Raw genomic sequence first — 102,507 nt, forward strand, 5'->3', positions numbered from 1 at the left:
GTAGCAGACAAATATCCCTTCTAGTTTGGAACTTAGCCCATCTGGCATCTTTGCTGTCAGCCACAGAATAACAGCTCTCTGTTGTGTGCCTGTACAGTGGTCCCAACTTAGTTCCTTAAGAAGTATATTTAGGTGCTGGATCACCAGGGAAGGGGACTCAATTCCCGCATTATTCAGTTAAGCTGTAAACAGGTCCTTATTCATGAGAAGACAACTCTTTGTCTACAGCACAGGTAGGGGATAGAGAAGTGACCCCTGTACACGGCACTGAGACTGGCTGAACAAACTGGGAGTGATCAGAAAGGTACTTTATTCTTTTTTTTTTTTCTGCTATTCTTCAAAATCCTTCCTGTGTTTTTTTTTTCCCCGTCCTTATTTGAATTCTGGCTATTTCCATAGCTTTGCAGCCTTTCAGGTACCCTGCGTTTGCAGTCGACCATCCAGTCCCACGAAATAAGACTGCTTTTAAGTTGTAGGCAGCATAGACTTCCTCTCTGCTCCCTCAGTCTGCCACTGTTTCAGGCAGCTGGCTCCCAGTAGAAAGGTGATGGGGCCCAGTGGTGTGCTCTCCCGAAAGCCTATCTTAGCTCATTTTTCTAGCACCTATGTCTTCTCAAAGAGGCCAGGCCTACGGGAAGAAAGGGTAGTAACAAAGGAATAATCTTTAAGACTTTTAAATCATTTAAAATTAAGTGTAGGTGTGTGTGTGTGTGTGTGTGTGTGTGTGTGTGTGAGAGAGAGAGAGAGAGAGAGAGAGAGAGAGAGAGAGAGGAGAGAGAGAGAGTATGTGTGTGTGTGTGTGTGTGTTTGTGCACATGAGTGCAAGTGCCCAAGAGAGTCAAAGGCATAGAATCCTCTAGAACTGAAGTTACAGATAACTCTGAGATTCCCACTCTCTACCATGTGAATGCTGAGAATCCAACTACTATAAAAAGCAGTATTCACCCCTAACCAATGAGCCATCTCTCCAGCTTCCAAAGCCATAATTTTACCAAACTGTTAAAGTGACATATGGCATTAACTCTCCTGAACCACAAAAGGTGTTTTTCTGTCTGTCTGTGTTTTTTGTTTCTTTGTTTGTTTGTTTGTTTTTAATGGGACAATTTAGGGCTAGGATTAAGAGGGCATTTTAAAATTAAGGTAAATTCATTCTTTATAGTATTCTGTGTAATTTCTTTGACTTTTGACAAACCCATTTGGTCAAGTCAGTGATGGCATGATCCAAGTCTATCCCAGAAAGTTCCCTTTGTGCCTTTAACCAGACCACCCCTCTTCTCCCAGCCTCTGGAGCCCTATTTGCTGGCTCCATGGGTTCTATCTTTCCATCTCACATTCATGGCATACTATGTAGCTGTGGTTGTTTGAATATATTTGGCCCATGAGTAGGGGCACTATTAGGAGGTGTGGCCTTGTTGGAGGAGATGTGGCCTGGTTGGAGGAGGTGTGGCCTGGTTGGAGGAAGTGTGTCACTGTGAGGTGGGCTTTGAGGGCTCCTAGTGCTCAAGTGCTGCCTAGTTGGGAAGAGACCCTACTCCTGGCTGCTTTCAGATCGAGATATAGAACTCTCAGCTCCTCCTCTAGCACCATGTCTGTCATGGTACCTAGCTTCCCACCATGATGATAGTGGACTGAACATCTGAAACTGTAAACCAGTCCAAATTAAATGTTTTCCTTTATAAGAGTTGCCTTAGTCCTGGTGTCTCTTAATAGCGATGAAACCCTAAGACAGAAGTTGGTACCCACTATGATAGGCCTGGCCATTCTTTTGTTTAGAGGAATGTGGGTTTGGGACTTTGGATTTGAAAAGCGGTGAAATGCTTTAAGCAGGGCTTAATGGGCCTCCTAGTAGGAAAATGGAAAATATTGGTGCTGAGGGTGTGTTCATCCAGGAGGCCTGGATGAAGAGGTTTCAGAGAAGAAAAATGTTAATTTGTTGCCTACTGACCATTTTTGTGATATTTCAGTGAAGAACGTGGCTAGTTTTTGCCCATGTCTGGAGTCTGCCTGAGGTTAAAGTGAAGAGATTCAGATTAATTGCATCGACAAAGGAAGCCTAGTCTAGACTTCATTCTGTGGTTTACTCTTATAAGAAGCATTTTAATCTAGCTTAGTAAAGAGTAGAAAGGAAAAATATAAAATAAATGTTTCAAGGAGAAAGGGAGCACCAGGAAGTAGAATGAATCTAAATCCTATATTCAAGGATATTAAATTAAGGGAGAGGTAACCTCAAGGCAAAATTCCACTGAGTTAAGCTTATTGTGAATTCCTTTGCAGTTGAATGAGGGATGGTTATATCATGTTAGGTGTTACTATAACCTGGTTATTGTTTTCATCTGGACATAAAGAGATATGGTTGAGTGTCAAATTGATAAGGGATGAATTGTGATGAAAGTTCTCTGTTGTCAACTTGACTAGCTCTGGAATGAATTACAATCCAGAACTCATAAAGATCATGTGAAATGGAACCAAAGAAAGGCCCGGGAGTAGTGAATGGTATATACCTTTAGTCCCACAAGAGAGAGGCAAGCATATCTTTGAGTTCAAGATCAGCCTGGTACAGAAAGGCTTAGGTTCATATGTGGTGCTACATGCATTTAATCCCAGCATTCAGGAAACACAGGCATGCAGATCTCTTGAGTTCAAGGTCAGTTCAGAGAGTAAGTTCAAGGACAACCAAAATTGGGCAGTGAAAAAGTTGGAAAATGGCTGAAGATGATGTAATAGAACAAGCGGCCATGTTCCAGCCCAACAAGCAGCAGAACTCAGCAGTTTGGTCATGTGGCAGTTTGGCCATGTGGCTCTGGCTTTAGGGTCAGGGATAGAAGGGGTTAATGGGACAATTGATGCTGGTTAGATAGAGCTAAGAAATTAGCAGTGACTAAAAGATTTCACTGAGGTAAAAATCTTCTGGGGAGTGTTTTCTAAGAGCACAAAGAAGTTGTGTTACAGAGACAGATGTACCTGCAGCCAAAGTTGGTACTTTATAAGAATCACCCACGTGGTCCTGTTTTGAAGGCATAAAGGGGGTCATGGAGAGCAGCTGAGGCTTGGCACTATAACAGGCCAAGGTGAGGTACCACAGGAAAGGCCATTGGTGAAGGTGCAGCCTCAGGTGCAGTTGACAGCCCAGGATTAATGGGGTCATGCAAAGAAGTTGAGGATTGGTGCCATGTAGAGAGCCTATGAGAGGCTATTGGTGAAGCCTAGTTGCAGCAGAAGACCCCAGCATGTCGGATATGCTGGTACCATGGGATAATCACCAGAACAGTAGAATGGAGTCAGAGTGCTACAGAGGGCAGCGCTGAAGAAGTGACAAAAGTCCCTTAGGGAAGTCCAGAAGATCATGTGTGGATCCCAGACATTGGAATAAGAGGCTATGAAGTTGAAGTTGCCTTGGGGCCGTGGAATACATGTCAAGGAAAGCTACTAACAGTGGGCAGAACCAGCCCAAGAGAAAGAACTGTGTTGCAGTCAACAAAGCTAAAAGGAGTTGGAGATCTGAAGAGAGCTTTGACATCAGACATGGAGATGCTGAGTTTGGAGTTTGCCAGCTGGCTTTTCTGTGTTGTTTTAGTTCAGTATTTCCTCACTATGATGTTTTGCAATGGTAAGTAGATCCTGTGATGTTGGAAGTATGTGGTCTGCTTTTTTATTTTGATTTTACAGGAGATTACAATTTAAGAATTGCATGCATCTCAGAAGAAACTTTGAACTTTGACCTTTTAAACATAGTTGAGATGTGATAGACTATGGGGACTTTAGAAATTCTACTAAATATATTTTGCATTATGCTATGGCTAGGTATGACCCACATAGACTAATTGTTTGAACAAGTCTTGGTGGGGGGGAGGGGAGTGGATTGTGGTGTTTTGAATATGCTTGGCCCATGGGAAGTGGCACTATTAAGAGCCGTGGCTTTGTTAGAATAGGTGTGGCTGTGTTGGAGGAAGTGTGTCCCTGTGTAGGTGGGCCTTGGGAGAGATCCTATGCGCAAACTCTGCCCAGTGTGAAAGAGAGCCTCCTCCTGGATGCCTGCAGAGAGAGCCTCCTCCTGGCTGCTTTTGGATCAAGATGTAGAACTCTCAGCAACTCCAGCACCATGTCTGCCTGCATGCTGCTATGCTTCCCACCATGGTGATAGCGGACTGAACCGCTAAAACTGTAAGCCAGCCCCCACTTAAATGTTGTCTATTATAAGAGTCGCCTTGGTCATGGTGTCTCTTCACAGTCATGAAAACCTAAGACAGTATAGCCTTCAAGTGTGCTTCTCTCACTCCACCTAAAGCATTTGAGACCCATCCATGCTGTCTGTGTAAGTGTCTATTTCCACCTTTGCACTTCCAGTTTGGGGGCTATTAAATTGTCATAAACATTAGCATGCAGATGTTTGTATGAACACAGACTTCATTTGAGTTGGGTAAATAGCCACGTAGGTGTAGGATTCCCAGATTGTTCGGAAGAGCACACTTAACTTTAAAAGAAACTATTTAACTAATTAAGCGAAATCTTTAGGGAATAGGTTTGGATTCATGCTTAGCCCATGGATGTGCAAACACAGTTTTCTGTGGAAACCTGTACGCTTGGTATTTACCTCTGATGGAGAAGTAACTTTTATTCACCTAACAATTGTCATCTCAGAGGCTTTCAGCTGAATAAACTCCTCTCTAGTTCTTTCTGACTCCGCGGTGGCCGATTCAACTCAGCTGTTCCGGCTCAAACTCCTCTCCAAGCTGATTCTGTCTTTGCACTAAATTGCCTTGCTTGGCGTCAGACTAACTCTGGCAGTTTGTTCTAACCTCTGGCTCCATCTCTGGCTTCAACTGCCTCTGCAGGAACTCAGGAATGACCTCCACTGCACGACACTGCACTGCTCTGCACTGTACTGTTGTGGTTTGCCCTGGAGTTATCTGTATTTTGATGCTAATTCCACTGTCCCAAGGGCAGCTGCCTAGTCAAGTACTCAGGACTCAGGTGACTTCACCAGAACCTTCTCCCCATTGAATTTGTAAACTACAGGTGAGGGGCAGGTACAGGATAGGAGGAGGCCTGTCATTGGATGAGAAGGAAGGATGGGCGGGAGAGAAGTTTGAAGGAAGAGGAGGAGACTTGGAAAAGAGAAGAGAGAGGAGGGAGAGGGCAAGAAGCCATGGCAGGTGATGTTAAGATTCCACTCTGTGTATTTACAGGTTGTTATTAATGTTCTTAAGGGATGGATGGTACTGGGATTTGTATGTTTAGATGGGCAATTATATCTTATCAATTGGATCTAAGGTTATTGTGTTGTGTGTTCTTTCATGTGTAGATTTAAGTGTAATGGAGTGTGGGGCGGCTGGTCTGGGCCACCACAGAATTGGAATGTGTGCTTCTGGCAAGATATCCAGCAGATATCTTGGGGCACTGTGGTGCCAGACCTGCCGGGATAAAAGACAGTGATACTTTTTTTTTTAACTTTTTATATTTTTACCACAACACTATACTGCACTCACTCAACTCAACTGAGCTGACTCAACTCCCAGTTGACTCTCTCTGTGCTGCTCTTAAATCACTTCTCTTTCCTGTGCTATCCCTGACTCATTCTGTCAAATCTTTCACTGATTCGTCACTTTGTATGCCCCTCAATTAGACATCATTGTTTGGATTAAAGGTGTCTTCTAAGAGCATATCTGCATTCCAGAGGGATCACAGAGACCTAGAAGGTCTTTGGATGTGATCCCTTCCCAGAGCAGTCATGTGGCTGGATTAAAATTCCTCTACACTCTGATAACTCTTCTCAGATTTATTTTACTATTTTTATTTAGGTGAATATGTATGGCCAGAGGAAGCTAAAGGTGTCAAATTTCCATGAGCTGGAGTCACAGGTGGTTGTGGGCCACCCAACAACATGGGTGCTGGGAACTGAACTCAGGCCCTCTGCAAGAGTCCTGTGTGGTCCTAAGCACTGAGGCATCTCTCCAGCTGCCGATAACTCACTTTCTAGAAGATGTATTTATTTTTAATTTTATGCATTTGGGTGATTTGCCTCCATGCATGTCTGTGAACCATGTACAGAATACCTGGTGCCCTCAGAAGGTAAAGTTCCTGGAACTGAAGTTACAGATGGTTGTGAGTAGACATATGGGTGCTGGGAATCAAACCTGGGTCCCCTGAAAGAGCAGCAAGTGCTCTTAACCACTGAGCCATCCCTCTGGCCCTGATAATTTATTTTTCATGGTCCCACTGATATTTGCATTATAGCACATACTTCAGTTGGCTTGAGCATGCTTTTGGAGTAAGTACCATTATTTCTCCCAGTTTCCTTTGTTTGTTTGGCTTGGTTTTTGCCTATAGGCAGATGTTGTTCTGAGTATTCATGTTTCCTAGAGCACATGTACAGAGAGTTTTCTAAGATTAATCTGTAGAGGAAATGGCTGGATCATGGTGCACTTGAACTTCACTGGTAAAGCAGTAGTCACATTGAGGTGGCAGGTCCAGCTCCCTCAGGTCTCACTGCACAGCCTCGACATCACTCGACCTAAAATGTTGCACTCTTGAGACAGAATACACTCCATCCATCCCTTGTTGTGTTTATTTAAGTTTCTTGAAATTAGACTCAGAGAGCCATGAGGCTCTCCCTCATTCCAGGCTCAGGCATGATCATCACAAATGCCCTCCCAAACCCTCTGCCCTGGGGCAGTGTGAACCCCCATGTCTTAAAACAGGGAGATAGGAAGGCAGCACTGCTAACAGTTTGAACAGCACCACATCCTTGAGAACAGCTAGAAAGCAAACCATTTCCAACAGAGGTGACTACTGTTTATTCCAGTATAAAAATGCTGGCCGTGGGAATAAGAAGCTGGAAGCTCATGTGTGAGAAAACACTCTCCAACCAAGATCCACTGCTCCAGGAGGTCGTCCTCGGCTGATTTCTATGAGATGTTGCCAGTGCCCCATCTGATGCCATCTTCTGATGCTTCTTATTTTTCACTTTTACTCTTTACTTTTATGAGTGTCTTAGTTGTGGTTCCTATTGCTGTGTTGCAACAAGACCAATAGCAGCTTGGAGTGGAAAGGGTTTATTTGGTTCACAAATCATGGGACATAGTCCATTGAGGGAAGCCAAGGCAGGAACTCAAATAGCTCAGGAACCTGAAGGCGGGAGATGAGATGATGCATGGAACAGTGCTGCTTACCGGCTTGCTCAGCCTGCTTTCTTATAGCACTCATGACCACCAGCCCAGAGATGGCTCCATCCACCATGGGCTGGGCTCTTCCCCATCAATCACTATTAACACAATTGCTGTTTTGTAAAGGACCAACTTTGACATCTGGGATAAACTAAGGCTGAGCATAGAGTCAGCAGTTGAATGGGACTGATGAAATGTTCCAAGGGGTGGGGGTTAGCAAATAACTCTTTGCAGCTGGTGAACAAAAAACTCCTTGGGGGCAAGCAAAAGAGAGGGAAAAGAATCTCACACACACACACACACACACACACACACACACACACAGTGGGAAGCCTCAACAAGCTCCAACAGCTTCACACATATACATATATATGTGCATGTATACATACATACATACATACATACATACGTACATACATACATACACACATATCACACACTGGGTGGATGAAGCAAAGCCCCAACCACTTTACATTTTTCTCCCACAGCTTTTATTTCCCAATAGAATCTTTCAAGCAGTGTAGAAATTACAATGTGGCTACATTCTAATTTTCTTCAAGTGGGTGATTACAATGAGTACACATAAGAAAAACATGTTCCCCAATACCCTCACGTGAATAAACATTTTACCTATTACAAGAGAGGAAAACCCAAATCATTCCCAAGAACCCACATACACTCGTAACTAAGCAACTTGTTATAGATTAACAAAATGTAAGCAAGCGAGGCCTTTTTCTCAGCCAGTTTCTCTTTCCTGGCAGGCTGCAATTTGTGGTTGCAAAGGAAGGGTCAACTATTTTATTATTTAATCTTAAAAAGTAATCTTATAAAATTCCTAAAAGAATCACAAATCTAAGCTTTTATGCAAAAAACAATGTCATTTCTACTTTAAATCCTCGGGCTGCGCATCTGCTCATTAACATTTTTTTTAAACTAAATCATATCACGAAACTGAAGGCAAAAACAAGGAATTAATCATCACCTTGATCATCAGCCCAGCTCTTGCCTGAGAGGCATGTCAGCCAGGGCTAGTTGGACCGCCATTGTTCTTGTTCCCTGACCTTAAAAATATCCCCAGCTCAGTAATTAAAACTGTGCCTTTCTGAACTTCAAATTGTTTTCTAAGACTTCTCTATCAGAGTCACTGACGAAAACATCTTAACCTAACTTTACCAACAATCTACATCTCCAGATTCTTTCTAAGGGCAGTGGTTTAGGCTAACAATCTACATTTCCAAGGGTGGTAATTGAATTACCAATCTGCTCCAGCAGCAATGCTTGAAAAAGATCAGGCACTATTACAGTGGGTGCCGGAGACACTGCCCAGTGAGAGGCTGGAAAGCCCCGTAGTTTTCATAGAACTCCTAGATTATGAGGAATGTGGTTACCATTAAGGCAACAGACAGAGCATAAGTCCACAGCAGCATGAAGTCCTTGGGGCTCTGCCTCTCTGAGGTACACCTGACTGTGCTAACCGGAGGGCTGCGTTCCATGAGTTCTGAAGCCTTTGCTCTTCCTCCTGCATAGCCCCAACACTCTCTGTTGCTTTACTTGTGCTTGTCACACACTTAATAAACGCACTCCTCTGAAACCAAAGGTTTTGCTATTGTAGACAGTCCCTCGGACCGTACAGGTGAGTCTGAGGTAGTGTCTCGCTGTGGACTTAAATCTTCCCTGACTACAAAGAGAGGTGACATCTTTCTGCATTATTACTGTGAGATACTTGGGATCTAGAAGACTTGAGTCTTGACCTTTGCCTGGTTTTCAGTTAAGATGGCCTCCTCCATGTATTTCAGGTGGTCTTTATATCTTCCCGATACTTGTTTTGTTTTATTTTGTTTGGAGACCAAAGTCTTTCAGTGTAGCCCAGGCTGGCCTGAAACTCATGAACTGCCTCTGCATCCAGAGTAGTGGAATGGCAGGCGTGAGCCACACGGGGCCTCACCTCTGACTCTCTTCTAAATTATATGTTTGGCAAACATCTTCTCCTAACCTGGGGTTTGCCTTTCACTCAGCTAATACCCTTTTGAAAAGACTACATTCTCGCATTTAACGTAATAAAGTTTTGATGCTTTTGTTTGTGGCTTCTTTTTGGTACATCATCTTTAAGGAATTCTTTCCTGTCTCAGAGCCACAAAGACATCCCCAGGTACTGACTTCTCAGCTTTGAGGGCTGATGCCACTTTGTGTTTAAATCTTTAGTCTATCTTGATACCTTGAATTGATTTTTATGTTTGGTTCTTCCTTGAGGGTGAAAGGCCTATGATTATCTCCTTAGTCTTTCATATAAATTTTAGGACCAATTCATCAAGTTGCACAAAATGACTCCTGCTGAAATTTTTTATTGGAATTTCACTGACTCTGTGGATCAATTTAAAGAATACTAACACCTTTTCAGTATTACATAAAGCAATGATTGTATTAGGGTTCTCTAAAGGAACAGAACACATGGAGGTGTGCATACACCTGTACACACACACACACACACACACACACACACACACACACATGCATACACACACACAATTTTTTTAGTTGACTTACATTAAAACAGTATTGACTGTTGCCTCACACTTAAGCAGCTAAGCCTGTGCTGTCGGTGTCTCTTGGCAGTTGGAGTCATCCCTCTGTGGCTGTCTCACACTGGGGAGGATGACAACACAGAAGTTGTTCCATCCACAAGGCTGGATTCCTTAGCAGTCCCAATCTGGTGACAAAGACCTGGAGGGCTCTAAGAGAGCTGCTGGCCCTTGGCCCATGACGGAGCCTGGTTCTGGTGTCAGCAAAGGACTCAGCAGCCGCTACCACAGGGTAAATGAACTTGACTGGCAAGAGGAAGACCAAGTAGGCAGAAGGGAATAATCCTCCTTCTGCCTGCCCTGTTTGTCTGGGTGCTACACCTGTGGGGCTGGTCTTCCCACATCAATCTTGGCCATCAGGACAGTCCTTCAGTTAGGGTTCCCTACTAGGTTTGTTCAAATTTGTGTCAAGGTGACACTAAAATCAGCCATGGCAGCAACGTGAATGTGTAGTATAGATCTCCATTTAACTAGGTTGGCTTTAATATTTTTCAATGAATCATAACAGGGATGCCCTACTTCTGGTGGGTCTTTCCTAGGCATCTTATATTGTCAAATATTTAAATACCATCCCTTAAAGAGCTTCCTAATTGATGGTAGTTGATATGGACAGAATTGCGATCGGGATGATATCTTAAAACCAGAAAGTTCTGTAGTACCCAAGTGCCTTGGTTCCACCTAGACATGGCAATGCTTCTATTTATTTCTGATCGTTATATTTGCTTCCTTCTCTTAGCTGCGCATGCGTGCCCAATCTCCCTCACAGTTTCTTAGTCTTGCTCCATTATCTATTTAAAGTTGGTTCGGTTTTACCTTTTTTCTAGTGAGTTAAAACTTTATCACAGTTGAATGTGCTGGCACATGTCTTTAATTCAGGCCTTCTGGAAACAGAGACGGACAGATCTCTGAGTTCAAGAGCAGCCTACAGGATAAAAACTCCAGGCCAGTCAGAGCTACTACACAGTGAGACCCCATCTAAAAACAACAACAACAACAACAACAACAACAAAATCCAACATTTATCACTATGTTGTAAACAATGTTTTTAAATTTTTCTCATCTGTTTAGTTTGATAATGATACAGCTATATAATATTTCTTTATACCAATATTTGCCTACTATGTTTTCTTTATAGTAATATTACTTCTGTTTTTAAACAACTTTTTAAAAATGATTTATTTATTTATATATATGACATACCAGAAGAGGGCATCAGATCCCATTACAGATGGTTGTGAGCCGGGGTTGGGGATTTAGCTCAGTGGTAGAGCGCTTGCCTAGCAACCACAAGGCCCTGGGTTCGGTCCCCAGCTCCGAAAAAAAGAAAAAAAAAAAAAAAAAGATGGTTGTGAGCCACCATGTGGTTGCTGGGAATTGAACTCAGGACCTCTGGAAGAACAGTCAGTGCTCTTAATCGCTGAGCCATCTCTCCAGTCCCCAGAATATTAACTTCTATGACCTTGGTTTTGGTTTGCTTGTATGGATGGCTTATAACTGGATATGTTTAATGTTCCCATCACGTGGTCTCCTAACTGAAGGGAGTCACTCGACATCTGCTGTGACTTCTGATACATCCCATTCTTATTTTGTACTATATCCTTTACGTCCCCTGTTCCTTTTTTCTTATATTGTTTAAATGCCACTCTTCAGTGTCCAGGGCAAGGTGTGTGCAGGGTGGAGGAGGGGCAAGTGCATACACACCACAGTTCAGGACTAGAGATCGTAAGAGTCAGTTCCCTATTCTACCCTGTGCATCCTGGAGATTGAACTCAGGCTGTCAGGCATGGAGACAGGCCAGTACCTGCCGAGCCATCTCATTGACTGTACTTTTTCTACTATTTTTTTCCTTCTCCTTTCTTATCCAAAGATTTAGATTAGTCACTATTTATTTTGTGTCAGCTATCTTCATGGCCCACCACCCTCCCGGTTGTACCCTGGCTTTCTTTGGTTACCCTAGACATGATAACCTGTCTCCTTTACTGGTGTATAGGTTCATAGGTTTGTTTTTTTTGTTGTTGTTTTTTTTTTTATCTTTTCCTATGAGGGCCTGGATATTTTTTCTGTCTTAGCATCTGCCTCCCATCTACATCCAATGTCATCTGGTATTTTAAGTCTCTTTTAACCTCCAGTTTGTACATTAATAATCCTGTTTAGCAGGGTTTTGCTTAGATGCACTGTACGTCCGCCATTACCTTTGATTTCGTAGTTCCTTAGATCTCAGGCCTTTCATGTGGGCTGTTTTCTTTTCCCTTGATCTCTGTGTATCTGAACTTGGCTCTGTCGCGGTCTGTTAAGCAGCCCCTGCCTTAGGGTGGGCTTCTGAATGTGCGTCCCAGCTCACGTGTGAGGTTGGCTTCAAACAGTCATCCGGGTCAGACTGGCCATGTGGCAGGTAGAGAAGGAACTGTTAGCTAATGTAGACTTTTCATCGGGGAAAACATTCCAGTCTCACCAAAAAGCTCTGCTTCTAGGCACTGAGGGCTTCTGTTACCTTTCACACGGTAAGGAAACCACGTGTGTTCACCACATTTACACACGGGATCTTGCATGCTTTTATCACAGTCAAGGATGCTTTATACACAAATGAATACAAGGGACCTCACCTTACTGGAAGCAAATGAGTGGAGCTTTATATGATCAATTTAGCATGCAAACTTCTTCCCTGTTCTAGTAAAAAGTCCTTCAAATCTCAGCTTTCCCAGCCCCACCCCCACACCTGTCTGAGTGAGGGTTGTTGTTTTTGTTACATTGTTTTCATTTCATTGCTTTGCCTAAATATCTATTCTTCCTTCTTCTCCAAAAGTAATATGGACAGGGAAACACACACTCTGATTCTGAGTGTGGTCACTCAGGGCATTTCACCCCCTAGACTCTGGTGGAGTCCAGGAACCAAGCAACTCTTGAGACCTCGATGAGCTAGGGCTTGGGATAAAAGTTGGAGCTGTGACATCACACACACACACACACACACACACACACACACACACCCTGGCAGATCCACACCATTCATGCCAGCATTCTCTAACAAGGACTGGATTCATCTGGCAGGCTCTTGCTGCAACTAATCATCACAAATTTACTAAAAATTTACTTAAAACAGCAGTGGTTCACGCCTTTAATCCCAGCACTCAGGAGGCAGAGTCAGACAGAATCTGAGCTTGAGGCCAAAAAAGAAAAAAAAAAAAAAAAAAGAAGGAAAAAAAGAAAAAAGAGCCAAAAAAAAAACAAAAAAAAAAAAAACCCACAACAAAACAAACAAACAAGAATATAAACCTGTTTTCTTATGAGTTTGTAAGGAAACTAAAAACCAGTCCCCCAGGACCAAAATCACCATATTGAAAGAACTGTGGTCCTTCTGGAGTCTTTAAAGAGGGTGTTTCCTTGTTTCCTTGACCTTTGCAGCTTGCAGGGGCAGCCTGCGTTCTTTAGCTCATGGTGCTGTCCCTGCATCCCTTTCCTGTTTTCTTTATATGAGGACCCAGGTACTCAGGTTAGGATCACCCAGAAAATCTGGAATCATCTTTCGGACTCTAAATCCTTACTGTAACCACCCCTGCACAGCAGTATCTTCTGGAAGTCACAGCTTCCAAGGGTAATGCTGTAGTGTCTCTGTGTTCATTACTCAGACTGCTGACCTGTTGACAGCATGCGGAGGGTCACGGCGCCGGCTGACAGGGAAACTCCTCTGAGGAAAATGTAGTTACTCAGTTACCTGATGGTCCAGGAATGATGAGTCAGCGGGAAAGGAATCTATTATAATCAACTGCAAACCCCCTGATGAGATTTTCTTTTTTTAAAGAGGAAGAGAAATTATTCCTAAGAATTAATGCCAGGAATCTGTGAAAGACTGGATGGTGAGAAGAGGCATCGTTTCTCTAGAGTCTGAGAAATGTGGGGTGCGGGCTGGTCTGGCTTTAGAGCCACAGTGAGAGTAAAATCCGTAGGGAGGGGTCTGAGGGAGCAGAGTCCAATGGTTCTGTGGAGAAAGGCATTTTTCTTGCTTAGAACTTGCCTAATTAAATTAAGATTAGTTTTTTTTAAACCTTTAATGATAATTGCTTCAAAGCAGATTACTTTTGAGGATGTGTTTTTCCTACCCACATGTATATTTCCTGAAGAGAAGAGAACTAAGTGGGAAGAATACAGTCTTCCTGCTCACATGCAGGACAACATGACTCCTGTAGCATCCTCCCCGCCACCCCAGCAGGTATGAACAGAGGTATGCATAGAGTCAGGTCTGACAGGAGGAGGAGGTGGTGATACCAGCAGTCAGGATCTCGGTTGGGTCTTCCCAGGTTCTTGGTCTCTTAATCAAGGAACTGAAGTAACTTGCAAAGATAATGAGGTAACTTTATTCACTGTGAAGGGATAGCTCTGATTAGAAAGAAGTACACGTTGGGGCTGGAGAGATGGCTCAGCGGTTAAGAGCACTGACTGCTCTTCCAGAGGTCCTGAGTTCAATTCCCAGCAACCATATGGTGACTCCCAACCATCTGTAAAGAGATCTGATGCCCTCTTCTGGTGTGTCTGTAGATAGTGACAGTGTACATTAAATAAATAAATAATAGTTTGAAAGAAAGAAAAGGAAGTACCATCAAGATTGACAGCAGGCCACATGAGTGATACTGACCGTGGTTCAAATGAAAAGGGTCCCCCAACAGGTTATGGGAAGGAGCAGAAAGTAAAGCCCTGTTGGAGAAGGTGAGAAGGTGTGTCACTGGGGGCCAGCTTTGAAGTTTTTAAAACCCACACGATTCCCAGCAAGTGCTCTCTGATTCCTACTTACTGATCAAGATGTGAGAGCTCAGCTGCTGCCCCAGTACCAACCTGCCTGCCGCCTGCCATGTTCCCTGGACCAACGTCACGGATTCCTACCTTCTGAAATGGTAAGCGCCACACTTAACGTTTTCTTTCATAATTGCTCTGATCGTGGTGTATTATCAGGGCCCTAATTATTATTTGAGGGCTAATTTTTATGAGATTCAAGAGGAGGAATTTGGTTGCTGGGGGCATAGTGCGAGTGGTTCTTAATTGACAAATTAAGATGAATAACCTCTTTTCTACTGTGAATGTCCCCTCCTACAATGCATCCAGATTCAATCACTTATACCCCCAATCATAAATAGGCATAAGGAGATAAATAAGGATTCTTCCTAATAGTTCATTTTGAAGACACAGTTTGCCATATTGAGCACCTAAAATCAGTTCAGGCCAGATCAGTCTCCCTACTTGCATGCCCATATACAACTAGAGTATGACTGTGTAGAATTTATTTAAATCAGATGATTATTGAGGAGAGGAGAAACTAATTTCATTGTTTTAAGGGGCATGTCTCTGTGGCTTAACACAGTTGGGGATCCTAGGGTGCTCTGGGCCTTGTTTAGGGAGGAGTAAGTGCATGAAGCAGAGGGTTGTCAAGAACACAGTTAGAAAACATGTGTGAAGCCCAAGCCAAGTGGAGTCCCAGTTACAAAACCATTCCCTATGCCTGCCTGTTTCAGTGTAGTGCTGAGACATCTCAGTAAGGTCCCAAGGACTCCCTGTAATCCTCGTCCTCAAAGCATAGGCGTGGTAAACAGGAAAACGTGTTTCCTACTCAGGAACTTATTAACAAGTGAGGTCTCTTTGAGCCTCCATATTGGTGTTTTGAATCCGGCACCAGAGACCAAAAGGTGGTCAGCACCCCACATTCTAAAAACACTGACAACCTATAGGGATGGTCAAACTGACCCTCCACACAACAGCCAGGGCCTTGGACCAGCCTTCTAACTTCACCACCTTCTCGAAGAGATCATGGTTGTAAGCTAGGATCCAATACCCTGAAACAACTAGAATCTGGGGACTGAGGGAGGAGACACCAGGAGAGACATGGGTCTTCACTGTGAGATAAGGAGCAAGGGGAGAGGAACAGATGGTCCATGCCTTTGCCCCTCTTACCTCCTGTCCCTAGAGTCATGAGCCTGGCAGGACAAAGAAATAGACAGCTTCAATAGGCTGGAACATCTGTATTAGTAGAGGGTGAACAGGTGTTTTTATGGAGTCTAAGTCATCACCAGCGGGCCTGCTTACTAAAGAAGGACTCAGTAATTCCAGAGGTTGGGAGACAAAGCCACTTTGCCTTTGATGGTGCTCCATTAAGATTGTTCATGACTAGTTTACAACCATGGCAGAATTAGCAGGCGTCTTTGTTCCCCGGTGGTATTGGCCAATCTGCCTAAAAGCTGGAAGGATTTCCCCCAACCTGTGGAGAACAAAAGCACACCAAAAGAGACAAAGACTCCGGTTTGTTAGTAAATGAAGAGAAATGGCCTTGACTAGTGTTCTTAGACACCCACCCTGGAAAGATGAGCAAACGGAAATTGGTGGGGTCCCTTTGTGCCTTTCTCTGTGTGACTAAAGGGATCCTTGAGGACTGTAAACTTCAAAACTAGGTTCTACCATGTAAGGCTGGGGGCACCAAGTGGACCTTAGCCCAGCCTGGCTGGAGAAGAGGGTGGGGCTGCCTCCCTGCCTGGGACTTTCTGAACTAACCAGACTTTAAAGGGCATTCACAGGGTGACTGGTAGAGGGAGCCCGAGAGAAACAGGGCTCTACTGAAGGTCTGGCGCTAGTTTCGCTCCAGGTAGATTTTGCCTGCGGAGAGATGCCGCGTAGTATAAAACCATCTTCAGGAACTCAGAGGCACAATATGAGACCCTTGTCCCCCTTCTCCAACATTTGAAACCTCTTTTAAAGTATAAACATCTTTGAACTCTCTGAAAATGGCTGTGTTCTTCACTGGCACACTTCTGTTTTCATTCAGTAGGAACAATGGAACTAACTTCCCACTCAGGCCTAACAGCCCAGCCGCTTATGCGCTGTGCTGTCCCTACAGGGAAATCCTGCTTAATTGACAGTAGACATTTTCTTCTCTCCCTGTTCCTCTTTCCAAGGTAAATTGAGAATGGAAAGAGCTGAAAGAGAGACAGAGAAGGGGTCATAGAACGAAAAGAAAGAGGATCCCTTGTCTGAGAGTCTTAATCACCTGTCCTTACAGAAAATCAGCTGAAAGGAGGGCATGGAAGGGAGGTGCCCTGTGAGCTTCAATTACAGCCCCACAACCAATGAAACTGGTTTCAGGCTGAGGCAAAACCTCAACCTCCTGCTTTACTGCAGGCATGGCAATCCCCTGGGAGGAAGAAAAGAAAGGTACCTTGTTTCAATGCTACTCTTAGGATTGGGGTGGGGGTGGGGGTGGGGGTGGCGGTGATGTTAGAGGAAGCAAAGGAAAAGAACCCATCCTTTGTGCCTTAATAGAAAAGCTCCCCCACGTCCACCCCTACTTCCACTCTTTTCCTTGGGTTCCAATGGCGCCACCTAGTGGGCAAACAAGCCACACAAAGGCAGTCCGAGCAGGACTTCTTGTGATTGACAGGGTACATCCCATCTTTCCCATGCAGGAGTGGAGACACGATTTTGTGCATCAAAAGCTGCCTATCACATCATGGAAGATATGCTGGCTGGTCTGATGGAAGAAGAAACCCAGGAGTGCCAGGGAGCCTGAGAGGTGAGAACTAGCAAAGACTCAAGCCTGGGGTTAGAAACAAAAGGCAGGAGACTAGCCCAGGTTTCAGCTGTCTGTGGGTGTTGACCTGGGAATGTGAGGAGGAAGGTAGCATTTCAGTGGTGCTCAGGAGAGAAACTTGACTTTTAGATGGCCATTGTTATTCACGGCAGGTGTATCTGCATTTGAAACTGGCTCTAAGCTCTGTCAGCCCAGGACCCAGACATGGTGTGTATATCCTGGGCCTGAGGAAGACCTCAGAGATCCATTAGAGTCTGAGTATAAGTACTAAGTCCTGACGTCCAAAGTTAGGTTTACAATACAATTAAAAAATGTACAAAAATACAGCTGCTGTTTCCCTTGCAAAGGATTAGGGGACACTAATCAGATACTAGATGGTTCCTGGGACACATCCATAGAGGTGTGACTCTGGGGGAGACACAGTTGCAGTCCTTTCAGTACCCCAGGCAGCCAATCTACAGGCAAGCTGCAAGGCCCACGCATTAGGAAATGCATTAGGAAATGCCAGCTGCATTCAGGATCCTGGTCTCCTCCCACACAATCCCTCCATCACCCGCCTTTGGCCCAGCAGGGCTAACTGGGAAAGGCAGAACTGTGAGGAGAATGGGGGCTCCTTAAGGTCTTTAGCTTGTAAACACACACACTCTTGCCTCTTTGTGAGGTAGACTAGGACATACTGTTCCGGGCTGGGCAGCTTCCTCCTGTGCCTGATGGAGTTACAAAGAAATATCTCTTGAGAATTTCCACCAAGAAACACTAAAGGAATTCGTAGTTTGTGATCAAGCCGTGCGTGCATTCGTGACTCAAGGGACATATTCATTAGCACCGGGTTGAGGTGCAGGAGTGCAGAGTTGGGGTGTAGAAACCAGCAGATGCAAAAAGAAGTGTTTCTTACATGTGTAAACGTCTAAAAGTGCGCAGTCCGGTGTTGTTTGCCTTCACAGTATCCCGGGAGATCCGGGTTGCCTCTCTTTTGTTACAACAGGCATAACCTCCATTCTCAGTACAGTGTCTCAACCATGAGTAGTCCACCTGTCCATATTCTAACCAGCAAACTAAACAATCAATTTACCTTAAAATAGAGACTAGAGGCTAAAGATGGTTCCATGCGTAAAATGTTTGCTGTGCATGCCCAAGGCCCTGAGTTCAGATTCCCCAATATTCACATAAGAAGCTAAATGTGGCTGCACATATCAGTAACCCTGGCATTGATCAGACTAAGAAAGATAGATTTCCTGGAGCTTGCTAGCCAGACAGTCTGGACAATGCACGACCTTTGGGTTCAGTGAGAGAACCTGTCTCAAAAAATAATGTATTAAGGTATAGAAGAAACCCTGATAGCGACCTCTGGCCTCCGTGTATGTGCATGTACACACACACACATGATAGTAAAAACATAAGAAGTAAGAAGACTAGCATGGGTTATCCAGATGAACCCATTGTCCTCAAAAGCAGAAGAATTTGGGGAGATGCAGATGAGGGAAAAATCAGGGCACAGTGACTGTGTTGACTGGACTAGATGGATGCTCATTGACTCAATAGCCAAAGACACCCCTAGACTAACAGCAGCAAGGAAACAGAGCCTTAGACTTAAGGCTGCAAGGGACTGGATTCTGTCAACAGCTGGAACAAATAGGAAGGGAATGTCCAAAGCCAAGGGCATCCGAATGGGAAGCCAGCCCGGATGTCATCTCAGGTATGAGAATGAAACTGGGTAGTCCAGTCAAGCCCATCTGGACTTCTGGCCTACAGAACTTTCAGAGGATGGGGGCGTGGGCTGTAAGTTGCTATGGCTACCAGAGTCTACCATGCAGCAATAAGCAGCTGAAACCAGCACGGAGCTGAATGTCACAAAGGGTGTCCTGAAAGTCACATGGTGTAATCATTTCATGAGGAAGTTTCAAGTCAGTTCAGACAACCCTGGAAGGGTTCCCCTTCCTCCACCTGTTATGGTTTATCTCGCTGCCCAGGGTAGCAGGTGTCCTAACAATATTGTGGGCAGTTTCTTCAACCTCTTGGCCACTTCTCTTCTCAAAAGTCGGAAGTTCCAGCATCACATCAGGTTGACAGCATCACCTAATTCCTAGCAGCTCTGAATCCAACAAACTTGAGGTGGGAATGGAGTAAAGGGCACTGCTGCTTTTCCACCCATCCTCATCTCTCCGGTGTGGAAGGCTAGACCATGGTCTACCCTCTGGTACCCTCCTCCCCCTTTTCATGTACTTACGTAGGTGCTGTGGTGGCTTGCCCTCTGCTGGCTGTAGACCCTGACTCTGGTAGAAACATGGGTTCAAAGAAAGGCCCAGCACCTGCCTTGTACAGCTGCCCCCATTGACTCCATTTCCCCAGCTCCTATCAGCCCCTTTGTTTAGCCATATTTTACCCTTGTCAGAGTGGATGTGAGCTGTTAGGTCCTGGTCACATTGACCAGTGGCAGTGATTGCTCTGCAGTCGTCCCCTTCTTTTGACCCTGCCTGAGCTCTGCCATTCTCATCTCCCCTGCTTAGGACCAGTACAGGACTGAGCCACCTGTCTAGGCCCATTTCTTCTTCTTCAGCTTCCCCAGTGTCTATGAGTGGCTCTCTCAGAATTCTTCTCCATCTTTTAAATTTAGCTGATCTTGATTTAACTTTGGTAAGTGGTATCTGTTGCAAAAATTATCCATTTCTTTTAGATTTTCCAATTTTGTGGTATACAGGCTTTTAAAGTCCAGCCTGATGGTTCTTTGTATCCCCTGGTGTCTGTTGTGATGTTCCCCATTTAGCTTCTGATTTCGTGTATTTGGATATAAACAAATATTCCGCTCTTTTAATTAGTTTGGATAACGGTTTGTCTGTCTTGTTGATTTTCTCAAAGAACCAACCCTTTGTCTCATTGATTCTTTGTATTGTTCTCTTTGTTTCTATTTCATTGATTTCAACCCTCAGTTTGATTACTCCGGGATCTCTCTGGGAAGAGGAAATAGAATAGATTTTGCGGGTGGACTAGGGGCAGGTGGGAATGGGAACAGGAGGGATTGATTAGATGGGGGATGGGAGAGATGAAGGGAGGGTGTATTGGGAGGGATGAGTAGAATTGGGGGGTACTTGGGGGGGTGATGTGGAAACGTAGTGCAGTGGAATCTCCGTAGCATCTATGAGTGACCCTAGCAAAGTCTCCTGGTGATGGAGAGTATGGAGCCCAAACTGACCATCTTCTAAAACCAGGCAAGGCTCCTAGCAGAGGATCTGGGTCACCAATGCAGCCACTAAACCTTCCACCTACAGTCTGTCCCACCTGCAAGTGGTTCTGGGGCAATGGGGATGTAGAACTTGTGGGAGTGGCCAAGCCATTAACTGGTGCCATGGGAGGGAGCCATGTCTGATACTACCTGGATGGCCAGGAACCAGAGACAGGATGGCTAGAGACCCAAGATAGAACCAGACATGACTGCTTAAAAAAAAATCAATGAAATGATTCCTAATGGTATTCTGCTATACTCGTAGTTCAGTGTCTAGCCCAACTGGCATGAGATGAGCATCATCCAGCAACCAATGGGAACAGAGGCTGGGACCTACAGCAGGGCTCACAGAGATCAAAGCAACAAACCAAGATCCTACATGGGTCTGAGCTAGGTCCTCTGCATATTCCTTACAGTTGTGTAGGTCGGTGTGGACTCCCAACAAACCAAGATCCTACATGGGTCTGAGCTAGGTCCTCTGCGTATTCCTTACAGTTGTGTAGGTTGGTGTATGGGAGTATGTGGGGGAAGGTACCTCTGAATCATTTGCCTGCACTCAGGACCCCCTCCCTCCTCCTGGGTTGCCTTATCCAGCCATGATATGAGAGTTTGTGCCAATCTTATTGTATCTTGTTAGGCCACGTTCAGTGAATATTCCTAGGAGATCGAATATATATATATATATATATATATATATATATATATATATATATATATCAGAAGGAAAACAGGGAATTGATGCAGGAGAGAGGGGAGGTAAGAAGGAGGGACTGGGAGGAATGGAGGGAGGGGAAACTGCTGTTGGGATGTAATGTATGAGAGAAGAATTAAAGTTAAAAGAAAGAGGAGGAAGAGGAAGAGAAGGAGGGATGGGAATTCCCTCTGCTCCCTGTGGCCAGTGCAGTAATCACTACTTGAAACGGATGGGGATGGTGGCTCGAATGACAGGTGAAGCACAGGAGCCAGGTCCCCACAGCTTAATTTCCTCAGGAAAGCTCTAACCCAATGGCTGATGGCTCTCCTTCCGATGTAAAGTAACCAATGCATCTTTGTGCCCAATCACCAACTCCGGGACACCACAAGTCCTCTCAGCCAACGTCCCAATTTCAATGGTGTTTTAAAAAGGAGAGAAATCTGGGTATGGTGGCACACACCTTGAATTCCAGCACTTGGGAGGCAGAGGTAGGCAGATCTCTCTGTGTGTTTGAGGCTAACCTGCTCTACATATGAGTTTTAAGCTAGCCAAATCTACAAAGTGAGACCCTGTCTTAAAAGAACACAGCAAAACTGTCAATTCAAATAGATTCATCCACTTATCCATCCATCTATTCGCTCACCCGCCCATCTGTTTGCTCATCTATCCATCCTCCATTCGTTCCCTAATAGGATGTGATGCTAATGGAATTGATGTCAACAAGACACATTGAAGCACATCACATCTACTAACATAGAAGGAGAGAGCTTATAGAAGTTCAAGCAGAAAGAGAACTAAGATGTCGAGGGCACCGTGACTGAACTTGGCCATTGTGTCTTGGCTGACACAGCACTCAGGAACGTCTGGCCAGTGCCTCAGAGTGCACTGTCCAGCACGGAATGACACTAGCCTCATTGTCCTTTACCCTGTGGGAACCATGTGTGGGCCTGGGAGCCACCTGGAGAGGAAGGAATGGCCAGGCATTTGAAACGGTTTGACAACCAGCCCAGATGGAGGCTGCTTGCATAAGCCACCACGTGGGAGTATTCAAAGAGACCAGGGATGTTTTGTTTGGACATGTCTTGAGGAAGGGAAGAAGACAATGGCTGCCTTTTAACGGTGTTGGTGGTTTCAGGGAGCAGGACAGAAGCCATGAAAACAAGTTACAGGAAGGAAGTTAGAAACCGCATACAAGAAAAACTCGATAGTTATCGCTAACCACTTACTGGGAGCCCCGCGCTTGACGCATGCGCACATCTGTCATTTTATAACTGAGGAGCGTCTGTTTCTGTTTTGTCCATTCTCAGCCAAGCCCAGAAAAGGAAGTCCCTGGAGGATGCCCCGTGCTACTGGGTGAAGCACTGATGGGTGAACATTTTGAGGCTTCTCACTTCTGCTGGGGATAACTCTGAGTCGAGTTCTTCCCGGCAGCCTCCAGTCACCTGTCAATAGCCACATGCGTTATCCACATCCTCATCTTCTGACCTCACTTCTTCATCCCACATCTCTCCTGATGCTCCTGAAATCATCTCTCCTAAAAGCTACTTGTGGTCAAACCTAGTTATGAGTTTGCTACTGGGCAATCTTAAATTTGGACAATTATTATTACCAAACATCTGCACGTTAAAACTGAAACCTAAGAGTTTTCTTATGTTAGTGGGAGTGGGGAGCATGTAGATCCTCATATAGTTAGTCTGTCATCCTTGATACCCCTCTACGCTAAACACATACACACACACACACGCGCGCACGCGCGCACACACACACACACACACACACACACACACACACACACACTTCAGTAAGCTCTCTTATTCTCTCAGCTGTCGGCATTGCATTGCTTTTCTTGCCTCTGTGATGAAAACACCCAAGAGAACTCTAAAGGGATAGTTCTTAGTCTGCTCACTATTTCAAAGGGTCCAGTCCATCATGGGGGAGGGCAAAGCAGTTCTCATTACGGGAAGCAGAGAATGGAGAACATGAAAATTTGAGATAGGATATACCCACCCCCAAGATACCCCTTCACCAATGACTTGTGCCTCCTCAGCTGAGACACACAATCATTCTCATTACCTCCTGAAAACACCATATTATGATCTTATCAAGGGGTTAATCAATTCACTATGATGTCAGAGCCCTCAGGATGTAATCACTTACCAGAAGCCCACAAGTTGTCATCCAAGCCCTCAATACATGGAGCCATGGGGGAACATTTCATATTAAACCACAAGTTATTTTAATATAGCAAAAAAATATATTTTTGGAAGTTTGGTTTCACTATACCCTCCAATATCACCTCAAAACAGATGACACCCATTCCAATGAGAAAAGAGTCTAAAAGTAATGTTTATTTAGATTAGCATCCAGTGCTTGCATTTCTGGGCATACCACTGTGGTGCTTTGCATAACAATGGCTCCCACAGGCCCATATATTTGAATGTTTAGTCATCAGGAGATGGCACTACTTGAGAAGGATCAGGAGGTGTGGCCTTGTTGGAGTAAGTGTGTCACTGAGTGTGGACTTTGAGGTTTCAAAAATCCAAGCCAGACCAGTGTCTCTCTCTTTCTGTTGCCTGCGGATCTAGATATAGAACTCTCATCTACTTCTCCAGCACCAGGTCTGCTTGCGTGCTGCCATATTCTCTGCCATGATGATAATGAACTCAACCTGTCAATGACGGTGCTGAGGGTACCTGGAAGAGAATGGGGGACAAGAGACGTGAAGAAGGACGCCAAGACAAGAGTCTGATCAAGGCGACAATTTTATTTTTTCCCCAAGGCTGAATTTATACCATAACAGGGGTAACAGAGGGAGGGGGGAGTAAGAAACATTTACGAAGGCCAAGGACACAATATTCGTGTGGTCAGGGACTCGGCTGATGTTGACAGGATGTCAGAAAGGTCACAGGTTCGTCATATCTATTAGTCAGCAGGATGTTGGTTTTTCAGAAAGGTTACAGGTCATCACATTGGGTATCTTGACGTCAGATGTATTTCTCAGCAAGGTCATAGCTTTATCATATCATTCATCCTGACCACCAGATTTGTATTAGTCTTCTGCAGCTGGCTGGGGATTTTCTATGAACCCAGTCATACTTAATTCTAACCATAATAATAACATCAATAATGGAGGGCTTCAAGGGCATCGCTCCCAACATAAACCTTTGAAACTGAATGCAAGCCAATAAGCAGTACCCCTCCATGGCCTCTGCATCAGCTCCTGCCTCCAGGTTCTGGCTCTGAGTTCCTGTCCTGGCTTCCTTCAGTGGTGGACTACAGTGTGGAAGTGTGAGCCACATAAACCCTTTCTTCCCCAACTTGCTTTTGGTCATGGTGTTTCGTCACAGCAATAGAAACCCTAAGACAACCATAAATAAGTGTGCAAGTTTCTTATAAATAGGTTGTGTGTGTGCCATAATTCATAGTTGTTCATGCCCTACCAATTACATTGAAATTATGACTGGAGTTATATCGAATCATTACTCTGTAATTTGCAGGTCTCTGGATTGGGAAACTCTTCCAATGCTTCAAGTAACTATCCAGTTGTTTGCAGAGCATACAGTAATGACTGTTATTACCAAGGAGCTGAATGAAGTTCCTTTTTATGCCCTGAAGATTACTTGATAATTACACTTGATGGTATCATTAAAAGAAAAAGTAACCAACAGATAAATAGACAGAAAACTAAGTATGTAACAGTCTGATAATGTGGGCCAGTATTGTTGGCTGTGAAAATTAACACAATCTTCCATTGATTTTTATTTCTCTAATGGGAATGCCTGCCTATACAAGTACACTTAATTAGATGGGTTGCCTCGGCTCACGATGCTATTAGAACAACTAGTGAAATTAAAGGGAAGATTTCTGAGATTTAGTTTATTCTGTAAAAACACAGTGGTCTGCAAGGATGACACTAAGTCAGGGCCCAGCAAGCTACCCCAGAACAAACCCAGCTCTGTCTTCCCATCAAAGCCTCCTGGATCGATTTCCACTCCCCCTCAGCAACCTGATCCTGGATCAGAATTTGTTGCTATAGCCTGCTTACAAGAAAATCTTTATATTCTGTAGATGAAACCCACTAAATGGTTTCTTACATTTAGCAACAGGAAGTGGGGAGTATTGTGTGGAACACTGACTTCCAGACATGGTTTGGCTGCTGCACTCTGAACGCAGAAGGGCTGTGATTACCTGATTGGGCTCATTAACACCATATCTTGGAAGAGCAGGAGCTCATTGGGTCCCACCCCTCCTAGAGGATTCATATGCAGTTAACAGTTGATTCAGGATGGAGAGACATTTTCTTCAGTGGTATAACCATTGGAAAAGTGCCATTTTCCTGCATGCAAATCCCTGTCCATGATCCTATGAGCAACCTAAATGAAGCTCATTGGGTTCCCTCACACCGAAGAAGAAAAGGCAGATGAGAAGGAGGAAGAGGAAGAAGAGGAGGAAGAAGAGAAGGAGAAAGAAAAGAAGGAAGAAAGAAAGAAAGGAAGAAAGGAAGAAAGAAAGGGAGGAAGGAGAAGGGAGAAGAGAAAAGAAAAGGAAAAGGAAGGAAGAAGAAAGGAAGAGGAAATGGAATTCGTGAATGGGTTAAAAGGGAAGGGAGCAAGAGAGAGTGTAAGGTCATTGATAAGTGGCTATTAGCCCAAATGCTTGAATTACCCTAGATGCCTAGAACAAATGAAACTCAAGACGGATGATCAAAATGTGAATGCTTCACTCCTTCTTTAAAAGGGGAACAAGAATACCCTTGGCAGGGAAGAGAGAGGCAAAGATTAAAACAGACACAGAAGGAACACCCATTCAGAGCCTGCCCCACATGTGGCCCATACATATACAGCCATCCAATTAGACAAGATGGATGAAGCAAAGAAGTGCAGGCCGACAGGAGCCGGATGTAGATCTCTCCTGAGAGACACACCCAGAATACAGCAAATACAGAGGCGAATGCCAGCAGCAAACCACTGAAATGAGAATAGGACCCCCATTGAAGGAATCAGAGAAAGAACTGGAAGAGCTTGAAGGGGCTCGAGACCCCATATGTACAACAATGCCAAGCAACCAGAGCTTCCAGGGACTAAGCCACTACCTAAAGACTATACATGGACTGACCCTGGACTCTGACCTCATAGGTAGCAATGAATATCCTAGTAAGAGCACCAGTGGAAGGGGAAGCCCTGGGTCCTGCTAAGACTGAACCCCCAGTGAACTAGATTGTTGGGGGGAGGGCGGCAATGGGGGGAGGATGGGGAGGGGAACATCCCTAAAGAAGGGGAGGGGGGAGGGGGATGTTTGCCCGGAAACCGGGAAAGGGAATAACACTCGAAATGTATATAAGAAACACTCAAGTTAATAAAAAAAAAAGAGAGAGTGTAAGGGGATAATATGATATATACTATATACATGTACAAAATAGTTATGATAATGTAATTATATAGAATTAACATATTCTCATCCAAATTTATTATAAATTAAGGGCCAGGGAGATGGCTTAATATTTGTCATCAAGACTGACAACCTTAATTTGCTCTCTGGGACCCACACACTGGAGGAAAGAACAAACTCCAGAAAGTTGATCTCTGACCTCCACACTCGCACCATGGCATGTGCCCGCCCAATATTCTAACAGACACAAATAAACTTGAGTAACTTTACATTTTCATAACATTTAAGAACTGGAAGGAAGGGGTTGGGGATTTAGCTCAGTGGTAGAGCGCTTGCCTAGGAAGCGCAAGGCCCTGGGTTCGGTCCCCAGCTCCAAAAAAAAGAACCAAAAAAAAAAAAAAAAAAAAAAAAGAACTGGAAGGAAATATTGTCCTTCTGTTGCTTAAATTTTTTAAGCTTGACCATAGAAGAGTTTCGCTGGCCATTGCTGTGCTGAGAAGATACATACTTCCTTGTTCAAATATAGCTACTCAAAGACCACTCTGGTCCTGGGAGCCTCCTTCTCCCTGCCTCTCTCTCTACCTGCCTTTAGACCAAGCACACATGAGAAAAGCCTGCCTTTACTATCAAATCTCCAGCCATCATATGATATCTGTCTCTCAAAATCACCGGCACAGGGCCTGGGAGAGGATAACCTGGGAGGGCCAAGTGGCTTCAGAGACTGATGTGACAGGCATTCCCTTCCCAAGTTACCTCCCTGCAGCTGTGTGTGTAATCAAATTAGCTATTCTCTGTCCTGACTCACCTGCCAGAAAAACCACAAGTCCCTCTCTAAATGCACACATCACAGCATCAGGATATGGTTCTCCATGCTCTCTTTTTTTCCATAGCAGCTACTCCAAAATAAAAGCTCCAACCTTTCACTGGCAGGTTGCCCTGAGAAACCAGTGTGCTGTGCTCATTGAGATCTTTGTCAGAGCTCAGGCAGGCTGCTGCCTTCTAATTTGTGAAGCTCCTATTTCTAATTTGAATAGGACTGAGATTCCGCTGCCTCACCTAAACAGCCCTCATATTTTTATTCCACTGATTAACTCCAACTGTTTTATGACTAAGCCATTTTATTTAACAGTCTCCAAAATGCACCCCAATAAAATGCATCATGAGTCCTTTCTTGGGGCTATTTTAACAAGCAAGACCTACTTCCCTTTCAGAATCCCCATGAGCAAAATCTCATTTCACTTCAGTTGATGGAGAACCTACCTGTAGAAACTCCCCGCTTGTGAGGGATGGAATAACAGAATCTCAACACCAATAGGAGAAAGATTAAAATGGACTTCGATTCTGCTGAGCAACCCCTTGCCTTCTTCACTCACTCCCTCGGGGCAGGCCGTTGGCAGACATGTTTACGTCCTGAATCTCCAGTGCCTTGGCCTCCGCAGATTGGACCAGAGGGGGACACCTAGCTAATGTCTCCCCAACCCAGTTCTTTGTCTCAGGAGTTTGGAAGTGAGTCTAAGAACTTGGTCTCCGTGTGTGGCAAACTCAAGAGCAGAGAAGTCAAGGTGTCACATGCTGCCACATGGACAAGGGAAGCGAGAAAGAATCTGAAGTCAACTGAGACAGAGAGCCACAGCTAGAGGGCAAGTGTCTGTCCCCTCCCCTCCTAACCTAGCTGAAGCTCACCTTTATCTGTGCCTGTGCTCAAGCCCCGTGAGTTCCCGGAAGCGTGACAGCTGTGCCCTCACTTCTATCCAAAAGGCTTCTTCTCAAGGCCTACCTTGTACTCTTCAAATATATTTACACATTCTTTGACCCTCCTCCCTTCAAATAATGAAAGGTGACAATTTCTACCCTCTTGAATGTGACTCAAGTCACAACTAGAACAGACTAGAATTGAGTGTGATTCCTGGTGCCACTTCTGTCATACCACCTCTCTCTCCTATACTTCCTCTGGTCTAGAGCAAGTCAGACTCGGCAGCCTCCTGACACTTACCCAGTCTGTGGAGATGCCCAGCTTGAAAGGCACTGAGGCCTCCCCAGCAAACTGCTCCTCTGGTTGAGCATCCAGTGAGCCCCCTCGGAAGGTGGCCTTCCTGTCAGGCACACCTTTAGATGGCTGCAAGCCTGGTGTTGAAGTGAATAGTGTTCAGGCACTAGTCTAAGTTACTCCATATTGTAAAAGCGGGTTTTCCAGCTTGTACATTGCCCTAAAAGATATAAGGTCTCAAAGCTGGGACGAATGGCCTAGGTGCCTATTTAACTTATCAAAGCAGCCCACGGGTTCTCCCTGCATCTTTCAGTCCCAAATGTCACAGGGCCCTCCTGTCCAGCATACACACACCTACCACAAATCTCCAACCAAGGGGCTGGGCTGCCCTTTCCCCAGCTGCCCTTCCTATATATTCCAGCCATTTTGGTTACCTGCCCCTTTTGTTCTACCCTTTATCCTTCTGGCCTCTTGGTTTGGCTCTCCCCTCCTCGCTCTCTTCACGCGTCCCAGCCCAGGATCGTGCTCACAAAGGACGCTCCCGTGGGTCTCTGCCTCTAGCTATGTTCCCTTTTGTCTACAATAAACCTTCTCCTCCACCCTCTACTATACCAGTGGAGCAATCATATCCTTCCTTTTTTATTTTCATTTCTTCGTCCAGAAACACCATGACCAAAAGCATCTAGGGGAGGAGATGCTTACGCTTCTACACCACCGTTCTTCACTGAAGGCAGTCAGGACAGGAAATTAAACATGGCAGGGATCTAGAGAGAGGAGCTGATGCACAGGCCACAGAGGAGTGCTGCTTCCTGGCTTGCTCAGCCTGCTTTCTTATAGAACTCGGGACCACCACCCGAGGGATGGCACCGCCCATGATGGGCTGGATCCTCCCCCAACAATTAGTAATTAAGAAAATGCCTTACAGATGGATCTTACGGAAATATTTCCTCAAACGAGGTTTCCTTCTCTTAGGTGACTCTAGCTTGTGCCAGTTGACATAAAACTAGCCAGCATAGGGATACCAAAGTTCTGTCAGGGGACACAGGCTCAAGAACTACCTGACATGCTAGACCCAGGAAGGGGTGTAACTCCCTCACCTCAGAAAGTAATAGATACCTAACTAACTGTGATGGCATGACCCCCACACCCCACCCCTATTATCTGACATATAGTGTGTGCAGCTAAGGACTGACAAGCAGAAGACTCCTCAACTGTCCCTAGGGCTTTGGCTTGGTTCTGTCCCCTGGTGTTGACATGGTGTCCTTGAATACCGTCCATCTATGTGTTCACTGATATGAGCCTGGACCTGAACCTGCAGTTTCCTGCCCTGACTCCAGTTTGACCTTTCACCTCACAATAGGACTCTGCCACCCCCACCCCACCCCACACATCTCTCTCTCTCTCTCTCTCTCTCTCTCTCTCTCTCTCTCTCTCTCTCTCTCTCTCTCGGTTTTTTGAGGCAGGGTTTCTCTGAAGCCCTGACTGTTATGGAACTTGCTCTGTAGACCAGGCAAGTCTTGAACTTAGAGACCTACCTGTCCCTTCCTAGTGCTGGGATTAGAGGTATGTGCCACCACATCTGACTTCTACAGCTTCTCTCTTATAGGAACTCCAACAGCAGCTTCCTTCTGACACCGGCCTAGTTCATTATCAATAAAGACTCTAAGACCACTGCTTTAACTTGCCTTCATTTAGCAACACATATGCACACGCACGCGCACACACACACGCACACACACGCACACACACATGCACATGCACATGCACACACACACGCACACACATGCACATGCACACACACACGCACACACACATGCACACACATGCACACACACGCACACGCGCACACACACACGCACACACACGCACACACATGCACATGCACATGCACACACACACGCATGCACATGCACACACATACGCACACACACATGCACACACACGCACACACACATGCACACACATGCACACACACGCACACGCGCACACACACACACGCACACACACACTGTGTGTGTGCTATGTAATATGAGAGTTACATTAACATTGGGGGGAATTTGCATTCATGTTAGCTAGATACCAAGGTAGGAAGAATCATCTGACAGATCGCTGTCATTGACATTGCTAAACCTTACAAATTTACTACTATTCAATCAATTCTGAGATTGCGGGGGGGGGGGGGGGACACAAATGTGTCTGGCACAGCACCAACATTCTGATTAAAACCTAATGAGGCTCCAAGCCCAAACCACTCTGCAAAGCTGCTCCCAAACTCCTGACCCATGGAAACTTCCAGAATAATAAATGTTTATTGTTTTAAGCTTTGGGGTAACTTGTTACAAGGACCCCTTTCAACCATCACTTTTAGTCCCTCCCCCCCCATCCCCCCCAGTTCCATGAGCTTACTGTGCCCTGCCTGTGTGTTTATGGTCTTACAGCCTCACCACAGGCTTTCCCCACATGCTGAAGTTCCCTCACCCCAAGAGCAGCTCCTCATCTTTTATGTATCAGCTTTAACATCAATGCTTCAAGGAGAACATACCCAGACACCCAGTCTAGACCATATCCTTCCATCCCACCCACCATTTTCTCACTGCCCTATTCTTGTTCGCCATTGATTTTACAATAGATTCCGATTATTTACTTATTTGGTTGAGGGTTCTTATTCCTATATTCCCATTGGGCCACCAGGACCTTGTACCCTCAGTAATACTTGTAGAATAAGTAGTGTAGTTAAGTGGTTTCCATTATTAACAACCCATGCCATAACTAATGACTCGGCACATAAGCACAGGGTTGGCAAACCCAGATTTACTTTCCTCATTTGCAGTAGGCTCAATGCCTTTCCGGGGTGTTTCTAGCTCTTTTAAGGGATCAGATAGATGCTCATTGAATAAAGAGAACTTCTGAGCCCAGGTGGTCCAGCTGTCCCAAGCCACTTAGTTAAAAGACCATGAACAGGCCACTGGGCTGGTGACTAAGGATGCCAAGGACCAGCTCTCCCAGCCTACCAAGCCAGCTCTTTCTGTAATCCTTGGATTGACCCATTTCCAGCCTATTTATAGTGTTAGGATTTGCTCTAATCCCGGAATGTTAGGAAGCTCACTCAACTGATAGAGAGTTCTGAAGTCTCTTCTGCTGGGAGTGACTGAAGCAGCTTTCGCCTGCTCTCCTGAGTCCTTCCGGCCCAGCCTAAGCCAGCACACTCAGCAAGCCTTTCCCCTAAGGCTGCATACTCAGCCTTATCTGGCATTGCCTCTAGCTCCCTACTGGAGTACCTCAGGATAGCTAGAGGCTTGGGGAAACCCCCACCCTATCTATAATGGCCATCACAGACAAGATGAGTTTCCTCATTCCTTACAGGGACTAGTCCTGGACAGGTCCCAGGTAAGCTGGGAGTAGCCTTCCATAAACACAGCCCAGGATGATATGGCTACGTAGATGGATGGCCGCAGAGCCTTGCCCTCCCCTTTCCCATCCCACCTTGGGAGCTGTGCCACTGTCTTATTCTCAGCTTCCTTGCTCACCCCATACAAGGGCTTATTCTTTTGCTCCTTTTCTATTGACCCACACAGCAAAATAGTCACAGGCCCTGAGACTAACCTCTGTGTCCCCTCTCATTCCAAGAGCAACTTCTAAGAAATTCAGACCATCTGTTTTGTTCACGATATGCCAACCACATGTCTGTGACTTGTTGTCTGGGAATAGGGTCTTTGGGAAAACTAATAGTCCGGAAATCTGCCAGAGGGTACAGGGCTGGAAGGCAGCCTGAAGCACAGACTTTACTGTGGAGCCCTCCTAAGAGGTTAAATGTGTTCCTCAGCAACCTCCATATTTACTCCACCAAGCCCTGGCATTCAGGGAACTGCTCCAGAAAAAAATCCTGCTAGTGGAGTGTGTTTGCTTGCTGTCTGTTGCTGTGGTTAACAGCATGGCCAAAACAACTTGGGGAAGACAAGGTTTATTAAAGTTTCCCATCACAGTCTATCCTTGAGGGAAGTCAGTTCAGCAACTTCAAGGCAGGAGCCTGTAGGCAGGAACTGAAGCAGAGGCCATGAAGGAATATTGCTTAAGGCTTGCTCTTGTGTGAGCTGACATAGCTGGAGTGCATCATCTGGGGACATTCCCAGACCTTCAGTGGCGGGGCCTGCTAGCCCAGGGCTAGAAAGGAAGAAAGAACAAAGGAAAGAGCAAAGTTCATGTGACAAAACCCTAGTGTAAAGACGCACATGCCACATCAGCTCGGTAATGGAGGGTGCCACTGTTAAACTGAAAATATCCCTTTACACAGCCCAAAGATGGCAAGGTGGTCCTTTGCCAGACTAGAAGAAAAGGGTTTTAAATCTTCCTAGATTGGAGTCCAAGACCCTGAAAGAAGCAGGGAGACTACTAAGAGTGAGCATCCTCCTCTTCCTCCTCCCGCTCCTGCTCCTCCTGCTCCTCCTGCTCCTCCTGCTCCTCCTGCTCCTCCTGCTCCTCCTGCTCCTCCTGCTCCTCCCGCTCCTGCTCCTCCTGCTCCTCCTGCTCCTCCTGCTCTCGCTCCTCCTCCCACTTCTCCTCCTCCTCTAAAGGGTTTCAATACACACACACACACACACACACACACACACACACACACACACACACACACACACACACAGAGCCCAATTGTCTCCTATAAAGACATTAGGATACGGAAATCAATACCAAATGTCACCCATATCTGGAACCAGCAGGGCCTCTCCACCAAGGGCAGCACATAATAGCAAGACTCTCTAATATTTTCCTCTTTATCGATCCCAGCTGATTTAGTCCAACATGCACTGAATGGAAGCTGGTCCTTCCGAGTATCCTCAGAGTTGTGGGGCCTGTTTAATTACATGTGGTGCCCAGTTGGTCACCTTCTTCATGAAAGATGTCATCGACACCCTGCCATAGGGAGTTCTTTATAACAGCGTTCTCTAGAGCAGACTCTACTCTGCAAATGCAGAAGCACTGCTCACTGGGCAGCTTGGCGGGGAATTTCTCATGCTCTGAGACATTTCTTCCAGCAGTTGACCAGGCAGTGATCTAAGCGCTCCTGAGATCTTCTGACAATCAGTAAATGACTGTGCCCACAGATCAGACTGTTCCCATGGTGCTCTAGGAAACAGCTCTGTGCTTGGCCCTTCACTGGGACTTTATAAAGAGATCTAAGCCTCTGGAGTAAGACCAACATCTGACTGTTTCCTTCAGGGCACAGGCACTCATTTGTAAAATAAGGAGCTTGGGTGTTCTTTTAAAAAATAGACTTATCATTTATTTTATGTGTATAGGCATTCTGCCAGCATGTATGTCTGTCTCTAGTACCCACAGAGACCATCAGATTCTTTCGAGTTGGACTTGTAGATGGCTGTGAGCTGCCATGTGGGTGCTGAGATTCAAACCTGGGTCCTCTGAAAAAGCAGTCAGTGCTTTTAACCGCTGAGCCATCTCTCTGGTTCCAGGTACTCTTTTTTTTTTTTTTTCTTTTTTTTTTTTTCGGAGCTGGGGACCGAACCCAGGGCCTTGCGCTTGCTAGGCAAGTGCTCTACCACTGAGTTAAATCCCCAACTCCCCCAGGTACTCTTTAAGAAAGCTTTCGTTCTGAAAAGAAGTTGTGGACCACCTCATTTGAAATAAAAATTCTATGCTTTTCCTGAACTGTACAATTATTTTTCCATCTTTTTGAAGCACAATTGGCAAATAATATTGTGTGTATAGAAGGTATCCGCATGGTGATGTGATATGTGTATTTCTTAATTGCTACAATGAAGTTGGTTGATAAATCTCTCGTCTCATATAGTTACATGAGTGTATATTAGAGAACAGCTAATATATACTTTCTTACCAAGTTTATTTATCCAAAACAGTACTATTAATGATAGCAATTATTTTATTAAACAACTCATGTACTTTACTCAAAATATAAGTTTTCTATAATCTTGCCACTGTTAATATTTGTTAAAGATTTATTTATTTTTTTGCTTGCTTGTATGTCTGTGTGCCATGTTTGCAGTATCAAAGGAGGACAGAAGAAGGTGTCAAATCCCCTGGAAGTGGAGTTATAGATGGTTCTTGGCTGCAATGTGGGACTGACACCCAGTGAATCTAACACAGATTCCCTGGAATCAATCTCTCTCTCTCTCTCTCTCTCTCTCTCTCTCTCTCTCTCTCTCTCTCTCTCTCTCCCCTTCCTCCCCCTCCCATAGGGTCTTTCTATGTAACCTTAGCTGTCCTGGAACTCCCTATGTAGACCAGGCTGGCCTCTAGCTCACAGAGATCTGCCCTGATTCTGTCTCATGCTGGGATTAAAGCCACTACATCCAGCTTGTGTGTGCACGTGTGTGTGTGTGTGTGTGTGTGTGTGTGTGTGTGTGTGTGTGTGTGTGTGCGCGCGCTGTCTTGCAGTCAGAGGACAACTTGGAGAATCACCTCTCTCTTCCCTCCATTTTATGGGTTCTGGGGATTGAGCTCAGGTGCTCTCTTTGAGCAAATTTAATTGCTGAGCCACCTCACTGGCCCCAGTCTTTCATCTAAACATAATTATGTTAGGAATCATCTTATAAGACCAACTTGGATCATGTTAACTATGCCATTGTACTTTCTCACTAAGCACAGTACTCAAACCAAAATAGGGAAATTGAAAATTCAGAACCCTTTTCTTTGTTAAAGAAATTTGCATATAGTCATTCAAATATAGCACTCTAAGAATATACCAAGATTTATTTTACCAAAGTCTTGGCTATTGTAAATATTTCGCTATTGATCACCCCTATAAACCTTGTTTTCTTAAGGTGGTCAGGAAAAGACAGTGAGTCCCGGGAATCTGGGTTTGCCTGCAAAATATGCAACCTTGACCCTGCTCCTTATCTATGCTTTATAATTTTTAGGTTGTTTTGATTGGTTGAGTGATTGGTTGGTTGTTTTGATTGGCTGGTTGGGTGGGCGGTTGTTTTGATTAGTTGGTTGGTTGGTTGTTTTGATTAGTTGGTTGGTTGGTTGTTTTGATTAGTTGGTTGGTTGGTTTTTATCAACAATTTTTTTAGTACAATGAGTCAGTAATTGTGCTTTTCAAAACATGTAAATCTCTCTAGTAAACTGTATCCATATAGCATTTGGGTTTGTTCCTTTAAGGCTCCGGAACCATCTAGAAGACTGGGCATCTAGAATAGTTAGGAAACACACAGTAGTCAGCAGAATGGGAGTTGATGGAGGGACTTCCTTAAATCATAGATCATTTAGAGCCACAAAATGACATAGGAGGTAAAAATGGTATCCACAGTTGCAGCCTGCCCTAGCTTCCCTGGAGCTGAGGGGACCTAGAAAAGCCACTTTCCAGACTACTCACTCACTCTATGGATTTTCCCACAGGCTAAAGCACCGAGGCTCCGTGCCACATGGCATCGGTGGCAGTGGGACATGAAGCCATTGTCACAATGATCTATGTTATTACACCTTAACACAAAAGCTCCAGACTATTGACTGAGAAATGGAAACTTTGGAATGGGAGCCCATAGCAGCTGTTGGGTCACTCACTGCTGCTAACTCGGAGGTCTCAGAATCCCTGGAGTCCCTCCCTTGCCGCCCCGAAACTCCATTTTTGCAGAGCACAAAGCCCAATCACGAATTCAGTCACGTGCCTCGTCCTGAAGATGGGACACAGGACAGTAAACACGGCAGCTTTTTTATGACTTGCTCACTCTGAGGCTTGGATTGGTGGGCAATTCCCACATTTTATAATCCCTCACCCCACCCTTCTCTCTTTTCTGTGAGTTTTGTTCCTTTGGACCTGAGGCTAAATGCCAAATGCCACGGCTCGCAGCTTCCAGACCCAGGGTAGACAGTAGGAGATATTTCGAAATGTCTCCAGCAAATAAATAATAGCCACCCGGGACACAGACCTTTGTTTCAGCAGTTCAGGAGAATTCATTCTCGGTAGAGAAAACTCATTTGCTCATGGCAGCAATTCAAGCTGCTGGCTTCCCAGAGAATATCGCTGGAGCCAAATCCTTCCTCAGCTATGGAGGTCAGAGGTGAAGCAACTGTGCTTACAGGGCAGAGGTTTTTTATGGATCCCCTTGGCTCTCTGCTCTGTTCTTTACAGCTGATTAACACTCAATGGCCATTTCTTTTAAAAAGAAAAATTCAATTCCTAGGTTTAATTAACTTCCCTATCCCTGCTTGCTGAAAAACACACAATGACCGGAGACTTTAGAACCCTTGATTTCCCTCAAGGTAATTCTCTGCTGCTGCTCGATACCTTCTAAATGCGAGCTCGGGGTTGGATGGCCACAGTAAGGCCTGGACTTAACATTTAAGTCTTAGCTTAACCGAGGACTCCCCATCCCCGCCTCAGGCAACTGGAGCCAGGAACTTTCTGCTTTAGACTGACACTTTACCCCCCTCACTTCATGGCTAAGCTAAAACTGGTCTTCTCTTCCCCTCCCAACCCCAGGACCACCAACAGCGCCCGTTCTGTTGTCCCTAGTTCGAACAAACTGTGGGTCATTTCTGTCTATCTCATTCTTTGAACAATTAGGAAACAAGTGTTTATGGGGGACTCAGAGAACGTAGCCTACCCTCTGTACATTTACAAAGTAGCTGTAAATTTAAACAGTCGTACACGTTTTATCCTTTGATTCCGGCTCTTCAGGGCTGTTAACGTTGAAGTGATGCAGAACAATAGCTGAGGGCATAAATACTGGGTGAGCCGAATCGCCTGCACTCACAGAGGCTATGACAAGCTCCACAGAAAGCAGAACATGTTCCATATATATATAAAGTGAGGGTATGAGAACAGTCTTTACCTTGGGGTTACACCATCAGTCAGCTAATCATGTAAAACAATCATGACAGTGACTGGTCCACCGTGGGCATCATGGTGCACTTGCGAGCGAGTATTCCTGCAGGATGGTCACCTCACTGGGTGTGAGATCACAAACTATCCACTGTCCTATCACCTCTCAGTATCCACCTGTTGTGTGGGCGAGGGAGCCCCAAACTCACTTTTGAGTCACGTGAGGACGAGGTACAGTCATCGCAGTCCCACGTTGAGCTCCTGCTGGGGGAGGTGGCCCCACGGCCCCAGCCTGGCTGTGATGAGCGGGGAGGCTTTGCCCGTCACAGGATAACGTGGAGTAGCCTAGAGTTCTGATTTCTGACTCCATCCAAGGGTTGTTTAAAGCATAGACCTCATCTTTGTGATCTCTGCTCCTGGGAAATCCCAGGGCACAAGGAAGGAAGAAATTCCCAGAGGCCACTGCTGGGTGGGCACTGCTGTGAGTGTAACGTTTTTTTATTCCTTTGAAAGAAAATGCAGCAGGAAATATCCACTGACGGCATGTGAGCCAGCTTGGGCACCAATCCATCTGTCCCCTCGGCTGAGTAATGCATACCGTCTGTAGCACAGGACTTGAAATTTATCGTTGAAAAGATTCCCCCACCCCACCCCAAAAATGGTCACACTGTGATTCAGAGTGAAAGAAAAGGTTACCGTAATAAAGGAACACTCAGACACAGAGCAGAAAAAAAAAAAGAAAAGAAATTCCTCTAAAAGACATTCTGCCTGGTCAGTTTGACAGAGTGCTTTTACCTAACATAAAACCAACTCTAGATGCTAAGGAAGCCTTGGTCATAGATTAGTGGGCAGAATTCTCCTGATTCCTCATGCACGGAGTATAATAATGATTATTTTTTTTTACCAATTAATTAACCTCAGAAGCCAGGTGCAGGGGCTCATACTTGTAATCCTAACTCTTGGGAGACTGAGGCAGGAGGGTTGCCTCAAGTTTAAGGCCAGGCTAGGTAGGATGTGGAGGTGGGTGAGCGAGCCTGCTTCCCTATAAATTAGCCTCTGTGACATAAGCACGTCAGGGACACAGATGCCTCAGACTCATGGGAACAGCACGGTCTTCCCTGGGTCAGGCTCAGGGACATGGCAAGGGCTTTCTCCTGGTAAAGGTGTAGACAGTTGACAGTTTGCTAAGAACAAAACAATGTGTGCAAGGCAGTATGGATGGAGCTTTCCCATCCCATCTGACTGACAGAGCCCACCCCACCTCCCCAAGACTGCTCCCCTACAGATCCCCCCATACTGTGACCAGGTAGCCCACTCCCTTGTTCATGCTCCATGGAACAAACATGGCTGCTGGTTCATCTCCAAGCATGGCATGGCCCAGCTGACCCCAACTTTACCTTACTGTGTCTGTCTTTTTCAGCGTCCTGTTACTCCCCGTCAGATCTCTCAAGCCATGCAGGCCACAGCAGAGAGACTGGGGAGGTTGGGTGGTGGTGGTGGGGACACGACATTATTTCAAGAACCAATTAATTAAATAAGCAAAACAAAAAATAAACCCTACTTTGAAGGAATCTGTTATATTTCAAAGTACTATCGACAGCTGTAGTCCAAAACAATAACCTTAAAATTGTCTTCAGTATTTCGAAGTTCCCGTTAATGCAAAGCCAAGTTCTATCTGCACTAAGGTTTAATGATCTGTTGTATTTAAGCCTAAATACATTTATTTTGAAAGAAGGGTATTTTGGTTATAAATGTGAGCTGAAGGCTTTGATGTATAATGGAATCATTTGAATGTGAATTAAAATGAACTCAGTTCCATTAAGATGCGTTGAAGAAGACCTGACTGTCCCTATGTCTAATCATCTCACAACAGAACACACCCGAGGCTCCAGTCAGACCATGGCTTCCTCAGGGCCACCAAGGCAGATCCTAGACCATGTTGCTAGACGACTCTGCAGTGTAGTCAAAATTTTTCTACCAAAAGCATCCAGACAAACTGAACTCCCAGACATCCTCTTTCCATTTAGGATCCAGTTCCCCCATAACCTTAGTTCCAAAACTTATTTTTCTTACGTAGAGGTACAGAGTTGGGCACCCTGCTTTGGGGCTCATGGCATTCAGGGGAGACTGTCGTGGGTTCTTACCAACCTTCCGACACAATGGCTTTGGGAGCTAGGGAGACAGATCTCATATTTCAGCTTTGGAGAAACATTTTCCAGGTTAGCACTTGGCCTTCATTCGCTCTCCACTTGTAAACTCAGCGACGCTCTTCTGACTCAATGGAGCGTGGCTTTCACATATGGGCAGGATTCTCTATCAGCACTGAGGGGAGAAGTCCTGTTTATCAGCAAGAGACACTTCCTCTCTTTGCACTTCTCACTAATTATGGCTGTTAAGTTTTCCGGATCCTATCAGAAGAGCAGCTCATTAACTTTAATTATTTTCCAAATTCATTGGCTCATTGTAGACTGACGCTGGCAGGTGCCAGTGGGTTTTTATTGCAGAAATTAATTAACAAGTGGGTGGAAGGCCTTGGTAGCTGATATGCATCTTTCTTCTCCCCCTTTGACCAGTTGAGAGTGGACCGCAGACCCTGTAAACCAGAGGGAGAAAAGGTACAAAGTGAGTATCCAGGACACAAGAAAACTGCCTCCAAGGTCCAACCAGAGCTGTGGCACATGGTTTGTACTCCATTGTCTGCCCAACCAAGTTGTCATGAGTCCTACATTCAGAAAGCCCACAGATCTAGTTACCACATCATCTCCAGCGGGTGTCTACATCTAGTTGATTCTAGATAGAAACCAACAACTAAATTAGACTCTCTCTGCACGCAGCCTGTTAAAATTTGCTTCCAATGGCCCGGGCAAGTCCTCCCCTCCATGGGATATCCCAGTGTTCTTTACTCACCAGTATGGTTAATCCACTGTTGCAGACCCATGTCTGTTCCAGCTACTCTTTCCTAAAGTAATTTTTTGGGGAAAAAAGTATTCCTCATATGCAATCTCTCTCTCTCTCTCTCTCTCTCTCTCTCTCTCTCTCTCTCCTTTCAGTATTTAATGTCATAAAACATGCATAATATTTAACTAAAATTTCTATAGGCATTTCCTCCAAAGAATCAAAGATATATCAACGAGGATGCCAACTACAGCATTGCTCGTAGCAAGTAAACATTGAAGAAACAACAACAAAATTCCCACAGTCAATATAATCAATAAATAAGTCACCCCACTAGAATATTAAGAGACCCAGAAGTGATGTCACAGGACACCCAACAGGGGAAAAGGTTTACCATACATTGTATGTTACAAAGGACAGGCAGTGTTGGTCTAGTCTTCAACACTGATATGCATTTAAACCTTTTGTCAGATTCACAACAACATTTTAATTTTTGTCTTTGTTTCTCACATTTAAAAAAAACTTTCTGCATTGAACATCTGTCACTCTTGTATTTAGAGTAGAAACTCATGTAGCTTTTTCAAATAAGAGAGAAAGCGGCCTATGCTTTACTGGGGCAGTTTATATGAGCAAGCCCTGTTGTTCCTAATATGCACATGGAAGGCATCTGTGATTCATTGAGGGCCTAAGTAGGAGGCTGGGATTTTTGCATATGTGATTCCTATTAATCATTACAATAGACCTATAAGGTGGACATTGTTGCCCTTATTATTATGAACAAGGATGCAGAGACTACAATAAATTCAGTACCTTAATTTATCTCAACTACACACAGACTACAGAGCCAGAATCCACATCCTCCGGTTTGGTGATGGTTAATCTAGTCTCAGCTGTCATCATGGTGAGATCTAGGACTAACTGAGAGAGGTGCCTCTGGACTTGCCTGTCAGGGGTTACCTTAAGACCTGCCCACTGTGGGTGGCACCATTCCCTAAGGTCCTGGACTGGAAGGAAGAAGTGAGCTAATAGGCTCTCTCTCTCTCTCTCTCTCCTTCCTGACTGTGGACACAATGTGACCTGCTCAAGATCCTGCCACTGTGATTTCCCCATCCTACTGGACTGGAACGTGAACTGTGAGCCAAACCCTTTCTCCCTTAAGTTGCCTTTGTCAGGGAATTTCACCACACCAACAGAAAATTAACTAAGTGACATTTCATTAGTTTTTATTATACACCCTCATGATTAGTTCTATCAAATGAAAAAATAAACTAATAAATACAGACCCTGGTGGAAAAAATAATATATTTACCTGGTAGTTTTAGAAATTAAATGTTTTGTACACATATGATGTATGTATGACTTGTCCCCAATTCTGTTCTGTTCTCCTCCACCCAGAGGGAAACATTATCTCAAATGAGATTTATTGTCCCTATGTAAATCATTATTTTCCTGGCTACAGATATTCTATCCATAAACTAGAGTGAATTAATTGTTTCCCAATAAGGAAAGTAGTAACAACTCAACGTATTTCGTGCAAAGGGATTTAGCACTGAGATTGGCTCCAAAGGACTAGAGAAAAATAGTGGTGTTGGTATACTTTCCTCCATTTGGCCTCCAGGTTAATTCCTCCAGTGCTCAGAAACTGGGCAGTACAAACCACCTCACCAGACTGCCCTGGCCTCTGGCTTTGGTTGGTTTGGGACAATGCAAAGCACTGGCAAGGGGCAAGGGGCAGAGGAGGCTGAGGTCAGAGCACCTGCTTGGTAGGTCTCTTCCCCTCAGGTGGCTAAGATCAGCGTGGCACTGCTCAAATAGCCACAGAGTCACCCTCTTCCTGCAGCTGGTGATGTCATGCTGAAAGTTCTGCCAGGGACAGAAGGAAAAAGCAAAAGTCATAAAACCAAAAAGACTGAATCGCATTCTGCTGTTCTCCGGGTTCCCACCAGCACCTTGAATTGTCAAACCAAATCAGAAGTCAATGACAGGGCAGCCTGCCACATGGTGTCATTCACACGGTTTTTAGCCCCTTGGTAAGGATGGCGTGCAGAGAGGTTACACAGAGTCAGTAGAGGCAACAGACAAAACTGACGTTGTTTGATTTTGTTGTTGTTTTGTTTTGTTTTAAGCCAGCATCTATCTCCTGGACTCAAACTTGCTAAGAGTAATGGGGTTATGATAATGTTGAACTTGGGGTCCTCCTGCCTCCACCTCCCAAGTGCTGGGATTACAGTGATGCACCGTCACACCCAGATTTATACTTTTAAAGCACGATGTTAGTCAGCATTCTGTTATCATAGCAAAATGCCGGGGAATTAAAGCACAAAGAGAAAAAGGTGTCTTTGGGCTCGCAGGTTCAATCTATAGTAGGTCCCATTGATTTTGGACCTGAGGTTTGGCAGCATATCATGGCAAAAACATACAGTAAAACACAACATGGTCCAGATATGAAAGAGAGAAGAGACCAACATCTCCCAATACTGTTCAAGGGCGCACTTCTAGGGACCACGAATCTTCATCAGACCCCACCCCCTAAGACCTCATCACTCTCTGATAGCACCGAGCATTTAAGACACAGCCCTGGGGTAAACCCACCCAGATTACACCAATACTCTTTCGTCTGATTTAACACCTTTAAGCTATATCCATGCTGGTGCACTCATCTCTCATTGATTCATTTGGCTATAGTACTGAAATCGATAATGGAATTTCTCCATGGGAACTAGTAAAATGAGCAGGACCAAGTTACTGAGTTATGAAGATAATATATGGAAGGTGTCAAACAGTGTGGGTAAAATCGGATCGTAAGAAAGTGTGCCCAAACGCTGTCCTTCCCATCCTTCAACACAGATTCATCAAGCGCCCACCATGTCCTAAAGCATTGCGCTTGACACAAAAGACAGAAAATCAAACATGACCCGGTCCCCGCTCTCTAGTTGCTGACACAGAAGCAATTAAATATATGACTTCCATCAGGGAGACAGTGCAACAGGCGAGGAGGCATCATTAAATCCAGTAAATTTAAAAAGGAACTACACAGGGATTTCAGCTATAGAGTCACAATTTTCTAAACAATGAAATACTGTACTACAAGTTGAATATAGAAATAGTAGGAGCAGTAGTAGTAATAGTAGTAGTAGCAGTAGTAGTAGTACCCAAGTGATTATTTTTCAGAATCTAAAATAGATTAACTTCTTTTTTTGAAAAAAAAAAAAAAAAGTACCATCACAAGTTAAAAAAAAAAAAAAACACCAAAAAACAAAAAACTAGGAATGTGTCAAAACCTCACTCACAATACTTTGGAAGCTTACTTAATAAAAACCTTAAGCAATGTTAGTGGGAAATTATCTTAACATGACAGACTGGTGAACAAGCACTTCAAGCAAGCATCTCATTAAGTAGTGAGTTCTCTTGCTGCCTGGCCAGGAGGAAGGCTCTGGTAACATACCTGCCGCCTTTCAGAGACTTCAATAGTCAGTTGGAAAGAAATGAAAGGGGCTGGGAGGTGGCTCAGCGGGAGAGAACTTACCCGAGGACATGAGGACCCAACTGGATTCCCAGTTGTAAGGGGGGGTTGTGTGAATATTATGTATTTTTTAACAAGTAACAGAATACGAATTACTTAAGAATTATTCAGATATTGTTTCCTGTGGTAATTAGCTTTGTCAATGTGGCACAACTCAGACTCACAGGGATAGAGAGTCCCAATGAGGCATCGCCTGCCTAGGGTTTGCCTGTGAGCATATCTTAGTTAAGATCATTGGTGTGAGAAGATCATAGGAAGCCCACTGTGGTCGGAACCATTCCCTAGGCAGGGAATCCTGAACTGTGTAAGGGCAGAGAAACTGAGCTGAGGGTAAGCCAGTCAGCATGCGTGCATCCATTTCTTTCTGCCCTTTGTCCTTAGCAAATGAAACTCTGCAAAGGTGGTACCATAGACATCAATGCCTGGGTCTATTTATCTTTACCATTACGTTTGGAACAAGAGTTTTAACCTACGACTCAAGCATTACAGTTGCTTCCACCACTGATCCCTGTTGTTGCTGGCAACTAGTTTATCTTGTTAATTTTTCTGCCAGTTTGGGTAGACTGCACTCTGGAAATACTCAGCAGTTGAAGTGGGCGAGTTAAAGCAAAGTGGAGACATCTTGGCTACTGGCCTCAGAGGCTGTATGACATTCTAAGCCATTTGTTGGTGGAAACCTACAGAATAGATGCAGCTACCTTCTTTCCCAGATTCCTGCCTTCCCAGGACAATCTCTTAGAAACACTAACATAGCAATATTGTCACCAATGCTTCAGATGAAAACCTATAAACTTTTCTAAAATATATTTGTAATTACAGACGTTCCTCCAGCCAGTTCAGAGATTTTTGAAGACAATAACATTAAAGCCGTGGCTCTGCCTCCCTACTTGGCTCCATGTGGGACTATGAAATAAGACAAGACAAAGCCTCGAGGTAGCCTCAATGTTCTTCTTCAAAGCCCTGGCCTCAACTCTCCTTCTGCCAGCCTGGAAGGATAGGTGGGAGTGTAAGCACAGACCCGGCCCTTAACTCTGTCTCCATTCCAAAAAGGAATGGAATGGAGTCTTGGGGTGGCCAAAAAGCATCGCTGGCTTTGGAATCAACATGTGGGGATCTCAACTCAGGTTTGGCCATTTGCTGGCTCTGGAATCTTGAGTAAATTGCTTAATCTTTCTGGGCCTTGATTTTGTAACATGAGTTTAATAATACCGACCAGGAATTAACAATGCCCTGATGGTGAGGGCTGATGCAAAGAAACTGTCAAAGGAGATATAAAGGCACAGCAGTCACCCAGCACACAGAAGTCACAGTTACCTTACAGTTGTCTGTCGGTGTAGAGGGAGTTTCTAGACTTGGGGTCAGAATTGCTACTTCTGGTTCTGTTACACATCAGCTTCTGTGACTGAGTCAAGTCACAGTCTCTCTCTTCCTTCCCCTAAAAGAATAGAATAAAAGCCCTTGCCTGAGAATCAAATGAGTTTGTCACTGCTCTGCAGCATACGTGGTAATGTCCTTTGCCAGGATGTCTGACGTCTTTAAGATGCTAATACGATTGTTAACGGACACTGAGGATTTTAACACAGCCATTGTATGGGTTGCGTTTCTGTTGCTGTGGTAAAAATACCCTGACCTGACAAAAAGTAAGTTTTGGGGGGAGTTTATTTTGTCATACAGCTCCAGATGGGATACAGTCCCTCAGCAAGGAAGGGATGGCAGCGGGAGCGTGTGACCAGCTCAAAGGAGGTAGCAGTCTCCTGGCAGTCAGGAAGCAGAACAATCACACTTCATACACACACAGGAAGCAGAAAGACACCAGGAAGTAGAGTCCAGCTATAAAACCTCAAAGCCTGCCCTACAGTGACAGACTTCCTCCAGCAAGGCTGGACTTCCTGGTGTTTCTGTAACCCTCCCAAACACTGATACTAGCTGGGGACTGGGTGCTCAAACACAGGAGCGAGTAGGGGACATTTCATATTTCAAACCACAACGGTAACGTAGAAGATTATCTAAATCACAGATGAGGCCCTTAATGATCACATATATGTCTGTCCAGCCTTCCCTCTAAGTACATCTGCAAGATATATTTGTTGGTCCTTGGTTCTTTTGGCCCACAAAGTATTTAAAACATGAGTAATTCGTTGATAAAATTGATGGACCTCTTATGAGGACTTTTGAGCTCTTCTTGAGAAGCCGTATTTTGACAACACTGGTAGCCAGCTATTTAGAAAAGCATTGAAATGTCCAGTTCCCCATGTCCCTCACAACGGCTCTTTCTCTCCCCAATTCATTCTGGCTATGGAGGAATGAATTTGTGATACTTGGTTACATCAGTAATCACAGCATTACTAACAAGCCGTGTATCAACGTCCACAAATGATGTTCTGTCCACGCTAGAGCAGATTCACTGTTCTCTTATAAATAGCACCACTCTCACCCAGTCATATTTCAGAACACTTTCTTTTTTATTTTTATTACTACTTATTTATTTATGTAGGGGAAAGGTCAGGGGCACAGGGGTAAATGGGAGACTATCAGAAGCTAACCTGGGGGAGTCAGTTCCCTCCTTCCATGTTGGGGGTCCCAGGGGTCAGGCTTGATGTTCTGAGCCATCTTGTTGGCTCACAGTATACTTCTTAGGAAACGGCTTGATTCATAGTTAACAAGCTGAGAATTTTGCATAACCCTAGACATGCCTCCCTGGTATCCTCCAAGGGAAAAATCACTTGTTAACAACATCATGGAAGGAAAGAGTTCATCTTAACAGGGAACAAAAGAATCCCCTTGGGATTTTCAGTCACCTCCAGAGATAATGTCTTCTCAAGCCCTTTGTCCCCTGAAAGTCCCTTGACACACTGTGTGGCCTTTAGATAAGAGACCTTCAGCGTCTGCCTTCTCACTCCGCTGTATACATTGTACTTGAACAACATGATTGACACTGTCCTACCATACAGAACAAGGGTCAAGGAAAAATAAATAGCCCAAGATGATAGAATAAGCTTTTCTCCACCACTCAGAAACGCAGAGCAACCGGCAGCTTATTCCACGACATGACAGAATTTGGTGCGGCTGTGTCTCATGTCTTCACATTATAAAGGGGGGAAAAAAATCAAAACAACCCATCAAGCAAGCAAGGTAAGTACCAGGAGAAGGTCATCAGAGTTCCTGCTGCACTAATGACTGGGCTCTGCCTGTACCTTTCATCTTCAAAGGACCCACAGGTAATAATCAATGTAAGCCACAGCCCCCGAGTCAGACAAAGTTGCTGGGGTATTCAGCACGGGAGACAGTTGAAAGAGGTGGATTTGGGAAGCCTGCATTAAGCAGATCCTTTCATCTGCAAAAAGCCAGACAGGCTACTTTCAACGATAAAGGTTTTAGGTAAAAACAGACCTGGTCATGAACAATGGGATGTTAAGATGGGCAGTGGACAATTAGGGCCTTTAATCCTAGCACTCAGGAGGCAATAACAGGTAGCTTTCCATGAGTTCAAAGATTAGCCAGGACTGCACGGTGTGACCCTACCTCAATCTAAGAGGAAAAACCTTCATGTTCAATTTTTATATTAATAGCAAAATATGATAAGTTGGACTTTATTGAAATTTTAAAGGTTTGTTTTGTAATGATACCGTTAGGAGTATGAAAATTGGAGAACTATTTATGTCAGATTCCTGGTAAAGATTCATATCCAAAACATACAAATAACCTATAAAACTTAACAATACAGACCTAAACAACCTAATTTAAATATAAGAAAGGGTCTGAACAGACACTTCAATGGCATATAACTCGTGAAAGGCTGCTTAATGAATGGATCATCTGGGACATGGAAATCAGATACTACTACACACCTAATAGGATAGTCAACCCCCCGAAAACAGACGGCGATGTGGTTCACTGGTGCAGCAGTTGCCTATGCTCAAAGCATTTGGTTTGATCATTGACACCAGCAGCAGCAACAACAACAACAACAACAACATACACATACAAAGTGATAAACAGCAAAGGTTGCTAAGGATGCTGAGTAACGGATGCTAATTTATTGCAAGAGGACATGTAAACCAGTACAGCCATTTCATACAGAATCTTCCTTCTTTCTTTTTTTCCTATAAATACAGCCTCACTAATATCCCCAGATGACCTGTATCAGCTATAGAAGTCAGGCTGACCTCAAACTCACAGAGATCTCCCTGCATCTGTCCCTGCCTCTGTAGTGCTTGGATTAAAGACATATGCCACCACACCTGGTTCAAGTAAAGCTACTTATTTTGTTTGTTTGTTTGTTTGTTTGTTTAATGTATGTGAATGTTTTGCCTTGATGTGTGTATCGAGGTCAAAAGAAGGTATTGGACCCCATGGAATTAAGTTACCGATGTGAGCTATCATATGGGTGCTCTTAACTGCTGAGCCATCTGTCCGACCCCAAGAATAGCCACTTTAAAAGACACTTGTGTCTGGAGAGATGGCTCAGAAGTTAAGAGCGCTAGCTGCTCTTCTAGAGGACCCAGGGTTTGATCCGCAAGACCCACATGGCAGCTCACAAGCATCTGTAATTTCAGATCCAGGGTATGACAACCCTCTTCTGGCCTCCATGGCACCAAGCAACCAAGATAGATAAAACCCCATATGAAAAACACCCATATAGATAAAACAAAAAGACAGCTTGCAGTTTTTTGTACAGAGATATATAAACTTAGCCATATACATCCCCCCAAATCTCTCCAGTCAAGTAAAAGAAATCTATGTCTACACCAAAACATATACAAGATTGCTATCGTAGCTTCATTGATAATTAAACATGGCATAACTGGAAACTATGTATCTTTCAACAGGCAAATGGCAACAAAGTAGAATGCCGTTAGATGAGAAGCACATAGGATACACAGCACATCAATGTTTTGTTTGACTTTTAGACAAGGTCTCATATAGCTCCAGGTGTGTCTTAAATAGTGTTTTACTGCTGGAAACAGACACCATAACCACCATAACTCTTTTAAGGACAATATTTAATTGTGGCTGGCTTTCTGAGGTTCAGTCTATTATCATCAAAGAGGGAGTATGGCAGCGTCCAGGCCGGCATGGCCCAGGAGGAGCTGAGAGTTCTACATCTTCATCTGAAGGCCGCTAGGAGAAGATTTTCTCCCATTTGGTTAGGAGGGTTTCATTGCCCACCCACACAGTGACACATTTCCTCCAAAGCCACACCTACTCCAACAAGGCCACACCTCCTAATAGTGCCATTCCCTGGGCCAAGCATATTTAAACCACCACAGGGTGGCCTCTAATTTGCTATGTAGCTGAGGATGATCTTGAATTCCTAGTCCTCTTGACTCCACCTCCCAAGTGCTGGGATTACGGGTGCTTGCCACTATACCTGGCCCCTCCCCCCTCTCTCTTTCTCATTTTAAAAAATGACTTATATATTAATTAATTTTAAGACAGGGTCTATTTATATATTAATTTAAGGCAGGTTCTCTCATAGCCCAGGCTGGCCTCAAATTCACTGTACAGCCAAAGCTGGCCTTGAACTCTTACTCCTCCACCTTAAAAGGCATGAACATCTGGATTCATATATAAATTTCCCTAAATGAAAGAAACTAGATCTAAAAGGCTGTATATTGTATGATTCTAATCTGGAAAGGGCAAAATTATGAAATCATAAGAGTAGAAACAAGATTAGTGGTTTTCCAGAATTAAAGGAAGGAGTGATTGACCAGGGGATACACATACAACTTAAGCAGTAAAACCTGCCAGTTTTCATTCCACCAGCAAAGAATAACAGTGCTAAGTATAAAAGAAACATATGGGGAGGGTGCTGATATAAATAAATGACAGATAATGTTATTACATAATTATTAAATAAATATTAAATAATTTATTTAATTGATTTAACTAATTTAATTAAATAATTATTAAATAAATATGATTAAATAATATTTCTTCCCCCAAAATGTATGCTCCTCACTCCTTAAGGATGCCTAAACATAGGGACTTGCTTCATCGGGAAAAGGCAAATAGTAACTTACTATTAATTAGACAGGCAAGCCTAGGGAGTAGTTTAGAAATCTGGGACTCCTCTTGGAATGGGGGACGAACACACACCTCTTCTACAATGGACTTGGCAGCTTAGGACCCTTGCCTGCATGTACTATGCACACACATCCCTCTCCTAGCAAAGTTCCCCAAAACACAGGACACCCGCTTGCATCAAGCTACATTCACACCCACTCCAAACAATGAAATAACTTCTTCCTCTCCTTAAGAACTGTCAGTCATGGTTTCTATCCAGTCCTACTTAAGTAATATTCAGGTAGGATTTAGGGAAGCAAGTCCAGCCTAAATTGGTTTGGGGCATAACTGCAGTGAATTTTTAGAGAGAATCTCCTATTTACCGTCTTTGCCCATCCAACTGACATATATATATATATATATAATCATTGAAATTAGATGAATCATGGGAAGGGACATGTCAATCAAAACAGACAACCACCTGGTACTGTAGCCCTTAGCAACCAGACAGGTCCTTTTCTTGAACACCATAAAAGGAAGCCTCCAGTCTGAGCCTTTGAGCATCGCCCCTCATGTGGTGGCCAGCATTCTTGCCAGCCTATTTCTTTCTGGTTTGTACCATGGCTTTGCTTTTGAATAAAGCTTCATGGCTACTGTGTAGATCTCTGTGTGTCCACATTTCAATCCTTGCATAAGAAACCAATACCCCGCAAGCCCAGAGTCTGTCTGGTTAAAGGTAGACGACAGCCTTGGAAATAGGCAGGTTGGCGTGGCCAACAGTAAGCTGTGTTCACAGTACATAATCCTGATCTGACAGAGTGAAACTTCTCTTCTCTAGGGTTGTTCCGAAGAACCCATAACCCTGGCAATAACCATAGTCCATAATCCATAATCATGAGGAAAACGGCAGACATGCCCAAATAGAGTATATTCTTTAAAATACCTGAACAAGGCTTTGTGCAACTGTCATGGTCATGAAAAACGGGGAAGCTTAAGACATAGTCATAAGCCAGAGAAGATGTGACAAATAGCTGTGGTATGGGATTGTGGGATTGAATCGGTGAGATGGGGGGGTGGGGTCATGAAATCAGAAAGGAGTGAGGACTTCGGTTCGTGATACAAATGTAGGCTTCCTGGTTTTGACAAAGGCCTAACGTTCCTCTAAGATATGAACGATCGGAAACCAGAGTGAAGAGCGCATGGGCACTGCACGCAACTTTTCTGCAGCCCCAAGAACAGTTCCAAGATAATAGCTCGCTTCAAAAATGGGCCAAGCATGGTAGCACTCTCCTGTTACCTGGGGCTGCTGAGGCAGAATCGTGAGTTCAAGGCCAGCCTGGGCTACATAGTGACTTCTAACTTCCAAATTGGCTTGAGCTACTCATTGAAACCTTGCCTCATTAAGTAAATGATTTTGACAATAAGGACCAATTCAAGAGACACAAGAATATCAGTACAATTTGAGTCTGGTAACCATTCAACTTCCCACAGGATCTGTCCCAGCGTTCAATAAGCCTAGTTTTATCAGACATTGCTTTCAAGAGGAAGTTCTCAAACTGTGTATCAGGATCCCTTGAAACTCAGCTCTGAAGAAGACATAGTGGCGCTTGGACTTTTATATTTTTTGTAGAGTTCCTGATTCCCACCCAGGGTAGAAAGCCAACACTCTACCACTCCCTATTAACATCGAGCTCAGACAAATCTGCATCCCTTCAACGCCAGCTACTGAGAAGCTGTTCTGTGTCCACCCTCTGTTACTACCAAACCACAGCTAGACAAGCTGCAAACACACACCACAGCTGTCATTCTGATCTGCAAATACACGAGCATTGTGTTTTGCAGTTGCCAGTTCCCAGACAGCAATCTGTTCATCGGCTCAGCCCAGCTCCCACTTTGTGTGTTTTATGAGCAGAACTCCTGCTAAAATGCCACATCATGGGTCCCTATTATGTGGAATTATACATTGCCTACAGGTCATCAGTTCTCCTGCAGTCCTGGCAGTGCTACATTAGGATGGGGTCACCGTGTGGACTGACCCCTTATCTGATCTAGTCAGGAAAGGTTGTCATGCACACGTCGGGAGCCAGACCTTCCCAGGTTATGGGCAGGGAGATAAGGCCGCACTCATCAGGATGAAGAGAAGTGTCCCTTTCCTCATGAGCTGCTTACGGATGACAGTTCAATTAACAAAACCCAGATGAAACGTGTGAATGCGGGTTCTGCTGAAGTAAGTTGCTTCTGGTTTGATTGGTTTTTAGCCGTAGGTATTTGTTTTTGTTTTCTTTTGGCAGGAGCTCACTTTTCTGCTGCCTGTGATGTTTCAAAAATGCCAACTTGCCTGCAGCACATCCTGACTCAGACTGTGACTGACGTGGGCAATAATTCCCCACGTGTTTCCCTCCACTGGGTCGAATTTATTTAAATTCACTCGGGTGACGTCCTCAGGACCTTCCATTTGAGCATTCGCCCCAGCAATATGAAGAAGGCAAACTGATCCCGTGGTTGTGTTTTTTTTAAATGCTCAAATCTGTAGCTTACCTGCTAGAAATCACCACACAGTAGACACGTTGATGAGTCAGAAATAGAGCCACAGTAGCTGAAGTTATTCAGTGCATGCATTTAATTCAAATCAGCAATATTTTAAATTTTCCTCCTCCTCTTCAGGAACATGCGGGGAAATTCTACGTGGGAAAATAGGAGGCTGAAGCAGGGGATTTGTTCCTGACAAGACACTAGCACCGTGTCCCCACCATAACCCACGTTCTAAACGAGAGGATACTATCACACCAGACCCCTCCAGGTCCTACCACAGAGCTATATCCCTCGGCCTTCAAAAACAGGACTTTTAGCCCAACTGAAAGACAAATCTATGGTGATGGCTGTGGTGTTACCAGAAATGAAGGAGCTAACTGATCCAGGAACACACCATGAGGAGAGAGCTAGTCTGAATTTAGGGGGTAAATAAGTTCATTCAAGATGGGCCATAAATGACACTGAGGATTTCTTAGTATGAAAAGGCATTCAAGTGCAGAGAATTGCATGAATTAAGTCAGGCTAAAAAAAAAGGATTTGTCAGAAAAGAGATCATCTCTATTTTTGCTCACTTGGATGTCCCTCTTACCATGGAGTTGATTTGTCCTGGTGCTGCCGCCGCCGCCAATGATGATGATGATGATGATGATGATGATGATGATGATGTGTGTGTGTGTGTATGTGTGTGTGTGTGTGTGTGTGTTTGTATGTGTGTATGTGTATGTGATGATAATGGTGGTGGTGGTGGTGGTGGTGGTGGTGATGGTGATGGAGATGATGATGATGGAGATGATGGTGATGATATGATGATGGAGATGATGGTAGTGGTGGGGATGATGATGGTGGTGGAGATGATGATAGTGGTGGAGATGATGATGATGGTGGTGGTGATTCCTTTACTCATTAGAACTAGAGTTTCCAAGCTGTCATCATGGAGTTGGGCTCAGCAACTCTCCAGGGACTGGCAATCTGGCAGCAGATTGGAACGACTGAGGCACCCTGCCTTGTGGACTGAGTAACCACTGGTTGTCTCTCACTGGGGGATACTCTGACTGCTGAGGGATTCAGCCTCAGGGACCAAGTGACTACTGGGTTCTCAGCTCTCAGGTGTGATTCTTCTCCTGTTACTATTTTAAGCTGACACATTTATGTGTGTGTATGCCCAAATTTATACACAACACACACATATACATACACACACACTCAAACATACACACACACATACACATACACATATATATATACATGCATACACACATACATATATGATATATATGTTATATATATATCTTATATATGATATATGTTATATATATCTTATATATGATATATATCATATATATGATATGTATCATATATCTATATCATATATATATAATCTAGTTTAATACCCATCCCCTTGATTCTGTTTCTCTAGAGAACAGGAACAAAAATAGCTGGGGTTGCTTATGGTCTACCAAAGATCCACTGTTAGAATCTGCAAACTGTGGCTAATGTCTTAAAAAACTGATTCAAAACCAACTGTCTCTCTGTCTCTGCCTCTCTCTCTCTCTCCCTCTCTCTCTCTCACTTTCTCTCTCTCTCTCTTTCTCTCTCTCTCTCGTGTGTGTGTGTGTGTGTGTGTGTGTGTGTGTGTGTGTGTACGTGCATGTGTATGCTGAGGCCAGGGGAGGTCACTGTGTATTCTGGTCTCGTTTTCTGGCTTATTTCCTTAGAACAGGGTCTCTATGAACCTGGAGCTAGGCTGGTGGCCAGCAAGTCACCAAGCTCTTTCTGCATCTGCCTCCCGGGTTCTGGGACTACTGACTCCTACAACAGTGGACTGGCTTTGTTGTGTTCTGGAGACCTGAACTCAGGTTGTTATTCTTGTGCAGTGAATGACTCCACCCTGAGCCATCTCCTAAACACTAATCTAAAACTCTGACATCTTAACACATCAGTACCATGAAGGAGAGTAACTGCCCAGCAGGGTAAGATGATTGTCAACAAATCCAGTTCTTTTATTTCTTGTCTTGTATTAAATATTGATTCTCTGCGTTAGCTGCCAGGCATTCTGGTACATACTAGCAATATGTGACCAACCCCACTGCACTCCCTGCTCTTGAGAAGCCATGTGACTGCACCTCTCATTTATTCAACTATGTACTTGTGGGACCTTCTAAAGATACTATAATTGACTTATTAGCAGCAAAGAGAGACATGGTAATTTATTTTCAATTTTTAAACACAAATTGTTATATAAAGGCAGGCAGGTCCTTGAGCAGTATAGACTCTAACAAGCCAAGATAAAAACACTGTTACTACTCAGACACCCATAGTATAGCCCTTTGCTCATACCATCCCAGATAGTCCTATGTAGAGGAATGCAGTAGTGCATACTTTCTTTTTTAAAAAAGATTTTTTATGCCTAGAGGCTCAGCCTGTTTTCTAACTAGCTCCCCCACCGTAGTAATTAGCTTCCTTTTTATTAAAATATTCTTCTCCTAATTCTAATATTCTAGCAATCATAATTAAATTTCTCCAACTGCACCAAATATGCCTTTTACAAACCAGGCACCGTGGTCTATCTCAGCTACTCAGAAGGCTGAGGCAAGAGAGTCACTTGAAATCAGGGATTTAAGACTAGTCAGAAAAACACAGCAAGATCCCAGCTCAGAATAAAACAAACTAGAGCATTCCCTTTAAAGCTAATTGGTTAATTTCTTTTTAAGCACAGATTTGAGATCTCTCTCTCTCTCTCTCTCTCTCTCTCTCTCTCTCTCTGCAAGTGTGTGCGCATGTGTGTGCATTCGTGAGTGAGAGTGAGTGAGTGAGTGCATCCGTGTGTGCGTGCATGCATGCGTGCGTGTTTACACTGAGGCCAGAGAGGGTGCCAGATCCCTTGGAGCTGAAGCAGTAAGTATCCTAGACAGTTTGATGTGGGTGCTAGGATCTTAATTCCCACCGACATGACTGAGCAGCCAACACTTTTAACCCCTAAGCCACCTCTTCACCCCTAGGAATTTTTTCACACTGACCTTCTATTAGCTTTTTGTATCACAATAGGCAAAGCTGTTCATCTCGGGGCAGCTGTGAAGCAAAGAGAGGATTCTACTATCTACTTTAAGGACAGGCTCCAGCTTTCTTCAAGACCCATCTCTTAAAGGTTCCTACACTATGCCTTTAGCACTGAAGCCTTTGGGGCTTCACTCCAGATCCAAACCGTAGCAAGATCCCAATTCAAGCTCTTCCTTAGTTATGTCTATGGGTAGCTCTCTCAATCGAGTCTTCTTTTCACATGATTCTGCTTCCATGTGGAGAACTGTCCGAGAAAGGTCCTCTTACTGTTTTTCCCTGGTTTTTAAAAATGTCATTCATGTGTTTCTCTATCCCTTAAACTGGACGACCTAACTGAAGGTGTGTTACGGTAATTATTAAAAATCATTTGGAGGGGTGGGGATTTAGCTCAGTGGTAGAGCGCTTGCCTAGCAAGCGCAAGGCCCTGGGTTCGGTCCCCAGCTCTGAAAAAAAGAAAAGAAAAAAAAATCATTTAGGACTAGAACACTTCACCCTTAGTAGTAGCTCACATTGCAAAACACCAAAAACAGGCGACACCTGGATGGCACACTGTAGCAGAGAGTCCAACCACAGTATGGGTGGGAGGGGCAGAGGGAACAAATGGGTTCTGTGAGATATGTGTGGATCAAACTGAGGTACTTAAAAGAAGTGCAGTGGGGGAACAGGCAAAATTCCAAGGAAATCCAACCTTGTTTCTCGTTCTGGCATAGCTCCGAAGTTTTCTATCAGGACGAGGAGGAAAACAACGCCAAAACTTGAGACAGCTGTTATTTCAGGGAACACTGCTCTTTATAAGTATTGAAAAGAAAATTATACAAATTCTAGGTTTAGAAATATAAAATTAAAAGAGTTAGCCCCAAAAGCCACAAACTCAGGGCTAAGCCCTGCCGCCAGGAATAACAGGCCATAAAGATAAAGAAAAGGAATGCAGGATCCAGCTCAGGCTATCGAGGACTGACCCATAAACCATCCAAAGACGTCCCCCCAGCTTACTCAGAGTCATACTTTAACCAGATGTCCTCCAGACCCTGATAAGCCCCTACTTGTGCTTTTCAGCCATTGTGTCCTGCAGAGAGCACTCCAAGAAACCGGACAGCCCAAGCCTAACCAGAGGTGTTTCAAATACAAATGCTCCATCAGTTTTGACAAACGTTTAAAAATAATGAGGACCTGAAGACCCTACCCTTCTCCTGATTTAGTAGCTCTGTTCCAGGAACCAGGGGGCCATAAAACCTTCTGGCGTCCCCTTATCTCCTGGAGCCATAAAACAATCTTGTAACTTGTGGTACATTCCCCTTTGACATCCCCCATCCCCTGGTGCTCACAGCCTCTGCCTTTAAATACTCTTTTTCCCAGCCTCTCGGGGTCGACACCTCTGTCTCCTGCGTGGGATATGTGTCGGCCCGGAGATCTCTGTAATAGGTCTCCGTAATAAACCTCGCCTTTGCTTATTACATCCAAAATGGTCTCTCTGTGTCTGGGGTCCGCGATTTCCCAAGACTTGAGTAAGGGTCTCTCTGCGTGGGATCTTTCATATTTATGGGGGCTCGTCCGGGATCTGCGCGACTACCCCAGACTCCGAAGACCCCTTGGAGGTGAGTTGGATGTTTGTCTGAGTGTTTCTGTGTGAGCGGCGCCGCAATTGTCAGTCTGTGTCTGTCTCTGTTTTGGTTCCGCCGTGTGTGTATATATGTGTGTCTTAGTACTGGTCAGTGTTAAGAGGGCAGATGGGTATTCCTGCCCTGTGTTAAGAGGGCAGATGGGTGTTCCTGCCTTGTGCTAAGAGGGTGGATGTGTATTCCTGCCCTGTGCTAGGAGGGTGGATGTGTATTCCTGCCCTGTAGGAGAGTGGATGTGTATCCCCACTCATGCAGCTGCCTTTGTGGTCCGTGAGGACCCCCTGGCTGCGGAAGGGGGGACGCCCCGGGCCCGCAAGGCTGCAGCCCCTGGAAGACGTTCCACGGGCGGAGAACAGTCGGGAGAGCCCGACTATGGACAGTCAGGAGGACCTGACTCTGGTTTTCTGGAACAAAGGAGATGGAATGCTCCTTTTACCTAGGCGGGAGTGGACGAGGAATCCCACTCCGTCAGAGGTCGAGTTCGGCTGCCTATTTAAATATAGGCACGGACAAGTGTGCTTAGTCGTTAGGACAAGAGGACACTCTGGAATCCTGTTGGGAGGTGGAATCAGATGGTCCATCTCATCCCAAAAGCAGCTAAGGTTAAGCTGCAGTTTGGGCCACGTACTGAAGGTACCAGGCATCTGTGAAAGTTGGTTATAAGATGCTTTGTCTTGATATTGTTTGTCTGGCTTGTTTTCTGTGGTATTGTCAAGTGTCTTTTTGGCTTTTGTTTCGTTTTTAAATTTAGACTGACGACTGTGTTTGAAATCTTGGACTGACGACTGTGTTTAAAATCTTGGACTGACGACTGTGTTTGAAATCATGAAACTGTTTGCTTTGTTCGTCATAGAGTTTTACTTGGTCCTCTTGGTGCTTAAGTTAAGAGTTAAAAATAATTTGCTTGAGAGAAATTGTTTTCTGCCAGGGAGTTTTGTCTTTCTCTCTTGAGCCTCCTCCCCAAGGAGAGAGGCCCCTCCCTTTACTCCCCTTGATCAGCCTAGCTGCTGTTAACAGTTGTGTAAACAGACATTAACAAAAACCTTGAGGACAAAACCTCTCGTAAATAAAAAAGTTCCCCAGATTAGGCCTCCGGTATGAAACAAGTATAGTGAGTAAGAAACTTAATTTTATAGACCCCGCTCTAGTGGCGGTGTGTTGGTTGATAGCCAACGTTAATTTTTTAAAACATAGTGTTTTATCTGTGCTTGTGCTCGCAACACACAGTAGGGGGGAGCGAAACTAGCTGTGGAGCTGCTACAGCGAGCATGGAGACTTCTCAAGTCTCACCCAATTTTTCTGGCTCTTCAGGAGCTGTTTAAAAAGAAAAGGCTTAAGGTAAAAAGAAACACTATAGAGAGATTTCTTAGTGAATTACTACACCTTGGTTCGCCATCTCTGGGAATCTCACAGTGGACAGCTGAGATAAGCTAGAAAAGGATTTAAATTTTGCTTGAGAGCAAAGAATCTTAAAGGCGGAGTTTCAGCCGGTTTGACACTTAGTGCGTAGCTGCCTAAAAGATCAGAAATGCTGTCAACAGGCTATAAAAAAGGGACAGGCTGTGTTAAAAATGCTACATAAAGAATAATCTAAAAAGGCTGCGAGTGAGGTGGGAGAGGACTCTAAGAAAAACAAGAACAAGAAAGGAATTTCTGCTTTTAGTGACCAGACCTTCAACTCTTGCTCACAGAAAGAGGGTGCTCATTAAGAGAAGTTCTTTAAGGAGCCTGCCTTATCTGCTGGCCCTATTCCAAGAGAGGAGCCAGTCTCCAGCATTAAATTACTTTTCTCACTGGTCATCATTAGCATGGAGAATGCCTTTGATCCTATCCCCACAGCAGCCAGTTCCTGCCCCTGTGGTAGAAATGTCCCAGGTTGGGGGGCAGAGAAGCCCCTAAAATAGTTTCAAAGAATCTACAACAAACTGTAAAGAACTTTGTTTTGTTTTGCCAGTTTGAATTTAGAATTCAGGCTTTGGCTGTGGCCAAGGTCAGGATTAATGTTTTCTTTTCCATGGGCCTTTAGCCCACTGAGAAAGTTTGGTAAAGGGCTGCTACTGAGGTCCTGAAAGCCCCAGGTGAACTGGTTACAATTCTTTTGTCAGCTGCTTAGTATCTAACACTCAGGTTCTAACCGTCTCTCCATCCTTTTGTTATTAGTTCTTACTGGAAGCCTAGTGTCATTTAGAGGATGGGTCTCTTGAGTGATAAAGCCACTGAGCTGGCACTAAAGGAAGGTACTCCTTAAGGGAAAATCTAAGTCCAGAGAGACAGCCGGTAACAGATAGGCTGCCCCTCTGCTCACTTTTCTGTTTCACAGACACAAGGTCTTTTTGTCCCAAGAAAGCCTCCTGGCTTAGCTGTGTGACTAAATGCTATTTGCCCTCTTCAGTGGACCTCTATTCTCAAGATTCCCTTGTTTTCTCACCATCCCATTTGAGATGCTTGTTAGTAACTGTTACAGGTCTTCTTTACCACCGAGGAAAGACGGAATCCTACTAGAGGCCAGAAAAAGTGTTCCAGAGATGGATAGAAGGCCCTCACTTCTGCCTGCTCTCTTCAGACGCCTAAAGGTAGGGAGTGCCAGGTCTGCTGCCAGGCTCCAAGGGTGGGTCTCTGAGGGGCTAGAAAATGCCCCACCAATCTGGCTAAGATAAAGAAAGGATATAAAAAAAAAGTTACAAAAATTTGAAGGGTTAAGTTAAGTTGCTGAGAGTTAGTGTAAGTTACAGAGAAAGTAAGGTTAAAAAAGAAAGAGGTAAAAAGAACAGAAAGCTAGGGAAGAAAAGAGAAAAAAAAAAGAAGTTAGAGAGCTAAAGAGAGATAAAAGACAAGAGAGGAACATATACTGGCCACAGTAGTTAGGGAACCTAGGAAGATAGTACCTGACAACAGAAGAGAATTCCTGGCTAAAGATCAGTGTGCCTAATACGAAGAAAAAGGATATTGGGTCAGGGACTGCCCCAGAAAGAACAAGAGGGGACACTGGAGAGCCTCTTGGTGCTGGCTATACACAGAGATAGAAGGGAAGCCCGCCCAGTTGTTTTGTGGATACAGGGACCCAATGCTCTGTGCTCCTATGCCCCCCTGTGGGCCAATATCCAAAGACCTTGAGTGCAAGGAGCTACTGACAACGAACAATACTTATGGACTGCCCGAAGAACAGTGGACCTTGGCGTGGGCCGGGTAACCCACCCACTAATTCATGGTCATCCCTGACTGCCCCTATCCCTTGCTCATGAGAAAATTGCTCTCCAAATTGGCTTGCGTGGGCTAAAATGGCTAGATGAGGCCATGTGTGTACATATCTATAGACTGTGTATGTGGAGCTTAAGACCTGTCTCAGTACACCAGTAACTGATGCTGGGAGATAAATGGCTTAGTGCTTTTCTGCCTGGAACACACCGTTCCTGCCAGCCGGGCACTAACAATTATCACCCAATCCAGGACTTAAACTGTGATAGAGTGGCTGATAGAGTGTCCAAAGATGGGACTACTGGTCAGCTGCCATGGACTAGATTCTCCACCGGTTGGGGACAATCTGGTCACCTTGCTGCCCAATCCGGACCTGGAGCCACCACAGCACGAGTGTCAAACACTGACAGAAGCACATGGGTGGAGGAAAGACCTCTGCGACTGGCTGATTGACCCCTGCTGAAAGCCGAGGACCTTGTCCACAGACAGGAACAGTTCTCTTCATGAATGAAGGTCAGAGACAAGTGGGTGCTGCCATGGTGGACAACACAATGTCATCTAGAATGGCTGAACCTCTACCCCCCCAGCACATCAGCGCCACAGATGTCTTTGCCATCTCTTAGATGCCCTGATGAAGCCAACAACTGTGAGTACTATTCATTGCCCAGGAAAACAGGAGGGAAGAGATTCAGTGACATGGGGCAGTGACAAAACAGATAAAGTGGCTCGGGAAATGGCTATACAGGAGCCTATCCTGGTTACAGGCCTGCAAGAGACAGCCACTGAGAACTAGGATTAGACTAAGGGATGGCCTCACTTAGAAAAGGCCCAAATTGCTTAAAAGATAAAGGACAATGGCACACTTGAGGGGAAGCTATACTCCCCAGAGAACAAAGAAAAGACTCACTTTGCCAAATAAAAAAATAGACTCATTTAAGAGATAAGAAGTTTGTCCAAATAGTTAAAATATATATAATAGACTTTAAGATTTTAGCCAAGAGAGACAATAAAAAAGTATAAAATACGTCAATAAATAAATGCTTAACAAACAAACAGGACAAAGAGACCTAGAGAGTTTAATGAAAAGTCGAAGTAAACTTCACTGAGATAAAACCAGAAAAATATAATCTCCTAGTGCTTGTAGATACTTTTTCAGAAATAGACAGAAGCTTTCCTCACCAAACGAGAGACGGCCTCTGCAATCATCAAGAAGATACTGAAAGAAATCTTCCCCAGGTCTGGAATGCCCAAGGTAATCTGGTCAGACAACGGTCCTACTTTCGTTGCCAAGGTAAGCCAGGGTGTGGCCAAATATTTAGAGGTCGATTGGAAATTACATTATATTTACAGACCTCAAAGTTCAAGACAGGTAGAGTAAATAAACAGAACTCTAAAAGAGACCCTAAACAAATTGACCATGGAGACTGGCACAGACTGGGTGACACTCCTTCCCTCTTGCTCTCTTCAGAGCAAGAAATACCCCTTCCAGATTCAGCCTTACCCACTTTGAGATCTTATATGGGGCCTCAGCTCCCCTGACTGTATTAGATGATGTTACTGAACCAACATGTCATAGTAATAATGATTTGTGTGCCAGGCTAAAAGACCTACAGGTGATACAGAAAGAAATCTGCTCACAGCTGACAGCAGCCTATGCCCCGGAGACCCCTGAGACATCCCATCAGTTCCAGGTCGGAAGCAGCTACACTGAGCCCAGACACTCGATCCTCGCTGGAAAGGACCATACCTGGTGCTGCTGACCACCCTGACAGCCGTCAATTCTCAGCCCTCACCAGCCGTGTACTAGCTGTTTGGGCTGAGAGCTGGGACCTAGAGAGAAATTCAGTCATGTTTGTCCTGGGTTCCATCGAGATAGGTGTGGGGATAGGCTTGATTTCTATTACAAATAATGTAACATTACATATGTTAGTACTCCTAACACTTCTTGGGACTGTGCCTCAGGGATCACAACCTATATAAGTTTAGAAGTTCTGAAAGACAGTCATGACCTTGGTGTATAGGTTCAGATAGTGTCCAGATTGGAATCCTGATGCTAAAGACTTAGTAAGAGACAAAAAAAAGGAGTTGAGAATTACTTAGGGCTAGGGCTATCTAGGTGCTACAAGGGCAGCACAAGGACATCTGTTGTTGCCCTACAATACAAGGCTTATAGAGAATTCAGAACTGCCATTGACTCAGATATAAAAAGAGTAAAAGACTTTTTAGCTGACCTCCAAGAATACCTAACTTCCCTCTCAGAGGTAGTCCTTCAAAATAAGAAAAGATCAGACCTGATATTCCTTAAAGAAGGAATCTGTGTGCTACACTGAAAGAAAAATGTTGCTTCTATACAGACCATTCAGGAGTAATTAAAGACTCCATAAATAAACTTAAAAAAAGGTTAGACAAAAGACAGACAGACAGAAAAACACATCAGAGATAGTTCGAGAGCTAGTTTAGTAGATCTCCCTGGATGACTACCCTACTCTCTGCTACAGCTGGGCCATTATTAATAATTTTCTTGGTTTTAGTTTTTGGCTCCTGCGTGACAAACAGGTTAATTGCTTTTGTTAAAAATTGAGTGGGTGCTGTGCGGTTGATGGTCCTGAGACAACAGTACCAGTCAGTTAGGACAACTGGTGAGACCAAATAAGACTTGATATCAAAATTCTAAGATTAGAATTATTTAGTAGGAGAAGACGGGAATGAAAAGAAAATTATACAAATTCTAGGTTTAGAAATATAAAATTAAAAGAGTTAGCCCCAAAAGCCACAAACTCAGGGCTAAGCCCTGCCGCCAGGAATAACAGGCCATAAAGATAAAGAAAAGGAATGCAGGATCCAGCTCAGGCTATCGAGGACTGACCCATAAACCATCCAAAGACGTCCCCCCAGCTTACTCAGAGTCATACTTTAACCAGATGTCCTCCAGACCCTGATAAGCCCCTACTTGTGCTTTTCAGCCATTGTGTCCTGCAGAGAGCACTCCAAGAAACCGGACAGCCCAAGCCTAACCAGAGGTGTTTCAAATACAAATGCTCCATCAGTTTTGACAAACGTTTAAAAATAATGAGGACCTGAAGACCCTACCCTTCTCCTGATTTAGTAGCTCTGTTCCAGGAACCAGGGGGCCATAAAACCTTCTGGCGTCCCCTTATCTCCTGGAGCCATAAAACAATCTTGTAACTTGTGGTACATTCCCCTTTGACATCCCCCATCCCCTGGTGCTCACAGCCTCTGCCTTTAAATACTCTTTTTCCCAGCCTCTCGGGGTCGACACCTCTGTCTCCTGCGTGGGATATGTGTCGGCCCGGAGATCTCTGTAATAGGTCTCCGTAATAAACCTCGCCTTTGCTTATTACATCCAAAATGGTCTCTCTGTGTCTGGGGTCCGCGATTTCCCAAGACTTGAGTAAGGGTCTCTCTGCGTGGGATCTTTCAGTATGAGCTGAGAATGCCTGATACTCCAACCCCAGAAAGCCACTGCGAACTATCCTCAGGTATACAATCTTATTAAACAATTCCTAAAACAAACCAAGCGCCAGGCATGCTTGGCATTTTGCTCCCTTCCTCTCTTGCCTCTGGCCACCAGGTGGCGCTGCAACCAAGTACCCTTCCGAGAATGTAGAAACGCGCCTAGATGAGTCTTGTCCGCTCCGGAGCTCCGTAGCGCGGCTTCGCCTTCAGAGCCGTATTTCCGCTTTCCTGCGCGCCCTGCCGGGTTCCTCCCGTCCGCCACCTGCACGCTCCCGGATCGTTCTCGCCGGCTCCCGTCAGGGGGCGCTGTCTGCGGCGTCGCAGCGGCCGTGGCTGCCGGGCGACGATCTCCCGGCGGGCTGTGCGGCCCGGCTCGGGCGGCTGCAAGTGCCACGTCCCAAGAGCTACGCGGAGTCGCAGAGCGGACGGTGCGCGAGGCGGAGCAGCGCTGAGCCGGCTGGGTCGTACGGATCGCCCGCCGCCATGGGCTCCTCGCAGAGCGTCGAGATCCCGGGCGGCGGCACAGAGGGCTACCACGTCCTGCGGGTAAGGGCTGCGGGGGCGGAGGCCTGGGGGACTCCGGGGCGGCCAGGCCCCAGTCCGCGGAGCGTCCTGGGCGCGGCTGCCGGCGACGTGGCCGGGGACCCTCCATCCTGGCTCCCGGCCCTCTGCACGGCTTCGATGCGCCCTGACCTGAGCTTCAGAGTTGGGAAGGGCAGGGGGCACCGCCTCCAGAAGGAGCCGGAAAACGTACCTGTGTTTCCCAGGGGAGAGTGACCGAGCTACAGCGGAGATGTCAGGACCGGTGTCGGTTCATCTCAGCTACCCCCGGATGCTTGGAAAGGCCACCTGGGCAGGAAAAGGAGGACGAATGGCCTCGAGCTAGATTTGGCAGACTTGAATTTACTTGATTTTTGATGGGACTTTTCCGTTCCGGGTCGCTCCTGACCCTTCCAGATCTCTCCAACATTTCCTGGAGGAGAGGAACTTCCGTTCTTCTTTCTAAGATGAAATAGGGAGATTGAGGTGTAGGTCTGTGGAGGAACGTTTCCAGAATAGCCAGGCTTGATAGGGGAACATAGCGCCAGACACCAGGGGTCAAAGACACATCTTCCTGTGAACGGTCCTTTCCTCGTGGAACCAGGAATGTGGTGACACCTGTGTGAGTGCTAACATGAGCTGTGAACAGAATGGCATCGCCATTTAGGGACAGTCTTTCCTGAGTGTGCTTGCTACCTTCATTTTCTGCCCCTGGTCCCATGTTCTGAATGCGATAACATTCTAAAATAGCCACCTGTGATGGGTCACCTTTCTGACTGTCGGGTTTGTGCTGTCTCCATGCCACTCAAAAGAGACTTTTGAAGCCCAGCTCTTAGCAGGTAGAATAGTTTGTTTTTCCAGGGTGTTTCTTCGTACGCCATATTACTTTCCTATTTCCTTCAGCTAACCAGACTCCTAAATCCCACATCAGTAGGGAAAACAAAAAGAACTACCCCATCCCGGATTCGAAGGAAAATTTGTGGTGGCGCCTTTTTATCTGGTCTGCTTTTGAGTTGACTCCTGTGAGGTATATTATCTTGTTACTTGCTGGTTCTCGGAGTGGTTGACTGTGCCCATGAACCCTTAGGGAGCTGCAGTATTTCTATTATAATAAACACCCAGGGAAACCTAGTAAGACACATTAGTGTTAATGAGTAGGAAAAGAAATGGTCTTTAGGGTCTTAGACAAATCTTCTTGTCAACAGGACTCCAGTTTAATGACCTCATTCCTATGGAAGACAGTTGAAGTATGTCTCCTTCATATGCACTTCAGAGGATTTCTGTGTGCGCCCGTAGTCAGTAGTGCAGGTGTGTTAATTACTCTCTTCCCGAGTTTAGGGGCGGCCTCAGTCAATTACCAGGCTGCATCTGGAGCACAAATTTTACAAAATCTGAAATCAGTCTATAAAGGGTTTTTATCCAAGGGAGCTTTAGTGATTGTGTCATGAAAGCAAATGTTTTTGAACTCTTAACCCTTTCTCTCCCTAATTCTGCCACTCATTGCTTTTCCTCTGTTTTTCAGAGAGAAAAGAACAATTTTCTCCCTTCATCGTTACTGCCTATGGCAAGGTGATGCATTCCACGACAGGATACTGAACTTGGGAGCCAATGTGTCTGTAGTGGGAAGTTTTTGAGATAACTCACCCGTGTTTGAGCTGATCCAATTTCACTTTCATTGATAACCTGTAGTTCGCTGGCCATTTTCTTGTTAGTAGTAAAACAGTACTCACTGTTCCGATGCCCGTATCTGCCGCTCACTTACTGTTATTTCAGGTCCACATAGTAAAGAAAACTTAACATCGAGGTTATTGTCAGTACCTACTGCTCAGCTCTGCATTACAATCTTGGGGCAGCCGGAAACAGATTCAGCAATTACTCTAAACAGAATACTTACCTTCTTAGGTGCTATGTCTGTCTGTCTTCTGTCGTTCTTTTAGGTGGTATGTATTCTGCCTTCCTGCCTGGTTCAGTGTAGTTGCGACCCCACTATATATTCACTTTGTTATCCCCATTGCAGAGTTTCTCCTGTGGTCATTCAGTGTGTTTTATGCTTAGAGAAGCATCTCTTTCTACACTGCATGTGTTTTTCTCGGGTTTTAGCTTCTTTATATAACCATTGAAAGCATAGAATATGCACTGTGAAGTTTCCTAACAGGGTAGTGAGGTTCACTGAATTGAGCTTCATAGGAGAATGTGGTTAACTAGCACCTCCTGGTGTTGAGCACTGAGTTTTCTGGTCTTTAATTCTTAAAAGGATATGTTGAGACCCTTAAATTCGTTTTGTTTCACTTAACTTATGCAATGCCAAAATTACAGACTTTTAACATTCTATAAATACTGATCTTCATTTTACTGAGTTGCTGTGTTTCCTGATTATCCATTCTCTAGAGAGCACTTAATCAAATTTCAAGATAAAAAAAAGTGTTGTGAAATTGCATTGTCTAATGGTAAATATTGCTGGAGAGTATTTGTCTTTATTTTCCTGTGCTTTACTCGACCCTCAATATATGTGCCACAAAGGTTTTGAATGATATGACATAATAATCAAGTTGAGTGTGGGCAAAATATATATTAGAGCAGGGTGTGTCAGCCACACCCATAATCCAACATTCGTGAGGTAAGGCAGGATTGCCAAAAGTTGAAGACCAAGTTTGAGTACAAAATGAGTTTTGTGACACACTTAGTTACAGAGAACAAAGATATGTTAGTCTTCCAGCCTAAATAATTAGCAGTTTTATTTCTTGGTAAATAAAGTGGAGCCTATAATTAATTTAGAAAGCTGTACTTTCAAGGAAAAGTTTATCAAACACCCTGAATATTTTCAAACATTATTTGTTTAAAAGTGGGTACTTGGGCTGAAGAGATGGCTCACTGGTTAAGGTCACATACTACTCTTGGAGAAGACCCAAGTTCAGTTCCCAACGTCCAAATTGGATGGCTCACAGATGCCTATAACTTGAACTGGAAGAGTTATACCTGACCTGTGCAGGCATATGCACATACCACTGCCAAAGTGAACTCTGTGGGTGCACACCTTTATTCCCAGAACTCTGTAGGCGGAAGCAGGCAGATCTCTGAGGTTAAGCTCAGCCTGGTCGGTATTTTGAGTTTCCGACCATTTGTGTCACAGGGTTTAAAGAAATGTTACTTTTAAAATTCAAACAACAGGTCAGAACTATGTATCACTTTTCACAGAAAATGTGTCAGTTAGGGCTTCTAGATTTTGTAGAAGTTACTGTAGAGTTACCTCCTGCAGTCCCTGTTCCATTAGACGTTTGTTGTCAAGTGAGTCCAAGCCATTCTCAAAAGTTTCGTCTTAGATGACCACTATAAATTAAACAATTCTGGCTTTGTATAACACACTCCTGAGAAGGGAGCTCTCCAAGAACTTTCTGGAACCAGCACTCACCCCAGTTTGGGGACATGTTGTGTTACTCTGCTGACTGATGGGCCACTGATATACTTTGCATCTCCCTTGTAATCAGAGGCCTAACCCAAGCCTTGCTGCAGTTGCATTTAGGGGCTAACTTCAAAGTGCAAAGTGGCTGCAAATTAGCCCTGTAGGAGAGGACACCTGGACAGTGACTGCTCTTGGGTGGAGCTGCCTTATTTTAGGGGTGCCTCACTGACGAAGAGAAGCCTTGTTACAGGGGACTACATTTTTGACAAACTCATAAACAGTGGGCTACTTAATGTTGTTTTCCAGATGTAGTTAGAATGCTTTATAAGTGGGTACCACCTGCAGATTCTGCCTCCTCTCCTTTGATTCCTTCAGTTTAACACCAGGAAGCTTTTTAATTCATAAGCATTCTTTGAAATGGCCTTCAAATGCAGGACACAGATTATTTGAGTTTCCTAAAGCCCCAGACACCCAATACATGAACCTGAGGGCACCTTTAAACATTGCATCACTGAACATAAACTTTGTGTCCAAAGTCTTGAGCAAGTTAATCTGGCCCACTGGGCTCCTCACTGGCCAGACCTCCTGTTCTCCATTACCTGTTGCTTGGGTCAGGATTCCATTGAGTGCTGGTTCTGACCTTGATACCCCTGCACTTATTTTACAGCCTTTAATATTCTACTGAAAGGACTATATGCTGACAATTCACTGGCTTAAAAAAAAAATGTGAACTGGTAAATACTTGGGAAGTTCAGCACGTGCTTTGGAATCTGACTGCATATTGCTTGGGGAAATGAGATTATCTAGTAAAGTGACCTGTTTCTTTAAAAGACACACTCATGATCAGAGTGGGTACTTTGAGAGACTATATACTGCCCTGTTTGCATTGCAAATAAATTTTCTACACCAGGAAAATAATGATGCTGACTTACTTTCTCTTCTGCCCTTCCCCCCCTTCCTTTTGGAAGCCATCAAAACATAATTTCAGAAATGGGAACCACATCAACTAGTGGACATGGATACATTGAGAGATTATTCTAGTAGACCACCCAAGAGTACACTGGGGAACTGGATTCCAGCCCCTGCTACTAACGGAGCAGTCCTGTGAACCTCTTCAGACTGCCTGTTCGTCTGAAAGTAGACTAGAGCGGTGCCTCGGCCACCTTAATTGCTCAGTCCCACAGCACACATCAGACATGAATATTTGAAAGCAAGTACTGTTAAATCTTAATACCTCCTACCCTCTGGTTATCCTGTTCCTTAAGTGAGATATTCCCTGGCACACTCTGGACTGTGGTAAAGACTCGATGAAGGTTAGCTGGTGACTTTAATACCAGCATTACATTATTCCTAGTGTGTGAATCCACTATCGTAGTGGTAATGCCAGTTTCAGTGATACTCCTTTCTGATCAGCTGGCAGATACTTTTCCCATATGTGCCTAGCCTTGTATAGACTGCTATTTGAAACATAAGTTTGGAGGGAATTAACAAGGTGACTTGCTAGGTGCCTGTGCCTATGCATAGCCTGTCAACCTGAGCTCGTTTCCTAGCTCCCACAAGACATCAGGAGAGAAATGACTCCCAGGAATGGTCCTCTGACCTCCACACCCATCTTTGTGTGTACGTTGCGCTTGCTCTCTCTGAGTCTGTCTGTCTGTCTCCCCCTCTCTTGATTTCTCTCATACACATATAAAACAATAATAAAGCTTGGTCCAAATCTGACCATTTAATTCCTGTCCCTAAAGCACACGCATATATGATACTTGTTACTTTAAAGAATTTTCATTTTTGAAGAAGTTGTTTCTTGAAACTCAGGTGAGCACCGTTATCTTTCTTACTACTCTGCCCCAGTATGAGTGGATGCAGTCATTAGAGTCCTGAGAGCCCAGGTGGTCAGGGCAGACGTCTGCATGTAGTGTTCTCCATGCCTCCAGCCTCACTTCACAGTCAGAGAAAGCACAGAGAGGTTACTCCGATTTGCTCAGTCACACCGTTAGCTTTTCTTCCTCAGGAAAAGCATCTGAATCAGTATTTGAGCTGGGGGATTTGGATAGTTTTTGCCCCCTATTCCCAGATCTTTTCTAGAAAGCTAATTTTGACTTTTTTTTTTTTTTTTTTTTTGCCAATTCTTTTTGGTCATCAAGAGTTGAGATTGTTTGTTTGAGATGGGTGTGTTTGTATTAGAAACTTCGAGCTAAAGTCTCAGCCTTCTGAGTAGTTGGGACATAGGCATACTTCTGCAGCTTAATAAATAACTCATTTCAAGTTGCTTTCTATGTTACACAATACAGCATAGGGCCAGTCGTTGGAACATGAAAGGGAATTTGCTGGTAAGTGAGACCTAACATTCTAGCCTGTCACAGAGTCGTTACTATACAGCTTGTCTTTTAAAACCACAGAGCATTTAGGTTTCAGGGTTTTTTGAGAAATCTTGGATTGCTGTGATCATGTAAGCACACACATGTATAAGGATTTATGTATGTAGTTGAAGTGAGTTCTCCAGGGACCATATGCATGGAATTATTTTCTAGTCTTTTTGAGTCAGGGCCTCACTTTGTAGTCCAGGTTGGATCTCACTAGGTAGCCTAGGCCAGCCTCAAACTTGTGGTTATGCCCCTGCATCAGCCTCCTAAGAACAAGACTTACAGGTGAGCCTACCACACTCAAGTGTTTTCTGGCCTTGATTAGCATCTTTACTGTTGGGCTTATATTGAGAGTCAGGGGACATGATGGTACTGTCATTCATAGAGACTTTGTCTGTATTTTATAAAGAAGAATCTGTGCTATAGTTGGGCTGGGAAAGTAGCTCAACAAAGTGGTAGTCAAACACGAGCACCTGAGTTTAATCCTCATTACCCATATAGAACAAAGCTAGGCGTGGTGGCCAGCCTGTAGTCCAGGCATTGGGGGTGCTAAGGCGGGCGGGCAGGCAGGCAGATCCCTGAGACAAGATGGGTTCTGGTCAGTCAGAGCACCTGTCTCAAAAAGAAAGGCAGAAAGTGCCTGAGGAAAGATGCCTGAGTCACCCTCTGAGTCCTCAGGCCTGTGCATGCAGCGCGCGTGCACACACACACGCACACACACACGCACACACACACACACACACACACACACACACACACACACACACAAGAATCTAGATCAGTATCCCTAGCTATCAGAGAAATGGAGTTCAAGACTACTTTGAGATACTATCTCACCCCAGTCAGAATGGCCATCATCAATAAATCTGATAACAAATGTTGGAGAGGATGTGGAGAGAAAGGAATCCTTATTCAGTGCTGGTGGATGGTACAGTCACTGTGGGAACCTGCTTGGAGATTTCTCAAAAAGTTAAAAGCAACTGTATGACCCAGCTATTTCACTCCTGGACAAATACCCAGAGAACACCAAACTGTACCATAGAGGCGTTTGCATTCCCAAATTTACTGCTGCTTTATTCACTATAGTAAAAGATTGTAATCAACCTATTTGTTTATCAACAGATGAGTGGATAATGAAAATTTGGTGTGTGTGTGTGTGTGTGTATGTATATATATATATGTATATGTATATGTGTATATATATATATATGTAAAATGGAATACTACTCAGTTCTAGTTCTTAAAAATAAGTCAGAAACTTTGCATGAAAGTGGATGGACTTACAATGTGAAGTGAGGGACATACACATACACACACACACAAACACACACACACACACACACACGTATGTACATACGTACATGTGGATACAGTGTATCATGTAGGAGAGATAACAGGAAAAGTAAACATTAGGAAGGAAAACAGGCTACATGCAGGTAATGAACCTGAGTGTGAAAGGACAGAGCGCCAAGTGTGTCTAGGTCCAACTCTGTTGCGGATTCAAAGTTTTGATGAAAGATGAGCTCATGCAGACACATTCAAAGAGGCTACGAGATGGCTCGGAGATTAAGAGCACTGACTGCTGATCCAGCAGACCCAGGTTTGATTCCCAGCACCCATAAGGCATCTCACAGGCTCACAAAAGTCAGGAACCTGATGCCCTCTCCAGGCTTCTGCAGGCACCAAGCTGAACATGAAGTAAAATAATAATGAAGTTAAAAGTACCTATTTGTATTGGTAGTAAAACCATGCAACCCAGCATATAGCTTCTGTTCTGATGGCCACTCCAACCATATAGAAGTTCATTAGTTTCATAAAGTTTTGGTTAGTTTCTGTTCGTGGGTTTTTTTTAATTTACAACCTTTTTTTAGAAAAAGTTTGGAATTTAAGCAAGGACAAGTGACACAATAGTAAAGAGAACTGTGCACCACTTAGCCTGCTGGATTCAGCAAGTCCCTGGTGGTTCCCTGTCCAGGTGCTCTGTGGTAGCCATTGCGTCTGCGCCAGCGGCAAAGCGCATAGAAGTCATGTGTGAAAAGTGCCCAATCCCCAACTTTACCCAAACTCATATTACTATGAGACTCCTCCCCTCCTCATCGCCCTCTCCAGTTGGAGAACTAAGGGGGAGAAAGGGTTGATACTGACTGACACATGACATAACTTTTGCTACTATTATCTTTACTGTGTGTTGGTGTTTTGCTTTGCATATATGTCTGTCTGAGGTGTCTGATCCCTTGGAACTGGAGTTACAGGCAGGTGTGAGCTGCTACGTGGTTACTGGGAATTGAACCAGGGTCCTCTGGAATTCTTAATTCTGGAGAAGAGGTGGGTGCTGTGTTGCTCAATCCTAATTGTCACCTAGGAGATTAGAGCACACCTCTAGGAGGCTATGTGGGGCTCCAGATGTGAGGAGGTTCTGCGGATAGTGACTTAATAAGTGCACTACTCCCTGATAAAGTCCTTATGATGGGATTATTGGAGGTGGTAAATGTCAGTCTAGCTAGAGCAAGCAGGCCATTGAGGCTTCGTCCTTGAGACTGTGTCCTAGGCTAATCATTCCGATATCTCTGCCTCCTGGCCGCCATGATGTGAATTTTTCTGCCTGCCCTGTTCACCTCCAGCTCATGATGGACAGACAGACACCCGTGAGACTGAGCTGAAACTAGGCTGTTTCTGTCAGGGTTTTTGTCTCAGTGAGGAGAAAATACTGACTATAGAGGCTTTCCTGGGAAGGAATCAGTAAGACAGCAAAGGAAGTCTGTGTGCAGGGAGGGAGATTGCTTGATTGGTTTGGGGTAAGTCTGGTGAAACTTTAATAGAAGAGCAGAAGGTAGAAGTGGGAAGTTGTAGACCAGAAAGATGGTTCACAAAGCCCGGCCACTCGTGTTCAGTCAAAGAAACTGGAATGGTGGATGGAGAGGGCTGGTCTCACAGGGTGTCCTGTCACCTTCACACACGTGGCATGCACACACCCACAGTTACATAAGACAGAACGCATTGAACAGGGAAAGTTGAAAACTAATTGTCTTTATGACCTGAAACTTCATTAGGCAAACTTAATTTTTTTTGCAGCTCAAAGAAACACACTAAAGCAGAGCAGAGTGTGCCATGAAAATGCTCTTACTATGTCGTGAGTGTTTGATGGATTTGCTGTTCTGGTTGTCCAATTTTTCTTTCTACTTACATGGATTTTATGACCTATGGAATCTTCCCCACAGTGTCTGGACAGAAATAAATGTTCCAGATTCCAGCTTCTAGACATGTTTTGTGGCTTTTGTTTGTAATTTATTTGGTCTTGGTTTGGTTGGGAGACAGTCTTGTGTGTCCCAGACTGGCTAAGCTCAGTGTAGCTGAGGACGACCTTGATCCTCCTTGCTCCACTTCTAGGCATGTTCCACTTTTCAATCTAATTTTAGTGTAGAAACTGCTCGTTTACAATCTCATAATCTTCTCTGGGTTTTTTGTTTGTTTGTTTGTTTTTGTTGTTGTTTTTTGTGGAGAGATAACAAGATCTAGAACATTTTACCCTAGCAACCATTGGCCAGTATCTCCATATCTGTATCAAACTATTCACAGCAGTTTGTTGAAAATCTGTGTTTAAAATGTGTTACATCTTCCCCTACCCCCGCCCCCGCCCCCAGCATCACAAGTAGCACTAAGTACTGCCTTCTCCTGCCTTTTTCGTGGTAAATGCATGGTAACCTTTGTCTCAGTGAGTAAACCTTCATGACCATCCACTAAACGTGTTCTGTTGGAATAGGCGCTTGTAATTGCCATGTAGACGTGTGCTGTCCAGCCAGCCGCATGTGGCTCTTCTTGGTAAGGTGAATGAACTGTAAATGGCAGCTCTTAGTGTCACTAGTCAAGGGCTTTGTGGATGTTGGTGGTGGCCACTGTACTGGAAGGCACCCATTCAGAGAGTTGTCATCAGCATTAAGGCTGCAGCAATAGTTAGCCAGAACCTTGTCCTTCCCCCCTGACACTGTCTCACCTTTTCTGTGGTACACACAGCTGCCTTTGCTCTGACAGAGCTCACAGTGAGTTAGGTGATGCGGAGCCTCTCGTCAGTTCTGTGGTCACAAGTGTAAATCGTGTGAAGTTAGTGTTCTTGTGAAGAATGAACATCAGAGCAAGTTTTTGTTAGTTTGTTTTGTAGCCTTTACATTGACTGCTCAGAGTCTTTAAAAAAAAAAGCCTAACTGCAGGTTGTCACACTTTCCATGAGGTAGACACGCTCTTAGATTATAATTTCATTTCTCTCTTCCAGGTAGAGGGAAAATGCCTTAAGCTCTTACATGAAGAGTCCCTGTAAATGTGGAGCCTGGTGAATTTTTACAAACAACCCTTGAACCACATTCCCCTTCTAGTCGCACACCACCCGCTCCCAGCCTCCCTAGGGCGAATTCTGTCTGCTGCACTGATTTGTGGCAATGGCAATTAGTAGGCCTCGTCTTGAACTTTATGGTGATTTTCTACTCATTTCTGTATGTCTTCTTTGCCTCAAATGTCGCTTTATCCAGGTTGTGTTTTATAAATAGGTTTAGTACTGTTGAAAATATGCCATATTTTCTTATTTGCTGTTGATAGGCATTTGTATAGCCCTCGGCTTGGAAGTATAACAAATGTACAATGTGAACACTGTCCTGCTCCTTTTGGGGAACACTTGCATACCTGATTCTGTGGGAACACACTTTCAAGTGGAATATTAGGTCAAAGGGTGTACATGTTTTCAATATTAATAATAAATACTGCCAAACTGCTATTTGGAGCCTCACTAGTGGTGGTTGAGCTTTCTGAATGTGCATCCTTATTCATGCTCGGTGGTCTCCATCTTGTTTATGGCTTAAATTTATGTCAGTCCTGGCTGGGGGAAGTGACACATATCTCTGTTCCCAGCCTTGGGCTGTTCCACGCCAGCCAGTCAGGGCTACACACTGAGATTCTCTCAAAACAAACAAAACAGCTGTCCGTTACTCTAAAGCTCTTATCTTTTTATTACACATTTTAAACAGTCTTAAAACTTCAAACGTAACCTGTTTATCTTAAGTTATCATAGTATAATATTTGACCCTATAATAAGTGCCAAATGGTCGGTGGAATCAGGTACATATAGTTTTTGTTTTGTTTTAATTAAGGTAGGCTTGAAAGAAGCAAAAGATAAGTCGAGGTCTTCAAAGGAACAGAAAGCACTGAAGTAGTCATCAGCAGCTGATCCCTCAGCAGCTGCTGTGGAGTCCTGTGGGAGGATAAGATTGCACGAGGAAGCTACCCATGTAGCATTTCCATGCTACTTTCTAGACCTTGTAGACCTTCTTTTCCATACTGTGACAAATGAAATCCTAACCAGATAGCGATTTTCAGAGTTCCCTCTGCTGGTGTCCTAGTAGTAATTAAGATATCTTCTTGCCCTAATTTGTGCTGGGCTCTAATGTTGTATAATAAATTTGAGAAAGAAATTAATTTCAAGGTCCATTAAAAACAGATGAAGTCGATGTTTGTAGCAAATGAAATGGAAAAATAGAAAGGGTTGTTTATTTCTTTTAGAACTCAGACTAAGCTATTGAGTCTTTTTGAGTTACAGGGAGGATCCTTCTGATGATATTGGACGCTTTCCATTTCAAACAATACTTTAAACTTTACTACACTGTGAGGGCGGGTAGGGCAGCATGCTAGGAATCAGAGTAGGGTCACCTTTGGAAGTTGATGATACTGCAGAAGAACTCTCCCTGGCTCTGTGAAACTAAAAGATAAACTTTTCAGGGAAGAAGCCCAAAACCAATCAGTAAACTAGTTGAATTCTAGTAATGCTACCAGTGGGCATTTAGAACCTATGTTTAGATAATTCATATTAGATAATCGGATTAGATATGGACCCAATTAAAAAAGAAAAATTATTCCTAGGGGTGTCTAAGGGATGGCTTAATGTTTTAATACCTGGGGGATCTCACATCTAACCGATAACTACTTGTAGCGGGGATCCGTGACTAGTAGATGTGACTTCATCCTCTTCCTTAATGGATCTGTTTGGTTTGATTTGAACAGGATCTCTCTGCCATGTAGCCTATCCTGGCATGTTCTGCATGTTCCAGGAAGTCACCCTCTGCGTTTTAGAGTTGCCATTTAAGGAGAAGTCTCTTTGCTCTTTTGACTTGTATCTTCTGTTTTGATAATACACAAGAAGGCTGGCCATAAGACAATTGAAGATACATTCCAATTGCTTCTGTAGTAGAACACCCTTGGGGCTGGAAACAGCCTCGGTGGTTAAGAGCACAGTCTGTTCTCACAGAGGACCAAGTTCAGTTCTCAGTGCCCACACTAGGCAGCCCTGGAACACAACAGCCCTGGAACTCTAACTTCAGGGCTCTAATACTTCTGGTTTCTGCAGACACCTGCATTCATGTGTACATGCCATACACAGACACACATGTGAATGTAAATAAGAATAAAGTTGTGTCTTATTTTTTAAGACACTTTCACTAGTAACCCCAGCTGGCCTAGAACTTGATATGTAGACCACATTAGGCTCAAACTCCTGCAGATCTGCCTGCCTCTGCCTCCCCAGGGCTAAGACTAAAGGTGTGCACCAATATGCCACCCGCATCCCTCAAAAAAAAAAAATCTTTAAAGAAATAACTCATTAGTGAGCCCCTTTGATACTTCTTTACTAGAACTAACATCTTTAGATAATTGTTTCCTTTGATATTTAACTTATTTATAAAAAGAATTTGTAACAGGAGATTGCTGAGATGGACAAAGAATTGAATATCTAGGGAAGACGGAAGACCCATCCACAAAGAAAGTGAAAACAGCAGCTCTTTTGCAAACAGCTCTCTTCAGGAGCCTCAACTGCAAGGCCTCTAAGGACTCTGGGTTGGGTGCTGAACAGCGCCTCCAGGTCCTCCCTCTCCCTGTTAGCCATCTGTCTTCCCGCCCTCTCCTCTCAGTGTCTTCTGTGAACAACTTAGGGAGCCCACTCTCCATTTCCTCCTTATGTCCCTCTAGAGCTTCCTCAGGTTTAATCCAGCATTTACAAGGAGACATAATAAAGCAGAAACAGTTTTCAAATGAGTAAACACTGACCCATCTCTGTAATGGAGGGGTGTGTGTGTGTGTGTGTGTGTGTGTGTGTGTGTGTGTGTGTACACACACATATATAGTCTTGTTTAGGGCTAATACTACTGGAGACACAGGCCTTTAATCCCAGCGCTTCGGAAGCAGAGGCAATCTGATCTCTGAGTTCCAGGCCAGTGGGATTTATAGAGTAAGTTTCAGGACATCCAGGACTACAGTGGAAGACCTGGCCTCAAAAAACAAAAAAAAACAAACAAACAAAAAAAAAAAAGGAAAACATTGACCCAAGAAGAAAGTAAAAATTTGAATGTTCCTCTAGGAATATCTAGAGTTACATGCATATAAATATGTATGAACTGCACTTTGCATAGCCTCAGAATTGCCCTTAAAGCCACGTGGTCTAAAGCTAGGTGTGGTTGCTCATCCCCGTAACTCCAGAATTTAGGGAGGCTAAGATTACTGACAGTTCCAGCCTGAACTATAGCGTATGACACTGTTTCCAAAACCAAAAAAGAACTATACAGTCTAGTTCAGAAAATCAGCCTATAAATATTAGTGCAAGCTTCATTTTTAGAGTAGTTTTGACAGTGTTAATAACCTCAAGCAGAATAAAAATTCCTTATTGTTGCCAGGTATGACAGCAGACACCTTTGTTCCAGCACAGATAGGTCCCTGAGTATGAGGCCAGTCTGGTCTACAGAGTAAGGTCCTGTTCAAAACAACAATGACAAAAGTTACACACTTGCAAAAATCTTTTGGAAAAGCCAATGTAAAATTAATTGTATTCACTTTGGGGTTTGTTAGTTATATTTCTCTTACTGACTGTTAATGTTACTATGAATTTAGAAAGTCTGGTAGACAGTGTTAATCCACTTTAGATCTTCCCTTTAGACGATCTATGCTTCCTCCCCCTTTGCTAGCTCCAGATCTGATAGGTTTGTGATTAGGCCGGTGCACCTCCCTTCGTCCTCCTTGATCCTCTGCACGGTCAGCTGGCTGCCCTGGCATAGCTGCTCTGTTGGTGTGGAGCTGAGTGGTGTCTGAGAAATAAGTGCTGGCCTGTGTCTCTGCACTGGCTGTCTGCTGATTTGGGGGAGGGACCTCCCGTTCTGCCCCCTCTGCCCCTCTGCCCCTCTGCCCCACACCTGCTTTCACTTCCAAGTACTTATCTCAATGTTCCTTTACAGGTACAGGAAAATTCCCCAGGACACAGAGCTGGACTGGAGCCTTTCTTTGACTTTATTGTTTCTATTAATGGTTCGAGATTAGTAAGTTCAACTTTTTATGGTTTTGTATATAGACCTTTGTAATTTTCTTCAAAGTGGAATTTTAAAAATTTTCTAGGTTAGATGTATATCAACTATCTTTTAGAAGTAATCATATTAGGGGTTACATATTAGGGGTTTCTCATTGGGTAAAGGCCCTTGCCACAGAAGTCTCGGGACCTTAATTGAATCCCTGGAACACATGCAAAGATAGAAGGAGAAAATTGACTCCAGAATTTCTTCTTACCTCCACATACGCAGTGCAGAACAAGAGTACCAAGTGCTCGCTCTCTCTCTCTCTCTCTCTCTCTCTCTCTCTCTCTCTCACACACACACACACACACACACACACACACACACACACACACACAATTAGGTGTACACATAATATATTTATATTTTGTTTGTTTTGTTTCTACAAGACAGGGTCTCACTATCTACCCCTGGAACTTGCTCTGTAGACCAGGCTAGCCTGGAACTCAGAGATCTACTTGTTTCTGTGTCCTGAATCCCGGGACCAAAGGCGTGCAGCACTGGGCACAGAATATTTACATTTTGAAGAGAATGATGCTAGTCAACATTAAAGTCTCATATCATCTTAGAGAAGTAGAGTCTCTCCAGATTTGAACTCCATGACTTTTCTAGGCGATTGACAAATGGATCAGGAAAGTGAGACTCCCTGTTGATTTCTGTGGGTCCCAGTCCCTTGATACATAAATTTATTGGAACAACAAAAAAGTTGTTCACAAAGAGTTATTCTCAAAAAGATGCTTTTTCTAAACTGTCTTCAGTTTACTGCTGCTATAGTCTGTTGAAAAAGAAATTATGTAACTTCCACAAAGGGAATTCTTAAAACAGTATCTATTTGGCTGGCTTTGCTTTATAATGGTCTTATTAAGTTTTTGCTCATAATTTGTCTTGTATCTGACTTAATGGCCTTTGTTTATACAGTACATTAACTTTATTTCTCCTTTTCCCTTTCAGCCCCTAATAAACAATAGAGCATATATTAGGCGGTCCAAAATTAGACCTTAAGGTCAGCCATATCTTAGATTATAAAAGCACAGTCATTGTAACTTTGTTAGAGGAACGTGTTACAGGGTTTCTTGTTTTCAGCCACAAAGTTGCTTGGTCACCCCAGTGTCCGGTTGCATTCATGCTTAACTGTTAGAAAAGCAATCTGCTTGGCTAATTGAGAGCTCTTCATTTCCTGACCTTCTCTTACTTGGAGAAACATTTGAATGTTAATACTTTTGCCTGATGAGTTTTTATTTATACTGATTATTAATACTGTTTTATGAGATGTTTAAACTAATAGCAATTAGCATTGTTCTTACTTACTAATGAGTCTGGTTTCTGTCTCTAGAATAAGGACAACGACACTCTGAAGGACTTGCTGAAAGCCAACGTAGAGAAGCCTGTGAAGATGCTCATCTACAGCAGCAAAACCCTGGAGCTGCGGGAGGCCTCGGTCACACCCAGCAACCTGTGGGGCGGCCAGGGCTTGTTGGGGGTTAGCATCCGGTTCTGCAGTTTCGATGGGGCCAACGAAAATGTTTGGCACGTGCTGGTAGGTGCTGGCTGGGAACTGTTTCTCTGGGTAGAGCATAGCGTAGGAAGCAGGAAGGACACTGGTGGTCATCTCCAGGTTGGGCAGGTTGTAGAGATATTATTATTAAAGGTTGAATTGTATATGGAGATACTGTGGTTTTTTTGTTTCTGAAACTCAGCATCCATTGCTGTTTGGTATGGATTTGTTTTTAATTCAAAGAAGAGAAGCCAAAGAATTAATAATGCAGATAACCATAAAAATATTTTAAGTATCAAATATTATATAGCTTTTGTGGTTGGAAATTTAGAATACATATATTCTCTAGTTTCTTAAATCTGACGTTTCTAACCTGGGATATTGGGGGTTCTTCGGGCACTATAGTTAAGAGCCGTCGTTCTAAAACGTGGACAGTTGCTTTCTGTGTGTTGAGTTGGACTGTGCCTGTGTTGTCCTAGGAAGTGGAATCGAATTCCCCCGCAGCACTGGCGGGGCTGAGACCTCACAGCGATTACATCATTGGAGCTGATACCGTCATGAATGAGGTAATCCGAAACACCACTCAGTAAGGAGACGTGCTAGGTAGTTGCTGTGTCTGTTAGTAAAGTGTTTGAGAGCCACATGCCCTCTCTGCTGGCCAAGTTCAGGGTCTTTTCAAGATACCTTCTGCCTGAGGGTGTTAAATGGAGCATCTGAAGCTGTCTCCATAAGGGTGGCTCTGAGAAGACCGTGTGACCCTTGCTCAGCTTCTTTGTGTGACATAGACCCCTCTGGAGCACCTCCAGCAATCTCACTTCTCATCGGTCTGACTAGTCACCCCTTGCTGAGAAGTCTCCTTAGCTCAGCCTTTTAGTCAGATCCTTTCCTCCACTCTCAGCTGGTGCAAGAATCCAAATAGAGAAACAAGGCGCCTGAGTGACCAGCTCTGTGGAACCTTAGGGAAGAGGAGTCCATTTTAAGCACACGAGGAGGCCTGGTGTCTAGTGGACTTGCTTGATTAATATTAATATGCAATTAAATTAGACTCTGCTTGACCATTTGGTATTAAATAGTGACTTCCATGCCTAAGGTAGGGCTCTGAGGCTGAATTCTTTTAGGAAGCTTCTCAGTTGATTTTGTTAGGAGCCAAATTTGAAACCCACTGTTCTCAAGTACAGTACCCTTGTTTTTCCTGATTATGTGCAGTCTGAAGACCTGTTCAGCCTTATTGAGACCCATGAAGCAAAGCCTCTTAAGCTCTACGTGTACAACACAGACACTGACAACTGCCGAGAAGTGATCATTACACCAAATTCTGCATGGGGTGGGGAAGGCAGGTAAGATCATTCACAAGGTAAAATTATGACTGCCTAATCTTAGCATTACAACTTTATTTTACTATGTTATAAAAGAATGCTTTTATTTTTAAATAACATCTTGATTTTTTAAAAATTCTGAGAAAAATGATGTAGAATATTGAAATTACTAATACATTTTTTAAAGTACATGCCTAGGGAGGATAGCACCCGTTTTATAGCCCATTTGTTTTGTTTTGTTTTCCTCTTCTTGACCTAAGAGCTAATGACCTTTCTGATTTGAGGAATTATTGGTTGTAAGTCATAATTACAGAAAAGCCTATGCAGAATTAAACTTTATACTTGTCCTCACCCCTGCTCGATTTGTGTGGTTTCCTTCATAGAAGAGGAAGGACTCCGTATGGGCTCCATATCCTTACAGTCTTTTTGTTTTCCTACCTAAGGTTCTGGAGTTCAGCGTGTTTAGCCATTTCGGATTTATTGCAAGAAAAGTAAGACAGGGTATCTTAGAAGCATCTGGCCTGCCTGGGCAACACTTGATGTTGTCTACTCTCCAGGTTTATTACAAACACCCAGAAATAAGCTCTCAAGGCATTCATAATCGATCCACTCCAGGGCAGATTGCGTGCCTGGTGAGCACAGAGCCCTGGCTTTGATCCCAGCACTGCATAAAACCAGACATTAGACACACACACACCTTTAATCACAGCCATCGCAGAGAGAAAATGAATGTGTGCGCTCAGTGCGCTGCCAGCTTTCTCTGCTCTTACACAGCACAGGGACCCAGGACAAGGGATGGACTGGGTCTTCTGCATCAATTAGCAACCATGACAGGCTAAGCTGTCCTGAACAGAAGCTCATTGAGACTCTGCACCCTGGAAGAATACACAAGTGAGATTATTGCCACAGAGGTCTTGGTGACATGGAGCACAGGTCATGGAAACAGAGCAGCTTTATAGATAGTGTGGCCTGCAGCAAAGACACTGTTGTTCTTTCATGTTTAATGACACTGACTGTATACTGTACATTAGAGCTCTCCTATTGTAAACATCTGTAAACATCTGCCTGTCGTTCCTTTCCTTTGAAGGCTTTCTGCTTTTATATAATTTAAATACCATTTGGGGCATCTCTTTCGACACTTCCTTTTTGGCCATTTTCTCAAGTGTGCTCTGCCTTTGTACTCAGAGTATCTCTACCTCTCTCCCTTCAGTCCTTAGAAGCTGACCATGTGTTACTCAGCAGCTCTTCATTTCAAGCCTCTCTTGAATTTGCAGCACATTTTGCTGTTGCTTCAAGCTCTTTCTCTGTCATTACCTAGTTATTTTGAATAGCAGGCACCTCATAAGCCAATATGGTGGTGCCCACCCCAGTGCTGAGAAAATTGACATAGCAGGATTGATTCAAGTTCAAGACCAACCTGGGCTACTTAGCAAAACCCTATTGCTTCTATCAAACACTGTCTCCCAGCAAAAATAAAAAAACAAACAACCAAAACAAAACTCCTTGCTTTAAAATGTGATTATGCCAAAAGGTTATCATTGATCAATATAGATGACTTAATCTTTCTTCTGTTAATTTTGAGAGAAAGTACAGCTTTGATGATAAGAGAAAATGGAAGTATAATTTTGAAATAGAAAGCATCACTGTGAAAATCAGATTTGGATAAGGAAGAGCTGAAGTTGGACACTGCCCACTCTACCAGCTTTTGGTAGTAGTGGGGCCCACAAAGATAATATGTGTGCCTTGGCAAAGGAGAGGGTTGGGGGAGGAATCCAGGCAGTGGCTCTGAAAGTGCTAGGTGCTAGGGAAAGACAAGATCATGGTGGAAACAGATTGGAACTTAACTTGTCAAAGGCTGTAAGTGCAGTGGTTCAGATCTGACTTACTTGAACCTTAAGATTCAACTTGTATAAGCTATAAAATAAGTAAGCATTCGTTGACTCCAAAATGCAGAAAAGAGCTGTCACCATAGTACACATATGTTCATATGACTTCTTCATGCTTGTCCCTAGAGACAGCTAAAGACCTGGGTGCAGAAAAAGCACTCCACTGATTTTTTTTTTTTTTTTAAGAGCCTATTTTTAGTTTTCATGTTACTTCAAAGATTTTCGGGTTGGAGAGATGGCTCAGCGGTTAAGAGCACCAACTGCTCTTCCAGAGGTCCTGAGTTCAGTTCCCAGCAACCATATGGTGGCTCACAACCATCTGTAAGGGGATCCGATGCCCTCTTCTGGTGTGTCTGAAGATAGTTACAGTGTACTTATATATAATAAATGAATAAATCTTAAAAAAAAAAAAAGATTTTCACCTCTGAGCAGAGGCCGATGGATGGGCTGACTTGGCCATGAGCTGCTCTGTTTGATTGGCAGAATAGGGCAGTGCACACAGAGGACAGTGGAGACTCTCTCCAGAGGAAGAGAGAGAAGTGAGAGGGCGACTAGAAAGAAGCAGTGTGCCCAGATCTGTTGAAAGGCGCCTCTGGTGGAGAGTGGCAGGAGAAAATAGAAGTTGTCATTGTGTATATAAGTCTGGTTTATGCTGTATTCGTCAAATGATGTCATCATATCGATGTGTGCAGAGCTCCTCAGTGGGCAGGCAGGGCGTGATTTACGCAGTGGGTGATAAGTAGGTGTTGCCTAGTGCCAGGAACTGTTAAGGTAATAAAAAGTGAAGACTTCCTCCCAGCCCCAGGGGACGAGAGTAGAAGTAAACATGCCTGTGCTCATGGTGACCAGGCGTGAAGAGAAACAGGACCTATGAGTAGAGACCAGAGTGGACTTACAGTGCTATACGTAGGGTTGAGCCCAGACACCTCTGGGAAGATGGCATTAGTTAAAAGAATGAAATGAGGTGAAGACATGAGGATCAGGAGTTCAGACTACGTGAGGTCACGTCACAAAAAACCCCGAAGGAGTGGTAGGAAATGCATGGGCTCATACGTGTTAAAACCTCAAAGAAATGAAGTTGATTGACAACAATAAGGGGATGTTTTTTAGCCTCGGCTGTGGCATCGGCTATGGTTATTTGCACCGAATACCTACGCGTCCCTTTGAAGAAGGAAAGAAGATTTCCCTTCCAGGACAAATGACTGGCACCCCCATGACTCCTCCTAAGGATGGGTTTACGGAGGTAAGAGCGTTTACTGTGGTCACGTCTGTGTGTGGAAGCCTGCGTTGGTGGCTGTAGTTGAGGCATGCAGTGCTAAGTTAGGCAGTAAGCATCGTGGTGAGTTTGAGGTCCGATACATCTGGAGGGAGGTATGCGGGGCGGCCTTCACAGGACTAGGTGTTCAGATTCGAGCATCAGCACAGAGAGCACTTCAGGCCAGGGATGGAGATGTCACAGGATTGTGTGGCTTGCAGGGTTTTTTACAGTTCTTAGTTAGGAAGGCATCCCGGGTGCTCACTCCTCCTGTCTACCTGGCCACATAAAAACCACATGCCTGACAGGATGAAAAGCTGGGGCTGTGTGCGCACATGTGTCGTGTATGCGTGCCCCTAAGGAGGCCAGGAAAGGGAATTGGAGTTGGAGTTAGGTGCAAACTTGAGTGTAGGTGCAGGGGCTGCGCACACTCGGGCTTCTGCAGCGCTTGCTGCTTTCGTTGCCCTCTCTCCAGACTCCTGCCATATTGTCTTAATTCAGCCTTCCCACTTCCAGAGGAGCTGCAACTGAGAAATGTCTCCTTCCCTTTCCCATGCCTGCAGAGCCCAGGGCCAGAGCCCAGGTAGTTCCACCCTCTTCCGCCCAGTGATAGGTGCTGACTCCCTAGAGAGAGGTTGGTGTGTGAAGGCCATAATGTCATGTGGCAGCCAGGGAAAAGTCAGAATCTGATGGGAGAATACAGAGACATGAGGGAATTAGAAGTGACACTGAGTATAGGGCTCTAGCGTGTCTAGAGAGCAGATTGCTGAGAGGTGAGGTGTCAGTGAGAGACGAATGAGTACATTGAGGAGGTCAAAAAACTTGAGAGTGGAGAAGTGGATCAGGACATTAGGATTTCCAGCTGGTTTCTCAACTGATAAGTAATTCTCTACCCCACCTCCTTTGTTTGCTAGGTCCAGCTGTCCTCAGTCAGCCCCCCATCTTTGTCACCACCAGGAACTGCAGGAGTTGAGCAGAGTCTGTCTGGACTGTCCATTAGCTCAGCTCCACCGGCTGTCAGCAATGTTCTCAGTACAGGTATGTAGAGCCGGCTCACTTAGCCGGCTTATCCCTGCTCTGCCCCACGCAGGGCTTTCGCTTCGGTTTAATGTTGTCTTTAACAGCTTTATGGACAGAGATCCCCATGCCATCCAACTCACTCGCTTTAAGTGGTTTTTAGTTATTTGCAAGTTACACAACTAACACCTCAATCAACTTGGAATACTTCATTACTGCCATAGGCCAGAGAAACCCTCTACTCACCTCTAGTACTCCCTGGTCTCCACAGTCTGCCAGGCTGAATGCCGCCCATTGTGGACATTTCCTAGAATATGTATGGTCTGGTGACTGCTTTGTGCTCTTAGCTTAATGTTCTCAAGGATCGTTGATACTGTTGTATATATTAGCCGTTCATTCCTTTTAAATGATAATGTTTTGCAGTATGGCTGTTGCATTTTCTGACCCCTTTATTCATCACCTGAGGGACGTTTAGGATGGTTCTGCTGGCTTTCTGAGTAAGTCAGCCTGTCTGTACCCTTGTGTGCAAGCCTCTGAGTCTGTATGCGAGTCTCCCAACCCCGACAGTTCTTTTTCCCCATTTGCCATCTCCTGTTTTCTGGTGTCTCCTCTTTATAATGTCTGGAGTAGACTCTATAGTGTCCATATTATCGTCAGGAGCACTAGCTGAATTGTGACGTCGTTTACTTGGGAAATAGGGTTTTGGTTTTTGGCTCATTTAGCTATTTGTATTCAGAATTTGATTAGCCCCCAACTCTGATGGGATTAGACTGCCCATCAGGCATTGATAGGTGAAGGTATGGTGTCTGGAGTTGGTCCTTTGGCTTAAATCCTACCACTTGTCAGAGTGAGCTTCCTTTCTGGAGGATATGCAGCCGTTACTGCAAGCAGGCACGTTTCCCAATGCAGTCGGACCCCATTGGCGTCCGAGGCTGGAGCAAGGGGCTTATCTCCCATCCATCTAATGTGTGAGTTCTTTCTGAAGGCCATCACACAGCCGTCCAGTTGATTTCTGAGTAGCTGTGGTAACCGTAGGTGGGGCTGCTTCACAAGGCAGCAGGCCCGTCTGACCCGGCCATCATAACTGAGAGTGACTTTGGAGACATGGACAGCTGGTTCTGACTCCCCGCTCCCCGCACTGCAGTTAACCTGTACTGGGTTAGCTGCACAGGCACCAAGGCCCCTGCAGGTGATGAAATGGCCTCAGGATACTGAAGAGACAGACAGGAACGATGCAATGCTTGCTCACAAAAAACTCAAGAGCTAAACATTTCCAGTGTTGAATCCATTTAAGAAGGTAGTACTGATATTTTCAGTTTAGAACAGGAATTTCAGACATGAAGTGTTAACGCCATGACACGTCAGAAGCAGCTTCCTCTTAGACGTGCTTTCCATCCTGACTCTCGTTCTCAGAGAACTCCACATAATGATTGTGGGCAGAGGAAAGTGTTGGTTTTGTTTTTTTAAGTTTTTTGTAGATATTTTAGAATATTAACTGGCGTTAATCAGTGAATTTGGTACATGCCTCACACTGCCCTCTCCCACTGCCTTGCGTGACTTTTCTGCAGAACGTTTATTACGAGCCCAGGTGTTCCCCTCCCCTTCTGAAAGGTTCTTCCCACTGACAAGGGCCTCACCCAGTCCTAAATCACGCTGAAGCAGACAGTAGGCACCCTCTAGCTGGAATGCCTGAACTCACCAACCATCCCACTCCCCTACGAGTCTGACAGCAGCTGGGCTGGGGAGAGGGCTCAGCAGTCAAGGGCAGTGATCCCCAGCACCCACATGGTGGCCCACAACCATCTGTAACTACAGTCCCAGGGGATGCAACGTTATTTTCTGGCATCTGGGGACACTGTACACCTATAATACACAGACATATATGCAGGCAAAACACTCACATACATAAATAGAATAATTTAAAAAGATCTGATAGCAGCAAAGAGCGCTCTTCTGCAAACCTGCCAGGAACTTCCCAGACTGAGTAAGGCCATTGGTGGCCCTAGGTTACAGTCCCTGGCTTAGATTCGGTCAGTCAGTTTTTGGTACAAAAAAATGGGATTTACCCTTTAAAAGGGAAAAACTGTATGAAGGGTTTTATTAGGATATAGGATTTGAAATAAATCCAGGCTATTTTTATTTTCTTTCTGTAAGAATGTTTTTTTTTTATTTTCTTTTTAACGTGTATGAATGTTTTGCCTTCGTGTGTATATGTGCACCACACATGCTCCTGTTGCCCTTGAACTAGAGTTACAGGCTGTTGGGAGCCACCATGTGGGAGGTGGGAACCAAGCCCAGCCCCTCTGGAGGAACAGCCAGTGCTGAGCCGTCCCTCCCGCCCGTTTTCATTTTGTTAAAGGCTAGATTTAAGATAGAAATATAGGATAGTTACAACATTGCTATTGTGTGTTACTACTTAACAAGCACACGCTGATAACAGTGTGCCCAGAGAGAGGAGTTTCCCTACTGGAATCCCCCAGCCTGAGGCCCTAGAACTCTAGCCATTGCCGTGCTGAGGCTTCTCCTCTTTCTTCATCTCTTTCCTCCCTTCCTTTCCTCCTCCCTCCCCCTCTGCCTTCCTCCATGTCTCCAGTTCCTTCAGGAGAGCACTTTGTACACTAGTAAATAACTAAGCAGCCACCCGTGGATGGCTCATCCTTCGGAGCAGTGCTCTCCCTTGCATATTAAAGCCTGGCTCTGCATGGATACTGAGCCAGCAGCTGTGCTGGGACACCCTGCAGTGGAGCCCAGGTCTAAGCACGAGCTCATTTGTCGGAAACACATGCACATAGCGTGAAGACCATTGTGTTTGCAGTGGGCCTGTGTTTTGACTTCCATCCCTTCCATGAAGTCAGGTATAGAATTTTCCACTTGCAGAGTCACATTGGCTCTCAAAAAAGCTTCCTATTTGGGATTAGCTCAGATTGCGGATTTTCAGTTAAGGGTGTCCAACATGTATTACTATTGTGACAGAAAAACCTCTCACTTAAGCAGGTTAGTGCCAGTAGATAAGTCTTCATCACATGGCATCCTGAGGGTCCTTGTACATGGGGAATGTCTCCACAAGCCTCTCTTACAGGTGGGCACGCGCCGGCTATGTAGGGGCCTACGGTTAAAGGGAGCCTAGTCATTCTGTGCCCCTGGAAATCCAGGTGTTCTTTGTCTGGGAGACATCTGTGGTCTTCCTCGCTCCCAGACCAGCTTTCACTGCCTCTGGGGCACAGGCTCTCTCCAGCAGCCCCATGCTTGCACAGACTTCCTGTCCAGTGAGCTTATCCAGGGAAGGCTACACAGCTTTCTCATCCCTCCCTAGGCCATGGCTAGGGTGTCTGTCAGGGACATACATTGGTGAGCAGCTCTGAAAGGTTATATATAGCAAAGGATGCAGCCAAGAGTTGGGGCTTGGCCATGGTGAAGACTGAACAGTGTCCTCCTGCATCAGTCTATTCATCTCTGGCAGTAGAATTGGTTTTAAAATGATTTAATGTATTTTATTTTAGGTGTACCGACTGTACCATTGTTGCCGCCACAAGTAAACCAGTCCCTTGCTTCTGTGCCACCAATGAACCCAGCTGCCACATTACCAAGTAAGCACCAGGTTAAAGGCTTGTTTGATAATGACATTTGCTTCTGAAGCTCTGTGACAGAACAGGGGTGCTCTCCTTAGCAGGCCAGGAATCAAGTACCACTTGGCCTGAGACTCCCCAACATCTCATGTGTCTGTGTCTGTGTATCTGTGTATCTGTGTCTGTGTGTATGTGAATGTGTCTGTGTGTGTGTCTGTGAGTGTGTGTGTGTGTGAATGTGTGTGTGTGTGTGAATGTGTGTGTGTGTGTGAATGTGTCTGTGTGTGTGTGTCTGTGAATGTGTGTGTGTGTGAGTGTGTGTGTGTGTGAATGTGTCTGTGTGTGTGTCTGTGAGTGTGTGTCTGTGTGAATGTGTCTGTGTGTGTGTGAATGTGTGTGTGAATGTGTCTGTGTGTGTGTCTGTGAGTATGTGTGTGTGAATGTGTGAATGTGTGTGAATGTGTCTGTGTGTGTGAATGTGTCTGTGTCTGTGTGTGTGAATGTGTCTGTGTGTGTGTGAATGTGTCTTGTGTGTGTGTCTGTGAATGTGTGTGTGTGTCTGTGAGTGTGTGTGTGTGTGAATGTGTCTGTGTAAATGTGTCTGTGTCTGTCTGTGTGTGTGAATGTGTCTGTGTCTGTGTGTATGATGTGTCTGTGAATGTGTGTGTGTCTGTGAGTGTGTGTGTGTGTGAATGTGTCTGTGTGAATGTGTCTCTGTCTGTGTGTGTGAATGTGTCTGTGAGTGTGTGTGTGTGTGTGTGTGTGAATGTGTCTGTGTGTGTGTGTGAATGTGTCTGTGTGTGTGTAGAACTTCCTGGTGGCTGTTCTGTGGCTGCCCTGGCTAAGAAGGCTTCTTACTATATATTGAGAAGCTCACATGTTAAATTGTGTGGATTCTTAGTATTTCCAGTGTAGATTAAGTCCAGTTGTCTAGCTGATACCAATGAGATGTTGCTTGAGTGATGAGTGTGTTTGTTGGTAGAGCCTCCCACCACAGGGCCACAGTCATTAGTGTGCAGATGTAGTCAGCCATGAGCTGCACATGTGCTCACACAGAATGATGGTGCAGCACGGAGAACTGTTAGTGTGTAGTTACTAGTTGTGCTTCCTAGGTAGTTGCTACAGTAAAGGAGCCTTTCCCCAGGTACTGGACCACTGAGCACCGTCACTCTTGTCCAGGGTCTTAGGAGCATTTGTTGCCTGTTATAACATTGCTGGTCTCACAGCCTAATCCCTAGACAGAAGAACATGTTCTATGAGCTTCGGTTGTTGCTTATCAGTGAACGCTGGTACTGGAATTCTAAAGAGGGTACTTTTGTCACTCTCCTTCCCAGGTAAATGACTTACCTTGTGCTCTTTCTCAACCTCTGCTCAGGTCTGATGCCTTTGTCAGCAGGGCTGCCTAGCCTCCCCAACCTCCCCAGCCTCTCCAACTTCAACCTCCCTGCTCCGCACATCATGCCAGGGGTCGGCTTGCCAGAGCTCGGGAAGCCGGGTATGTTGCATGCCTTACCCTCCTAAGACATTGCTAATAAAAAAAAAAAATTTATTCAGGAAAGTGAGGCTTCCAGTTCAGTCTTTTCCAGAAAGAGTAACTCAGCTTAACACATTTCAATTTCTTCTAATCAGTATCCATCTTTTATGTGGAAAAGAAGAAAGAAAGAAGTCCGTGACCCAGCCTCCTGCCTCCCTCCCTCCCTTTTTCTATCACCCCCTGCCCCGCCCCCCGGCAGGGTTGGCCCCAGACAGGCTGTCTCAGAATCAGTGGAGTTTCCTGTGCACTGAATTTGACAGTGTGGTCCAGGTCACCTACTAGAGATGCATGAATCCCCTCTCTTCAGTTCCTATTTAAGGATGCAAGCCACAGGAAATGCTGGTGCCTGCTCTGTGCATTCTAGGCCTGTGATTTTTCATTCTTTTGAGATCGGAGGTGGGGAAGGGTCTCACTGTGTAGCTGGCCTAAGCTAACCTCAAATGGATTAACTTCCTGTCTCAGCCTCTCAAGTGCTAGGATGACAGTCTACACGGCTAAGTATTCTCGGTTGTTTTTATAGTAGTAACCCAGGTACTAGCTGCCAGCAGGTGGCTCTCAAGTGCCCAGGTGAAAGGGAACAGCAGTCCCCAAGTCTGCCCTTGCTGATGACCCCCCCAGCCCCCAACTGCCCATTCATGACACTGTAGTGATCATTCCACATTAAATACTGGTTGTCATTGTCATACTTCTGACAGATTTGCAATTCTCACATCAGCTCAACACATCTTCAGTGCCAGGGCTGAAGAACGAGGGACCCAGAACGCCTGAGCTGCATTGACCACACTCCCTGCCTCTTTTCCCTGGTGCCCATATTCTTGGTCCCCTCTGTCTTTAAATACAACAGGCGTCTAAGAGCAGAACCAGCTTCTCCAGCCAGTGGTATCCTGGACATACACTGTATGTCCACCTTCCCTTTGCTCTTCTCTCCTTAAATAGTCTCCAGGTTAGAGCACCAAGAACAGCAGAGACAGTTGTCAGGCTCAGGGCCTCCCCAGGTGCAGGGGGCTTCCTTGAGGCAGCACTTGCTGCTCTCCATGGCTCCTTCCTCTTTGCTGCATTGTACCTTGCCTGGGTGCAGATCCTCCTAACTGACATCCGGCTAGCGCCCTTGAGTGCCGTGGAGCACCACATTCTGTCCATCAGCAGACACCCTGAGTGCAGAGCTGAGGCACACAAGCTTGCAGATGGGAAGCCTTCAGCCCCAGCCTCCAGTCAGAGGGCAGCAGCGGCGGCCATGCTGCCTCCTAGCTTCAGGCTCTTGCCGAGGAGCAGGTAGTGGTGCGTGATAGCAGCGATCTGGGTGCTGGGAGGATATGTGATCTCTGCTGTTTCTGTCCTAGGTTTGCCACCTCTTCCGTCCTTGCCTCCCCGAAACTTACCTGGCATTGCACCTCTCCCCATGCCGTCCGACTTCCTCCCGTCATTCCCTTTGGTTCCAGAGGGCTCTTCTGCAGCCAGCGCAGGGGAACCACTGTCTTCCCTTCCTGCCATGGGCCCACCTTCTGACCCTGTCATGACTACTGCAAAGGCAGACACCTCCTCCCTCACTGTGGATGTGATGTCTCCTGCTTCCAAGGTCCCCACCACTGTTGAGGACAGAGTGAGCGACTGCACCCCAGCCATGGAGAAGCCTGTGTCTGCAGTTACGGATGCAAATGCTTCTGAGGCTTCTTAACTTGGAATCAACCTTCAGAACTGATGTGGTCTGTCTATTTAACCATGGGATCATATCTGGAATCGCAAACTACCATTGATTTCATCTAGTTTGTACGTATCTGTAGGGGTCCTGTACATAATTCTAAGGGGAAACTGCACAAGAGTCTGAGGGCTTGTCTCCCACCAAGTTGGGGGAATTACAGCCAAGGAGGGGAATCTGAGAATGTGCTTGTATTTTAAACAACCAAAAAAAGTTGTTATGGGTGGCTTGCTGCCAGGCATCTGCTGCCATTCTGGGATGTACGTCTTTGGAAGAGACGGCGGGGGCCTGCTAGAATCCCTGTACCACTGCTACGCCTTGTGTAAGGAGATGAGATATTTTATGCCTAGTGCCCACACGCAACATTTCTTGTACTTTGTAAGTCGTTTGCAAGAACACAGACCACCTCACTAAACTGTAAAAGGAAACAAGAATTTAATGTTGGTCTCTGTGAGTCGCATCTCTATTAAGGTTTACACAGAACTCCCAGTCGAAGATGTTTTGTTCCGGTTACATGCACACTGTTAATTGAACATCTTTTTATTCTGCCTGTACACAGATCTTGTTTTGAACTCAGAATTACTCAGACACCGTTTTGTAGCTGCTGCTGTTGCTTTAGATGCCCGTGGTAAGATGGCATTAAAGAGAAATAGAGGAGGGCTGCACTCTGTAGCTACTTCATGGTATGGCGACCCTGGGAGAGCGAAGACGGCAATAAACTTCAGTCGCTTTGTGTTCTCCTTGTGTTGTATCCAGATACACATGGGAGTATGCTTCACCGTGCCTCGCCTCTCAAGCCAGCTTGTGTGGGTGTGCTTTTCTAAGTTTCCAAGAGATGCTACATCAAGTGGAATCGATTTCCTGGGTGATCTAAATGCTCCCTTTGGAAATAAGAAGGAAGCAGTTTGTTGGCCCTTGGCCTGGTATTAGCTTAAAGACACTCAGTGCAAGGCTGGCCATTGCTGACACTCAGCCAGAAACCCATCCCCTCTCCCAGGATGTGTTATAGAGACACAGACCTAAAGTTGACTGATGTAGAAGTCTCTAGTAGTCCCAGCTCTGGTCATTCCTGAAGCTCTCTGGCAGCTCCAGGTTCAGGTTCAGTGAGAGACCCTGTAGCAAAAACCAGGTGATTGAGAAAGGCATCTGATGCAGACCTCTGGTTAGCCTCTCTCTTCCCCTCTATTCCCCTCTCCCTCCCCTTCCCCTCCTCTCTTCCCTCCCTCCATCCCTCCCTCCCTCTAGAAAAATACAGCATCCTGTAAGGCAGTCAAAGCAAGTCTTCAAGCTGTATAAAATGATTAAACAGCAGTTTCTCCAATGAAGCGTCTTTAATCTTAGTGGGTTATCATTCGAGGATATCCCTGGACCATCTTTCAGGAAGATGCCTATGATAATATGAAGCCTCAGGCTCTAGGGGAGAAGCCCTCAAAAACACCCACTGGGAGGGTGGTAACCCAGTGACTCTACTTTTAGGTACATAACTTTGAGTATTCTCTTCAGGAAAACTTGAGTCTCTTAGCATTGGGGATTAATCCCAGGGCCATGAGTATGCTGGGTAAATGCTTCACCACTGGACTCCTTAGTTCCAGGAGTTTGAGGGCAATGGTAGACCCTGTACTAGGTTCCAGAAGCACAGATTTAAGACTGTCCTGGTCAGTATGCCAAGAAGGAACCTCGTGGGCCCCAGTTTAAGTGCTGGGTCAACAATGGTGGAGCTCTGTAACAGACCCTGGTGGCAGGTGGGGAGACAGTCTTGTTGCTCAGGGTCTCACAAGAAAGCCAGGGCAGTAACGATGTTGCATAGGCTGAGTTATCTAAGAGAGCCTCAAAGCACAGGCAGGCTGACCACTGTGAGTTTGTGGCCAGTCTGGTCTAAGAACGAGTTCCAGGACAGCCAGGGCTACAGAGAGATCCTGTCTGCTCCATCTGCGCGTGTGTCCACCCACAAGGTCACGGCATGGTCTCAGATGAGATAGAAACCCAGCCACCATTACTCAGCCACTGTAGAGAAGTTTGCTACACCATCATAGCCTAAAATCTGCTGATGAGGAGCCATGCAGCCACAGGTAGCTGAAGGAGGCTGGGAAATGGAGTCTTTGGTTCTCCTCCACCTTCAGCTATCATCACAGTCACTAGGGAAGTCAGTGGGCAGCACGTGGGCATGTCTGGTTAGTCACTTGCCAGTATTCGAGAAAAGCAAGACACTTGAGGGAAAAGCACTGGGGAAAGTGAGGCGACATTTCCAGGAAAGTGTGGCAGTGACTCTGTGTGTGTGTGTGTGTGTGTGTGTGTGTGTGTGTGTGTGTGTGTGTGTGTGTGTGTGAGAGAGAGAGAGAGAGAGAGAGAGAGAGAGAGAGAGAGATGGTCAGAGGATACCTTATGGGAGTTGGTTCTCTGTCTTTACTGGCTTTCCACATACTTTTGCAAACCTATTAGCTACTCAGCAGGTATGACCCCCATAGGATCATGTGTTTGAGTACTTGGCCCATAGGGAGTGCCACTATGAGGAAGTGTGTGGCGTCTTTGGAGGAAGTGCACCACTATGAGTGAGGGCTTTGAGGTCTCCTATGCTCAAGCTACTCCCAGAGTCTCCTGCTGCCTGTGGATCAAGATGTGGAACTCTTGACTCCTCCAGCACCATGTCTGCCTGCATGCTGCTATGCTTTCTGTCATGATGATTCAGACTGAACCTCTGAACCTGTAAGTCAGCCCCAATTAAATGTTGTCCTTTCTAAGAGTTGCCCTGGTCATGGTGTCTGTTCCCAGCAGTGGAACCCTAAGCCAGCACTAAAGGGTTTTCCCAGTGATGCACTCACACTGGGGTCTTTATTCAAGCTCGAGCGAGCTTGGGCCACACTGCTGTCTCTGATGCAGCAGAATGGGAGGAAAGCAAACAAGCAGTGGGTTTCTAGCCTGGCACACATTTGATTGGGGGCCATCATGGAATTTTGTTGCCTTTTTACATAATTTTCTGGTGCTGGGAGCCAAACCATAAACTTAACTTCTGCTTTCCTCTGCATTGCTGGTTGTTAGGAAGTAAAGTGTCGGGGCAGACTAGTTAGAGTAACCTGGAACATGGTGCGAGGTGTTGGCTTGTTGGTTAACTCAAGTTCAACCTTAGGTCAGGTTCTTTAAGGTGGAGTCTGAACCCAAGATCTGGTCTCTTGATGTCTAATTGAGAGGCAGACAAAGTGACAATCAGAGAAACATCTGACAGAATAGGACATGACCAACTCTCAGCAGCACAGAGAGCAGAGAGGCGACCTAAGAGGGCAGCACAGAGGAGGCAGAGGCAGTATTACTGTGACAGGTTGCACAAAGAGACCAGGCTAGACACGGGTGAAGACAGAAGGAGCCAGAGGGTAAGAAGGAGCCAGGAGTATGAGGTCCAGCAGCAATTCAGTGAGAATCCTAGAGAAGCCAGCTTAGAGAAGGGTTTAGAGCCAGATCAGTTGAGCTGATCTGGTCAGCCAGAGTCAGAAAGGGTTAGAAAGGGTGGGTTTATTCAGTAAGTCTCGGGTGCCGAAATCATTCTAGGCCTAGACAAGATTATCCAGAGGCCAGAAGCTTCCAGGACTCGGCCTGGGTTAGACAGGCAGTAAACGTCTGAGATGACAGTTAAAACACCTGATAAAAGATAATTTTACAACTCCCAACCAATGTGGTTAGAAGGAGCACCCAACATAATTGGAGAAGGACAAAGCCCACCAACGTTGCAGAAAGCAAAGGTCATTGGACAGAAATGTCACAGAGGACATGAGACTTCTATTTTAGTTGGGGTTTTACTGCTGTAAACAAACACCATGACCAAGGCAAGTCTTACAAAGGACAACATATATTTGGGGCTGGCTTACAGGTTCAGAGGTTCAGTCCATTATCATCAAGGTGGGAGCGTGGCAGCGTCTAGGTAGGCATAGTGCAGGAGGAGCCAGGAGTTCTCCATCTTCATCTGAAGGCTGCTAGTGGCAGACTGACTTCCACGCAGCCAGGGTGATGGGTCTAAACCCATCTGCCATGGCACACCTACTTCAACAGAGCCACACCATCTAATAGTGCCATTCCCTGGGCCAAGCATATACGAATCATCACATCTGAGAGAAAGCTGCAGAGGAGATTGGCTGGGAAGCATTCTTTGACTTCATCTGGATATGGAGAGACCTGGAAGACTGAACTGGTAGGAGCCTCGAGCCCAGAACGAGGGAAAACACAGGACCCTCTGAGACAGCAAATCACAGTAAGCCACCCCCAAAGATAATTTTAATTATGTAGACAGACTCTTCCTGTATTAGAAAAAGTGGGAAACTCCATTTCAGATCCCTTGAGAGCAAGGGTAGGAACCAGGATGTTTGAAACATCACTTGAAAAGGCCATTGAAGGACTCATTGCAATTTTAACCACTGGAGTAAACCCCTCCCTAATTTCAGTTGTAATCTTTATATTTTCTCTTTCAAAAAAAAAAACATTGAAAAATAGCTATACAAGAAAAGATAGCTATAATAATACAAAGGCTTAAGATTCAAGAGACAGAGGAAAGAAGAGAACAGGATGTGCTTAATTGTGACTCTGTGTTACCTAATGAAATTGAGAATCAAGATAGACAGCCCTTGGCCAATGAGTATGAAGCCTGGCTCACCGGGGTGGAGCTGAGTATGCAATGCCTAAATGTCTACATTCAGATTTCTAAAGATCTAGTTGTTCCTTGATAAGCAGAATGGGAAATAAGATTAGCTGGAAGACACTGGATTACAGAGGAAAAAGAACTACTGAATTAGATCAACCTGTGTACTTTAAAGATATTTTAGTATCAGAATGGAGGTCAGGGAATGAGTTAAAGATTTGATCCAAGTACTCAGAAGGACAGCAATGCAGACAAGAAAGCCGTCTCCCACCCCCCAACCCCTGCCTGGGACAGCTCGACAAAGTGGCTGAAAAAAAAAAATTGTTCATCAGACTGGCAGACTGAAAACCGTGATGCTGAATAGACTCATGCAGGGGTCAGATGACAAAGGCTGCAGTGAAAAAGGATCATGGCATTGGGGATCTTCCTAAGGACATTCAGACTGTTAAATGTGTAGGATTGATAATTGTGTCTGTTGAAATAGCTTTACTGTGGTAGAGATAAAAATCTTCCCTTTTTATTTATACAAAAATGGTGATCAAATCTTGAACACCTCAAGATTGTGTTTACTGGAAACCCATTTTTCTAGTTGTTTGGCTCAGTCCTTAGTACACACCCTTTAATCCTAAACAGTGAAGGTAAAGTTAGTTTGTAAAAAGAAGCAGCCATGTTTGAAAGTGATGTCTAATTGAGGGGCAGACAAAGTGATGGATCAGAGAAAGACTTGACAGAATAAGATAATGTTCAACTCTGATGAGAACAGGGAGAAAAAGGAAAGAGGAGGGGCAGGTTTACAAGACAGTTGTTCAGAGACAGATTGCAGAGAGAGAACAAGCTAGACATAGGTGAAGACAAAATGAGCCAGAGAGTGAGAAGGAACCAAAAGATTAGAACAGATTGCCCGAATTAGTTTGAATGCCAAATTAGTCAAGCAGAACAAAAAGTCAGAGGCAGAGAGAGAAGCCAGATTGAATCAGTCAGCTGGGAAAGGAGTTTGAGGCAGAACAGCTGAGTTGAACCAGCCAGCCAGAGTTCAAAGGAACTAGGAAGGGATGAACTTATTCAGCAGCAACTCTCAGAGGCTGAAAACATCCTAGGTCTAGATAAGATTGCACAGAGGCTGGAAGCTTCCAGGACTAGGCCCAGGTTAGCAGTAAGCCTCCAAGACAACAATTACTTCAGGCAAATAAAAGTTACTATTACATGTCTCTCCATCCTGGTGGCAGTTGGACCAGCCAGTGCTGATCAACCTGGCTCAGGGACATACTCGTTTACCATATTTGTCTCTAGAGCCAGTTCCTTAGTTTTTGACAGCTCCCAGCTAGTATCATGGTCCTTGCCATATTGCAGTCAGCTACACCAGCTGCTTAAAAGAACCTCAGGCTGAATACTCTCTCCCTCACTATACTTCATGCCAAGGATAAATGCACACTGCATACTCATGAGCTAACTGTCCATTACTAAGTCGCGCTTAATGTTGTTCACCTGTGCTATTTTGTCATTTATCTCTTCTCTTGCTCAGGCCACAAGGCCTCCCAGAAGGTCACTCGCACAGCGTTTGCGTCCTTATAAGCCATGCCGCATCTGCCTTTGAGTAACCAGACAGCTGCTTTGTTCTTCCAACTTCCTTTGACTTAATACTTTACAAATCTCATTTACAATGTCTGTCCAAATCCTACAGACTTTCCAGAACCTCTCCTTTCTTCTACAGCTCCCCCCTTCCCATGGGGTTCAGTAAGACTTCCGAAGCTCTTTACCAAATCCAAGGTATTTGACAATTAGTCAGGTCTGGTGAACTGGGAATTAAATGCTGTCTTCATGCTTAATTTCCTCAGCCTGTCTGTTCCCTGATGTCCTCTAATCCCTGTACCTGATGGCTCAAGGAAGCACCAGGGACAGAGTCCCCTTCCACTGTGTGGCCTTTGTCTCAAGGAGAGATGAGAGGTTGTATTGCTTAGTTTCTCTGCCTTCCCTGCACTGGGCTGATACCGCCCACTCCCTCCTGTATCCCCGCCCTCTCCCTCCCCTATCCACAGCTTCCTGAACCCAGCTGAAAGAAGCTGTTTTATCCTTGTTTAAAAGTCTTCGGGGGTGAGGAGGGGGTGTGGAGAGATGGCTTAGCAGTTAAGAGCACTGACTGCTCTTCCAGAGGTCCTGAGTTCAATTCTCTTCCGCTCTGGTTGGCCTATGTCCTGCTCTATTCGCCATTCTGTCCAGCCATTGGGTGATCAGCCTTTATTAACAAGGCAGAGAATAGATGGTAAGAGCTGTTTACATAAACTTGAGACAGGAGATTCTTGGTATAAGCATTACAGTGCCATGTCTGGGTTGAAACAAGGGCAGAGAAATTGTCATCTGAATGACACAAGGGTACACTTTAAAGTGTGTTAAAAAATTGTGCCTAGGGGCTGGGGATTTAGCTCAGTGGTAGAGCGCTTACCTAGGAAGCGCAAGGCCCTGGGTTCAGTCCCCAGCTCCGAAAAAAAAGAATCAAAAAAAAAAAATTGTGCCTATAGCAAAATTACAGTTATGAAGTGGCAACAAAAATGAATGTATGGTTGGGGATCACCACAATGTGAGGAAGTGTATTAAAGGTCAGAGCATTAGGAAAGCTGAGAGCCACTGCTCTAGAGGAAGATGCTCACACTGGCATCCTCTCAAGGGAGATCAACTCTCGGATAGCTTAGATTTGGTTTCGTGTCTCACCACTGGTGCACTGCAGAGAGCATGCAGTCACCCCCACATCAATGGAGCACATCGTTATGGAAAAGAAGCCATACTAGGATTGCCTCCACAGACGCAGATGCTCTACACTCTGTCAAATCAGGCGAACACTCAGAACCCTCTGCAGGGTCCTGCAACCACTCCTCCCGAATTCATTTTGGCTTCCTCAGTCCCTGTGAGGGCATCTGTGTGACTTTTCCAAGGAAAATGTAAACAAACATCTACTGGCTTCAGAGAGGGTAACAATGTCAGACCAAAGGAAATTTCACTGAGTCTATCTTAGTGAACATGTGAGTTTGCAGGGGTCACAGGTTACTTGCAGGAATGGGGGTGACTCACAGGTAGCTAGCTACATCACTGAGATGTCTAGCTTAGACTGGGTGCTGACTCATGAAAGCTGAAACTCTGGAGTTTCAGCCCAGCTCGACCTTCAGGTATCAAGACCCCCAAGCTGGTCTGCCCAGTTGTTGGAACCAAGCAGTCAGGAGACTCCATCCTACCTCAGAGACAACTTCACAGAAATGTGTGAACTGAGAAGAGTACAGAGACCCAGGAGCAGGGAGGAGAGGCCCAGCTCTAGTTCCCCCAAAAGAAATCTTAGCTGTGCCCAGGTATCCTTACAGGGGAGCTGCCCAGAATCCAGGGTCTGGGCCCCAAGGCTGTCAGGAAACCCCACTGTGCTACAGCCACAAACACCACATACTCATCATATGTCAACAATCAGGCACTTTCTCCCAGAGTACGGCCCTCTCTTTTATGTTACTTTTTAAGAAAGGGTGGGCCTCCCTCTTCCCTGTAGCCTTCTGCCTTCTGAGCATCAGGAGACCTTTGACCCTGCTTTCCAATCAGTCACCTAAAGAACCTTCAGAATATATGAGCTTATGAAGCCTTTTGGGCTTTTCCCCTGGCTTGCTTGTTGTTTTATATCTGCAGGGAAGGAGGGACGAGCTGTACCACTAACACTGGCATTCCTTCCTCTTAGGAGGAGAGTCAGATGATTCTGTGCACAGGGGAGGTGACAAAGGCCGCAGGATGGGCAGTGTCTGCCAAGGCGCTGCTTAGCCAGCAACATGACACTGCTGATAGTCTGACGAGATGACTGAGAGTTCCTTTGCAGGCCTCTAGAATATCAAACCAAGTGACTAAACAGAGAAGCAGAGAGGTGACATTGTAACGAGTTGTTCCATCTCTGGAGTGACAGGCCAGAGAAAGGGCAGAGAGGACATTCTCCCAGGTGCCATGGGGAAGTGGTTGGTGAAAAAACACCTCTCTCAAGGGTTGACGGTTTCGTCGGTACAGTGCCTGCCTTGGGTGAGGAAGGGTTAGGGTTAGGGTTTGATATCCCCGAAACCTGAGTAGGAAAAAGCAAAGCATAGCTAGCTAGGCATGGTGGTGCATACTCTTAATCATGCAACTCTGGAGGCAGAGGAAGGTGGATCTCTGAGTACGAGGCCAGTTTGATTTACATAGCAAGTTCTAGGACAACCAGGACTATGTAGTCAGACCCTGTCTCAAACCATGCCCAACCTCCCAAAAGGTATAATAGCAGGCACTTGTAATCTCAGCACCAGAAAGGCAAAGACAGGTGACAGGTGGGTCGGTCCTCGGTGGCCACCCAGCCTAGCCTATATGGTGATCACTAGAGCAGGAAGAAAAGCCAAGGCTGTGCCCCAAGGCCTCCATGCACATGTGCATGCTCACACGAGAACACGTGCACACACACACACACACACACAAAGACATCTACCTGAGGCTCAAGGAAAGCATCTTCAAAAAGCCCATGACTTAGGATTACCGCCGGTAAGTTATGGGAACGTTTCATTTCCACATCCTGTATAATCATAACTGTTATTGTTGAGACAAAGTCTCAGGAAGCCCAGTCTGACCATGAGTTCGAGGTGCAGCCAAGGATGTTGGAGAACTTTTGATTCTCCTGCCTCCAACTCTGTGGTGCTGACACTGGAGGTGCGCAGTGGTGTTACTGTTTCTGTTTGGAGTGTGGATCTTGCACATATTTGGCAAGTGCTCTATCTACTGAGCTGTACCCCATCCTGCCAGAGTTTTTCAACATGTACTTGGGCTGTTTCCTAGTGTGCACAAACAAGGTTCTAAGCAGGGGAAATGGGTTCCTTACAGTCTAGGAGAGCTGTATTCCGCCTTAGGTCCCCGAAGCCTGGATTTTCTGGAGAGACCGTGGGTGATCACTCTCTGACATCTCAAAGTCTTATTCTGTGGCTGGTCAGACACGGAGGCAGTTGCATCCTGAACAGGTCTCCCTGTTGGGTCTGCATCACTGTGAGGTTTGGGAATCTGTTTAGGTAGCCTGGTGCTGATACCTGTGCTAGAGGAGTAGCCATGGTGTATAATCATGTTTGGGGCCTTGTTCTCACAAGAATTACCATGAACTGTCAGGTACAGTGGGCACACACATGTAACATGACTTCATTTAAGTTTGGTAGCTAGTTTCGTGTGCTTCTGCAACAGGAGGGAATACATTCCACTGAACGCCATCTGCTTGGTAGAGGGCTGAATTAAAGCACAAGACAAGCTCTTCTGACCCACGTTCACTGAGTCTAATCCCAGGCACACCACTTCTGGGCTCTGCTGAAGCTGTTTGTCCTTTTTGGAACGGTGCCCAAATATTAAAAGGTATAAACGATGAGATAAGAAGGCTCACGTTTGGGGCTGGGGATTTAGCTCAGTGGTAGAGCGCTTACCTAGGAAGCGCAAGGCCCTGGGTTCGGTCCCCAGCTCCGAAAAAAAGAACCAAAAAAAAAAAAAAAAAGAAGGCTCACGTTTTCAAATGCATGTCTTTCCTAGGCAAGTAAAGTGGAAGGAAGCCGGGGGGGGGGGGGGCGGGGGGGGGGGCACAGAGGAAGTGCGGGAGAGGCAGAAGGCAGGTTGTTTATCAGGTTCAGGGTTTGGACTGCGCTATTACCAATGCATGGAAGAAAACTAATTTTTCTAATTTAGTACACATACTTTAAATACAGATGGAAAAACAATTATTTTGACTATTTTAGTGAGAA

General features: G+C 44.9%; 1 protein-coding gene and 3 long non-coding RNA genes across 4 annotated transcripts; 2 read left to right on the forward strand and 2 right to left on the reverse strand.

Moving 5' to 3' along the window:
* Nucleotides 1–37,107: 37,107 nt before the first annotated feature.
* On the reverse strand, nucleotides 37,108–68,583 carry LOC134486102 (uncharacterized). Its single transcript, XR_010064805.1, has 2 exons — nucleotides 64,451–68,583; nucleotides 37,108–39,985 (listed from the first exon to the last, which is right to left on the reverse strand). It is a non-coding gene; the product is annotated as an uncharacterized LOC134486102 (long non-coding RNA).
* On the forward strand, nucleotides 56,206–63,589 carry LOC134486101 (uncharacterized). Its single transcript, XR_010064804.1, has 2 exons — nucleotides 56,206–59,597; nucleotides 60,705–63,589. It is a non-coding gene; the product is annotated as an uncharacterized LOC134486101 (long non-coding RNA).
* On the forward strand, nucleotides 64,152–92,867 carry Gorasp2 (golgi reassembly stacking protein 2). The gene is made up of 10 exons (NM_001007720.1): nucleotides 64,152–64,242; nucleotides 78,258–78,338; nucleotides 79,702–79,905; nucleotides 80,343–80,429; nucleotides 81,070–81,200; nucleotides 84,176–84,308; nucleotides 85,235–85,358; nucleotides 88,838–88,924; nucleotides 90,279–90,398; nucleotides 91,778–92,867. The coding sequence occupies exons 1-10, from the start codon at nucleotides 64,180–64,182 to the stop codon at nucleotides 92,110–92,112; spliced, it is 1,365 nt and encodes a 454-aa protein (NP_001007721.1). The 5' UTR covers nucleotides 64,152–64,179; the 3' UTR covers nucleotides 92,113–92,867.
* Nucleotides 92,552–102,261, reverse strand: LOC120101562 (uncharacterized). Its single transcript, XR_005502189.2, has 2 exons — nucleotides 93,153–102,261; nucleotides 92,552–93,014 (listed from the first exon to the last, which is right to left on the reverse strand). It is a non-coding gene; the product is annotated as an uncharacterized LOC120101562 (long non-coding RNA).
* Nucleotides 102,262–102,507: the final 246 nt, after the last annotated feature.

This window comes from Rattus norvegicus, chromosome 3, assembly GCF_036323735.1.
Source record: "Rattus norvegicus strain BN/NHsdMcwi chromosome 3, GRCr8, whole genome shotgun sequence".
Taxonomy (NCBI): Eukaryota; Metazoa; Chordata; class Mammalia; order Rodentia; family Muridae; genus Rattus; species Rattus norvegicus.

What these genes read in the sequence shown, in the direction of transcription:
- Gorasp2 (NM_001007720.1), top strand. Translation starts at nt 64,180, where the DNA reads ATGGGCTCCTCGCAGAGCGTCGAGATCCCGGGCGGCGGCACAGAGGGC. An exon ending in AAAATGTTTGGCACGTGCTG is followed by an intron (nt 79,906 to 80,342) that starts GTAGGTGCTGGC and finishes GTGTTGTCCTAG; the next exon opens with GAAGTGGAATCGAATTCCCC. An exon ending in CTAAGGATGGGTTTACGGAG is followed by an intron (nt 84,309 to 85,234) that starts GTAAGAGCGTTT and finishes TTTGTTTGCTAG; the next exon opens with GTCCAGCTGTCCTCAGTCAG.